Source organism: Girardinichthys multiradiatus, chromosome 20, assembly GCF_021462225.1.
Source record: "Girardinichthys multiradiatus isolate DD_20200921_A chromosome 20, DD_fGirMul_XY1, whole genome shotgun sequence".
Lineage (NCBI taxonomy): Eukaryota > Metazoa > Chordata > Actinopteri > Cyprinodontiformes > Goodeidae > Girardinichthys > Girardinichthys multiradiatus.
In genome coordinates, this window is record NC_061812.1 from 13427739 (window position 1) to 13571917 (window position 144179).

A 144179-nucleotide genomic window follows, 5' to 3' on the forward strand; every position below is an offset into this window, starting at 1 on the left:
CTATAATATAAAAGGAGGAAAAACTGACAGCAAAATACTAATGTTAGTTTGTTTTGCAATGTGTGAGTATGCTGAATTCTCTCTTGTGTGTACATTGAATACATCAGAAACAAAATCTATTGGAAAATTGTTTAAAATGAAAGGTAGAAAATGCTAATAATGTAAAAAGCTTGTATATCATATACTCCTCTTTGGTTTGTCCATATTTGTTATATTGTTCAGAAATAAGGTAGAATGCGAATAAAACAAATAGTGACATATTGGTTAGGTTGTTAAAAAGAGCTTTTAGGCTCAGTGGGATATTTTGAACCAACAAATAACCTTTTCAATTCAGTTTATTTATGTAGAGCCAATTCACAACACATGTCGTCTCAAGGCACTTCACAAAAGTCAGGTACATACATACAAATTAATCCTAACCATTGAACAGTGCAGTCAGATTCAGTTGTTTATTCAAATTGGATAAAAAGTTTTTCTGTCTAAGGAAACCCAGCAGATTGCATCCAGTCAGTGACATGCAGCATTCACACCTCCTGGATGAGCATGTAGAGACAGTGGACAGTCACTGGCGTTGACTTTGCAGCAATCCCTCATACTGAGCATGCATGTAGCAACAGTGGAGAGGAAAACCTCCCTTTTAACAGGAAGAAACCTCCAGCAGAACCAGGCTCAGTGTGAGCGGCCATCTGCCACGACCAACTGGGGGTTTGAGAGAACAGAGCAGAGACACAAAAAGAACAAAGAAGCACTGATACAGGAGTACTTTCTATGGGAAGGAAAAGTAAATGTTAATGGATGAAGCTCCTTTAGTCGTTGCACCTAGAAAGGGTTAGGGTTCTCTTCACAATATCCCACAGATTCTCTATGGGGTTCAGGTCAGAAGAGTTGACAGGCCAATTGAGCACAGTGATACCATGGTCTGTAAACCATTTACCAGTGGTTTTGGCACTGTGAGCAGGTGCCAGGTCGTGCTGAAAAATGAAATCTTCATCTCCATAAAGCTTTTCAGCAGATGGAAGCATGAAGTGCTCCAAAATCTCCTGATAGCTAGCTGCATTGACCCTGCCCTTGATAAAACACAGTGGACCAACACCAGCAGCTGACACGGCACCCCAGACCATCACTGACTGTGGGTACTTTACAGTGGACTTCTGGCATTTTGGCATTTCCTCCTCCCCAGTCTTCCTCCAGACTCTGGCACCTTGATTACCGAATGACATGCAGAATTTGCTTTCATCCGAAAAAAGTACTTTGGACCACTGAGCAACAGTCCAGTGCTGCTTCTCTGTAGCCCAGGTCAGGCGCTTCTGCCGCTGTTTCTGGTTCAAAAGTGGCTTGACCTGGGGAATGCGGCACCTGTAGCCCATTTCCTGCACACGCCTGTGCACAGGGGCTCTGGATGTTTCTACTCCAGACTCAGTCCACTGCTTCCGCAGGTCCCCCAAGGTCTGGAATCGGCCCTTCTCCACAATCTTCCTCAGGGTCCGGTCACCTCTTCTCGTTGTGCGTTTTCTGCCACACTTTTTCCTTCCCACAGACTTCCCACTGAGGTGCCTTGATACAGCACTCTGGGAACAGCCTATTTGTTCAGAAATTTCTTTCTGTGTCTTATCCTCTTGCTTGAGGGTGTCAATAGTGGCCTTCTGGACAGCAGTCAGGTCGGCAGTCTTACCCATGATTGGGGTTTTGAGTAATGAACCAGGCTGGGAGTTTTAAAGGCCTCAGGAATCTTTTGCAGGTGTTTAGAGTTAACTCGTTGATTCAGATGATTAGGTTCATAGCTCGTTTAGAGACCCTTTTAATGATATGGTAATTTTGTGAGATAGGAATTTTGGGTTTTCATGAGCTGTATGCCAAAATCATCCGTATTAAGACAATAAAAGACCTGAAATATTTCAGTTAGTGTGCAATGAATCTAAAATATATGAATGTTAAATTTTCATCATTACATTATGGAAAATAATGAACTTTATCACAATATGCTAATATTTTGAGAAGGACCTGTAGATGTCAGACTAATATCCTAACACTTAAACCTGCTCTTTACATCGACAGATCAGATCACCCTGTTGCGTTTGTGCGTAGGGGAGTCTGTAATGACGTCACTACACTGGGTGGAGTTACGTTTCCTGGTTCCTCCTCCCCCGGCGGCAGCAGAGCCGGTAGAGTCCAGATGTCTGGCCATCTCTTCTGTAATGAAAGTGTTCAGATCGACGTCTTGGAGCCCATTACGCCTGCTGCAGGACACCGGCCCAGAGCCAGAAGAACTGCCTCCACTCGCGCTCCCTGTGTTACTGCTGCTCCCGCTGACGTGTGTTGGAGAGCCCGGAGCACCGGAGCGCACGCTGATGCTCGCCATGGCCCCACTCAGACCATGCAGAGCTATGGCCTCCCTGAAGGGCTGCAGGTTCGTCTCCACAGACGAGCCCGTCTCAGCTGGGGAATTAGCCCGGCTGGGGGCCACCATGGCCAGCCGAGAGTTGGTCCTGCTGCTTCTGTGTGGTGGGGCTTTGCTACACAAAGCTGATAAGATCCTCCCTACGGATGGTTCTTCTGCACTTTTTCACCCAAGCCAGCATATCCTTGTTACGTCGTTGGTGACCTATCTTGACACCTCGGTCACAACTTCTCTGATGGGCTTCCACACTCTCTTTGTAATGGTTAGTTACTGCTGTAGCAGCATTCTGAAATGGCAAAGCCCCACCACAGACATAAGGTTGCAGGGGCATTACACATCCCAATTGCCATCACATTGTATTGTAAAAATTTGTCTGGTGTAACAAAAGCAGAAATATCAGAAGCTCTCTTTGTGAGGGGTACTTGCCAATATCCTTTTAATAAATCTAATTTGCTTGAAATGAAACCCGATGGCACACCACGTTTCATTACAGATTACCGCAAGGTAAATTCTGTTACAGTTACTGACTCATATCCACTTCCTCGCATTGAGGACTGTGTAGATAATGTGGGAAATGCTCAGTATGTAAGCAAACTAGATTTATTAAAAGGATATTGGCAAGTACCCCTCACAAAGAGAGCTTCTGATATTTCTGCTTTTGTTACACCAGACACATTTTTACAATACAATGTGATGGCGTTTGGGATGTGTAATGCCCCTGCAACCTTCCAACGCCTAGTAAACATTGTTTTGTCTGGTTTGTCTAACTGCAGTGCATACTTGGATGATATAGTAGTATATACTTCTACCTGGACAGAACACATAACTGTTTTAAAACAAGTGTTCACTCGCCTTACTAAAGCTTCTTTAACCTTAAACCTCGCCAAATGTGACTTTGGGAAAGCCACAGTGACCTATTTTGGTATACAGGTAAGCCAAGGACAAGTGCGACCTTTAAAAGAAAAAGTTTCTGCCATTACTTCGTTCCCTGTGCCTTGCACTAGAAAGGCTTTACGCCGTTTTCTTGGTATGGCAAGTTACTATAGGAATTTCTGTCGCAACTTTTCCACTATTGTTCATCCTCTGACCGGTCTATTAAGTCCACAAGTCAACTTTGTATGGACCCCAGAATGTCAACATGCTTTTGATAGCATTAAATCTCTGTTATGTCATGCTCCTGTACTCTCTGCCCCAGATACAGAAAGGTCCTTTAAACTTGAGGTTGATGCGAGTGCAGTGGGAGCTGGTGCTGTCCTCCTACAGGAAGGTAAAAATGGAGCTGATCATCCCATTTGTTATTTTTCTAGGAAGTTTAACAGAAGCCAGCTTAACTATTCCATCATTGAGAAGGAAGCCTTGGCTTTGCTTTTGGCTTTACAACACTTTGAGGTATACTTTGGATCTTGTCCTTCTCCAATTGTGGTCTACACTGACCATAACCCACTTGTCTTCCTAGCATGTATGTACAACCATAATCAAAGACTCATGCGTTGGGCTTTAATTATTCAAGACTTTAATCTGAACATTCGATACAAGAAGGGTTCAGCAAACATCTTGGCTGATGCTTTATCAAGACAGAACTTATAAAAGCAAGAGTTTGTTATTAAAATGGATGTGAAGGGATGGACATTGTGTTTCATATTTTTTTGGGGGGGGGGGAGTTACGGCTGGTGGCCGTATGTGTGTGTTTTGTTTTGTACCATCATCAACAGACTGGCCAGCCGATGTCGCTGAAAAGTGCCGTTTTCCTCCGTGCTATCGGTACCGCTGTTTCTGATCGGATTTCTTTTTCGCTGGATACACTCTTCTTTGCTGTTCCTGACGGACTCAGAACTCCCTGCGCGCTCTGCACTCCTCTTGCTGGACGTCTCCAGGAGTTCATGTTGGACTATTCATTTCCTGGTTCTTCCAAATTCGCCGCCAATCATTAAAGGGACTACACTATATAAACTCTCTGCACCTGACACTAAAGGCAGCTGTGATTTGGACTGAACAGCTCGCCACTTCTGACTTGGGTGTCCTGCTTGAACTGTGTGCTTACTTGATTGGTGATTAACTTGCTTGTTTTATTTTGTTTGCTTACCTGTTTGCTGATCAGCTTGTTTGCTTTGTTGTGAATACTTTTCCCCCTTGACTCTGAGGAGTTTATTTAAAGCTTCTTAAGCTTTATCTTGAATTGTTTGTTTGTTTTGTTGTTAGCTGGGACTCTTTGCTTTAAGTAATGGTTCAGTTAGCTTATCCCTCCTTTTGAGAGATTATTTTTAGTTAAATTACTGATTGTTGTGTATTTTGGGTTTTACCCCTTATTTCTTTATTTTCATACAGTTTGTACTTTGTTAAGTACCCTCCTTTTGTTTGTTTTGTTAAAAATAACGGAAACTGAACTAAAAAGAAATAAATTACTCTTTCTTTCACAAAACCAATAACACCTGGTTCAAATGTTTACTTCCCCCTACCCCTAGACCGACTGGGGTCGTCCCAGCCTTCTTTGTCGCAACTTCCTCTTTATGATGCGCCAAATGTTCTCTATAGGTGAAAGATCTGGACTGCAGGCTGGCTCCTACGTAACCATGATGTTGTGATTGCTGCAGAATGTGATCTGGCATTATCTTGTTGAAAAATGCAGGGTCTTCCCTGAAAGAGATGACGTCTAGATGGGAGCATATGTTGTTCTAGAACCTGAACATAGTTCTCTGCATTAATGGTGCCTTTCCAGACATGCAAGCTGCCCATGCCGCAAGCACTCATGCAACCCCATACCATCAGTGATGTTCATTATATGCTCAATTTCCTTTTTCCAGCCACTTATTGCTACTTGTCCCAACTTTTTTGGGATTTGTTGATGCCATGTAATTTTGAAACAACATATTTTTCCCTTAAAATGATACATTCTCTCAGTTTAAACTTTTGATCTGTGATTTGTGTTCTATTCTGAATAACATATTTGATGTTGGCACCTCCACATCATTGCATTCAGTTTTTTTTCGCAATTTGGTTAGTGTCCCAACTTTTTTGGAATCCGGTTTGTATGTGGAGGAAGAGAATTGTGGAATATTGAGAAATATGCCACAACTTCAGATAATTGTTTATGACGTTAGACTGGATGTGATTTACTTAAATGTACGCTTTTAGTGGATAAAATTCAACAAAACAAGAAGTTTCAAATGACAGAACTGGCAGTTTGGAGTCTTTGATTGAAGGAGTATTTATTTATTTGTTTATTGTTGACGATTGCTAGAAAAAGAATTTGGCATCTTTATCATTGTCACAAATTAGACCTTGAAAATTGATCTTCAAGAGATTGTCAAAGAGTATTTTCAGGTGCAAAGACAAAATAGATTTTACAATCCTTTACTTACAAACCACCACCTGGAACTGACTGCAAAATCAATATGATTAACATGCAACTTACTTAAAGAAACTCAAATGAACAACTGAAAAACAGCTGAACGAAGGATGATATATGCATAAAATCAAGCATAGGATAAAGCTCATAAAAGGTGTTAATTTAACACAGAGATCCTAACATGGTGCATTCTGAGATTATTATGCAGATTGATCCCTGTTATATCCTATCAAGTACCGAGAGAGACATTTAAAACTGAGGAATCCTGAACATTCTTGTGATAAAAGTTGTCCAAAAAACAACTGGAAGCAAACAGCATTTGGCTTAATTTTATGTGTCGCGGGACAGGAAGCATGGACTATCAATATGATTAACATGCAACTTAGCGAGGGTAATCACATTGATCTGCAGTGGACTACAGAGGTGTGATCACACTGAGTTTATTTTATACAGCAAAGTAAACAGACATATCAGGTTACAAATAGGGGTGCTAGACATTTCAGGCAGAGTTTCAGAGAGTGGAAACAGGAACAGAAACAGTTGATTCTACTTGCGAGGCCAGCTGTACACAGAATGTTCCAAGCCATAGGCTTCTCAGAAATGCAAACAGAAATACAAGTGAGTGATAATATATACATTCAACATAACAGTGCTGAACATAAAATTGTTAAAAAAACATCAATGCTAGCAAACATTAGTTTAAAAAAACATTAGTTTAGTAAAAAAACAACTGGAAGCAAACAGCATTTGGCTTCATTTTATGTGTCGCAGGACAGGAAGCATGAACTCTGTCAAGAAATTAAAACACTTCAAAACTGTTTCAGAAAAAATAACCTTATTTTCTTCATAATGACAACTGAATAAAATTTCTAGTAATATGGAAGTAGAACCATGAGCCACAATTATAACAAAACGACTGATAAGTGACAATAACTTGATCCTAATCATCTTGCATTAATACATTTTGAATTAGTTAATACAATTTAGGAGACTAGACATTACACACTACATGTCAAGAACTAATGGATAAGAACATAAACATAATTTAGGTGTAGGACAACAAAAGCACAACAAATAAAGTTCAAATTAAATCAATATGACAATAGTAATAGAATAAGGACAGAAATGGTAATTAATGTGTTACCTTAGATTCCAAGAGAACTCTGTGGAAAGTTTTCCCTCTAACATATTAGCTGAGAATGTCAGTGTTGAACTGATGCTTAATGTATGTTATGTGATTTTACTTCAATTCTAAACTTTAGCAGATGTTTTCAGGAAATATTTTTCCAGAAGGCGAGTAGGGTCAGGAAATGGTTTTTGGATTAGATCCCAGAACAGAGACAGAGAGAAAAATAGCACATAGAGAACAAGGTTTTGACTTAGGAAAGGTGCTACATACAGGCTTGGACAGGAACGAAAAGTACTTGCCTATGATGTGTGAAGAAACTAATTAAATGTGCAGAACAACAGACAGAATAGATAAATAAGCCCTAAATAAAATAAAACAAAGCATCACCAGGAGAACATAAAACAATAATCAGAGGCGATACTTCTACAATACAAACATAATAGTGGATTTAATTGCATTGGAAATACCTTAAATTTCAAAAACTCGAATTAGCAGGAAATTAGAACAGGAAGAGAACGACAGTGCCGAAAGAATTGAAAAACTGGAATTTGAATAAATTTACAATACTGCATGGCTGAAAGGTTTTTACAGTATAGGATACTGTATTCTAAGTCTTTGTAAGTAAGTCTTTCACAAATAAACTAGTGTTTGGGATGCACAATTGCAGTCTATATTTACAAAATAAAATAGGTTTCTTGTTTTCTTTAAACAACAAATTTTAATATATGTTTGTAACTGAAGGGAATATATTAGGAAAAGCAATGTTCCCTTTAAGGCAAAATGTATTTTCGACATTTCTTTCGCAAATAGAGAAAGTACAATGTGACCTGGATTTCTTTCTATGATTTTCATTAATTAGATAGCAAACTTCCTAAGCGTGGGCTGCATGGTGGCGCAGTTAGTAGCACTGTTGCCTTGCAGCAAGAAGGCTTTGGGTTTGACTCCCGGCAGGGGTCTTTCTGCATGGAGTTTGCATGTTCTCCCAGTGCATGTGTGGGTTCTCAATGGTGTTGGGACCCACAGCCATGGTTACAACAGGAAATGTGGTGTGGACTTTTCTGGAACTTTCACAATAAATTGCAATAACTGACTTCCAGCAACTTAGGAAGGGAGGTAACAGTGGACTTCCCATAATGCCACTGCCTGTATAAAACCCCCACCTTCCCAAGGAACTGATCTCTTCCATCCGGAACTGCTAAACTGCTAAAAGCTAAGAACACGTGCTTGCATACTTAAGCCCATTTCTCCAGAAAGATTTGGTTCTTTTCCAAAATATTTCCCTAAATATTTTACAATTTCCTTAATAATATTTCTTTACATATTATTTTAATAAATAAAGGCAACTAATTAGACACCGTTGAGAATTAGTCATCCAGGAGGTTGGTTTTATTCAGCAGATCATTCTTTAAAACATTATTTTATTAAAATAATATTTTACCTGATCTGGCATTGTGAAGGGTTGTCTAAAGGTATGCTGATTATTACTTAGGTTGGTTCCAAGACTAATTTAACTTCATTTCCAGATCCTTCAAGATAATCCTTGGTTCTCAAACATAAACATTGCATGGTAATGTTGCATCACTCTTTTGGTCATGATTTCCAATCATCTTTAATCAACTTGTTTATATTGTACATAGCCCATTAGTCTTCCTTATTCTTTAATTCTGCTTGGTAGTTTAGTTGGATTGTTTTAGCATAGTGAAGAGTTTGTTGATTGAAATGTTTGACTTTGAGTTGACTTATTTTTGTTAATAAATTCTTGTATTTTAAGAAATTGTGTGAGTTCATTCCATGTGTGTGCAGAGTTTTGCTGTTCAATAATGCCAGAGCTTGGCTCACCCTTTTCGATTTTGTCCTAATACCACCGCCCTACTGGGCTGGTATTCACAGGACAACCCTTAACAGACCGAAATATTATTTGATAAAATATTAAAGTATTAATATTAAATATTAAATAATATATTCAGATTCATAGTCACAACACCGGGTACTCTGGCTTCCTCCCACAGTCCAAAGACATGCCTGTTAGGTTAATTGGTCTTTCTAAAGGACTGGCGACCTATCCAAGGTGTACCCCACCTCTCGTCTGTAGACTGCTGGAAATATGCACCAGCTTCCCTGCAACCCACTATGGAAGAAGCAGTATAGAAAATGACTGTCTGACTTCCTGACTGTGTGTACAGACAATTCTAAATTAACTTAATCTTTGTTAGTGAAAAACTGCAGCGGCGTTAGACGTGGCTGGAGAACAGAGTGCATGTCCCGGACTATCAATAAACTATGACGTTTATATCATAGGAGGGAGGAATGAACTGCCTTCCTTGGAATTGTTAATCTTCTGTTTTGAGAAGTTCCAGGCAAAGGAAAACTGTCATCTGATCTGTTTAAATAGGAAGACTACTAGCGATAATACAGTTTAACAAGGTGAAGTTACCTCAAAAATACTTGTTGATTGAAACAGTTGTGGGCTGCACGGTGGTGCAGTTGGTAGCACTGTTGCCTTGCAGCAAGAAGGTCCTGGGTTTGATTCCTGGCCAGGGGTCTTTCTGCATGGAGTTTACATGTTCTCCCCATGCATGCATGGGTTCTCACTGGGTACTCTGGCTTCCTCCCACAGTCCAAAGACATGCCTGTTAGGTTAATTGGTCACTCTAAATTGCCCTTAGGTGTATGGTTGTATGTGTGTTGCCCTGTGATGGACTGGCAACCTGTCCAGGGTGTACCCCGCCTCTCGCCCATAGACTGCTGGAGATAGGCACCAGCTCCTCCGCGACCCACTATAGAATAAGCGGTAGAAAATTACTGACTGACTGAAACAGTTGTTGAAATGTAAGAACTGACAAAGACTTAAAAAAGACAACCAGCTGAGCTAGATGAGACTGAAGGAAAAATATAATCTAAGCTGAAGTCAATGTAGACAGATGTGGAGTGGGATAGAGGTAGACTGGCTTTGGCCACCATTCTCTGTCCTCTTGTTTTTCTTCGGCAGCCCCAGTGACAGTTTAGTGGCAGTTGAAAACTGCAGATCTCATTCTACATCGAATAAAATGGGATGCATCATCTCAAACAAGCATCTGGCATATAAAAGCAGTATTTACTATCAAGACAAATAATGGAACTGTGAGTGAGGGGACCATTTGAAGTACAAAAATGACAAGGCTCATTTTCAGGATAATGTCTGAGAAGTACATAGTTTAGAACAATATCTTTGCTGATAGGCTGAGGTAGAATGGCACTGAATATGCTTCCAGGGGAAAAGGTGATTGCTTAAACTATCCTTGCTAACTTCTGTTTATTCCTTTTGTATGAAATCCTGACCGAATATAATTGATTATCAATGCTAAAAGGAGCAGTTGTTTCTCTCTATCAGTAGCCTTTTTACAGGTGATGAGAGGGAACCAAATTGACCTACAGAACGTTACCCTTCATTGAATGTGGAGGCTTGACCTGGGTTCTCGTTGAGAGAGCTTTTAGAAGAATGTTCTTTCTGAACGGAAAATGGTTTGACAATTCATTCTATTTCTTAAGAACCTTATGTATTTTTGATTTGCTGCAGTACAATTCTAATCTAGAAAATTTCCACTGTTAAATTTGGTTTTAAACTTTCATTTATGCTTATAATTATTTTTGTTTTCTGTTATTACTATGAACTTGTGGCTGAAGTTTGATCTCTAGTGTGAAGGCCATCACGCCCCTTTTCACGGCATCATTGTGTGGGACTATGATAAAGGACACTGAGGAAATACAGAAAAGGTGATGCTAACAATGCTTACAACCCAGTTTACATATTACACTTCTGTTGCAATTGAAATGTAATGCTTGGATAAAATGTATAATGTAGTAACTAAGAAGAGATTTTAGTACAGGTTTAACTGTTTCCTTAGACAGAAAAACGTTTTATCCAATTTGAATAAATAACTAACTCTGACTGCACTGTTCAATGGTTAGGACCAGCGCCATAGAAAGAGAGAGTTACGACACTCTTTGAACTCGCCGATAGGCGGTCACGTGGTTCATGTAGCTCTCAATAGTTCCAAACATCTCAGCGGTGTCAGTCAGGTTGAATGGCTTCAGGTGCGACATAACGCAAAAAGCGAATTTTTTCACTCTTTTCTGTGACTTTTGGCAATTAAATAATAATGAACTGATTACTGGCTACTAAATCATAATTTGAAAATCCAAACAGAAGTAACAATACCTAATATAAATGCTCTTTCTGATCTCATCCGCATGCTAGCACATGCTAGCAGAATACAGTAATAGCATCCCTGTTACCATGTGCTAGCAGGGATATAACTGTATTCTGTGCCAGCGGCTAAGAGCTCTGATCAAACTTACTTTCGGATCTACATTCTATACTACGTAGAAAGATTTATTGCCTATGTATTTAAAAAAAAAAAATCCAAATATTACAGATGGAAAATGAGCAGAATTAAAATTTTATTTTAAAATTTTATAATTTTTAAATGAATGAGGAAAATATGTAGCTGTATGAAAATATGACTGAAGACCTGGGATTAATTCTTAATTTTTGTAGAAGACATAATTATACAATGTTTTGCTGTCATGTGAAGTGAGTACTTGTATCTATAACAGTTGATTGTGATTGTAGTCTGACAACTGTTGTAAAATTGTAATTCATTGACTAAAATGTTAATTTAATTCAAAATGTAGTTAAAATCGTATTAGATGACAAAACAACTGAATTGTGCAAAAATAAATGACCAAACAATTTATTGTAAGATATGAAAAATGCAAAACTAGCTTTAATAAATAAGTACTTGCACTACCATTTATACAGTTTATTAATTACATCTGCACCAATAAACTGTATCTGATCAAATCTGGACAAGGTAGAAATGTGCCCAAGTCCGAATGAGGGTTCATCCTCCTTGGCATCATTGGCAGCAGCTCCTTTTGAAGTCAGTCACCACATCTGCTGACCTCCCAGAAAACAATACAGAAACAATCAATATCAAACATCCCTCAGCAAACCCCTTGACTGTTACCACGGACAACTTTGATTGTTTAAAGGTATTTTTTGTTACCGTTCTACTGTGTATTGATGCTGATATGTTCCAGTAATAATTCTTAATTTCTTTTTTTGTCTTGAGATAGATTCTAATATCTACTTCAACTTCATCCATGACTGTAAATACCAACTTTGTGAAGGTCTTAAAATGTTAAAATCATTTTGTTCAGACATCTTGATTCAGCTCTTATTATTTTTAAGGACAGAAAAATGAGATCTTGTTACCTGCGTGGTGCTTTGTATGCAACAAGGTTCAGCAGTTCACTTAAGCCATTCTCGTGTGGTTTACCTGGAAAAGAATAATAAAAAATGACTCATCTTCACAATCACGTTTAATGATAATGTCCCTATTTATGTGGCCGTCGTTGACAAACAATCTATAACTTTTAACTAAATTAACCATGCCAATATCACAGTATTTTTCAAGATGTGCTAGTTCAGTAGCTGGAATTACAATAAAAATTAGAAAATTATCAACGTTAAGATTGTAAGCTGTAATGGACATTTTAAAATGCTGAATCAGACACAATGAGATAGACCCGTCTAAACCCTCCATGCTTGCAATGAGCTGGCTGCAGTTAAAATACAACAAGCGAGTTAACATGCTTAATTAACTAAACCTGGCGATATAAAATATTATTGCTAAACTGCGATACAGAACATTAAACTAAAGCCTCACAATATCTATATAATGTTGTATTTTCATCAATTTACCGTGAAAAATCCTTACGAAGCACCGAGAATGAACTACGTCCAATGCTGGAGCTGCTGGTGTTTGGAACTATTAGCAGCTCCATGAACCACGTGACTTCCGCCTTCCATTCTTTCTATAGAAGTCAATGGGAGTGTCGTAACTCTCTCTTTCTATGGCGCTGGTTAGGACTAATTGGACTGTATGTACCTGACTGTTGAGAAGTGCCTTGAGACAACATGTGTTGTGAATTGGCGCTATATAAATAAAACTGAATTGAATTGATCTGTTATTTTTGTTGAACGTTTTCTCCTGTTTCTGTTAATTTAGGAAGGTAAGATGAATGTATTTGGTTTCAGTTTCTTTTATCAGGTAAGCTTTATCCATAAAAGGCAGATCTGTTTTGTTAGTTATCTTGGCCTGGGTTGACTCAGAAGTTAAAACAATCTCCTTTTTGCACAACTTAAGTTTTGGTACTTGATGAACTAGTTGGTTTCATATTCTTTAATTTTGTTAGCGTTTTGTATGGTTTAGAACAATGAATGTTAATTTTTAAAATAAACTGTCCATGTTTGAGAATAAAACATGTTTAAATCACTTTGGAGTTATTTAGATGTTTCTACAACCTAGTTGACTAGCTGTACCTGAAAGCAGCATGTGGAGTTGTTGGAGAAATCCCCTCTTATAAACCAAGATTCCTCGACTTGCATTTTATACAATGTATACCACATACCTTGGTAATGTTGAAAGATGCGTATGATGGCATGAAGTTTAGCTCACCTTTTTTTCTCCACTGTAGCTTCATGAGAAACCTTGATGCTCCTAAATAGCAGACTTTATTGATAGCTAGGAGTCATCTATATTTTGTTTTGGTGTCACTTTTTAAAGTTGCACTACAGAATGTTGCATGGTGCACTTAGTTCTGCACAGACATTTAACATGTATTCAGATATAAAACAATGCTGAATTTGTTTGGTAGGTGCGAGTACCAAACTAATAGGGTTTTACCGGATGTTTTTGGTATGAATAAAAAAAACTACCCTCAACTTTATGTTTTCAGTATTTTTCTCTTCATAGAATCAACATTAGTAATATTTCATAAAAGGAGAAATTGGCTGAGCTATTGTTGCCAATAAAACAGAATTTTTTTTAATGGAAATTATTTACTATTTATAGATATATATAAACCATTTATAGATCAGGTTTTCTCAAAGTCCAGAAATGTGGGTTAAATTGTGTTGAATTTTTGATATATGAAAACGCTAAATATCATGGAACCCTTACAGCAACGTTCACAGTGGAAGAAATCTCTCAACCTGTCTGTTGTGTGACCCACTCAGCTGAAGCTCAGGCATCTGACAGAGACCTGACTGCAGCATACTGTTCATTAATAACCACAAATTTCACAAAATTACTTTATTATAGTATTCAAGATGATAGTGGCTACCGGTGGACTGGAAAGACAGAAACATAAAAAAAGGAAGACAGTGACATATTCTCAAAAACCGGTATAAAGTACAATTTTATGAGCTTTTGATACATGAGCAAACTCTTGCAAAAACAAATTCTTTTAAATACGGTGGAGTGCTTAACCAAAGAGACGATGAACACATTAATTGTTAGTGCAAAAATTGCTTATTGATTTAAAAATGAACCTTTCACTTTTAGTTTTTGGTTTGCAACTGCAGCTTTATAAGGCAGCAGTCAATATGTGCTGCTTTCACTTTATTCTGCTGTCCTGAAGTGTAGAAAATATAATTATTGCAGGTTTGACACCTTCCCTGCAGTCCTTTTATCTTTTTTTGTATCTTCCGACAGCTTCTAACGTCTCTTTCTAACCACCCCCATCATGCAACCGGTAAAACAGGAAATGTTATGAAATGAAAAAAAAAACGACATCAGTCGGGACTGGGGTAGAGGTCAAATGAGAAACTGAGGGGCGTGAAAGCAGCTTTCCTGTTGCTACTTAAAAGCCAATCATAGAAATAATCAAAGAAAAAAATACATGTAAAATAAAAACAGCAGACTTTTCTCACATTTACACAGATTAGTTCAATATTATTTTTGTTGCAAACATGCATGAATGGGCAAATATACACAGAAAGGGCTTTAACCAGAACTCAAAAACCAAGTAACTCATAGACAGTTTTGTAAACTGAACTGATGAAAAGGTTGAAAAGGATCACAAAATAACTTCAGATAAGATGGGAGGCTTTTCTCAAATGAAACATATCACAAATGTTCACTGTTGCACTCACTAAATAACAAAGTCAACATTAAACTATAGGGCAGGATGTTGTGTTCCTCCTATAGTAGAACTTTATAGAGAAACCAGTGATATTTAACACCCTCTCTGTGGTGACCCAGGCTTACACAGGGACTGGAACAGGGTTCTGGGAATGTTCTTCTGAACCTGGGCACCAGTCCCACAGTGGGCCATATTAAAACACTGTTCAGGCTCCAACTCAGGGTCAAAATGAGGCATTGGTAGAGAGGGAGATGCTCTGTCCTTCAACAATTATCAGTAATATCCTCCTGTTACTACAGTGGATACACTAACGTTTATTAAAGAACAAAATAAATAATAGTATTAAAAAGATTGAGATTCTATAATAGATTCTTAAACATCATCATTATTTCTGATGTTGTCTGTAGGAGTTAAATAGGTGCGTAATCCCAGTCTGAGGCTGCATCTGATTGTTTAACGTCACTCAGTGTAAAATATTTAACTTTGAATTTTGACTTTTACATCACCCACCTTACTGAAAACATGTAAGGTTTTTTGGTTCAGATTCTTGTCTGAGAGTTTTCTGCTAAATATAATGAATGAAGAAGCTCTCAGTTATATAAAAATGCTGCATAATGCAGAAAATATATGCTGTTATAAATGTGCTGTTAGGATTTTATGTGAGTAGGGAACATTTAAATGAGAGGGTGGAAAAGAGATTCAGCAACAGAAATATGTAACTGTGAATTAAACTTTAAGAATACAAAACCTACCAGACTTCTGCTTCAGTTGGGTGTAGTCTGGTAAAAAAAAATATGGTTAAGCAAAGAAGCCCTGATTGCGAACAGATTTGTGGGGAATGTGGGTTGACTGGGTGGTGATGGTAACATGATGTTTTACAATGAATATTTGCTTTGGTGGGTTGTGTTTACTGAAGTTTGAACAAGCAATAGCCGGATCTGAGTTCTCTGATCCTCCTTCAACCAATTCACCAACATCGTTATCCCCTCCTAGTATGGAAGCAAATCGTTACCATATTTCAAATGAAAAAACATTTTCAGAAATGCTTTTTCATTTTAAGAATGTGGCTGCATTGTTTGACTCATAAATGAAATTAGTTATCAATAATCCTATTTGCATTTTAATTTTCTTCTTCAAGACTGCTCATTCTTTCACTTAATTAAAATGAAAAAGAAAAATACTTTTGAGATTTATTTTTCAAAATATGCCCCAGCAAATAGATACCAAAATTCAATTTGAAATGTAAAATTTGAAAATGAAAAAGCATTTCCAGAAATGCTTTTTCATTTTAAGAATGCGGCTGCATTATTTGACCCATAAATAAAATTAGTAATCAATCATCCTATTTGCATTTGCATTTTCTTCTTCACGACTGCACATTTTATGCCATAATCAAAAAGAAAACAAAGCAGACATTGCTTTTTCGTTTTCGTGGTCTGCCTGCAAAGTACTGCCCAGAACTCGAAAACGAAAAAGCATTCCGAGCTGCGGGCGCAGAAGAGTGACGTCAGCAGCCGCCCTTCCTCAGCTCCCTGCTGACCGAGCTACCCATCTTGTTCGGTGGGAGGCGCTGTGCACGTCTGCAGTGCATTACATTGCAAACGTGCCGAGAAATTGATTGAATTGCAGCAGAGCCGAGCTCAATTTGTGGCAGTGGCAGGCAGAACTGGTAGTTCCGATGGCCTGGGACATCCAGCGTGTTTTTAAGCATTTATTTATAATTTTCTGTGAGTGACGATTCAGAATAGCCGCTCATGCTCTATAATAAACCGGCTGTTTGTGCAATAAATCTTCGTCATCCTTTCAACACGTCACACATACACATAGTGCTATTTATTTTCCATGTCATGTAAATACAATCACCTTATGTTATGGGTCTAAAGCTGTTTATTAAATAATAATCAATAATGAAATCATTATTTAAAGGTAACAGGCTATAACAATAATGACAACCCATTTGCCGATAATCAGCATCAGCTTCCACAAAAACAGCGGCAACCGCATTGGCAAGCTTCTGGCACCTTCTGGCATCCTCGCGGAATCCTGTGCCACCCAGCGGCAGACTGTGGCAGTTCCGGTGGCAGGCACCGGAACTGCCAGTTCTGCCTGCCACTGCCACAAATTGAGCTCGGCCCTGCTGCAATTCAATCAATTTCGCGGCACGTTTGCAATGTAATGCACTGCAGACGTGCACAGCGCCTCCCACCGAACAAGATGGGTAGCTCGGTCAGCAGGGAGCTGAGGAAGGGCGGCTGCTGACGTCACTCTTCTGCGCCCGCAGCTCGGAATGCTTTTTCGTTTTCGAGTTCTGGGCAGTACTTTGCGGGCAGACCACGAAAACGAAAAAGCAATGTCTGCTTTGTTTTCTTTTTGATTATGGCATAAAATGTGCAGTCGTGAAGAAGAAAATGCAAATGCAAATAGGATGATTGATTACTAATTTTATTTATGGATCAAATAATGCAGCCGCATTCTTAAAATGTAAAATAAATTCTGGAAATGCTTTTTCATTTTCAAATTTTACATTTCAAATTGAATTTTGGTATCTATTTGCTGGGGTACATTTTGAAAAATAAATCTCAAATGTCTTTTTCTTTTTCATTTTAATTAAGTGAAAGAATGAGCAGTCTTGAAGAAGAAAATTAAAATGCAAATAGGATTATTGATAACTAATTTAATTTATGAGTCAAACAATGCAGCCACATTCTTAAAATGAAAAAGCATTTCTGAAAATGCTTTTTCAGTTGAAATATGGTAACGATTTGCTTCCATATCCTAGCTCAATCTCACTCAGCTTTTCCTGTCTGCCACCTACATAAACTTTAATTAAAACATTTAAAATGGAAGTAGAAATTATATATAGGCTTACATTCACACTTGTCTGCTTCAACACCACTTACAGGATTTATCTTTGAAATGGAATTAATCCATATTTTTCTTTTCTGTATCTCAATAATGTAGTCTGGCAAAATGTTTAATTTCAACATGGGTTAGACTTACATAACTGTTAGATTGCCAAATTGTATTTACTTACACTGAAACATCCACAAAAACCACATAGAGGCGTTCACATAAGCCCTCAGTGGTGAATACGTGTTGCTCTTCCCGCCGAGCACACACTCCAGACACAGAGGAACGCTGTATGCTCCCCCTCAGGACCTGGACTCATCTCCACCTCTTTTGGTGTCAACTCTTCCACAACGAGCCGCAAAAAACCCCATTTCTAATGAAAAATGATTCAGAGAAAATCTAACATGATGTCAGGATCTGGAGTTTTGTGTGTGTGTGTGCTTTTTTGTTTGTTTACTTTCTTCACTTCTCAGATGGTGCTGGAGTTCTCAGGAGTGCTGGGTGACAAGTGCGACAAATCTGCTGATTGCTTGGAGGTGTACTTAAGCAGGAGGCTGCCAGCACTTCAGCGCCAGAGTGTTTGCCTTCAGTGGTACAAGCTCAAGCCACAATTAATCTTTGCTTTGTTCTTTGCTCTGAGTGACCTTCGTATGTGCTCCTTTGCAGGCTGTTTACCTGAACCTTTGGATAACCCTTGCTGATGCCTGACTTCGCTCTCTGCATTGTTTTGCTTATTTGGATGACCGACTTCTAGAGAAAGGATTCCTGTTGTCGTGGGTTAAGATCCCAAATTCCTGTTTCTTTCATCCGGACAAAGACCAGCTGGCAGCTTCCTGTTTCACCATCATCTGAACCAAGGCATAAGCGTAACCTGTTCACCCTCCAACGTAAGTACTACCTTCCTGAACTCCTCACCGTCCTTCACAAGTCTCTCAAGCAGTTCCAGAGAAACTTCTGTGTTGAACACTCAGACTCCGAATCCCTCATCTCCCCCCTGGCGGTTAAATTACTCCAACATAGTAAGCCTTTCCTTAAGTTACAGTCACCACGTTAAGTGTAGTGTTTTGATTTATCTGCCCCGGGATTACTACAGGATTTTTGATTCACCTGCTTCTTCCTCTTCTTTCCGTACAGTTGGCGATCTACCTGTTCCAGAACAGTTCTCATTTATCCTTGTTAAAGAAAATAAACCTCCTTCATAACCTACAGTCAGTCATACTAGCGTAAAGGTCGAAAGCAGTGTAAGTGAAAGATTTAAACTAGATTAGGTAACACTTAACAGATAATATGCAGGTAATAGTGGAATTATGACTCATTAAACATTAATAGTGGAATTATGACTCTGTAAACATTAACCAGTAAGGATGACAAGATTACACATTTATGAGTATATACTTAGGAACAATAAAAACATGAGTAATCAGGGAGTGGAGTTGGTAATGTGCAAATGTACTATGTTTAAACAATTTGTCAACTGACATTTTCAATCATAAGCTTTTTTCCAGCTTGTTGGTTACAGTTACCTATCATTGCTATTTTAGAAACCATTAACTTTTACATTTGTAGAACACAAAAATAACTGAGTCCTGACCTTTCACCTATTTCAACAGTTTTTCACAAGGTTAAGATATAACACAAGTTCTTAGATTATATCACGGAGCAGAACAAAAACGTTTATGATCTCAACAGTTGTTTTGAGAAAATTGAATCTGAGACAAAACCTCGGTGGGATTTGTTTACCTTCAGGTGGTAATTCTTCTTCACACTTCAACCTCATAAGCAATTTGTGTCTGGTTATAAGATTTATTAAAAGAGCTTCTAAAAACTTTCTTCTCGTTGTTAGAGAGAGTATCTGATGTTACTGGTTTGGAGTAATGTTGACCAAACTGTAACGCTTCAGTGTGTCTTAACAGGGAAGACAGAAGAGGCATATTCTGCATTGTCTATGAAAGACATTTTAATTTATGAGTCAGCGAAAACAACCCTCCTTAAGGCCTATGAAAAAGTTCCTAAAACCTTTTGACAACAGCTTAGGAAAGAAGATAAACAAGTGAAAACCTTGAGTTTTAATGCAGTGCAACAAGTAAAATCAGTTGGTGAGACAATAGGTCATAAATATTATTTGACCCTCAATAATGGGGTACATTTCTGTGGTAGTCTTGGAGTCAAAATAATAAAGCATGGGAAACAGCAAATGGTAAGTCCGTAGCTGTAACGGTTCTTGTGGAAACCTTCAGTATTAACTGGCCATTTCCTCAAGTTGATAGTCCCCTGTGTTGATGCATAGTTGCCTTTTATTAACAAAATATTTATTAGTCTCTTTGACAGAACACAGTGAGAAGATTTCTCTAAAAACCGTACGAGTAACACAGTGCATCAGTTTATCTGATTATCCTTTGTCTGTTTTATGTGCAAATGTAATTTGTTTGTAGCCACAACTGAGAAAGCATTTATCATTATACATCAGAACTTGTCACATATGTCAGACGACTGGAAAGACAAATCAGATTCTTAAACCTGCTTCATTTCTCCTAGTCTTTGCACTTGTTGACCAATTTCAACAACTCATTATTGACTGTGTTGGCCCTTGACCTCCTCTGAAGTAAGGAGAAAAGTGTCTGTCATGTGTCTGGTTTCAAAATTCCCAGCTGCCTTTCCAATGCACTCAGTAACAACCTAGTCAGTGATCTTTGGTATATTTCAGGTTATTCAAAGGGGTCAGGATTCAAACATTTCTACCCGGCTGTTTGAAAAGATGCTGAAGCAACTTGGAGTGAAACATCCTCTGTCGTCAGTCTATCAAGCTCAAAGTCACAGGGCACTAGAATGTTTTTTGAAGGTGATTATGAGTTGGCAATTCTGCCAGTTGTGCTTCACATATTCAGGTCAAATTTTTAGGCCCCAACACTTTCATGAATCGGATCTCAAAAGAGAACTACTTGATTTTAACTACAGATGGGGGAAAACACAAGTCTGCCATGGTGCTTGTGTGAAAGAATCTGAGGTTTTTAAGGACATTTGTGATGTACAGCCTGTCCTTGTAAATAAGGTCAGTGTTTCTTCATGGTTGTCACTGAATGAGGAAACAGGTCACAGCATTGCAATAACCTTTTTGGCGGCCTTTTGAGAAATATGAACATACTTAGCAACTTAGATTGTTCGGTCATTTACCAGAACATAAACGAACGCAGTTGGCTGAGCTCATTGGTAGTTCCCCCAATCTGTTTAGCGACACACCTGAACAGACTTACCTTAAAGAACAGGACTTTGAGGTATGGACAGAGAGTACATAATTAAAAACAAATGTACATATGCATAGAAGCAACTCAGTGTACCTTGTAGCTTTTGCTGAAAATTTCTCACAAAGTGTTGAGTTCCAGTTCTCTTAAATGACAGGAATTCACTCTTAAAGTATTTAAAAACTACACCTTTAATGAAATATTTCATCTTGATTGCACAACTCATTTAACCTGTACATGTTTAATTTTATCAACAATTTTTAGCAAACAGTGGAAAGAACGAACTCAGGAACAATCTGTCAGGACAAGAAAACCTGCTGCTTGTGGCCTGAAAACATTCCAGGGAAATGACAACAAACCTTGGCAATAACTTAATAACAGATGTAAGTTTAGTTCAATAGCCTCAGGCAGTGGGAACATGTTCAGTTTAACATTAAAAATTGTTGATAAAATTAAACATGTTAGTTCCAGTTCTCTTAAATGACAGGAATTCACTCTTAAAGTATTTAAAAACTACACCTTTAATGAAATATTCCATCTTGATTGCACAACTCATTTAACCTGTACAGGTTTAATCGTTCGTTATCATTTCCCTGGAATGTTTTCAGGCCACAAGCAGCAGGTTTTCTTGTCCTGACAGATTGTTCCTGAGTTCGTTCTTTCCACTGTTTGCTAAAAATTGTTGATAAAATTAAACATGTACAGGTTAAATGAGTTGTGCAATCAAGATGAAATATTTCATTAAAGGTGTAGTTTTTAAATACTTTAAGAGTGAATTCCTGTCATTTAAGAGAACTGGAACTCAACACTTTGTGAGAAATTTTCAGCAAAAGCTACAAGGTACACTGAGTTGCTTCTATGCATATGTACATTTGTTTTTAATTATGTACTCTCTGTCCATACCTCAAAGTCCTGTTCTTTAAGGTAAGTCTGTTCAGGTGTGTCGCAAAACAGATTGGGGGAACTACCAATGAGCTCAGCCAACTGCGTTCGTTTATGTTCTGGTAAATGACCGAACAATCTAAGTTGCTAAGCATGTTCATATTTCTCAAAAGGCCGCCAAAAAGGTTATTGCAATGCTGTGACCTGTTTCCTCATTCAGTGACAACCATGAAGAAACACTGACCTTATTTACAAGGACAGGCTGTACATCACAAATGTCCTTAAAAACCTCAGATTCTTTCACACAAGCACCATGGCAGACTTGTGTTTTCCCCAATCTGTAGTTAAAATCAAGTAGTTCTCTTTTGAGATCCGATTCATGAAAGTGTTGGGGCCTAAAAATCTGGCCTGAATATGTGAAGCACAACTGGCGGAATTGCCAACTCATAATCACCTGCACGAAACTGGCATCTCTCTGGACAATTAGTATAGACTTGTTTCATATTATCTTGGGCTTTAGCCAGGTTATCTTTTGCCAATTTGTGTGCTACATACAAACTATCCCAGAACACATTAACATAGTCAGCTAAACTTTTTCTTGGATCACTGCTCTTATTTCTTATTTATCAAATTTGCTAAGGGCCCTCAAACAGGATGTGCAAACACTAAGACAATTGAATTAAACCCAGTAATCTCCTGTGTTACCTCCCTGGCACCCAACATTAGCCCAGACAAAATTTCCTCCCAGTTTTTGCCCATCTGTGTACAAAAGTCCAGGTGCAAAGAATTTAGGGTCTGATGGAAACATTCTAGTGCCCTGTGACTTTGAGCTTGATAGACTGACGACAGAGGATGTTTCACTCCAAGTTGCTTCAGCATCTTTTCAAACAGCCGGGTAGAAATGTTTGAATCCTGACCCCTTTGAATAACCTGAAATATACCAAAGATCACTGACTAGGTTGTTACTGAGTGTATTGGAAAGGCAGGAATTTTGAAACCAGACACATGACAGACACTTTTCTCCTGACTTCAGAGGAGGTCAAGGGCCAACACAGTCAATAATGAGTGGTTGAAATTGGTCACCAAGTGCAAAGACTGGGAGAAATGAAGCAGGTTTAAGAATCTGATTTGTCTTTCCAGTCGTCTGACATATGTGACAAGTTCTGATGTATTATGATAAATGCTTTCTCAGTTGTGGCTACAAACAAATTATATTTGCACATAAAACAGTAGTTGCACATAAAACTTGTAGTTGTTCACAAAGTAGTTTCTTATTCCTTCACAGTTATATTGCTATTCTGGATTTTTGTGTGACGTTCTGTGAATACCCCATCATGGCATGAAGAGCCTCAGCTTGAAAACGAGAAACATTGTGTGTACTCTGCTAAGAGAAGGAAGACACCATTAAAACTCTGCTCTGCTTCCTTTTCTCTAAAGAACTGAAACCCAACACTTCCTGGGCGTTCTACCAGTAAAATGCTTGCTCTAGTTACTATTTACCATAAATAGCTATTAACCTTCTCTTTACGGTTAATCAGTGTCATAAATGCAACTTTTATCTTTACTACAACAGAGTAACCAGATAAAAGCTCACACGACACACCTGCTTCAGAGCAGATAGGTTTTATGCCAACTTAACAATCAAACTAATAGGGAAATTAAGGTCACATAAATCACTAGCTCAGGTCAATGTGTTTTGCAGATCAAACATCTCCCTAATGATGACAACTTTTTAGGTCACATATCTCAAGGTGTGACTTGACTGGGGAGATTAGACAAGGCTGCCCTGCAGGTGTTAGAAAGATGCTGATTTTATGTCTTGGACATGGCTGACAGCTTATCTGGTGGGGCTTTGAACCATTTGGATGACGTTAGAGTACTAAATCTACCCTGTTGTGGAAGTAGGGAGACAGACCACAATAACTTTCCATTTTTGTCTCAGACACGTTCTCCTCTGCATCAACTTCGTGGTCAAAGAGTTTGCCACCACCTCATATACAGAGATCGTTTTCTTAGAAGTCATTTTCAGTAGAGCGAAGCGCAAAAACGAAGAGCACACAGAGCACCGAAAGAGATGGTTCAGAAGGTTTCTGTGCAAGCTTTTATATGTTTGTTCTACCCCGTAGTTGTATGAAGTATCAATATCTTTAAGGGAACAATATTTTTGCCGCCTCACAAGATGGGAAATATCAAACTTCTCATAATATTTCCCCATCTCAGTGGTTCTCATACTAGTATAGGAATGGTTACATGGGATTAGGGCCATAAGATCTTTTGAAAATTAGAGAATTTTATGTTATAATTACATCAATTTCATTCAAAACATATGTGTGTAAAACGTTGATATATATCTTATATGTTTTATACCACTAAAATAGCCTGGGATAAAACTGACCCCAAAGAACATCGATGCATACATCATGTGCACATGATACAAAAAAAGAATTTTGTCTTGTTAATTTTATGTTTACATGTATTTCCCCATTCAATTACAAAAAGTCACTAAATATGAAGCCGAACAAATCATGTAAAATCTTTATTTAGAAACCTTAAACATTGAATGTAGTCCAGCTGACCCCAAAATTAATAGAAGAGTCAACAGTTTCTTGAAGGTGCCTGCGTCTTTTTTCCCTTTCTATCATGTACATAATAAAGTAAATTAATATTGCGTTTCAAATCCTACGCATCTTTCAGACAGATGTATTGTAATGTTCCACGGAAAAGTGAAAGCAGTAGCTATGAAACTGATACTCCTAGCATGCTTGTTCTTGTCCATTGTCCCGTTTAGGGTTTGCATTTCAAATAAGACCAGCTAAGATTGACTTCTAAGAAAACGATCTCTGTATATGAGGTGGTGGCAAACTCTTTGACCACGAAGTTGATGCAGAGGAGAACGTGTCTGAGACAAAAATGGAAAGTTATTGTGGTCTGTCTCCCTACTTCCATAACAGGGTAGATTTAGTACTCTAACATCATCCAAATGGTTCAAAGCCCCACCAGATAAGCTGTCAGCCATGTCCAAGACATAAAATCAGCATCTTTCTAACACCTGCAGGGCAGCCTTGTCTAATCTCCCCAGTCAAGTCACTCCTTGAGATATGTGACCTGAAAAGTTGTCATCATTAGGGAGATGTTTGATCTGCAAAACACATTGACCTGAGCTAGTGATTTATGTGACCTTAATTTCCCTATTAGTTTGATTGTTAAGTTGGCATAAAACCTATCTGCTCTGAAGCAGGTGTGTCATGTGAGCTTTTATCTGGTTACTCTGTTGTAGTAAAGATAAAAGTTGTTTTTGTGACACTGATTAACCATAAAGAGAAGGTTAATAGCTCTTTATAGTAAATAGAAACTAGAGCAAGCATTTTACTGGTAGAACGCCCAGGAAGTGTTTGGTTTCAGTTCTTTAGAGAAAAGGAAGCAGAGCAGAGTTTTAATGGTGTCTTCCTTCTCTTAGCAGAGTACACACAATGTTTCTCGTTTTCAAGCTGAGGCTCTTCATGCCATGATGGGGTATTCACAGAACGTCACACAAAAATCCAGAATAGCAATATAACTGTGAAGGAATAAGAAACTACTTTGTGAACAACTACAAGATAAAATGTTGACAAAACCTGTGCTGTGCATAATAACCAAACATCTCTATGTTGAAATCTGTTTGAAAGATATTGTTCTAGAGGTCTTTGCAAACTTAATTCCTGCTGTCATCTTCTGAAGAAGAAACTTGGAAGAAACCTTGTACTAAGATGAAAGGAAGACGGGTGTGAAAGACATGCAGCAATTGTTTGCTGCCAAGAACAAAAATGTAAGGATTAGAAAACCCCCATAAAGTCTTTATTTATTAAAATCTGGGATCGGCAACTAAAAAATAAAGTCGTGCTTAACATCCACATGAGATCCAACATGTATTGCATAGGCAATTACAAGCTCACTGATACATAAAGAACGACAGAATACTGGCAGAGATAATCTCATATAACATATAATAAAAGAAAATAAACAAATGTTGTGTAAATTTTTGTCTTTATTCTTAGAATCAAATCATGACTCCCAAATTACATCTCAGATTTTAACCATTCAGTGCATTCAAGTTAGTGTTGTCTGAAGAGGTTTGCAACTCAGGAACCTGAAGCTAAATATTTTTACTTGGTGTCTTTCTCCCTCTAGCGTCAAAGTGCAAGAACTGCAGGAAGTAGTTCCTCTTTGTCATGTTTTCTTTGTAAGGATGTAAAAAACCTTATTTGATGATGACAAACGTGGTTTTTTGCCGAAATTCCCTGCAAAAAGGAAATAGAATGTAGCGGCAGATGCATCTTGGTTTGATTCCGTCTGTTTTTGTTCTGTTTTTTATTATTTTATTGTTCCTATTTTACGTAAACTATCAAGCATAAAAGTACAATTCAGTATCTTTGGCTTCCTACCAGGTTTAATTAATGATTAATTAATTATTAATGTCACTTGGATAAATCTGTCAACACTAAAGCATGTGGTAAATAATGAATGAATAACTGAATGAATGCACTTTCACAGAGATAAACAAAAACATACTGTAGTTACACAGAGAAGTATAATGAGATTTTTCAGAAAAGCTTCTGTTTCGTTTATTGTAAAAAAAAAAACAGACCAATGCAGAGCTAGAAATTCTAGCCTGATGTTGAAGGCTACTAAGTCACACACTGTGGTCCGCCTTTTCAAATGGTATACTTAAATGCAGAATATTATTTACCTGCCTTTCGTCATCAGCCTAGCTGCATATATATGGGTTTTTTCTCCAGTTGTTCCCAGATTGTTCGGCTTATCTAACTGATACTCAGCTTTGCAGTAATCCTGTTTCCACCACAACCTAAATGAAAACTCTTCATCCTTTATGCTTAAATTACTGTCCTAAAATCCCTTCTGCAAAACCTCAAATTGATCATCTTTAAGTTGTTTCCAAGTCTCAATGTGACTTTCTCTGCCCAGTGCCATTAAAGACCAGACATACATAATTATATTTCTTAATACCGTTAACATCAACAGGTAAAGCAGTCAGTCAAACTAATCAGCAAGCAATATTTTTCTCAGAGAGAAAACATTAGTACTGTATTTGGTGAAGTTGCTGCAAATGCTTAAACACAAGTGTGAACCTTTTTCTACAGAAAGAGTTGCTGTGTTTTTTAGAAAATGTAGGCCGATGTTTTATGTAGAAACACAGTTTGACTGAATCTAGGGACAATCAGTCAGATCAAGCTTATATAAGGACAATGCCTGCTAAGATGAACTTTTCAACATTGAATTACATCTTTTCAGTCATTAATTAAATGAAAGTTTAAGTCACAGAAATATATATAACTGTAAATCAGACAGAGCACTGCTGGTTTTGAATATTTATGCCTGTTTACTAATGCTGCCTTGTAGAGTCTGGCACCCACCAGCAAATGGACCACCTCAGACTTTCTATCAGAGCCCAGACTAAATCTTAGACGTCCCTCAAATATTTGAGTTTCATGACTTCCACTCAGCTTTATTTACCCAGTAACTCAACAACATCAGACGTTTACCCATCAGTGGAATATACAGGTCCTTCTCAAAATATTAGCATATTGTGATAAAGTTCATTATTTTCCATAATGTAATGATGAAAATTTAACATTCATATATTTTAGATTCATTGCACAATAACTGAAATATTTCAGGTCTTTTATTGTCTTAATACGGATGATTTTGGCATACAGCTCATGAAAACCCAAAATTCCTATCTCACAAAATTAGCATATTTCATCCGACCAATAAAAGAAAAGTGTTTTTTATACAAAAAACGTCAACCTTCAAATAATCATGTACAGTTATGCACTCAATACTTGGTCGGGAATCCTTTGGCAGAAATGACTGCTTCAATGCGGCGTGGCATGGAGGCAATCAGCCTGTGGCACTGCTGAGGTCTTATGGAGGCCCAGGATGCTTCGATAGCGGCCTTTAGCTCATCCAGAGTGTTGGGTCTTGAGTCTCTCAACGTTCTCTTCACAATATCCCACAGATTCTCTATGGGGTTCAGGTCCGGAGAGTTGGCAGGCCAATTGAGCACAGTGATACCATGGTCAGTAAACCATTTACCAGTGGTTTTGGCACTGTGAGCAGGAGCCAGGTCGTGCTGAAAAATGAAATCTTCATCTCCATAAAGCTTTTCAGCAGATGGAAGCATGAAGTGCTCCACAATCTCCTGATAGCTAGCTGCATTGACCCTGCCCTTGATAAAACACAGTGGACCAACACCAGCAGTTGACACGGCACCCCAGACCATCACTGACTGTGGGTACTTGACACTGGACTTCTGGCATTTTGGCATTTCCTTCTCCCCAGTCTTCCTCCAGACTCTTGCACCTTGATTTCTGAATGACATGCAGAATTTGCTTTCATCCAAAAAAAGTACTTTGGACCACTGAGCAACAGTCCAGTGCTGCTTCTCTGTAGCCCAGGTCAGGCGCTTCTGCCGCTGTTTCTGGTTCAAAAGTGGCTTGACCTGGGGAATGCGGCACCTGTAGCCCATTTCCTGCACACGCCTGTGCACGGTGGCTCTGGATGTTTCTACTCCAGACTCAGTCCACTGCTTCCGCAGGTCCCCCAAGGTCTGGAATCGGCCCTTCTCCACAATCTTCCTCAGGGTCCGGTCACCTCTTCTCGTTGTGCAGTGTTTTCTGCCACACTTTTTCCTTCCCACAGACTTCCCACTGAGGTGCCTTGATACAGCACTCTGGGAACAGCCTATTTGTTCAGAAATGTATTTCTGTGTCTTACCCTCTTGCTTGAAGGTGTCAAAAGTGGCCTTCTGGACAGCAGTCAGGTCGGCAGTCTTACCCATGATTGGGGTTTTGAGTGATGAACCAGGCTGGGAGTTTTAAAGGCCTCAGGAATTTTTTGCAGGTGTTTAGAGTTAACTCGTTGATTCAGATGATTAGGTTCATAGCTCGTTTAGAGACCCTTTTAATGATATGCTAATTTTGTGAGATAGGAATTTTGGGTTTTCATGAGCTGTATGCCAAAATCATCCGTATTAATACAATAAAAGACCTGAAATATTTCAGTTAGTGTGCAATGAATCTAAAATAAATGAATGTTAAATTTTAATCATGACATTATGGAAAATAATTAACTTTATCACAATATGCTAATATTTTGAGAAGGACTTGTACACACAAATTCCTTTTGAATTACTTACATTTCTTTCTTTTTTAATATTGTAACAGGTGATGCAGGTCAATGAGTTTTCCCAGAACAGAGAGCCCACTTTCATGAAACCTGTTTGGCTTCTAACATGTAAGAAAGATTCATCATCAAATAATCAATGCAGTTTACTGCTGTTGAGATAGACACTGGATAACTCATAGCACAAACATAACCATGAAATTAGGAAAGAGCAACCAGAAACAGATTAACCCTCTTGCCCAAGGTCTTCAGTAATATAACGACTGGACATCCTCCTTACCTTTGAGCCACCGCTATTATATTTTTAATTATTCTGATAGAAAACTTGGTGTTAGTGCAAACATATGAAAACAGGTATAAAAGATTAAAGATTAAAAGTGAAGCGGTAAAAAGTAACCAGCGAAAGCTGTCTGAAATACATTTAGTTTTACAATTACAGTTATGAGAATGACAAAATCACTGCCTGAAACATGTTCAAAGGCTCAGTGCTGTGTGTTATGACTGATATAGATTAGTGCTAAAGAAAATGCTAAAATTCCAGTAAACAACAATAATAACACATATATCTGTTACAACCCTGCTGGTAAACCGTATGTCATAAGTAATGCAAAAATGCCAAAAAGGTCCTATAGTAAAAAACGAACAAGACTTATAATTGAAGGGGCAATGACAGTTTCGAAAAAATAAATTTTTTGTAATTTATACTTCTACAGTAAACACCATATACAGGTCCTTCTCAAAATATTAGCATATTGTGATAAAGTTCATTATTTTCCATAATGTAATGATGAAAATTTAACATTCATATATTTTAGATTCATTGCACACTAACTGAAATATTTCAGGTCTTTTATTGTCTTAATACGGATGATTTTGGCATACAGCTCATGAAAACCCAAAATTACTATCTCACAAAATTAGCATATCATTAAAAGGGTCTCTAAACGAGCTATGAACCTAATCATCTGAATCAACGAGTTAACTCTAAACACCTGCAAAAGATTCCTGAGGCCTTTAAAACTCCCAGCCTGGTTCATCACTCAAAACCCCAATCATGGGTAAGACTGCCGACCTGACTGCTGTCCAGAAGGCCACTATTGACACCCTCAAGCAAGAGGGTAAGACACAGAAAGAAATTTCTGAACGAATAGGCTGTTCCCAGAGTGCTGTATCAAGGCACCTCAGTGGGAAGTCTGTGGGAAGGAAAAAGTGTGGCAGAAAACGCTGCACAACGAGAAGAGGTGACCGGACCCCGAGGAAGATTGTGGAGAAGGGCCAATTCCAGACCTTGGGGGACCTGCGGAAGCAGTGGACTGAGTCTGGAGTAGAAACATCCAGAGCCACCGTGCACAGGCGTGTGCAGGAAATGGGCTACAGGAGCCGCATTCCCCAGGTCAAGCCACTTTTGAACCAGAAACAGCGGCAGAAGCGCCTGACCTGGGCTACAGAGAAGCAGCACTGGACTGTTGCTCAGTGGTCCAAAGTACTTTTTTTGGATGAAAGCAAATTCTGCATGTCATTCAGAAATCAAGGTGCAAGAGTCTGGAGGAAGACTGGGGAGAAGGAAATGCCAAAATGCCAGACGTCCAGTGTCAAGTACCCACAGTCAGTGATGGTCTGGGGTGCCGTGTCAGCTGCTGGTGTTGGTCCACTGTGTTTTATCAAGGGCAGGGTCAATGCAGCTAGCTATCAGGAGATTTTGGAGCACTTCATGCTTCCATCTGCTGAAAAGCTTTATGGAGATGGAGATTTCCTTTTTCAGCACGACCTGGCACCTGCTCACAGTGCCAAAACCACTGGTAAATGGTTTACTGACCATGGTATCACTGTGCTCAATTGGCCTGCCAACTCTCCTGACCTGAACCCCATAGAGAATCTGTGGGATATTGTGAAGAGAACGTTAAGAGACTCAAGACCCAACACTCTGGATGAGCTAAAGGCCGCTATTGAAGCATCCTGGGCCTCCATAAGACCTCAGCAGTGCCACAGGCTGATTGCCTCCATGCCACGCCGCATTGAAGCAGTCATTTCTGCCAAAGGATTCCCGACAAAGTATTGAGTGCATAACTGTACATGATTATTTGAAGGTTGACGTTTTTTGTATTAAAAACACTTTTCTTTTTTTGGTCGGATGAAATATGTTAATTTTGTGAGATAGGAATTTTGGGTTTTCATGAGCTGTATGCCAAAATCAACCGTATTAAGACAATAAAAGACCTGAAATATTTCAGTTAGTGTGCATTGAATCTAAAATATATGAATGTTAAATTTTCATCATTACTTTATGGAAAATAATGAACTTTATCACAATATGCTAATATTTTGAGAAGGACCTGTATGTACCCACACTGTATAAAAAAGTATATCATCTCTTTTTTCTTATTGCCAGACTAAAGTCCACTATTTTATGTCAAGTAAGATGACCAAATCTTTTGGATATCCTTCCATAAGCTTCTTATTTCTCAATAGATGTGACTCTTTCCTTCTGACAGAACTGGTGTAACTGAGTCAGGTTTTAGGTTAGTAGGGTTTGCTCCCACAGATTTTTTCAGCTCTGTCCAAACTATGTGACTGAGATCTGGCTTTGTGATGGTTGATTCAAAACACTGATTTTGTTATTCTTAAACTAGTTTGTAACAAATCTGATGAGATAATTAGTGTCATTGTCTATTGGGAAGACCCTTTCAAAGACTAATTCTTCTTCTCCAATGGGACCTTCATGCCACCGCTGGTAGAGGGCATGTTTTGCTGTGTATAATGGGACTCTCTTCAGGCAGCATCCTTCCAAAGTCTTTTTAATTTCATTTCTTAATTTATTTCTTTAGAGACTAGTGTTCGGTATCAACTAATACTACAATATTAAACACTACAAAAATTATAGACTAATTAATTTGCAATGTTTCTCCCTAATTGGAGTTATTGTATACAAAATACAATACATGGTTAACATGCAAAACAGAGTAAAAACATATCCCCCTCTAAGACTCAACAATACAAAACTATAAAACGATAAACAATGCTATTAAATGATTTTAACATTGATGGTAACCATTTATGACTACATCCATGGTATTCTTTATGACAGTAATTTTGGTTTGCTGTAAAATTATGCCAATCAGGGTTCAGTTTTAATTCTACATGCAAGGAGTTTCATATGTTGACCTCTTGAAGAGAGCTGGCTGTTTCTCCATGTGAAGTTTTACATTTTCTTTTGTTCTGGGATTCAAGAATACAGAGATGCCACCAAAATACGTTTATCTCTCAGATCAACTCCTGCATAGTTTAATGGCTGTGAAATATTATTTTTAGTGTTTAATGTAATATTAGTTTTGCAGCGTTTAAGAAAAAAAAAGAAAAGAGCTACCATTTAAAGGTTTGAGGATCCCAACAGCTCTCAGAGCTCTTAGAAAATTTGCAAATATTTAAATCATCATTTTACAACATATTACTCAGAAAATAGGAAGTTGATACATTTTTCAAAAATTAGACACTTTTAATTACTGAAATTGAAACTGAAGTTCCTGCATAGTTTAATGGGTGGACATTCCCATGGTGTTTATACTGGCAAGATGAACAGGGCACATTTATCTTGAAATTGTACGCAAAAATGAGCCAGACTTGCAGAGTTCTAGTTTTCTTCCGGTTCTCTTTATGCAAGAAGCATAGGGAAGAACTGTTTATTCTAACAAACTAAAATGAGGCCCATGGCATGACAAACAAAAAGACAAAATTTAAACAAAATCCAAAAGTTAGCATTTTTGGTTTTGAGAAATTTAGATTATGCCCACATAATAATAAAATAAATTTTTGGCTAAATTATTCAGTTTATACCAATATTAGCAAACAGCTCAAAAGATTAGTCTCAGTCATGTTCTGCTGGTTCCAGTAATAAACTGGTCCGAGGCTGTACCCTCCACACAGGCACCTCCTGGCAGTCCTTTCAAACTCCTCCCACTCTGCTCACCACCTCCTCCTTCCCTCTTAACCAAACCCACCTTTATGTCAGCTCCTCTCCCTCTTTTCAGCACCACACAGACTCCTACAGTACTTCTCAAGATAAGAAAGCTTTCATTGAGTTCCTCTTTTTAATTCATCCAGTCCTGCATCACTTCTCATGAAGTCAGCTTCATCTGGTGCTCATAAGGCTCACCTGGGATAATTGAGTTCAACTCAAGGTGTATTGACTCAAACAAAAACTCCATTCTGCTTTAAATTATTTTTTTCTATTTTAGATGTTTAGGGGAGGAAAATACAAATGTGTAGACTTTTTCTTTTATCTTACAGCTGAAACATACTGTGAGCCCAGGCGCTTATGTCACTTTATTACAGGTAGCTTGAACATTTGTGGTAGAGTTGATCTGTATAAGTGAGGCATGCATTTACTGCAGTTTAACTTCACATAATAGATTTACTGTTTTTCTTAAAATACTCAAATGAAGTGCAGAGGCTCCAGAAAGGTCTGTAGCTTTTTACTGTTATGATATGTGATCCAGTAATGGCCAATGATGGCAAATAATGACAAGAACGTAAGAGGGATTTTATCAAATATTTTCAAGGTTTTAGAGAAAGTTGTGGTTCATAATTTAATGAGGCAGCTAGTGTTAAACAATTTATACCGTTTACAATATATGTTTTTTTTTCTCTTTATTGTGAGGACCCTGCTAATTACTTCTTTATTAATCATATTAGTTTCTGGATTTCTGGATTTAAATACAGAATTGGAAACTTATCAAGAAGCATATCAAGATGCTGATTAGACAGCATGATTATTGCACAGGTGTGTCTTAGGCTGGCCACCATGAAATGTGCTGTTTAATCAAACAGATGTCTCAGGTTTTGAGGGAACAATTCATTGGCATGCTGACTGCAGGGATGTCGACCAGAGCTGTTGCCCGTGAATTGAATGTTCATCCCTCTACCATAAGCCATCTCCAAAGGCATTTCAGAGAATTTGGCAGTACAACTGGCCTCACAATCGCAGACCACGTGTAATCACACCAGCCCAGGACCTCAATATCCAACATGTTCACCTCTAAGATCGTCTGAGACCAGCCACCTGAACAGCCGCTGAAATAATTGGTTTGCACAACCAAAGAATTTCTGCACAAACTGCAGGGAAGCTCATCTGCATGCTTAGACCTGACTGCAGTTCATCGTCGTAACCAATAGATAGCGTCTAGCAGAGTGGAGAGGTGAGCTCTTCATGGCTGAATCCCGGTCTTTAATGTTCAGGGCAGATGGCAGACAGCGTGTGTGGGGTCGTGTGAGTGAACGGTTTGCTGATGTCAACATTGTGGATCGAATGGCACATGGTGGCAGTGGGGTTTTCGTATGGGCAGGTGTATGTCATGGACATTGAACACAGGTGCATTTTATTGATGGCATTTTGAATGCACAGAGATACCATGATAAGATCCTAAGGCTCATTGTTGTGCCATTCATCTACGACTATCACCTCTTGTTGCAGCATGATAATACATGGCACCGTGTTGCATGGATCTGTACACAATTCCTGGAAGCTGAAAACATCCCAGTTCTTGCATGGCCAGCATACTCACCGGACATATCACCCATTGAGCATGTCTGGGATGCCCTGGGTCGGCATATACAACGGTGTGTTCCAGTTCCTGCCAATATCCATTAACTTCGCACAGCCATTGAAGAGGAGTGGACCAACATTCAACAGGCCACAATCAACCTGATTAACTCTATGCGAAGGAGATGTGTTGCACTGTGTGAGGCAAATGGTGGTCACACCAGATACTGACTGGTTTTCAGACCCCCCCAATGAAGCAAACCAGCACATTTCAGAGTGGTGTTTTATTATGGCCAGCCTAAGGCACACTTGTACAATAATCATGCTGTCTAATCAGCATCTTGATATGCCACACCTGCAAGGTGGGATGGATTATCTATGCAGAAGAGAAGTGCTCACTATCAGATTTGTGAACAATATTTGAGAGAAATTATTATTTTGTTTATTTAGAAAATATTTTAGATCTTTGAGCTCAGCTGATGAAAAATGGGAGCAAAAACAAAAGAGTTGCATTTATATTTTGTTTCATTGTATGTATCTGTACCATCTGAGTTTACAAAAAAAAATTATGCCATTCTTGAATTGTGGTCAATTCAATTGTGGCCACAAATGGGCCCTCGGCCACACTGTTGACAACCGTTATTCAGAAATGATCAAACAAACATTTTGCTCATAAAGTTTCAGAATGGTTTTGATAATTTATTATACACTGTTAACGATGTTTTGTCCTTAGTGGTAATAAAACCCCATTTTGAAAAATGAATATTAGTGTAGCCCTAGGCTCAGTGTTTGGCCGCTTCTTTTTAGGTTATATATTTGTGTCCTGGTGCCAATTACCAGAGATATGGGAATTACATGCTTTTTTTATGTTGTTGATATGGACATTGCATCTGATGCAAACCAACTGTCTCGGCATTTGGAGTGTTTTGCAGCATTGTGTAAAAAGTCATGTCTCATGCTGAGTATTAAAAAAATAGCACTGAAACATGCGCACTTTGCTTTTTTTCTAGGGTTTGATGCTTATAGTACTGATTAATTTCTAAAGATTAATGGATAAGTTTCGAAACAAGCCTCAGAAATAAAATATTTTGGTGACATGTTTAATTCTCATTAAAGATTTAACAAGCATGTCAAGACGTGGAGGAAAGTTGCAAAAGCAAACTTGCCTTTTATTAATTATCCGTCAACTGTCTATCCCTGCTTTTCCTTGAAGGTTCACAGGGGGCTTGTGCCTATTTCCAGCAGACTTCAGGTGAGGTACACCCTGGACAGGTCACCGGTCTGTCACAGGGCAACACACAGACACAAAGGACAGACACCATACATACACTTATATCTTAGGAAATTTTAGCATAACCAATTAACGTGGGAGTCATGTGTTTGGACTGTGGGAGGAAGCCAGATTACCCAGATAAAACCCATGCATGCACAGGGAGAACATGCAAATTCCATGCAGAAAGAACCCAGGCTGGTATAACCCAGGACCTTACCCAGGAGGGCTACCAATTGTGCAACCATGCAGCCCTGACTAATATTTGCTTTTTAATAAATCAGAATAAACAAGAAAAATATATCTCAATCTCTGATCATGTCCCTGCATCTGCTGTGTTTGTGCCTGAAGAGAGGATAACTACAACCTGATCCAAAATACGTGCCAGTTCCTGACATTTGCTGGACTTCAATGGCATGTTTACAATAGTTTTATTTTGTAGCATTTAGTTTTTATCAAAATAAATTAGGTTTTTTAAAATCTATTTGTGACACACACTTAGAAATCAGAAAATACAGCAGCACTTAGAAAAGGTCTGACATTGTGCAATTGAAAGATAAAGGTACAAAGGCTGGTTGTAAAAAGTACTTCAGGTGTCGTCTTTTCCTTCCACCATTATTACTACAGTCAGCAGAGATCACTGTCATTTGGACAGAATTTTTTCTGTTCAGAGAATAAGCTGTTGGATAATAAAACATAACTATAGGTTGTAATATGCAGGATGAGCTACCTGACCTTTTAAGAGTCAAGTTTCAACATATAGTAACATAACTCCACATAAACTGAGGACAGACAGGGGAAATGATACATGTTCTACCATTTGGGACTATACATGTGACTTGGTCCATGTGTCTGTCCTCAGCCTTCTTGTAGGCAATTGCTTCATGTCAGGAAACAGGTTCACTTTCAGTGACAACACAGCTCAGGGCAACCTCAAGGTTGTATGGAACCTTAAGCAGATTTTGATCTGAGCCACCTCTACGTGTTATGAACATCATCACCACTAACAGCGTTTCAAAACAGATCTGATGGAATCTGGAAGAGGGAGACAAATTTCATCGGATGAGCCTTAAAGCAGATTATTGTTGGTGGTTGTTATTTGCTTAGATGTGTTTGTGAATAAACCGAGCTCAATGCAAGGAAAAGATTAAACTTGTAGCATCAGATTGTAACTGTTTCACAACAGTCAGTCAGTCATTTTCTACCGCTTATTCCATAGTGGGTCGCGGGGAAGCTGGTGCCTATCTCCAGTTGTCTATGGGCAAGAGGCAGGGTACACCCTGGAAGGGTCGCCAGTCCATCGCAGGGCAACACACAAACAACCACACACACACACTCATTCATACACCTAAGGGCAATTTAGAGTTACCAATTAACTTAACATGCATTTATTTGGACTGTGGGAGGAAGCCGGAGTACCCGGTGAAAACCCACGCATGCATGTAAAAAGAGTTCCACAGCAATTTGAGTGATTGATAAAGTTATACAGAAAATGATTACTTGGAAACTTTCTTTTACTTTAACTGTACCTCATTGGTGGGTTTGTCTCAGTAAAAAAAACTGAACAAAGAATTGTTTTATATTAAAGGTCATTCTTCTTTTCAAGATGGCATTTTGACTGTTAACATACAGAATATTTATATTTATACATTTATATGTGCATTTAGATGTGTATTCTGGCTTGTGGTGTGAGTGTCATTGTGTGTGTTCTTCCAGAAGTCCTGTTGGATTTGGTTCAAAGGCTGACTGGAGGATGTGAAGGTCAGTAAGGCCACTAAGGGCACAGAGTTATGAAAACATTCACATTCTCCTCAGTGGTAAGTATATTAAGCCAGTTTATAGTCAGTATCTTATTTGTCAGTGTTAGGGTTTGAAAACTTTTGTATTGTTTATCACTCATGTCTGCTCTAAGTGCTTTTCCCTCCTACATGCCACAGAAAGGGATATGGGGGAGACGAGTGAGTTATGCTTTTACCAGCAACGTCTAGGGGCTGGTACTGAGTCCTCACTCCCTCTCTGTTTAAAATCAAGACAAATGAACCCTAACCTTTCTGACCCCCCCCCCCCCCCCCCCCCCCCCAAACACACACACACACACCCCGAATGTTTGTTGAACTGTGTGTCAACCAGCATGTATAAATAAAGAGAGAGGGGTGCCAACACTTTGTAGTCTGCACTGCAAAAGTGAGCTACCCTTGCTGCATGTAAATCTGACTGTATCGTTCTTGCCTCTGAGTTGACTAATTAATACCTAACAGTCAGATTCAGATGTTTAGAGTTTCTAACAAGAATTGAAAATCACCAATGGCTAAAATGTTTATGTAAATGGCTTTGGCAAAACAAACAATGATTTAAAGTTTTGCTTTAGACCTAGAATCATTAAACAATGTTTTAACATTTGACCTAAAATCAAATATTGCTTATGAAGGTAAATCTATCTTACATTTTCAGCGTTAAAATATCCGTTTAACAGTTTTACATTTAACATGTACGGATCATCCATGTGATAAAGACATGCTCCTCTGAAACATTTGTGGGCCAGATGACATTTCTCAGACGAGCCATTTCAATGAAGCTGTGTGGTAAAGAAATACAACTGTGAGAACTTGACTGCTTAACCTTAAACAAATGATGGTGCTGGATTTTACAAGAGAACGTGTAGATTTGATTTACAAGATTCAAAGAAAATACATTGAATTAATTTAATTTAATAAAATTTGTAAACACTGACTTGTTTTGAATTCCTGAATGGTCCAAGCTGTTATGATTTGGGGTTGTGTGGTTTTTGGTTTCGGATTTTTTCCTTATATGTTTTTCACTGCTTAGATTTTGAATCTTGCTTCTGTTTATAATTTTTCTGGTCATGTTTTAGTCTTGTTCATATTTTGTCAAGTTTGGTTTTGTTTGTATATTAGAGTCTCCGTTTTTGCCGCAGCCACGTTTTGTTCTGTCTGTCAATTAAGTTTATTCGGTTCACCTGCTCCAAGTTAATCCGTCTCCTTGCTCCACCTGCTTTTCACTCCATCTATACACACCTGTTCAGTTAGTCATCGCGGAAACATTTTTCAAACCATGTCTTGTCTTTCAAATGATGCTCAAGTCTAGTTCTCAGATCATGTCTTGTTTTTTGATCATGCCATGCCTGTCTCGCCTGCCTGTTTGTTGTTTTGTTTCTGTACACCTCCAGGACCCTGAAGCGGGCAGGGAAGATTCTGGCTGATCCTTCCCACCCCGGTCACAGCAGACTCTTTGAGACTCTCCCCTCTGGCAGGAGGTTGCGGTCCATCCGGACCAAAACCTCATGTCACAAGAACAGTTTTTTCCCATCTGCCATTAGCCTTGTTAACAAAGCCCGGAAACCACCCTGCACTGTTGTATTGCTCTTGCATCCTATACTGCTCTACATTTACTCTCACTCACTTAAAACTGTGCACATATATTTATATTATATTGTAGATATGTTTATACTGTTTAATTTGTACTGTATTGCACCGACTATGCCAAAACAAATTCCTTGTATGTCCAAAAACGTACTTGGCAATAAAGCTTTTCTGATTCTGATTCTGATTCTGATTCTGCCTCCTGCTGAGAGTGAGTTTTTGTTATTAAACCTTTTTCACTTACCATCTCGCAAACCTAACACAAGCAGCTGTTTCTGCAGCTGCGTTGTTCAGCCTTCTGACCATGCTGTATGCTTTGGTAACACAACCTGAAAATGACCAGAACACATGTTGGTTGAGACATGTTTAACTGCTGAATGATGAAGACCGAAACTTACTGTGAGCTCGTAAAACATTTTTCATACCATGATACAAGGTGCTTCATGTCTGTGGAGGCTCGTAAATTCTTTGAGCTTGCGGCCTTGCTCTACACATGACCCTGGTCTGTCTGGGTATTCAAGATAACCTCCTCTGTGCACCATCAACCAGTTGTATAAAAGACACAGAGCAAGTACAAAGCTTTTGGATTGGGACGGGAGCATGAAATAACACATACAAAACCATATGTGTTTGTCCTTTTCTGGAGTGGACTGGTAGTTTCCCTGTTGACTGGCACTTATGAGGTGTAACTGTCAGGAAAACAGCTTATGTTTTACACAGTCCATGTTAAAAGTTAATGTGCTCCCTAAAGAGCACAAACAGCACACTCAAGTTGTTTTTTTTATTTAATTTGAAACCTGTAACATTATACATTTCACTTTGTCACTTATTTGCTGTAATATCAAACTCTTACAGGACCAATTACGAAAAAGTTCAAAGATGTTTTCTGTGCCTTTGTATACTTATATGCCATTGCCTGCTTTATGGCTCAAAATGTCCTTAAAGAAGGGGGAACCTAGCATTTCTACCCTTTGAAAACACTTGAGTCATAAGTTCTTTGAATACTTTAGCAGGCAGTAAATGAATTAAAAATAGTATTGGTTAAAAGACATAGGTATAGAAATAGATTCTTCTGTCTGTGTAAGGTTAGTAAATAAGGCAGCTGAGACTACAACTTTTGGACTTTGGTTGTCTGATCAACCGGAGCTGGTGTCTCCTGGTAATCCTCACGGTGTCTCACGAATTATATCATTAGACAGAGATAGAGTTCTATCTTTTTATCAAAGTTTTGTTGATGGTTCAGGAGTGGGTTGGTTCTAAAAGTGCATTCACATTTTTTATGTTTAAAGAATACAGAGTAACAAGATAGAAGCTAATTTCTACTCAACCTAGGCCCAAACGTCTGTCATCTAAAACATCTCAGATCAATAATTTTCTAGCATGGTATGCTGTTACTATGTTAAATATTGTTTGAGCTGGACTTTTGAGTGCGGCACTTGTTCCCTTTGCTATTATTGCTTCATGTGAAACAGTGTTCCTAGGTCTCCCATATATCTCTTTAAAACACATTGAAAGTTGTCCCATCTTTCACAATTAAATTGTGCTTCTAGTTGTAAATCAAAATGTATTGTCCCAAAAGTATTTGTCCAGTCTTTCCAAATTGTCCTGAATGATGTATCATCTTGCAAATGAAGTTGCTTAAAATATAGGTGGATTCATTTTCATTGTCTACAGCTGTGGTCTTTGGGAAAGATATTTAGTATTTGAGCCGTTTATAGTTACAGAAGGGTGGGTGTGTTGGTGAATACAGCTAAACAAACACTGGTGAATCACTTATCATCCCCATAGGACCTGGTCCAAAGCTTCCTTTATTTTTCAGCTTGAAATGTGGCAACCTGATGGTAAAATGGTGAAGCTCTAATATGTTTTGCTGTTAGCTGAGTTGATCAGAACTAACAGAATCATAAGAAAACTTGAATCAGCACTGTGTGGTCCTTCAGTTAGACAAACTCACCAGCAGCTGATTTTGCACTCCAACAACCAGAGATAATTTACAAAAAATATCAAGCAGTCCCAAAGACTTTCTGGAAAAATCATGCAGTTTCACTCCTGCTATTACTATAATCTTATTGTTCTCTTTTTCCCTGCCCTGAGTGCTTTTACCTTTTTAGAGTTTGAATCTAAAAATAAAAACATTTCTACTAGTTTGTCTTCTTTTCATGGCCTATATCTCTGTCTCATGCCTGTGACAGCATTTTGAAGTCATGAGAAATTGTACACTCTTGCATCTATTAAATCCTAAACAACTTATTGTGTGACACAGATAACTACCATGATTTTATAGTATTGAGCTTATACAGTGTGACATTTATGAATCCTTTAACAGTTTCTGAAACAGTTTTCTGAAATCACATTGTACTGTGCTTTAGTAACTAGATAGTTGTTCAGTCGTGTAAATAGTGATAAACAAATGTCTAGAAATAAAAATAACAAATTAGAAATCCCCTTTATTGTCCCTCAGTGGGAAAAAATTCAGAGCTGCTGAAACAGGCTCCCTGCTCGTGAGGCGCTGGAAATAGCCTCTTTGAAAAGTTACAAGATGTAAGAGTATGTAGTTGTCTTTCTTTAAGCTGCTCTATAATGTTTTAGTTGTTGTTGTTTTGGATCACATAAATGTGCCCCTGAATGGACCCTCTACTAGGTAGAAGTTAGCTTTATCCCTTTGATTGATTGGATGAATTAGTAAGATACTTACTGTTCTTGCATAGCCAATACAACCCCACTATCTTCCCTGAACCTTGCTTCGTCTCAAAGCATGACTCACATTCCCACCTGGTATAATCTCTATTAACTATCATTAGCATTCCTCCCATGTTTCCCATGGTCCATTAGCTTGCAACAATTAGCATTGTGCTCATATTTCTCTGAATCGCCTGACAGGAGGATTCCTCACAGACAGTTCCTGTTGGTACCCGGAGCTGAAAAGCTGTGTGAAACAGGAGCATGAGATTGGTCTTCTTTTGAGGAAATATCGCTGCATTTGTATGATGTCAAACTTGTCTACTGAGTGTTGACTGATGTCAATACTTGTCTGTTGCTGTATTTTGTTGCTGTTCATAACTATTTTCCTCTCATAGACAATCTTTTGCAAAATGTTACAGCTTTTTCTGTCTTGTCATCTTTTGTACCAAGGTAGATGCCCTTTATAGCAAACTTGTTATGTAATTTAACTTCTCTGCTGGTTTGTCTTTCCTTTTCTGTCATAATTCACTTTAACTTGGCTTCTTTGCATTTTTGACAGATTTCTCTTGTTATTTTCCTGCTGCCTGTCTATCACAGTGATGCTGAGGTGATGATATGCAGGTAGAGGTCCGTGGCATAGCAGAGCAGAGCTGGACAGTAGGCTCCTTTATTCCTCAACAATAAACAAATGGAAACGTGATGGACAAGGGCCCCTCGACCACACTGTGAAGGATATGAGTGCTGAAACTGGAGGGCCCCTCTATAATACAGCTCCTATACCCTCTCACACACGTGTCTTTTCTATTAGGGTTCAAAATCATTCAGTAATCCCATAGGTTTGAATCTTAAGCCTGAAACTATACTCACTAACTTAACCTTTCACTCAAGATTCAAACCAGTTTCTCAGTGTTTTTATGTGTCATTAGATGAAAAAAACACCTTTAAGTATGAAACCTTTTCTTTAATCTTTCTTTATACTTGTAAAATACTTTAGAAAAGCAGCAACCCTGCTGCTGCACTCAAGTGGCAGTTTCTCTTGCTTCTTGGTCCCAAACTTTCTAGTAAGAATTAATAGTTTGATTTTCTTTATCTGCTGTAGATAGTATAGCCTCTCAAAGGGGATAAGATCAGTTGGGATTTAAAAAATCAGCTGTCTGAAACTCACATGGCAAAGAGAAACAATACATAAAGCCTTGTCTGAAAATACAATTGAACTGTGAAAGAACACACTTTGCTCTGAGCTCACAGATGATTACACACTGATCATGAAGGAGCTTGCACTTCCAAGACTGCTCCTGAATAATGCAAAACAACATAGTTTTCTCCCGAACTTTTCTATGACATCCCAATGAAATCATTGATCAGTGTAAGGGTGTCTATAGTTTGTATGACATCTGTTCAGAAATGTTGCATTCCAATGATGATTTATTCTAACCAATTGGTGGTCTGCAAAATACATGCATTTCTGTTGGCTTATCACTTTGGATCAGATAGAAATGTGTTGATTGGAGTAGTGATCCTGTGATGGACTGGCAACCTGTGCAGGGTATACCCCACCTCTCGATTAGTGAACACTGGAGACAGGAAACAGAAAATCACATAACACAAAGAAAAGCTGTCATTTATCATCTTATTTACTGAAAGCAATTACAAGAACAAATGACTGTAGGTGGTTAAGAAAGGCTACATTTAACCTAAAGGCTGAATATCCATTAATGTATTTTCTTTATGTAATATACAGAAGGTTAGGAGTTTCAATAAAGAATGTAGGTGTGTTACAGTGAATGAGAACCTAAGAATGGCCTCTTTCATACAGCTTCTCATTGACCAGGATGAAGGAAAACCGTGTGGGCCTTCAGTGTTTTGGGCATGTGAATCTCTTAGTTTGAAGTTTCTCCCACATGACAGAGATTAGCAGCTCAGAGACGCCAAGGTCTTGTGTTTGTACCAGTCTCCTTCCTCCTTTCTCCCACACATGTTTGTCTTGCTAATAATGAGGAAGAGGAGGAGAGGAAGGGTGAAAGTGAGCAAGAAGAAAGACACATGCCTTTCTGTTCCCCTCAGAGTTTCAACATGTGAGGTATGAAAGGAAGGTCAAGGTCTCGTTTCTGCCTTTCTTGCTTGGTGGAGTAATGGAACTTCTGTTTTTTCTTTTTTTAAATCGTGTCATTTTTATCATTTTCATAGTTCAACATTAAAACAACCAAAGAAGGCTCAGATGAATATGTCCTGCCTCATATTGTTATTTTATAATGCACTGCCAAGAGCAGCAAGTAAAGATATTTTTCAGACAGGTTAAAATATTTTGATAGACTAAGGAAAATATTATTAAAATGTACGGATTACCAAGATAAATAACTTTTTATCTGGACAAAATCTAATTGGATTGAACCTGTCAACAAGGACGGGTCGTGTAATACCTGATCCAACAAAACATCTTACAAATTTTCCACCTTTCATCTTCAACAAAACAGTTATGCAAAATGAACCCAAACACAAGCTCCTCTTTAAGCTAATCAGCAAATCAGCAATTTGACTTGATGTGAGCTTTCAGAAATGATGTCAGCATTGCAGAACTACAGAGGCTGAAGTCAGACATGTTGACGTGGAGCACAGTGCATTAAATTTATCAAACTATCTCCTGACATAATACCCTTCAAAGCAATCCCCTCCTTGAATCGCCACCTTAACGTGGTGGAGGGGTTTGACTGCTCGAATGATCCTAGAGGCTGTGTTGTCTGGGGCTTAAATGCCCCTGGTAGGGTCTCCCATGGCAAACAGGCTCTGGCTGAGGGGTCAGACAAAGGCAAATGCCTTGTTGATGCCAAAGGTCAGAGGATAATGGCCAGACTGGTATGAGCTGATAGAAAGGCAACAGTAACTCAAATAACTACTCGTTACAACCAAGGCATGCAGAAGAGCATCTTTGAACGCACAACATGTCAAACCTTGAGGTGGATGGGCTACAGCAGCAGAAGACCACACCGGGTGCCACTCCTGTCAGCTAAGAAATGGAAACTGAGGGTACAATTGGCACAGGCTCGCCAAAATTGGACAATAGAAGATTGGAAAAACGTTTCCTAGTCTGATGAGTCTCGATTTCTGCTGCAACATTCGGAGGGTAGGGTCAGAATTTGGCGCCAACAACATGAAAGCATGGATCCATCCTGCCTTGTATCAACAGTTCAGGCTGGTGTAATGGTGTGGGGGATGTTTTCTTGGCACGTTTTGGGCTCCTTAGTACCAATTGAGCATCATGTCAACGCCACAGCCTACACGAGTATTGTTGCTGACCATGTCCATCCCTTTATGTCCACATTGTACCCATCTTCTGATGGTTACTTCCAGCAGGATAACGTGCCATGTCATAAAGCATGAATCATCTCAGACTGGTTTCTTGAACATGACAACAAGTTCACTGTACTTAAATGACCTCCACAGTCACCAGATCTCAATCCAATAGAGCACCTTTGGGATGTGGTGGAACGGGAGATTCGCATCATAGATGTGCAGCCGACAAATCTGCAGCATCTGTGTGATGCTATCATGTCAATATGGACCAAACTCTCTGAGCAATGTTTCCAGTACCTTGCTGAATCTATGCCACGAAGGATTAAGGCAGTTCTGAAGGCAAAAGGGGGTCCAACCCAGTACTAGCAAGGTATACCTAATAAAGTGGCCGGTGAGCTTAGATCAACAGTAGATAATAAGGAATTATCTACTCATTTAAAATATGTACTTCACAGTTCATATACAATACAAAACACATTACCTAACAAGGTTAATTAGCCTGAATTGATATATACTAAAAATACTAGGTACAAATAGATCAACAGTAGATAATAAGGAATAAAATGTATACACATCATTAGGACTGATTTTGACACAGTTGATTATTAGTAATGTGTTTATTTAGGTTTTGAGAAAATGTTTGCAGATCTACACATAACTCCAAACTGTCTGGGAGCTGATTCCATTGTTTGATGGATTTAAATGAAAAAGCTGATTGTGCAAACGTAGAATATCTTTTTTGGACAACACAGTTTTTGTTTGAAATTGACTTAGTTATCCAGGTTGTTTGATCGGAAAATAGTTGAATGAATGACTTTAATGAAGGGGGACCAATATTATTAACAATCTTGAAAATCATTTGTAAATTAAAGCATTGAACAAAACTATCAAAACTTAGCAAATTGTATTTGCTAAGGATGTTACAATGGTGATAATGAAGTGTTTTTTTTCTATCTATCTATCTGTCTGTCTGTCTGTCTGTCTGTCTGTCTGTCTGTCTGTCTGTCTGTCTGTCTGTCTGTCTGTCTGTCTGTCTGTCTGTCTGTCTGTCTGTCTGTCTGTCTGTCTGTCTGTCTGTCTGTCTGTCTGTCTGTCTGTCTATCTATCTATCTATCTATCTATCTATCTATCTATCTATCTATCTATCTATCTATCTATCTATCTATCTATCTATCTATCTATCTATCTATCTATCTATCTATCTATCTATCTATCTATCTATCTATCTATCTATCTATCCCTAACCTTAAATATTTCATTTCAGATGCAATGTTTCATTTTTCACCCTTAACAGTAATATTCGGTATGTCTTTAAATTTCTTGGTCTTACTAAAGTGCATGCCAACGGTCGTAGCCAGTCGCTTATTTTTCCTATCACAGCAGACAATTTAATAGCAACCAGATTTATGTCTCTGTCATGTACATAGATGAAGGCATCATCTGCGTACATGATGATGTCTACGTCTTTGCATACTACCAGAAGGTCGTTGATATAAATATTGAATAACAGGGGGCCCAAATTGGACCCTTGTGGGACCCTGTGGTGCAGGACGTCATAGAATACACTGTATTATTTGTTTGCACACATTGTACACGATGTGAAAGGTACGACTTAAACCAATTGAAAGCATCACTGGACAAATTATAATCAGACAATTTAGAGAGGAGCACAGTGTGGTTTACTCTGTCAAAGGCTTTTCGCAAGTCCAGGAACACAGCACCCACTATCCCTCCTCTGTCTAGACTCGCTCTAATGATTTCTGTCAAATATGAACAGGCTTCAGTTGAATGATTAGATCAAAAACCAAACTGCATGGGAGGCAAGAATTTATTATTATTATTATTGTTTAAATTATCTGTCAATTGCTGTGTGATATATTTCTCAATAAGTTTGGAAACTATCGGTAGTATACTAATTGGTCTATAGTTGCTCACGTCATTTCTAACACATGATTTGTTGACTGGTACTGTCACTGCCATTTTAAAGATACTGGGGAACATGCTTTCTTCAATTGATTTATTTACCATTTTAGTTACAGATGGCGTTAAAATACCCCCATGATTTTTAATGAGAAAACTATCGAGCCCCCAGTAATCTTTAAAATTTCAAATAAAAAATTAATAAAGACAATATTATTTTGTCTGTTAATATCACATTAATCCTTTTGAAGTGCAATAAATCTGTATAAGATGACAAAGAAGGTTGAGCACAAAGCTTGAGGGAGTCAAAGTTCTGATGAGTAATTTCATTTACTGAATCTAAAAAATAATTGTTGAAATAATTTGCAATCAACCGGGCATCTTTATAGCATATCTGTCTATACCTGTCTATATTTAGTTCTATTGATCCATTGTTTGATAGTTTCTCACCAGTTAATTTGTCAATTGTTTTCCAGAGCTGTTTTGAACTTCCTTTGGCTTGTTTGATTATATCAAGAAAAAATACAGTCTTGGCTTTTCTCAATAACAAAACAACCTTGTTTCAGAGTCCATTGTATATTAACCGGTCAGAAATAAACCTTTTTCAGCGCAGAATCTCTAATTTTCATTGATTTCCATAATTCATCATTCAGCCAAGGTAAGACCATTTTACTGTTTTTCCTTCCCTGTATTAGTCTTGAGTATTTAGAAACAAGTTGCTGAACTGTTTCTATAAAGTCTTTGGTTGCTGCATTTCTGTCTTTATTCATGACAATGTTGTTCCAGTTAATCAGTCTCATTTCATTGTCAAATAACTCAATATGTTTTTTTGGAATGTGGGACCTGACTTCATTTAAATCTTGTCTGATTAAATTTCTGTAACGTACTTTTGACAATCTTCTAAACACTAACTTTAAATTATGATCATATAGACCTGTTATGAAGTTGTACACTTTTGCAATTCTGTCAGCCTTAAAAATTAAATCTATAGGCATCTTTGATGACTTTATGATTCCAGTTGCATTTGACTCTGAGGACTGTACAAGCAGAGCAGGAGTTTGGTCCGCGTTACCGGCACTAAGTCAGACCTGTTCCTAGTGCATGTTGGACTCCAGGAGGGCTGCCCTTTGTCTGTTCATAACTTTTATGGACAGGATTTCTAGGCACATCCAAGGGCCGGAGTAGGTCTGGTTTGGATTCCAGTGGATTTTGTCTGTTCTTTTTGCAGATGACATGGTCCTGTTGGCACCCTCTAGCAAAGACCTACAGCATGCACTGGGGCGGTTTGCAGCTGAGTGTGAAGCGGCTGGGATGAAGATCAGCACTTCCAATTTCGATGCCATCGTTCTCGACCGGAAAAGGGTGGCTGGGAAGTGGCTGAAATGAGCTTCCTCTGTAGGGTGGCCGGGCACTCACTTTGAGACAGGGTGAGGAGCTCGGCCATCCGGGAGGAGCTCAGAGTAGAGCCGCTGCTCCACCACATCGAGAGGATGCATTTATACCGGATGCTTCCTGGACACCTCCCTCGGGAGGTGTTCCAGGCATGTCCCACTGGGAGAAGGCCCAGGGGACGGCCCAGGACATACTGTGGGGACTATGTCTCTCGGCTGGCCTGGGAACGTCTTGGGCACCACCCGAAGGAGCAGGAGGAGGTGTCTGGGGAGAGGGATGTCTGGGTGTCTCCCATCTGGTCCCGAATGAAGCGAAAGACAACAAGACGAGACGAGACAATAATCAATAATAATAAAATAACAAATTGTTCCTTTCATATGTGATTTGTTGACACTAAGGTGTAACAACCCCCACTCTGACTCGGTTCTTTCACAAAGCCTGTCAAAAAAGCAAGAGAATGTCTCAGGACTGAGTTTAAGTGTTTTGTGACAGGGGCTAATGACCTATAGCTGTTGTACAGGATTACCACAGTAACTCTCAGGTGCAAATGCGCAGCAAACGGCTAAATGCGGTACAAATTTCGAAAACGCTCTGCAAACACACTAATGATGCAAACTCCAAAAACACACAAACACAAAAAAATAATGCAACAGGAAAATGCTGCAAATACAAAAACAACAGCAAGTTAAGAAATTCTGTGAACTCGCTCTACAAAACAAAAGTGCACCAGACCAGTAGGGGGAGTCAACCATCAAGACATATGGGACCTGACCCTCAATAAAGACATTAAAAGGGTGCCCAGAAGAAACTTGGAAGGAAAAAAGAAAATGTAAATTTTCCTTCATGTCTTTTTTAAAGAAGTGGTTGTAACATTTTACAATATTATAAAACACTAGCATATTTACAATGGCAATATTAGTGGTTGACTTCCTCTATTGGTCTGGTGCACTTCCATTTTGTGGAGAGAGTTTGTAGCATTTTTCCTTTTGCAGCTTTTTTTAACTGACTTTTGTTAACTTGCTGTTTTGTTTTTGTATTTGCAGCTTTTTTTGTGATAGCAGCATTTTTCTTTTGCAGCGATTTTCTGTAGCATTGGTTTTTGTGTGTTTTGGAGTTTGCATAATTCATGAATTATGGAGTTTGCATCGGTCATGCGTTTAGCTGTTTGTTGCGTGTTTGCTCATGTCTGCCACTGTAGATTACACTGTGGGAACTGCAGTCCATGGTTGATTGGACTAAATGCATACATGTGTGCATGGGAACACAGGCAATGTTTTGTTTGAGAAATTAGTGACATGATAATCAAGAGAATCCCATTCAACAAAAACAAGGTGTAAAAGGTGTTAATCCTGAGTTCAATCAAACTACTTAGACTGTTTTGAGTTTGATTTGTTAACAGTGTAGAAGCTGGCTGTCAAATAGGCCCTGCTTTGAGAAGCTGTTAAGTTGATCTCCTTGATCCGCTTCTTGTGAATATTCTATGATTCTCCAAACTGTTACTGTGCAGGTAAAAAACTGACTGCTCAAAGCTGTTTCACAAAACTATAATTCAAAATACAAACCCAAAAAAGAAAAAAAAAACTAAACTAAACTATTCTTTAAGACTGAATCAGTAAACTCAGAGTTTAAAAGTCACTAGATGTTTATGTTGATAGAAAAAGACAGGCTTTATTATGAATAATTCTAATGACTTGCATGTCTCGGATTGTAATCAATCTGACAACAGCATATCTGAGTGATGAAAGAACAACATCTCAGCTGCTGAGAGGCAGTTACTGTAAAAATTATTACCATGCAGGTTTTACAAGAGGGCAGCCAATGGAGAGCTGTGTAAGAGGTCCTCTTATGTTTTTTTCAACTTCATTTGGATGGAACAAAAAAGCTTTTCATCTTTTGAACACCAGCTTGATTACCAATACTTTTCAAGGATCATACAGTAATGTAACAGTAACAACACAAAACAAAGTCTGCTTTTTTGGTGTTTGAGGTTTGCCGCAATCTGACGCGTTGTTTAACTGGATTAACAAAGTAAGACTGGGGACCTAAAGAGGCTGAGGGCTGATATTATAGAGAACAAAAAAATAGGTTGTAATCCAAAGGATATCTGTCATCGCTTTAGTCTGCTTCCAACATTTCTGTTTAATGTGCAGCACAGCAGAAAATCAGAGGCAAATCCAGACACAAAGTAAACCTATAAAAGCAGGGTTACCTTAATAGTTTGATTTTGAAGTGAATTTTGAACAATTATAGGTAATTAGTCTAGAGTAAATATTCAAGAGAGTGTTGTCTAAAGTTTTAATACTTGACTCGCTAATGTTGATTGGTGCACAAACATTAGGTTTCTACCTTTTTCAAGTAAAATGGATAGCACAAAGAAGTCAAAGTGCGGTGAAAGATGAAACTGGCCCAGGTTTATATGCATAATGCTAGATACATATAGTAGATATAGCCAAACAAATATTTAAATGTGTGATATAAATCAAGGACAAAACCAATTTCTGCACTACTTAGTCAACCCCCCCCCCCCCCCCCCCAAAAAAAAAACAAGCTTAGTCCCTAAACAAAATCCTAGTGGGCACCTCAGCAGGAATATTTTTAAGCGCAAAACTCTAAAGTGGATCACAGAAGCCACTAACTAATGAGTCATTATAAACTCAGTGAAGAGCCAAAATGAAAGTCTCTGATCAGATGTGAGCTGGATAAATGTAGGAGGCAATAAAAACCTTTGTGGCATAGGTGATACTATTTGTCATAGCAGAACTTCTGTAACAGACACAAATCCTTCAATGGGAGACTTAGGTCAGTTAGGCTGTCAATGCTGTTGCAGCACAGTCTCACCTAAAATGTCTCTGGTTCAAATCAGTCAGGAGCCTTTATATGTGTAATAGTAGATTTTCTCACCAAGGGTGACTGAGTTTTCTCCAAGTACTCCAGCAACTCCGCAGTTTCAAATGAGGCAGGTAAGGTTAATTAGCTGCTCTAAATTGACAATATGTGTGAACTTATCCCAAAGTTCATAAATCGATCAGTCTCACAATGTATGATAATCAATCTGAAGAGTTATCTGTATATTACATTTCACATCCAGGGTGCGTATGCTTTGCTGCACAGAATCAAAGTGCCACTGGATTCCAGTTTTTTGCATCTGAGGGATTTTGACTGGTTAATTTTCAACTGACTCCCCCAGCATGCGCGTGTAAATACTGGGCATAGAAAGTGGATGCATACATTGATCTTGATTGGATTGTTGTTTAGTTTTCCACCTCCCTTTCCAAACTTCTGATAGTGATGTAACAGCTAACATTCAGACGTTGTTTAAAAACTGAACTACATTGATGTTTTATTACTACATAGCCTTGAATTATTTCAGCTGGGCCAGAAAGTGCCTTGCAAACACAGAAGGAACACACTCAAATTACACTATGCTTCCTTTTTTTAACAGAATTTGAACTTGAAAGCTGTATCTGACTGGATCAAATAGGAAGCAGTCTACTCTCTCCACAGGCAGCCCTCAGATGGCGAGTCTGTCTCCTAAAAAAACATCCTCTCACACTGGACTCACCCAGTCAGCCTTTTCAAGCCTGCTGTTTTCCCTTTTTAAAGGAGTCTTACCTTAGTTTCTACTCTTGGCTATTCTATAACCCTCACAAAGACAAAGACCAAAAAATGTGTCTTTTTGATGACCACTGAAATCAATAACATATGAGTCAGTGTTTGCTCTATATTGGTAATACAGATGAATTTCAGGCTGCACGGCACAAAGGCCTCCAAATCCAAATCTTGCTTATGCATTTTAATTTTTCAACATGAACAAGTTAAAACCAGTCATGTTAAAAAGTAATTACTTCTTCCTTCTGTTCTAAGAATATATATGTCTGAACATAATTTGAAAAACTATGCTCCTTACTAGAACCTCAAAAAGGGTTAATACAAGTTTAGAGGCACAAAAGCTCACAAAGTACCACAAATAATTATATACATTTAAAAGAGACTAAGGCAAACATGACAAACTTGAATTTTCTGTTCAATAGAGTGTATTCCTGTTTGTTGAGAAGCAAATCTGGAAGCCTAAGACACATTACAATTCTTTAGTCTTGTTTATCCTGTCACAAATTTAAATATTTAACATGGATGTTCTTTCTATGCACTATGTATATTTACAAGATATTTGACATTGGACTGTTAAATGACTCAGTCAATGAAATCAAAAAACGTACATGACTTAATATGCATTGATTCTCTATTGTAGGTGCATGACCCTCCTTATAAGCAAAAAACAATCTCCTGACCAGTTCCAAGTATTAGTTTGTATCGATTTAAGCATTTTAAAATGACATGTATTGGAGTTCAGAACTATAGTCCACTCCCAATACCTGTTGTTGATTCTCTGTTTGACATTGAATATCTGCACCACCATCGAACTATTGAACTATGATTGGATGTCCAATGTGTCAAGTTTTCAAGGCATTAAAACATCTTCTTCTGTAACTTTTGTCCAAACACAATAAACTGGAATCACATTTAAATTTGTTACGAGCCAATGTAAAGATTAGGTGATGGGTCAGGATATTACAGTAGCTTCTTCAAACTAGCTAATCACTGGTGGTTGCAGCACATTAGGTCTGTCCTAAAAAAAAGTAAGATTGGGACAAAATATTTGTTCTCTGCAGTGTCTGAAACATCATTGAGGAGTAAGTTAAGTGGGACACAATCGTTGTACTAATGTTGATGGTGTAATACCAATAAACAAATTTAGTTTGAGACTAAATACATGATAGGGATTTTAATGAAGTAAAAGCCTCATTAGGACACCCTTGTTAAAAATATATTTATGCAGGAAAGAAATATGTCTAGAAAAGACTCCAACATGTACAGTAATTGATTCCATTTAATTGGACTGGAATGCATGCCTTATTTCTTTGCTTCATGATATTAAACATAACTGAAGTAAACATTTACCTGATGACAATATAACCATAAACAAAGTGTTTAACTCTGCATGAAGAGGTGAAAATTAGTTCTGGTGAACTCCTGGTGAATTGTTTCTAACAGGATGTCCTCCTCATCCTCCTGGCCTCCGCCTGCCCTTCCTTCTCTGCCTCCTGCTGCTCCTCGGACAGATGGAGGCAGGTGGAGCTCCGGGGTGTAGGTGAAGCTGTAGGATGTACGATAAATGAGGCCATCAGTTCTGATGAGGGATAAAGGAAGGGTGATAATGCGACGTAGGCAGCGCCAGCTGTCACTATAAGTCGAGACATCAGGAATGACGCAGAGCAGAGATTTGGGAGACCTAATGGGAAAAAAGTAAAAGAAACAAAGGAGTGAGACTTATCAGAAAAAAGGAAAATATGCACAAAAAAAAACCAGATAAGCATAGAAATAGTTGAAAACCTGACATTTGTCATTTAACTTGGTGGCACTTGTATATTTTCTGTATAGGTCAGGTTATAACCAAGGTGGTTCTCAATACTTCTGTTTAAAGTTGTGTTGCAGTTGAATTTTTAATGACTTTAAAAACAGAAATCCAAAAAGAACCAGGATGTTGTGTATAAAACGTTTGGTGAAAAGCAAAACTATTTAAAAGTTATGCATATTTTACAGTCTGTTATCTGCTAAGTTTAAAGTTCTTTCTATAATTAGCTCAGGCAAAATTAAGAAGTAAAGTCACTGTATAAAACATATAAAAATATCAAAAAATATAACTATTATTTTAAGTGAAGTTACACTTTGGGGTTGTGTGGTTATGATAGATCATGTTGCTGTTTGGCTGCAGCTTTTTATACAAACAGCACTTTGTGGATGGCTACGTTATTCAAACAAGGCTTTCCTAGATACAGCCAAGCTGCTGGGAGGATTATTCACAGAACCCGTGGTGAGATTTCCTCTGCCAGAGACCCTAAAGTATGATTCCCCAGCTCTTTTGATGTGGGATCTGAGGAAAGTTCTTACGTCAGAGAAGCGTCTTTCATACTGTTTGAGATTCAGTAAGAGAATGAATGGCTGTCCAGTTTCTGCTGAGCCATCCCTTACATTAGAAGCTCCCACACAAGAGTTAAACAGAGGAGTGCCCCTGTAAGCCAGACTAACCTAATACAAGTGATGCTTACTGTAATAAAGTTTCTTTATGCTCCTGGTTATATAAACAGAGGACTGCTTGTTATAGAGTCGAGGTGAAATGAACTGCAATTTGTGTCGTAACTGCTGGGGATACTTCTAGTCTGGTCTGTTAGGGGAAGTCTGTCCTCCTCTGTAACAAGCAACATGTAACATTTATTCCTAAATAAATGAGGAACCGACCCAAAACAACACACTTTAAAAGGAAATAAAAAAGAAGAAAATATACATAAATAAATAGCTCCAACTTTTAGCATCCTGGTAATCCTGCTAATATGAGGTATTCTGGTATCAATCTATCCATAGTTGAAGATGTGGGGGATTTATGGCTTAAAGACCAGAATGTGACTGAAACATGGGATCATTACATTATGCATTTTCTATGTGTTTTGGTCAGTTTTAATAGCTAAAACAATTACTTCACAAAACTAGGAAACAACTGACAACAATATCCCCAGATTGTGAGGCAGATGTGATATTGATCTGTTTTATTCAGAGTAGTGAGCCTTTTTGTATTTTCAAAACAAAAGTTTAAATAAGTGAACTTTAGGCAGGTGTTTTTTTAATGTTTAATGCTTTCTTTTAACATGGAACTGCTCTATGCCTTAATTTATTTTAATTTAATTTAATTTGTGTAAAAGACCTCATAGACATTTCTACCTTAGAAAATGAAGGGTGATTTTTTTTCCACATGTTTTATTATAACTTTTTTAAATGTTTATTCTTGAGCACTATATTGGAGTCCAAGTCAAAGTTTAGACTTGGACTCCAATATAGTGCTTTTTTTCTGTATTGCTACAGAAAAAAAAATCATACACATTCACATAAACAAAATGTGAAATTAAAATGCATCCAAAAATATTTCAACATAATTTGTATATTTTTTTATTTATTCTTAATAAGCAGCTAAACAACTGCTTTCAAATTCAGACCTTTTGAAGCACAGTTATGGTCAGTCACGCTTGGATGCAGCACAGTTGGTGTGGAGTTGCAGCTTAATATGTTTTGCAGAAAAATAAATAATGTAATGAGCAGTTTAACCTCCTCATCTCCACACATGATGCCTCTTTGGCAATTACTTGTGATATCAAATGGCGCGTCTTCAGTTTTACATGCAGTGTCCAAATGCAAATGTTTATGCTATTTATGTTTTTGTCCTCATTCAGTTTTTTTTAAACGCACATGTTCCAACAGATATTTGCCTAATATGGTGCATAAAGCACCGTATTATTGTCTATCTGATGTTACATATTTCAGAATCAGAATCAGAAAAGCTTTATTGCCAAGTACGTTTTTGGACATACAAGGAATTGTTTTTGGCGTAGTCGGTGCAATACAATACAAATTAAACAGTCTAAACATATCTACAATATAATATAAATATATGTGCACAGGTTTAAGTGAGTGAGAGTAAATATAGAGCAGTATAGGATGCGAGAGCAATACAACAGTGCAGGTGATCATTGTGCAATTATGGCAGTGCACAATGTGGCTTGTTTCAAATTTGAATTTTTGTATATTCATTCAATTCAGATGCAATGTAATTCTTTTTTCATTTGCAATCAATTCTTTACAACTTTACAACTTTGCCCTGATTTACAGTGTTAGATCACTATTTATTGCCTGTTTACCTCACCCTTGTCATAATTTGGATTTCTCCTTGTCATTTGGACTCACTTGAACATCGTCTCAGCCTCGCTGTTGCCAAACAACATTTTGAGGTGAGGGCTGAAGTTTTCTCCATGAATTTCCAGCATGGCAACATGTCCTCCACCGTTCACCTTCAAAAACATACTAAATTTATTAAGAATATATTTTTACCTGTATAAAATAATAATTCATTCTTTCCTTTTATAAAGATATTGCTGATGCATATAGTGTCAACATGTAAATAGATCAGGTGGAACTGATTCAGGAAAATCTATGCAAAACAAAATCTATCACTTTTTATTACAAGAAGTCATTGCTTGGCAAACTCACCTCCAAACCAGTGATAACAGGGAAAGGACTAACTGGAGTCTCAATGGAGGCCAATCCCTGATTGAAGGTGAATTCAACCACTTCCACACCAATGATGGTCCAGCAGGATCCATCGTTTAGCACCACTCTGCTGGAGTCCTGATTGCTGGACGGAGCCTGAGAGGAAGGACAAAAGTGAAGCAGATGTTAGAAGAGATGTTGACATAGAGAAACTGAGAAAATGAAACAATTTAAAGATGAAGTAGAGGTAAGACAAAATTTTAATTGAGAATAGAAGGAAGAGAAATTGAGAGAAGTGATGTGTCACCTGGTACTGTATGATGGTATCATTCGATAGGCACAGATAAGCATTGGGATTGTCTCTGAACTGAAAGGCACACTTGTGGAGCTGAGAAACAGGTTCATCCACGTCCAAGATGGCGTGCTGCTTGTTGACCTTCCGAATCACCTGACGGCATTGAAAATCTCAGGAATGTTTTCAGATCCACAAAGATAATTTCTGCTGAAAAATCTAATATCTATCTATGTTTGTGTCAAAGCCAGTTTAATAAGCTAATGGAAGAATCTAGTTGTTAGGTGACTTTGACACATATGTAGTGGTGTTTTGGAGCTAAATGCAAACATTTACATGCATCCAACCCATCACCAGTTCTCAAGTGGGCAGAAGGACATCTTATAAGTCAAGGTAGGCAGGATGGGGCTTACCCTGGGCTTTTTAAAAAACGTAATTTTCAACATGAAAGGTTGAAATTTAACCATTAACCATTCTTCATCTGGACATCTTACAAAGATGTAATCAATTTATATCATGGAAACCCTAGACTTAAGCATGGCTTAATGGAAAAAATTGCTTTCTTCTGGTCATGCAGGCAGGCTCTGTTAGTGAATTAGACTGTAATCAGTGCAGTGTTTTTGCTACCGTCACAGGGCAGACATGCAGCTCAGTGGAGCCTGTACATCCTGTGTTTTCTTTTGTTGCTGAAGCATGGAGAAACTATAAAGGTACAATTATAATATATGCACAAAGGCAGCATGTTACATTCTGATGTGCACTCTTAAGTTGCCTATGTAAAGTTAAAGTTTAGGTAGAAAGTATCAAGACAAAGTAATCAAAGTTATTTTTGTAACTTTCATTAGACAAAAAATAGGATATAATTTTCGAACTAAGAAAAGTTCTCTTTATATCATGTCATCTCTTATGAAAAGTCCCAGGTTGTTTTGTGCGGCTTAATAATATAAAAGATGCACATATTGAACATATTGATGCTTATAACGAGATGTTCTTTGAATGGCCACAACTTATTCTGTGTATTGGTTGGAATTTCCTTGACATGACAGATTTTAAGATGACAAACATGTAGATGACATGTGTTAAGAGTAAGAGTTGTTCAACTGGTCAATTTGTTCAGTGGTGATATGGAACACTTTCATTTGGATATTCTTTGATTTATTTTGGCCATGTAAGTTATTTTTGGGTCACAGAGTTGAGATTGATGTATGAATGTATACTAATATAAGCAAACAATTATGTGTTCATTAAGCTCACTAGTTTGAAAGTAGGATTCTATGCCTACTTTTTGATGGTCCAGTGGCACAACTCCATGTCTGCCACTGCCTTCTAACCCCAGATATCAATCCACATCACTGCTCTTCTAAACATCTGGCACAGTTAGAACTAAATAACCTTTTTGGGATTAGTGGTTAAACATCTTAAAGAACCAAGAAAGGTGGCTCTGTTACCTTTCACTGGTAAATTTATGATTAACATGGTGTTACATATTCTATAATAAAAAACAATTTACTGTTTTTTAACCAAGAGAGCAAAGAGTTTAGTATAATAATCCTTAAATCAAACCAGTTAGTTAATGGAAATAGTTCAGTCAATTTGCTCTAAGCCCAAACCTGAAATATTAACACCCTAGAATTAAAGCCCATTAGACCCCACAGCTCATGGGATACTAAACTCTAAAACTTTAATATTCATGTCTGCTGATCTGGATTAACTTTATGGTCCATACATTCAACTTCCCCATCCTTCACTATCTGGGTGCAAACCACATGTAGAATCAGAGCCAAGAATCTTGTCACGCTACAACTTAGCAGGCAAAATTTCTCTAAATTTAAACAAACTGTGCAGTAATAGGCCTTGACTACAATAACATATAGAGGTGTAATGTGAGAGTATAACTCAACCGACTTCCACAAGACCCACAGCAGAGTGTGTTGTGTCAGCAGCTCAAGAGGTAAAAGGAAAAAGGTCTACTCAGCGACAAATTGATGACTCTGCTCAGACATTTTTATAAGTATCACCTAAATTGGATGATGGGAGAAATATTTACAGGGCGGAGTTGATATTATGTCAAGATGAAGGAATCAAAGCCAATTTTATTCTGTTTGCAATTACAGAACAAGGGTGAAAAAGAGTAAGAGTATTCAAACATTTAAAACTACTGATTATTCCTAGTTTACCAATTGTAATCAGATAATCATTCTGTTAATATTTTGATGGAAATTTTCAAAAAACAACTTTCGTTACTTTTCTTGGTTCCTTTGGGTGAGCATTTAAACAAAAAGCATTATCATAATTTTATATTTGTATTCAAAAATAATACAGATATACTAATATGATAATGTTTGTGCTTCAGGTTGGAGGGGAATTCCTGCCTCAGATGGAGGAGTTCAAGTATCTTGGGGTCTTGTGGAGCGGGAGATCAACATACGGATCGGTGCGGCTGCCACAGTATTGGGGACGCTGTGCCGTTGTGGTGGAGAGAGCTGAGCCGAAAAGCGAGGCTCTCGATTCATCGGTGGGTCTATGTTCCTACCCTCACCTATGGCCATGAACTTTGGGTCATGACCGAAAGAACAAGATCCTGAATACAAGCAGCTGAAAGTAGCTTCCTCCGTAGGGTGGCCGGGCACTCCCTTAGAGATAGGGTGAGAAGCTTGGTTATTCGGGGGAAGCTCAGAGTAGAGCCTCTGCTCCTCCACATCGAGAGGAGCCAGTTGAGGTGGCTCGGGCATCTATACTGGATGCCTCCTGGACGCCTTCCTCGGGAGGTGTTCCAGGCACGTCCCACCGGGAGGAGGCCCAGGGGACGGCCCAGGACACGCTGGAGTGACTATGTTCCTCGGCTGGCTTGGGAACGCCTTGGGCTCCCCTCAGAGAAGCTGGAGGAGGTGTCTGGGAAGAGGTAAGTCTGGGTTTCTCAACCTAGTCTGCTGCCCCCGTGACCCGGTCCCAGATGAAGCGGAACACGACGAGTACAAGTATGAGTATATTTGTATTCATTGTATTTATCTTTGCTCATCATTTTCGCTTAAAAAAACCACTCTTTATCACTATCAATTATTAATTATCACTATCTTGGCCTGCTACTATCACTAAAAAATACTAAATGCAAAATAAAAGTGAAACGAATAAAAATCACGTTTTCTGAATCCTAAGCAACCAACAGTCAGTCACAAAACAGTAATCTCAAACTTTAATTTATTCATGTGCATTGCAGTGCACAAAAACACATTGGATCTGAAATGTTACTCACACCTTTTTTAATCAGGTAATTTCAAAATGTCCCAAAATGTCCCTTTTGCCTTAAGCCCAATTACCTCTTATTTCTGCAGGCATCATCTGAAACTCTTCGTGATATTACTGTTTTTATATAACCTCAGCAGTTGTTATCTTTAAAATGAGTTTGTGTGAGTGCCTGTCGAAGGTTTTCCCTATATGAGGGATCCTATTTTGCTAATTTAATAATTCAGAAAGCTTTCAATTAACACTACTGTATTTTAAAATGGCACGTCCCTCTTAAGAAAACAATTAAGCTGAAGCCTGACGGCAAGACTGAGGTCCATGCCCTAAATGTCTGTGTCTGTGTGTGTGTGTGTGTGTGGGTGTGTGTGTGTGTGTGTGTGTGTGTGTGTTTATTACCATGGGTGGCAGGGCAACTCCTGACTCAGTGCAAACTAACTGGACCACAGAACCATAACAGATGAAGCCTTCACTCAGCACAAACCCGCCCTGGTCAGCACGCTGGTCATCCACTACAAACACAAGAACTATGTTTGACTGTTCGTAGAAATGTTTTCACACATGTGAATGAATGTTTTATTAAACATTTTTTTATTTACATACAGAAGTTTATGTTTTTTTATGCCAACAGATTAAGACAGACAGTAGGTTTGATTTGGAGATGCTGTGAGAAGAGCTGATGGATGATCACTCGAGGCTAAGGTTTTGGTGGTGGGAGGTCTCTGCACATGGAGCACTGTGCTACACCAATAACCTCCCTGACCTTTAGATGGGCTCCACCAGACTTGGGAGAAGGAAAATGCTTGGGAAAACCTACCCACACATACAGTGTCTATATTAATGCAGGGTGGTCGAATTATGAGGGGAGCTGTCAAACAACTAAAAATAGAACTTTGATGCTTTACTGAATAGACAGTTCCTCTTTAAACATCTATGAAAATGTTGATGTTAAACCTTATGAATCAACATCTTTCTAAAGATAAAGCAAAATTCTGGAATTTTTGATGCCTAACTTACTTTAAGTTTCGGTTTTAAAGCTGAGATTTTCTTTCTGTGCACCTGCTGGATGTTTACATTACCCTCCCCACTTCTTGGCAACCCTTATAAAAAAAATGCATAAATAGCCTAAAAATTAATTATCCTTTTATTAAATCACCATAATGTCAGACTAAATAATTTAGAAAAAATCCAATATTTAGTTTAAGCTCTATTATTAAGTGGGGAAAAATGTTAAAAATGACTAAATGTTTTATAATATAAATGTAACTGAATCATTATTTAGTTATACTTTACTTTTCTTGAGATGATAAATGTCTATGAATTTCTAATTAGTAAACCATAACCTCCTGTTTGTTTTAGGTATAATTATTACATTTCTGTTAGCCTGTTCAAAATGGGAATATAAGAAAACATGGTATTCAGGTAAGGTAAGTGTGTTGACCATCATAAGTCAGGATATGGCTACAACAAAAGAGCTTCTTGTCAAAACCTGTTCATATGTTCAGTCAGAGCAAGTATGAAAAAGCTTAAAACAACTGGACTGTGACAAACACTGTTGGCTGAAAACCCAAGGTTGTCTTGTAACTATGCATGGCAAAGGATGGCAAAACTAATTTCAAAGCTCAATGTTACAAAACTGCTACAAAGGAAGAGTCTTCATAAACATTCAACACTATTTACACACCATGTTGTTGTTTGGGAGGCAATGAAGGAATAAGCATTTTCTGTCTTAAAATTCAAAACTTAAAGATGTGGAATTTGACTAAGGCTATTGGGAACCATGTTGGGTCAGATGAGATTAAGTTTTTCTGCAGCAAACACTCCTTGTCATGACTAAAACAAAGATGAATATGTGGAAAAGCATCTCATGCCCTGTAGTGGAGGACCTGTGACGCTGTTTCTCTTCCAAGGCCCTGGGCACGTTGTTAGAGTACATTATGGGTTATTTGAAATGCAAAGAACTTTTATATAATAATATAAATAATAATCTGGTAATCTCTCCCAAAAACAAAAAAACTGTGTTCTCATATGATGGTCCAAATATATGGCAAAATCACCCATACATGGTCATTACAGTCCTCAGTCCTAAAATCTACAGCAAACTGGCACTGAACAGCAGAGACCATATGAGCAAGTGGACTTGTCAAAGATCCCCATTTCTGTATGCTCCAACCATGTGAAATTTTAAAGGTCTGCCAATAATTGTTGAACTAGTGATTTTGTTGAAGAAATGTGTCTACATACAGTATCACCTTGTTACAAATTATAGTCTGACCACACTGAGACCTTGTTATAATACAAGACACATGACTCTGTGAATACAAAGCTTTGAAACTACTGTAGAGGTAACACACAAGCAGTGACACAAACTCACACACATTTACCCATGGTGATGGTGAAGGCGGTCCACTGTCTGGCGCTGGCGATGAAGGCTCCTCTGTCCACCGAGAGGTACCGAGTGCTGACCGTCTGAGAGCGCAAACGGTTGAACAAAGCCACTTTGGAGCAGGAGGATATACACACTGGAAATACATAAAGGTTTACTGTAAGAAACATCGCACTTATTCATAGCTCTGGTCTGTAAAGAGTAAGAGTGCTCATTTTGGTATTTGGTGCATCATTCCCACCTTATGCGATCTACATGCTTGCTGGCATGTGTATACCAATGTGTTGATTGTGCACTGTTAGGCCCCTCTCAGTACTGCTTCATGAATGAAGTTAATGTCATGCTTGAAAGCATTAGCATAATGCAAACTTTTTTTTAATTGTCCATTCAAAATTGTACACTTGTATGTATCTGTACATTCAAAGTTTCAGTAAACTTTTAAGGAAAGTATTTTATACAGTTACATTATTCCTGATGCCCTCTGTTCCACTAGATAACATCCTAACAGCAACTGTATTTACAATAAAAGAAATGCCCTGTGGCCACAAAATATGTAACTAGTAAACCTTTAAATGAGCCACATGCACTTTAAAAAAAGAAAGGTCTGTATTTAACCCACTCTAATCCTAATTTCTGTTTGGCTGAGTTTTACTGTATACTGTAGTACATGTCAAAAGTCTGGATTCACCCAACACTGATAATTTTCCATATGGCCCTGCCCCTATATGATAACTATAGCAGAATAACATCCTATTTAAAGTTTACAAGTTTAAATTAGAAGTTTTAAAGAGGGGAAAAATCCAGACTTATGACTCTACTTATGTAGAGTCATAAGTCTGCAGGACCTGGATAGAGACATGTAAGGCAGTAGACTACTGGCACAGAAATTAAAATGTATCATCATCATCATCATTTATTTATTTATGAAGTGCTTTACAAACCAAAAGGCAACAAAAGTGTTGTACAAGTAAATAAAAAATAAAAGGAAAATATAAAAAATAAAAAGCAATAATCAATAAAATTGAAGGTTGACAATATTAGCAATAAAATCAGCAATAAAAGGCAAAGAAGAAAAAAGTATTGGCCTAATGCTCGTGCTCTCTGGAATTTGAAGCCAGTTTAAAATAGTTTTTTTAAGAGATATAAAATCATCTAAAGTTAGCAAGCAACAACCTTTTCACATCAGATACACTGAACAATGTGGCTATCGCATCTCCTTTCAGAATTTCTCTCTAAAATATTCGACCTCTGACATCATTTCTCTTGTGAATTCAGAGTTTTCCTGCTCGAAGCAGTTTGCCGAAAAATCGTCAGATCACAAATGGTATGCTTGGTGGGACCAGCCCATCGGTCCCTCGTCAGTTTTCCAGCTCTGATCCAGGCAGCTCTGATCCTTTTCGCTTAAGTAAAGTAGTGCAGACTAATAGCTGTTGTCGCAGTATTGCTGCAACCTCCAGCAATGCACTGTTTCACCATATTAACGCAATTTTCACGCAACATAGCTTCTACCTTAATAGTTTAACACTGACCACTCGCATGATGAATGACCAGAGACTTCCTTATTAACATCACCTCAGGTCGATTTTGGCAAATCTTACACCAAAATATGCGCATTTTGAGTCACAATTGTCTTTTATCACCTCCTTCATCTTAATATAATGTAAATTACTGCCCAATTTCTTCAATATTAAGATATTTTCTTCCAATTTCTGCATTTGTGGGAATAACATGTCACAGGAACTTTAAACATATAACTAAATTCATTCTCAAAAGACCCAGAGTTGACTACTGGAGAAGTCAAACATTTAAATAAAATTAAGACAACTGATGACAGGTGATTTTCCTGCAAATTAGTGTCTGATTTGTCTCAGACTTTTATACGTATTTGGGTATTTGACAGTGATTAGGTAAATAATAATAATACATTTGAATTTCAAATAGTTTTTTCCAAACTCCTTTTATCTCTAGATATATTTTCTCATCATTTACCTTAAGTAAAAATTCCAAAATGATAATTTCAAAACTGATTTTGCAAGATCTTCAAATGTTTTTGTTTTTACTTTGTTGTTTATTCTACAACTATTTGTGCATAATTCTTATTTAAGAAATTAAGTATTTAAGAAGAAGAAAAACAAAAAACAGATTGACTTCCTGAATTGAAAAGTGTGACTCACAGTCAGCATTCTTCATGGACTGTCTCTTCTGGGAAGGTTTGGAGATCACTTTGATCATTCTGCTTTGGAAGGAACCCACTTCCTGTCTGTTGCCTAAAAATAGTCGCAGCAGCAGGCAGAAATGCTTCCTCTTGTCCTGATCAGAGATGAAGAGGGACTTTGCACAAGCAAACAGCTGCTGCAGAAACAAAGACAGTCAGAGTCTGAATGGAAAAGATGAAATAGTGAAATATAACCTTCTGGCAGAATTCCGGATGAATGTTGGACAGAATACTTTCAATAATCTCTAAACCAGAACCAGTAAAGTTTTAAACAACAGAAATGCAACTTATATTTTTTCTATATTATCCATCCATCCATCCATCCATCCATCCATCCATCCATCCATCCATCCATCCATCCATCCATCCATCCATCCATCCATCGTGGTACTCTCCAGCTCATTCTGGAAGATCCCAAAGATGGGATTTACAGTCCACTATCCTAGACCTACCCCAGGAAAACTTCAAAGGGAGATGCCCATTAGCCATCCTGATCAAATACGTAAACCACCTCAGTTAAATCCTATTAGATATAGAGGTGCAGCAACCCTTCTTCTGGCTGACCCTAGATGACGGCGTTCCTCACCTTGTCTCTAAACCAGAACCCAGCCACCCAATGGAGAAAGCACAGTTGAGCTGGTTGCGCCTGAATCTCTCTCAGCTTTTTTGCCATGATCCATATCTCATGACAATTACACTGGCAAACTGAGAGCCTGACTTTTTGACTTAACACTTTCTTCACCGAGCTGCAAGGTGGTGCATTTAGTAGCACTGTTGCCTTGCAGCAAGAAGGTTCTGGGTTTGACTCCCGGATGGGGTTTCTTTGCATGGAGTTTGCACGTTTTCTCCAGGTACTCCAGCTTCCTCTCACAGTCCAAAAACATGACTGTTAGGTTAATTGGTCTCTCTAAATTGCAATTAGGTGTGTGTGTGTGGTTGTTTGTCCTATATGTGTCTGTGTTGCCCTGCGATAGACTGGTGACCTGACTGGCGGGTGTACCCTGCCTATAGACTGCTGGAGATAGGCACCAACTTCTCCATGACCCACTGTGGTAGAAAATGAATGACTGACTTTCTTCACTATGACAGACTGAAGCACCACCCACATTACTCCGCAGTCTACCAATCCTTCACCCTCTACACCAGAGGTTCTCAAACCTGGTCCTCAGGGACCATAGTCCTTCATCTTTTAGGCGCATCTCTGCTCCAGCATAACTGATTCAAATGATTTCGGTACCTCCTCAGTATGCCATCAATTGCTGCAGAACCCTGTTAATCACCCATTAATTTAAGTCAGATATGTGGCAGCAGGGAAACACCTAAAACATGCAGTGGGCCCTGAGGACCAGGGTTGAGAAACACTTTACTATCACTCGTGAACAAGACATCAAGATACTTGAATTTCTCCTCTTGAGATAGAAATTTACCCCCAACCTGGGGGGAGCAGTCCTTTTGTCTGCTTCAGATCCATGACTTCACTTAGGGAAGTGGACTCTTATCCATTTTGTACTCTACAGCAAATTGCTCCAATACAGGTCTTGACCCAAAGATGACAGCAAAACCACATCATCTGCAAAAACCAAGGCAGATCCCCTCCTTTGCAAAACTATGTCCTGGGACTCCTCTCCATGAAGACCATACCCAGGACTGGTCATAGTTGGCAGCCGTGGCAGGGTTCAACCCCCACTGGGACAAAGCTTAATTTGTGCTGCAAATGTGGACACAGCCACAGCTTTATAAAGGAACAGTTTTTAAAAGCATCTCTGGTATCCCATACTTCCACAGCACCACCTCAAAATACTTTGGGGGACTCGGTTGTTAACCCTCTCCAGATTCACAAAACACATGTAGACCAGAGATCTAAACTTCAACCCCCCTCAGTAATTCTGCAAAAGGTAAAGATCTGGTTAACTGTTCTAGGGTCAGGATGAAAGCTACACATTTCCATCTGAGAACATGGTGAATGAATTGAAGAGATCCTTAAAGTGCCTTTTCCACCAGCAGTTGAACCCAACCCCACGAAATCATACACATGCCCTTTCTTTTTCTAAATCATTAAATGGTTTGCCAGAACTCTCTTCATCTGAGTTTCTAAGACATACCGCCACAGGTCTAATGATGCAATTACAGAATTAATCATCTACCTTTTGCTCAAGGAGACACAATACTGAGTATTGACCAGCTTGGTGTCTGACAACAGTACTTGGTATTAGAAACAAGAAAATAAATCCAATAATCTAACACCACTTGGATTCAAATTGTAAATGCCTTTTGTCCCTATTACACCCCTCCAGCTAACACAATCATTACCCATATGGGTTTCTTCACAAGCACAAGTGCATTCCTAGATTGCAATGCTTCCAGGGCGTGTTTTTAAATATTATTCTGGTTACATTAAAAACATTCTTCAATATACATTTTCCTAAATTCAGGATAATAACTTTTAGGAAACAGTTTAAACACCTGCATAAATTTAAACAGCTGGATTCTCATGTTTTGATTATTTACCTCCTAAAACTCCTCCTAATAGTTGGGTAGAGGAAACCTGCTTAAATAACACATATGATCAAAGATTACTGTCATTTGACTGTATTATGCAGTTTGAGCAAAGAAATTGCCCATATGTTGCCATAGGAGCCACTTTCACCACCTTTGGTCACTCTTTCTCGTGAAAGTTAAGTAAAACACAGGACTGTACTTTGGTTTTTTGGGTCTACACCTGATTAATAATTGACACTTTCGGTAACCAGATGATTGAGAAGCATTCAGAGCAGCTTACAAAGGAAGCAAATGAAAAGTATAGTCTTTACTGTTGTGGAAAAAAGATTATGCAACAGACTCATAATGCAGTAGTTGGGAGATTCGAAATATTTTGATAGTTAAGATCAGATCAAACTGTCATTACTAGCATCTGTAAACAAAATGTAAGAATTATGATATTACATTTTTGCAAAACAAAGGATCATAGTTTTCTTACCCTTGAGTTTGGCTGCTCATCAAAGAGCAGTTTGAATGTGTCTGCCTGTGACTGACTGGAGCTGTCCAGACACATGTAACCACATATCCGATAAACTGAATCCCCATAACCTCCTGCTGCAGAACAAGTGGTGCAAAATTCAAATATTAGGGATAAAGGGAGTGGTAGAAAGTCAGACAGAAGAGGGAATAATTTAGATTTAAGGAGATGTGTTTGATATTTTAATTAAAATGTTTTTGCTAGTTCACCTTTCCAATGATCCTGCATGACTCTCCATCCATGACCACTGATGTAAACGCAAGGAGGAGGGCAGAAAAACCTGACGGAAATGTGGAAGTGTACATTTTTACAAATGTACAAGCAGTTTGTACATTTTTTAAATTATCCTACTCTGTTGCACATTTCTTTATATAACTCGCTCTATTTTAAATAACTTTACAGTATTTTTTCTTATGTTGTGCATTTCCCCTTACTGTACAGTCTCTTATTTCTTATTATTTGCTATTATATTTTACCTCTATGTGGATCTGCATGCTTTCATTTGCTTGTCACTTTGCTGTTGGTACACCTGAATCTTACCACTGAGAGACAATACAGGATATTTCTATTTCTATTTATAATGCAGAATTTAAGAAATTTGATTCTTTTTGCTCTCATGTTTGCTTCTTCCTAAAACTCTAAAACAAATAAACAGATTAGCAGAGTTTTCCATGTATTAGCTGTTAAAAGCAGGTACATGTCCAACATGTTTCTTAAAGAGCCTCAAATGTGTCAACGCTACACAACAGGCATAGGTTGAATGACTAAATAAAACTAGGTTGTTTCAAGATTATTGGGCCCATTTTTGTATTTTTATTTACATTATCTTTCACATTGCAAAATGATTTTTAAAATGGAGAATAACATATTTCATCATCAGACCTTTTCTCATTTCCGTAAGACTTCTGAGCAACCTTGGCATGCAGGATGGTGATGCTCTGGTCTGCATGAGTTTCCCGTTTTGCCTCCCTCGGTGCTCCCAGAAACTGACAGCCTTGGAAGCTGAGGTCAAGTCTCCTAATTGGATGAGAATGCTGTCACTAAGATATAGCCACTGAATGCATTTTATTTCTATATATCCACCCCTTTAAGATGTCAGTTTTATCTCGAAAGGCAACTGTTATCTGCAATACCAGGTGATGCTGGGGTCAGGGGTCAAAATACATGTCTTTAAAAACTCATGAATTTGCATGCACAGCATGTTTAAAATGAACTTCATTATACAGTTAGGATTTGAATTTAAAAAAATTGAATTAACAAATTGAATGTTACTCTGAAAATGGTCGGCTAAACCTATGCGCCTTCAGATCAATTTCCACTTCTCAGTTTAATGCAAATGATTCAGCTTTATTGGTTCACTTAAACAATGACACAAAGAAACCAGAGAAATATAGCTTAGAAATCAGTCCAACATAGCTCCTCTGCATAGGTCTAGGGTATTTCATCTTTGTCTCCAAACCACTCTATCTGAGCTGTGCCTCTGATGTGTTCATTTCAATTCTGTCCATTTTGGTCACTCCCAGTAAAATTTTTAACATCTTCAGCTATGTGACCATCAGGTTTTTCCTAGTTTGTTTTTGTTGGTACAACTGTCTCTAACCTTACACAAAAGCAGGTGCAATGATCAACTCTCAAGTACTTCACATACCTCAACCTCTTCAAGCTATCTACCGCTTGTTTCCTACTCTCCATACAGATCACAAAATCATCAGCAGACATTCTAATCAATGGGGACTCCATCAACCCATCTATCTTTGCTTCAAACAAGAAGGGACTTTGAGCTGATCCCTGATGTGACCCACTCCTTCCTTAAACCTAACTGCCACACCTACCACACACCTCACCACTGTGTCACTGTCCTTGTACATGTCGGGCAACATCTTCACATACTTCTCTGCCATACTTGACCTGCTCAATCAGTCCCAATTATCATATGCTTCTTTCAGATCTACAAAAGAGTGAAACTCCCACTGAACTCATCTAGATTCTCCTTCAGCACTCTTCTGACCACTCACTGACCATCGCTTTTCCTTAACCCAGCTTCAATAATAACTCTGTTACCTATCTTCATGTTGTGGATAATCAAAGGTCTCCATCTGTAGTAACTACAGCTCTGTACATAAACTCAGGTGTGTTATAAAAAAAACCAACTTTAAATTGATATAAAATGTTACACTTTCCTCTGAAAACAATGGCTGCTGTCACATTAACTGTGTTTTCTCTCCACTGTAACACAAAGGTAAAAGCAGAATGAAATCCCTGAGGCCTGGACTCTGAATGTTACTCATAATGAAAACTGTCAACACGAAAGGAGGAGAGTAGGAAGGCAGGACCCCAAAAAAGGAACAACAACATTTTAATTATGTGAGTGATGAAAACCCAAGTGGATTAAGACATAACTGAATATTTGTAGATGTAATTTCCTTCATTCAGGAAAAAGGCAGGACAATCTTAACATATCTTAAAATATCAAACATTTACTTAAATAAAAAGTCTCTGTGGCTCAGTTATTTTGTTCTAAGATTTGTTTTTGCTGCATTTATGGTACCAGAAGCTGTAATCTACCAGTAGTATTATAAAATATGACTTTTAGCTCCTTTTTGCCAAATATTTATGTTTACAAGGTTGATAACTGCAATAGTAATCAAAAATGGATGTACAGAGAACTTTGTAGATCTCATAGGATCGTTTTAAAAACTTCTCATTTTATCTTCAGCACATGGCTGGTGTCCAATTAAGGTGTTATCTCACGGTGCAATACAAAAGAGTGTCTAGTTTAAATCCCAAATTACATGCATCACCTATCATTACATTCAAAACAACACATATTGGGTGTTGTCATAGTTAAAAGCTGGTTTTATTCATTTATGATATGTAAACTTTATTCAGTTTAACAAATTCAAGGTTTATGAAAGGCCGTAAAACTCCCGTTTCTTTTTTCCTATTCCTGCACACTGATGTAGATCTCAGCAGCCTGCTTCACATGTTTGCTGTCTGAGCCATAAAACAACGTTGTTGGTCATGTTTGAGGGAGATCCCATTCACCCTGTTTAAACTTAAATGGCTGTAACTTTGTGTGTAAATGTATTAGTGTGTGGTCAGTCACCAAGGTGACAGTCCCCTCTACAAAGGTCAAAGAACAGTAAGTTAGGCGCTCAGACCTTCTGGTATGTCACAGGAGAAACACTAAAGGGACAGAGGACAAAGCAGGCAAAGGATGTGTGTGTGTGGGGGGGAGGGGGTCATGGGGGTCATCTGCAGCACTTGTTGCTCTGTCCTGGAGTTTTAGTGACTACAATTAGTGTCATGGTTGCAAGCATGCATGACTTAAGAGGTGCTGGGGATGTTAAAATGAACATGTCAGAGATTGTAAACTGTAAAATTGGTTTAGGATGCAACACAGCCCTCTTCCAAAACAAAGTTTGCACCAGAACCACCTGACCAATACTAGTCTGACTAACCGGGGAGGACAGGATTTGTCATAATTAGTAACACATTTAAAACAGTATCCACAAAGCTAATATAATACAAGAAAGTAGAAATAAAGGCATTTATTGCTTTGTTTGAGGATGGGAAAGATAAACAAATATCCAAAACGATTCGCTGTTCATGTCTGCACCAATTTTTCCTCAGCTCACTGATTTTCGTATTTCAGTAGCAGGGGGCGCGGTCTCCCCCTCCCTATGTTTCCCCCTGACATCCTAATACCTCCACACAACCCCTCAACTCCTTCATACCATCGGTGTTCAAATGAGAGGTTAGAACGTTGAGCACATTTTCACGTCCAAGCGCTCATTCCTCACGGTACGGCAAGGGTTCATCTGACAAAGGTTTGGGATACTCTAAACCGCGACCTTACGGTACGGCCTCTAACCCTGGGGACCGTCTTTGCTGTGTGCAAGTTTTTCTTTGTGTCGGAGGTGAAAAACCTCGCTGCTTCCCCGTCTTACCTGTCCCATCCGCCGGTCTGCGGTGCGTCGCGTCCAGGTAGCAGCGTCCCCAGGTGAGTTAGCGTGTTTGTCGGCTCGGGGGCCAGAGGGAAGGAGGGTAGCAGAACGATGTCTGCGTGGGATAATCTCGCCTGTTGCATGGACGTTTCTGACAGACAGGATGAGACAGATTTGTGTTAATGAAAAAGTTAATAAAGAAACATCGTGAGACCATTTTTATGTGATTTACCTAGAGGAGAGACGTTTTAGGCGCAAAGCAAGCTTTGTTGTGCAACATAAAACAGCTAAACTTTTCAGAAGCTGCAAATTCAAAAATAAGTGCTTACCCTATTGTTTATTTATTTATTTATTTTTACCAAGAACTTCACATATTTTTATCTTGTTTACCAGAAGAACTGTATGTAAGCCCATTTCCGCCACTCTGATGGCAAAAAATCTTTCTCATAATTATTATCTAAGTAGATAGCGAAGTCATAATTGTGAGAAAGAGTGAACATCTTTGGAATAATAAAGTTAACAAATCTATTCTGGCTTCTCTGATTTTCGCAAAGTGATGTGAGCGGGCAAGAACAATTTATTGCAGCCCAGCTAGGGCTAAAATTCCACTTAGGCTTAAAGCTATTTAAATCCAACGAGTTACAGACTGAACTAATTTTGATGATATAGAAATTTGGATAGATGCTAGAAAAAAGATGTGTGCTTTGAAAGTTTGTGTTTGGATGAATGAATGTGAGTGAGAGTTATGCTCTGGGTTCCCACTGGTTGCCTGGAGGTGACGCTGTATACAGGTAGTCTAAAGCTGGTGGTCAGAGAGACGGACTGATTAGTCTGCCTGTCTGCACAGAAATAAATCAGTTCTACATCAAACTGAAACTGAGTCTACACTCACATGGAGAGATAACAGGAGATCAAGGGGCTCTGGCGTCCAAGAGTTTGTAGACTGTTCTGAACAATTGAGGTAGAATATATTTTTTCTGCATCTACTAGATCCAGCAGTCTACGGGCAGGAGGCAAGGTACACCCTGGACAGATCACCAGTAAAATGGACATTTTTTCTGTCTAACAACCTTTTTGCTTTAGGATGTTGCAGCTCTTTGTAGCTCAAACAGGGCTTTGAATGCAACACATTGGTTTGCAAGCCCACTAAAAGTTGGCAACAATAACTCAAGATTTTGAACAAGAACCTCCTGCCTCAAAGCATTAATTACACCCTCTTTCCCAGCTCCTCAAAAGGCCAAACAAAAAACAAACACAGCTGATTACTTGTGGTTTTCTGCCATGACAAATAAGAAAGAAAATAGGTTGAATAAAACGTTCTGCTTAAATAGTTTACCACATTGTCAGTTGTTTGTGAAGAGCATGGAACGGGAGTTTGAGCTGAGGTGTGTACTTTGTTGAGATTCTGTCACTAAAGGACCTTTTGAATATGTTGATTTAAAAAAGGAGGATTAAAACTTATAAAATATTAGTCTTAGTTATGAAAGTCAATAATTTGATATTTTTGTACTATATTAATTCAGTTTTTTTATGTTTAGTATAATGTATGAATCCAGGCTCAGGTAAATTTACAGTAACTCAGCAGGTAGTTCAGTGAGATGAATGTGCTGGTAGAGCTCTCATAAAACAGCCAGGCAGTCAATGAAACTGCTAACAGTAGCAGAGTCAACATCTGCTTCCAATCTCATGTCACAAGAAGTGCAGTGTGTTCATCACTGTATGTGCTGCAGCTGTCACTCAAATCCCAAATCCTTTAAAGGATGGCTCAAAGACTCTCAGACTGTCTGTCCTCTCTGTTATTCTTTTCACCTACAATTCAGTGAGAATATCTTTCTGCCTCAGTGTGTATACACATGGTCTACGTCTTAGCTGTTTTCGTCTCAGCTTGAATCCAGACTGTCTGTCAAATTTATAGAGAAACCATATATGTTATGTATACACAATAACTCATTACTTTACCTCCTCTGTGCATGCCATTCCTCTCTATTCCACATCTCATTTTCTTTACTCCTCGCTTTAATTTCCGTTCCAGTTAAGAGAGGATCATCTTACATCATGCTCAGTGGGCAAACAAGGGAGAATATTGTCAGAGCTGTACGTCAGATATCAACTCACAAGATCAGAAATCAGGATAAATAATAATTGTTCACTTAAAAATGCAGCCAGTCTACAACACTTGATCCTACATTGAAAACATTTTTTTTTTTGAGTAACCAGCAATCACTGCATAAGTAAATTATAAAGGTTTTGAACATGTGATCTCAGGTAAAACTAGATGCATTTAGTGGGTTAAGCAGTAGATTTTTAGTAATGTGAGTAAGATGTGATCCTTAAATTGGTCCAGAAGGTGTCACTTTTGTTCTGCAGAGGAACCTGCAGGACCTTCATTCAGGTGACAGGTGTTGGTGGCAGGAAGCACACTCAACATTTGCACCAACGCTTTCTGAACGCTTTGATTGAAAGTTTACTACTTATTAGGCAATTTTTAGATTTATGGACTATGACATATGGACATCTGATGATAATAACTTGCAAGATTTTTGAATAAAACAAGTTTGGACTTACTTACTGCTTATTATTTTAAAGTGAATAGTGCAAATATTGCTAAGTATATGTGTGTCACTTCCATCTGTTTAACACTTTAGTGGCTTTCAGTTTCTGCTTAGCCTTTATAATCAAAGAATTATAGGGGGGACACACTCTAAAAAGAAATTGTTTGTAATTTAAACTTCCTGTCTGACAAGTTACAAACTGTTAGATATGCATAAACTATTGCACATTCCCCTGTTGCAACTACAACATTTGTAAATTTCCACTGTGGATGATTTATTTGACATCTGGCCATATAAACTGTTAACATTGTAGCATCTTTGTTGTTGTAGTCTTTGTAGTTCTTGGATTTTTGGTTTTAAGTTTTGTCCTAGTTTAATTTTACTTACATCTTTCTGCATTTTTCTTTTTCAGTTGCATGCATCAAAGTTGCTTCTGAGTTCAACAAACCTTCAATAAATAATGGCTGGGACTGAACTAAACATTTCACAAAAACATAGGGTTAGCTATGAACATGTGTTCACAAATTTATATTTATGCCAAATATAATGTAAGTAAAGACAAGAAAGGGTACCAGCTGACTGTTTTTATGGTGATTACAGGTGATAAAGTCTCCTGGATGGATACATTTCAATACAGACCAATGCTCTACATCATATACGACAACATGCTTATAATTGCAATTTTAGATTTAACTTGCAAATGTATTCATACCCCTTGAAATCTTCCACATTTTTTCACAATACAACTACAAGCTTCAGTGTATTTTATGTGGATTATATGTAATAGAAAAACATGAAAAGGTGCATAACTGTAAGCAGAAAAAAACAATATATAATTTTATTTTTTCTGAAACAAAAACCTAAAACTTGTGGACTGAATCTGTATTCAACTTCCTTAACCCTGACACGATTAAATTAAATCCAGCGCAAACAGCCACCCTCTTAAATCACCTAATTAGGAAAAAGAGCCCACTTGTGTGCAATTTTATCTCAGTAAAAGAACAGTTCTTTGAAGGCCTCAGAAGTTTGCTAGAGAACAATAATGAACAAACAGCATCTTGAAGACCAGGGAACACAGTATACAGGACAGAAATAAAGTTACTGGGAAGTTTAAAGCAAGGTTAGGTTGTAAAACAACATCCCACGCTCAGGACATCATGTAGAGAACTGTTCAATCCTCATTTATTCATCTTCTATACCGCTTATTCCATAGTGGGTCACGGGGGAGCTGGTGCCCATCTCCAGCAGTCTAGGGGCAAGAGGCGGGGTACACCTTGGACAGGTCGCCAATCCATCGCAGGGCAACACAGAGACATACAGCACAAACAACCATGCACACACTCATTCACATCTAAGGGCAATTTACAGAGACCAATTTACCTAACAGTCATGTTTTTGGATTGTGGGAGGAAGCTGGAGTACCCGGTGAGAACATGCAAGCTCCATGCAGAAAGACCCCCAGCCAGGAATTGAACCCAGGACCTTCTCGTTGCAACTCAACCGTGCTACTAACTGCTCCACTGTTCAATCCATCATCCAAAAATAGAAAAAAAATACATTGCGAACCTACCTAGACGATCAAAGTGAGCATAAAATAGAAAAACAGCCAGGAGGCCCATGGTAACTCAGAGGGAGCTGCAGAGATTTACAACTCAGCTGAGAAAGTGTGTTTCTGTGACCTCTATTGGTTGTGCACTCAACAAATTTAGGCCTTTTGGCCTAAGTGACAAGAAGAAAACCATTATTAAAATTAAGCCATATGAAGCCTCATCTAGAGTTTATCACAATCGTTGTTGGGGACACATCAAATATGTGGAAGAAGCTGCTCTGCTGAGATGAAAATGTTACTTTTTTGCCTTAATGCAAAATGCTATGTGTTGTGGAAGGTTGGTGGCACAAAAACAGGATATAATAAGCACTTTGACACAAAGATGTTCTATACATGAAACGTTGGTGTTCCGCGTGTAAAGAAATTTTGATATTAAAGGACAAATTCTTCTCCCCCACAAAAAAATTGTGCTTTGGATTATAAAACAACTGTAGTCTTGAATTTAAGAGAACAAACAAACCAAACCTGAGGGATGAGGAAACAACAGAGTTCATGCCACAGCTCAGACAGTTAGCTGAAGCGAGGAGGAAGGAGTCAAATCACGAGGCCATAATGACTGCTGTTTGTAAGCATAAAGTTTTTCACGTACAGCAATGCTTTAGCTTAATGATAAAAAGCTGGAGCAGCATCGGTTTTTTTCTTATGTAAAATTATTATCACTGTTAGCCTGAAGCCCGAACACAGGTGAAAGGGTACAGTTGAAAGAAAATTATGATGCATTTCCTCTGATTTATTTTAATTTAGAAATATGTTTTTTCTTTACCATTTCATAGTTTAGTTTCAATACAGTTATGGTTGAGGGATTCTTCCTGAAAAGGTTGTAATAATTTTTTTTCCATACACAATGTTCTAGTCTTGGCAGAAAAATGATACACATATTTCTGAATAGTATATTTCTTGTATTCAGTGGTGCTAAAACCTACCACTGGCTCACATACCAACAGTACTTCTAACTTTTTTAACCCTCCAATGACTTCTAAAAAAACTGAATGTCGACTAGCTTTTTGACAAAAATCTAATTAAATACAATAAACAAATATAATAGTAGAGTTATTACTCTGACAAATATTTCTCTTTTATTATGGCAAAGATATGCTACTAGCAATAATTTTCGGGTTATTTCATGAGCTGAAAATCATTTCAAAATCTATTTGCTGATGTTCAGGGTCCATGCCCGTCCAGCTTTGACAGGTTGATGCCACTACATCCTACACAGTGGAACTTTAAACTATAACAAAACTATGGTTGAACACACAAACTCGTGGAGTATTTCTCTGGTATTCTCCCCAAAGACGTTGCTCAAATTTGTCTGACAGAGGGCAAAACCAACATTTACTCACCTTTCATTTTATCATCTGTAATGTCCACTTTATCCATGATAGCATTTGCTTGATTTAGGACTGGGTGCACTTCAGGTTCATTGTCTCTCTGTGTTGGCAGCTAATGACTTAACTCTAGGTTCCAGTTTGATGGTCTGTTGAAATCAAATATTTGGTAAGTTTACTATGTGTACAAAACACATCTTCCCTGTAATTATTAAAAGAAAAAATAAAGTTTCTGTCAAAAGATAATGCACACAAGCTCAAGAATCAAACCTAATTTGCATTCATTTGCAGTTAAACAATCATGCCATGGCTCTTACTGTCAGTAGAGCAGGAAAGATATTCCTCAGCTTCTTGGTTCAGTCGCTTATTGATGTTGTTCTTCTTTAGACCTAAAATAAAAAACGTTCTTGTGCCAAAGAATCAGTTTCTCTAATTTCAGAATTTCCAAATTCATTAGTTTAATTCTGCCAAATGTCCATCTGAGCCGTGAACTGATCAGTTCAACTATAAAGTATGATGGTACTTTAGTTCTGTCTACAGTAAGAGGACCTGTGATGGAAAACAAATGTGAGAGTTTACTTCTGTTTGCTCTGCATTATGGGTTTTTTATCTGGTCTCGGTGTGTAAGAATGTGTATGTGTGTGTGTGGTTCAGTCTGTATGCCTAAAGAGATAATCACCTGTTCCTGACCTGCTGCTTTCTCACACACACCTTTCTCTTTAACAAACATACAAGACATTTGAAGGTTATTTTTTTAAACAAAATATTAAATTTTTATACAATACTTTTTACTGACTTAATGTACAGTATATGACTCTTTGGGGCATTTCGATAATAGCAGTTTATGTTTTTATACTGAGGAAAATTGTTGTCTTTAATAGCCTTTAAATGGTAAAATAGCTAACAAGCAAGGGGAAATTAGATATAAATAAAGTAGGTTCTAAAGTTGCTTATCTTATCTAAAACTAGTCATAGACTGGCAAATGGTGAATGTTTACAGTATACTGAAGCTAATCGTTCAGAAGAACTATCCAACTTTCCCAAATACTTAACATTCTGTATATATAGGGAGCCATTCAATGAATTAGAATATTATTGAAGAGTTAAAAATATTTCAGTAATTTAATAACAGAAACACATTATATAGATTAATTACACACAGGATAATGTTTTAAAGCCTTTATTTCTGTTAATTATGATAATTTCCACTTACAGCTAATAAAAACATGACATTTAATAATAGAATATAACATCATACCATTTAAACAAACATTTAAATACAGAAACGTCAGCTTAGTGAAAAGTATGTTTAATACCTGCATAAATGTTTTTTTTTTTTGTATTAAATATGCCAAAGCGTATGTTAATAAATATTTGTACATTTAATGGGATGAATATAACTGGACTTTGTTAAATCTACAGAGAAATTTGATTTATTGTTTAGATACCCGTTTATAGATGGACAAATAAAATATGAAACAACTGGTTAACTCTGTCCTGCTTGTCCTGAAGAGCCTTGTTCTGTCATATTTTACCATCTGTTTCCTCTTGGTCTTGGACATCCCTGACAATGTTAAATCTTTTCCTGAACTCTTAGCAGGATGAAATCATAAGACTAATCTTATGGATATGAAAGAACATTGTCTGCAGCAGATCTGCCGTGGCACTTTTATTCACAGAGGTGACATAGATGATAAGTTTATTTCCTCCGTGATGGTGAAATCTGTTTATATTCATCTTAAAGAGTGACATGTTCTGCAGTATCTCCAGCTGCTAAAAACATGAGTGTAAAGAAAGCAAGCAATAAAACTGTTTCCTATCAGTTAGAAATCATCAAATAAAGTATATGGTTCTGAAAACAAAACACAACCGAAAAACTGTGCCCCTTTAGTTTTAGAGGCTAAATAATCAGATACTAGCTTCAGAGTCTCCCCCCCTCCACTGAGTGCACGTGGCGCCCCTTACATAGTGCCACCCCGGATGGTGAGCCATATCTGCCAAGTCAATTTTTTCAGCGTCTGAAAAAAAAGAAATTGATACTCCATACTTTTCTTATGGTAATATGTGACCTTTCAGATGGATTTTTTAACTTAAAAGCAAGTTATAATGGGTAAAGACAGCAAAGGTCCTATGGTCAGGAATAAAACCCCTCACGCCTGTGTTGAGGACACTAGCCCCCATATATTGGTCACCCAGTATACCACGTATAGTGTGCAGTACTGCTCCGGCTTTTATTGACTTCACCCTCAGGGTGATGTCTCCCAAAAATGTGAAGTCTTGTATGATTGGTCACATGATTATTAAAAGATGACCAAATATTTCGTACATATATTGTATGAATACTTGCATTTTGGTATTTTGGATATAGTCTAGAGAGATGGTTTTAACCAAAACCTATAGATATAAAATGGTTTATTATGAAAACAAATGAATTGTAAAGTAGCCTTGGAGCTGTAGTAGCTGTCATTTACTTTAATATAAATGTGGACATTATTTTCAAAAACATGACAACCCTTTCTGATAAGAAGCAGTTTTATTATAAAAAGTTGTTAATATTTTTGTCCTTGGACACATATGGACCAGTATTAGAACTTACTCTATTAATATACTGTATACTGAGGCTTTGAACCACAGAAATGTTTTTGTAGTTCTTATGTCTATTGGCAGAAGCCATCACTTTTACTTTTTTATTAATTGTATTTTACTAATTCAACATTTTATAATTTATGTAGTGGTAGCTTTTTTCAACATAAGGAAAACAATTTGTAATTTTACTTGTACAGTGATTGGTTCAGAAGATCCAAGTGTGCCAGCATTGTATTTCAAAAAATGTAATGAGTAAAATGTTGTTTGTATAAAGAACATTTCCTAAAATAAGACTTTTAAAACAAAACACAACACAAGGTTCATACAAGCCAGAGTGTAAACCTACCATATATGCAACTGAAGAATTATTAACCACAAGAATATATGATATACTTTGCAGCGCCCACTGGTTCATGACCCCAAATACATTTGATACACAATGTTTTTCTTTTTTGAAAAAAAAAAAGACATGATCTGAAACAGTTCTTAATTTGCACATGCATGGATGTCTGATAGAAAAATTTAATTGAAAGCATAAGAGGAAACTTTTCAAACTGTATTCTGAACTTGTACTCCCCCCTATCCACCCATGTAGTTCCCCAAGATCAAATAGACTGGTACAAAGGAAATGTTGTATTTCGACTGCCAAAATGTCAAAATACATCTGTTGTAGTAATCTCATTGCATGCCAGTGTATGTCAATGCTAGCCTGGGCCCCAGCTAGTCTTTAGAAGTAGTACTAAAAACTTAATGGTTGGTTGACGCTCCAGTACGTGGCATCAAACTGACTCACAAACTGCTGCCAGACTTTGATTTTACATCCAAAGCAAATTTTCTTTCAGATTTATTTCAGATTTTAAATATTAAGTACCTGCTCTTAATGTAAGCTTTACAGAATAAAATGTACAACACAGCCAGCTGTTATTCATGAATAAACTGTATTGTTGAAGACAGAGAGGGAGAAGATAGGCGCAATATGTTTAAGACATTAATGAAAGGAAAAAGGATCTCCATTTCTAAATGTACAGCTGACTAAAAGACACAAGATAACCGCCTCAGTCACTACAATTTCCAGCATTCACCGCTGGTCAGTCAATGGGATGTTTAAAAAGAAAATATTTGCCTAGGGCTGAATGATTCTCCTTGTGGATAATTATAGAATATATGCTGGTCTGTGGGAGGCAGCGGAGATGTGTGTGTTTGAGTGTCGGTGGTGCTGGGCAGCAGCAGCAGGATCGTAGTGGGTCATTGTTTGGTGACTGAACGGTGACCCTGAGAGGGGAGCGGGAGGTGGTAGTACAGGGGCACTTCGCTTCAGAAAGTTACACTGAGGAGTCTTTGTCTGACACACACACACACACACACACACACACACACACTTGTTTTGCTATATGTAGTGAGGACCATGTGTTGACTCCCATTGACTTCCATTGATTTTCAGTCATTTTCAACCCTTTCTATGCCCTAACCCTGACAATAACCCTAAACCTAACCATTACCAGTGCATGCCTAACCCTAACCTTAACCTAAAGTCAATTCACACCTTAGTCCTAAACCTAACCGTTAGCAAAATAGGTCGTGAGGACCAGCAAAATGTCCTCACTTTGGTACAAACGGTCCTCAATTTGATGGTGAAATCGGGAAAATGATTCTCACTGTGATGCCAAGACAGGAACACACACACACACAAAATTCATGGTTAAAACAGACTCACATTTAAGGCTGTCTTATTACTGACTTGGAAAATAAACAGTCTTCTCTATATAGTTTGTGTGCAATTATTTTCTAATAGAATATATATACAAATGCAATAATAATGAAACCATTCTAAGTAAAGCAACACCAAGGGAACAAGGGTGAGAGGAAACCAGAACTGTTAGGAAAACAAAGGCAATAAACAACATGAATATAAACCACAAATAAGAACATCTGACTAAAGTAAACAGCCTTTTTGTTTGTACTCTTAGAATAAGTGGACAAATATAGTGCGATTAGATTTGTAAATATGGAATTTGCCACATATTATCATTAGTTAAATTGCCATTATTTTGTTTATATTAGTATTCTTTCCCTGAATACAAAAAATAATATGCTCATACCTTGTGATATGACAATTCCTAATGACTGATGAGTGTTTCTGGATGCTCTTTGCAAGATTTACAGTTGGGGTCTCTTATTTTAATATATTTCATCATGTATTGATTAGTGGGATAGTTTCTCTGGAATTTGAAGTTGTGAAATCTAGAAAATGTAACCCTGTTTTTTCATGAGAGTTCATTACCACTAATTTTCTTAAGTAATGTATATGATTTTTCCATGAGAAATTGAATAATTTTTGGTCAAAGGATTTCAGAGTTTGATTGTCTAAATGCAGGGTAAGGGCATAATAAGTAACTTGTGATATCAGTAATTATGAGAGGAGAATTGCAAATCTTACATTCAGAATCAAGTATATGTTGTGTAATAACAGCGTCCAAAAAGAGTTCAGGGTTTCCATTTAAGTGACTGAGTGCATAAAGTCTGCTCTAAAAAGACCAGACATAGTTTGCAATAATTTTTGGTTCATAGGATACTTGACCTTCTATATTTAACTCTTGAAATGTACTGGATTTAGCACAATGCTTTCTCATTGTAAAAAAAAAAAACATAGGAGTTACTGTCACCCTCTTCCAACCATCTTACAAAGGCTCATTCTGCCCTATTTTTTGTAACTTTTGTCCAGCTCATTTGTAAAATGGCTAAATTGATTTTATCACGCTTTTACAAGTCTAAAGGTTTCTTTTTAGAGACCATAATATATTCACAGATTAATTTATTTTCTTTGGCTTTCTTGGACATTTTTAAATCAGAACCATATTGTCTTAGAAACTTTGCAATCTCAAATTTTAACAGTTCCCTGTTGGTGCCATATTGGTGCCATATCTATTTTCAGTGTTAGAGATTGTTTGGGAGATTTTTGGTTGTACTGAGTCTAGTTAGAGTAATGCATTATTTAGAATCCAGTTCACCTTCAGCCTTCCTATTCTGTGATTGGCAATCAGAAAGATTTATTGAAATGTATAATGTTTTATGGTCTGTGAGCGGAGTAGAAAGAATATTGACAACAGTGTTATTGCCGTTTAGGCAATCAGCCACTAAGCTGTAATCAATATGAGACTATTTAGACCTATCATTATTACTCCAGGTGAAAGCAGTCCCGTGGAAATCTTTCTCTCCATTCCTCCTTTAAATTGTATGTTTGCTTGAATGACTTTAGGAGAGTGTTGGAATCTTGAGCTCGAGGTGGCCATTTGTCTAATTGATTATCTAATATCATATTAAAATCCCCTCCTCTAGAGATAATTACATTGGGGAATTTGTTTAGACCCTCGGTTAGATTATTTTCTGTCAGAAAAAGCAGTTGTGAGTTTTCATGTTTTGAGTTATAACCATAAATATCTATTGTAATCATGATCTTATTGCAATTAGATAATATTATGAATACAAAGTGTCTGTGAATATAACATTCATTCAAAAGGATGTCCCCTTCAAATCTTTTTAGGGTAAGAGTGCCAGCTGAATGGTGGCTACTATGTGACAGATTAATGTTATCACTATACTGACTTTTACAGAAATTTATGTCATCATTAGTAGAATATGATTCTTGAAAGAAATAAGATCTGTATGTATTTGTACTCGTACTCATTGTCTTCGCTTTTCTTGCACCGGGCAGCAGTCTAAGCAGAGATGCCCAGACTTATCTCTCCCCAGACACCTCCTTCAGCTTCTCTGGATGGAGCCCAAAACATTCTGAGGCCAGGTGAGAGACATAGTCACTCCAGCATGTCCTGGGCTGTCTCCTGGACCGTTACCTGGGCGTGTCATGGGCTTCAGTGAAATGTGTCTGGAACACCTCCTGAGGGAGGCGTCCAGTGGGCATCCGAAACTGATGCCTGAGCCACCTCAGGTGACTCCTCTCTATGTGGGGGAGCGGCGACTCTACTCTGAGCTCCCCCCGGATGGTCGAGCGCCTCACCTTATCTCTAAGTGAGTGTCTAGCCACCCTGCGGACGAAGTCTTTGCTAGAGGGGTCAGCAGGACCATGTCAGTCCTAAAAAGTAGAGACGGGATCCACTTGTCAGCCATGCTGTAGTCCAATATACATATAGCTGGGTTTTTGCTCTTTTTGGAGAATCTTTTTCAGTTTCGATTTGTGTCGTTATAAAGGTCTGCCTCTCTGTTTAAAAGTACAGCATAAGTGGCGTAGCGTCTAGTTAAAAGTTTTCTGATTCAGTTTAGCAATTAAGCAAGTTTTGGCGCAAAAGGTTGAAAAGCAGCGTCTGCTTAAACCAAATCTTGGTTGACCCATAAAACGAACTTTCTCAACATGCACAATTTGAACAAATACTCCAGGGGGAGGGGGACAGTAGTATGCAGAAACAATTGTGCCTCAGTTGTCCTCTCTTTATATTAGTGTCATTTAGGACTCTTTATGTTGGCTTCTTATGGAGACATCCATGAAGAAAGGCCCAAGATGGGATTCAAAGACAGAAACTTATTGTGAGGCAACATTACTAAAATCTACAGCATTGTGCAGCCTGTTTTGGTGATATGAAAATAAAAATTTGACTGAAAGATTTACAATTAGAGAAACCAGAGTCCATCTATTTCAGTTTTTCTTGTTGTAAACTCAATACGACACAGGAAGACCAGGTTTCTGGTGCATTACTGGGATTATTTGTATTTTCCTCTTACATTCAGATCCATCATGCTGCCGATTATCTTGTCTTTTGGCAATTGATCAAACAGTTTTTAAATCAGCTTCTAGCTCCACTTGTTACAATTAGCTGTTTACAAATACACAGCACACCTGTTGATGTACGCTGATTGTTTTTTGAGCTTTGCAATGCTGCCACGTAGTGGATGTTTTTGGTACTTGCTGGTACAATCCTTAGAAACCAACAGGACATGCAGCTGAAAACATGCTTTGAAACTGCCTCTTATTGAACGTATTTGTTCCAGAAAAATCTGTTTTCGCCTTATTTAATAAGTATAGATTTTACTATAACCTACCGAAGTAGGCTAATCTAGTTGTTTTGTTTTGTTTTGTTTGCTAAGCATAATAAAAAGAACTCATTGATCATTTGAACCGAAAAAATTTATTTATGTATTAATGTATTAACATTTAAAATAGCATATTTAGGGACTTATGTTTGAATAATTTATAGGTTAATGTTAAGAAGCTTAACAAGCAAAAATACTATTCAATAATTCAAGCCAATATTTAAAGATAAAATGTGCAAAGATTTAAAGAAGTATTGAAAAAAATGCTTACACAAATACATATTAACTGATATGCTTAAAATCTCATTAGCATTAAAGTTTGTATATCTTAGAATTGGTAAATATGCATAAATAATGATATTTTCAAAAGAGAGGCCAGTCTTGGCTTTGAAGCCAGATATAAATTGGCTTTGGGTGGGTTTTTAACTGTACAAATGCAAATCTTGTTAGTTATTTTTATCTTTACTTAGCCTCATCCAGAGAGATGCAAATGTTCAATGATGCCTTATTAGGAAGTAATATAAATAAGTGGGAGAAGGATTAAACTAGGGTTATTAAAACTCCAGTGTGGGCTGCTGTCTTTCAGTTTTTATATGTGTGTCTGCTCCAACATACCTAAATGAAAATAAATGGTCTTAAGCATGATTCTGTAGAAGTTGACATGATACTCAGAAGGCAACTCACCCATTTGATTCAAGTGATTTGGGGATGCATCTAAGACTTCAGCCCCTTAGGCTCCGACTTTTAGACCTCTGCTGACAGCATTTGGTAGTATTGTTAACTAAATTATGAGTGACAGTATTCACTGTCTGCTGTAAGCTATCTGTCTGATGTTAACTTTGTAAACTGTTTACAATAAATAAGGAAGACAAATACACAGCAAACTGCTGTGTATTTTCTGCACCAATAAATTCTTACATCACCTATAATATTCAACCCACTGAGGAGTGAAGTAAATAAAGTAAATCTTAACAAATTGCAATTTCTGCTCCGGTTCGAACCAGAATTGTTATTCTGATGTGCAGCACCATAGCCATTTTTCAAACGGGTTTGTCACCAGAATGATCTTTATTAAGAGGCGATGATTATTCTAATTAACATTTGGAAAGACCTATTAGTTATTTAATGCAATATCAGGAGATGATCTGTATGGATAAAAAGAAAAAAAAAATGTACCAGATAAACTTCATGTTCAGAACAGCACCAGTTCTCGTCTTAGTGGTGTGGCTGTTGACTTCCTGCTCGAACCATTATCGTAATCATGCCATGAACTGTATTGTGTACTCACCCGCAACTTTGGGTTGTTCATTAAATTAAATTAAATTAAATTCTGTTTTATTTATATAGCGCCAATTCACAACACATGTCATCTCAAGGCACTTTACAAAGTCAATTCAATCGAATCATACAGATTTCAAGTTGGGTACATACATTCCAATTAATCCTAACTATCAAACAGTGGAGTCGCATTCAGTTTACTATTCAAATTGGTTAAAAAGTTTTCTATCTAAGGAAATCCAGCAGGTTGCATCCAGTCAGTGACTTGCAGCATTCACTCCTCCTAGCTGAGCATGCAGCGACAGTGGACAACTGCTTGCATTGACTTTGCAGCAATCCCTCATACTGAGCATGCTTGTAGCAACAGTGGAGAGGAAAAACTCCCTTTTAACAGGAAGAAACCTCCAGCAGAACCAGTCTCAGTGTGAGCGGCCATCTGCCACGACCGACTGGGGGTTTGAGCGAACAGAGCAGAGACACAAAAAGAACACAGAAGCACTGATCCAGGAGAACTTTCTATATGAACGAAAAGTTAAACATTAATCATTATAGCTCATTTAGAGGCTTCAGCTAGGAGAGAAAGACAGCAACAAGGCACTCAAAGCACTGTACACGAGGAAAAACATTACAATGATACAGAAAATCAAACACAAAAAAACAAAACAAATGACATTAATAATCTTTGGGGGTTTACTGGTAAGAGCTGGTTCTAATCCAATCTTTCTAATAGAGGTAATCAGCTCATTAAGTCCTCTGTGGTAAGGAATTCATCCTGTGCTAGAAGAAAAATGATAATATTAATCCTTGAGGTCGCTGGTATGAGGCAGCTGTGGTCCCATCATTCAAATAGTAACAGTCATGGGCACTCTCTGAAGTCTAAGTAGAGAAGCTGGGTCACTGGTATAAAACATTTTTAGTCCAAACTTTTTAAATACTAATAATGTTTAGGTTTCACTGGTATGAAATTGTAGTAATACAATCCTTCACAGAAATCTAAAAATCTATGAATCCTTCTAACAAATCTAAAAATCTCTGGTCATTGGTGTAAAAACAGCTGTAGTAAATACTAATAATATTTGGCTTTTGCTGGTAATCCTTCTGAGAAATCTGAAAATCTATGAAAAGTAATGAAATCATACATTTAGGTAAAGTAAGGTAGCAGAAAAAAAAAATCATATTTCAAACTCTATTCTTAACAGAATACAGTCTGAAATAGTGCAGAAAACGTCAGCAGGGGTAAGCAACACACACATAAGTAAAGATTTAGCAAGGGTAGGGTGGAATCTTGAGGGTGCAAATGTAAGTCTGGGTGTGTTTGCAAGAATTAGACTCTCAACACTGATAGAAGCGCCATTGTCCTTGAGAAGAGAGGTGGAAGTTTTATCAATCGGCAGCAAAGTCCTATCAGCACACAGCTGGTAGGGGAGTGCTGGGGAAGAGCGTCGTGTTTATATAACATCCAAGAGATATTTTCTCGATAGACAGTTAGCAGAAGTTGCCAAGGCCACGTTGGGGCGTCGCATTTAGAAAAACAATAAATGTTGTGGTTCAGGCAGTTGTGAATTTCCAACCACCTTAAGACTTTTACTGGTATGTCTCAATTGCGAATACAAATAGCCAAATTTCTGGTATTTTTTCCGCAGATCTGGAGCGTACAACTACTCCAAGATTATATCCTTTAACCTCTGAGTCCAACCGCTGCCAGCTTGCGATTCTGTTCAAGAATTGTGTCCAGCTTGCAATTCTGCTCTCTTAACATTTCAGTCTGAATGTTGATTGCTCTACAGACTCCATCCAACATCGCAGGAAGCTTTGGAATGCTTTGAACAGCTGCCCACGCTTTGCGATTCACTCGATAAGACAAGTAACCACCAACTCCAAAAAGCAGAAATCCTGTTATCAAAAGTCCAAATATGTACACATTTTCTACGTCCGCGACCGACATCGTAGTCAGGTACAATATCTTCCACTACTGCTAGAGTCTAGAGTATGAAAGAGAGCACATACAGTTAGTCACAATAGAAGCTCAACAGTAGCTATGTCTAGGAGAGACAGGGTTAGCACTGAAACACAGGGCCAAGTGGATCATCTGTATAAATCCAAGAATCCATTGCTTCATAATTTTCATGCAAAACCTGTCTTGGTATAGACATTGTTCTTGGTCTTTTTACTGTGTCGTCAACAGGCAGTCACGCATTCAACATCTTCTAATTAGAAAGGCCTTTTTTGTAAAGAAAACTGTTTAAACGACAAGCTCTTTCAGTTTTATAGATTCAAAGGGTTTTTTCTGTCAATTTTAAAAGCCATTGGGAAGAACAATTGTGTTATATGGTTCATACTTTCAAGATGTTTTCTCTCTCTAAAATATAATTTTTTTCCCCATCAAAGAAGATGCAATCTGAAAAGACATTGGCTCTGTTCAATCAAGGGGCATTTTGAATCTGATTCAGGGAGGACAATTGTCTCAACATAAACGTGAAAGCATAATGTATTCCAGATGTTTGGCTGGCCTTTCATTAACTCCAAAGATGCTCCTGTAAAAAAAAAAAAAAAAATAGACAAGACTGATGGAGAAGAGAGAAAGTAGGCACAGAGAGGAAGAACAGATGCTGCAGAGAAAGACGAGACAGAGACAAAAAGCAGAGACAAAAAGCCAAGAAAAGGTCCTTTGTGCTCAGCTACGTCTGTTGACTCATGATTCTGATCTGAGCGTGTGATGGCTCCAGTTTCTGTCTACCAGTCTGAAAGAGATTAACTCCTACAGGATGGTCTCTGCAAACCTTAAAACAGAGAGGTGGCTTTCATGCTGCTTGTTTGAGTTGACAAGGTTCCCTGAACATAGACACATTCCAGTCATTATCATTACTTTGCTGCTGAGCTGATAGCCTACGGGGGTTACTGACAGACATAGGCAGATCAGGCATTCATATGTGTTTCTCCACAGCCTTCTATTAGCAGGACCTGGAGTGCACCTTCACCAGGTGTTTGCAGCCAAGTGGTTTATGATGGGGCAGGACTGGAATGTCCCACTGCAACACAAGCCTGCCATAGCCATCAGGAACACAAAGGGGGGAATTCTGGAACATTTTTCCTCTCTAATTACTGTGTTCAGCATCAACAAATTAAATGAGGCAGAACAGAATAATATGTTCAAATAACACACTGCTGTATGATAATAGGCAAGGCAAATAAAGTGCTTTGTATGTGTGTGACAGCCTACGTTTAAGATAACTTCTCTGGTTATACAATCAATCAAGTTAAGTTTAATATTCAAAGACTTTTGCAAAAATATTTGTTCTAGTAACATCAAAATAGAAGTTGAAAATTAAAGTTTCTGGTAGAAATTTAAAACAATCTGTTTTCAGACATGCATTTTTCTTCAATAAGTGTGGTGGGCTGAAGGTTTAGCAGTTGGTAACACTGTTGACCTGCTGAAGGAAAGTCCTGAATATGAATGTGGTAAGCGCCTTTATGTATGGAATTTTCTGGGTTTTCTGTGAGCATGCCATCCTTCTCCCTCAGTCCAAGAACATGTATGTTAGGTTGACTGGCCATCATAAACTGGCTGGTTTCACATGGTGTCTGTCTTGTATTTGACTGTGTTGGCCTATGATGAACTGGTGAACAGCGCAGGATGTTCCCTGCCTGTCAACCAAAGATTGTTGGATATAGGCAGCAACCCCCCGTGACGATCCAAGAAATACGCAGATACATAGTAAATAGGTAAATGGATAAATTTGTGGTGTCAAAGCAATTTATATGTAAAAAACACAGTAGATTAGGAATTGACAATTATTTAACTGACACTCTTATCTCAAAAAGTGATGTCCATTGTACTTGTATTTAGGGCCATTCTGAAAATTTGTGTATTGCCTCCATTTAGGCCTTGGGGTCCTTTAGAAAATCAGGGAGAGTTTTTTATAATCAATATTTTTTTTTATCTCTGAGTTCACTAATTACTGATTATCACTGATAACCTGTTAAAGGAGAATTAATGGAAATCAATGTTCTGCAGTCGGTGCCATTTTAGTTCATTAGTCTCCCTTCCTCAGCTGCCTGCTTTCTCTCGCCTCAGCTGTTTCCCATATCTCCTGATTGTCACTCACCTGCATCCCATGTCATTCTTTCTGCTCTCGGCAGAGGAGGATGCTTTTTCTCTGTCTCCCGCACCCCTTCCCATATCTGCCCTGCTTCAGCTCTGTGTCTTGTCTTTGGAGCCTCTTCTTCTTCCAAATTCTTAGTTATGGATTTGGTCAGCTGGTCTCTCAATGCAATTGATCAAATTTTCTCGAGGAGAAGACAGGGTGAAGGAGAGCCCAACTTGTCCGGACTGGACGTTTTTCTCTGGATACACAATGGACTCCTGGCAGAAGTGGAGGATTGTGTGTTTGTCGATAATGTCAGTCGAGGATGTGGAAGATGTATATATAATTGGATGTTTGATATCAGGATTTCTGCTTTTTGGAGTCAGCGGTTACCTGGCATATCGAGAAATTCGGAGAGTGTCAGCAGCTGTTCTGGCAATTGTGAGGCTGCCTGGCAGGTATGATGGGATCTTCAGGGTGATCAGCACACAGACTGGGATATTACGTGAGCTGAATCGCAGACTGGATGTGATCCTTACACAGGATCGCAGGCAGGTTGTGGTTCCTGGACTCAGGGGTGAAATGGGATAAATCTTGGAGAAAGTTGTTTGCTCGGATCTGGCAAAAGACCAGGAATTTGGCTGTTTGGATTCGCCTTTGAGAAGCACCAGCAAGACTCTCAAGGCTGACGAAAAATTAAGAGTCAGCCTAACCCAAATAATTATTGTTTTTCTGAATCTTGCTCCCCTGCACGGCCTTGATGGCTGGCTATCTTCAACTTCTCCTGGAAGTTATGTAAACATGACGCTCTGCTCCCTCTGCCCCCTCCCTTCCCTGAGGACATCTGTGGATCTGTTCAGAATTTTGTGGCCGGTTGATGAACATTCCAACGTATCATCAAGGACAATGGCCTCTGTGACAGTGCTTCATGGACTTACTTGCACACACACACATGCTCAAGATAAACATATGCACCCCCTCACACCACCTTCACCGTTCCCGGCATGATGTTGTTTTGTAAACTTGTTGCTTCTTTGTGCTGAGGTTTTTTGCAATCTCAAACTGTATCCTGCTAAGGATAAAGTGTGAAATATGATTTTTTCCCCTCTACTTACCTAATGTGGCCTCTTTTCTCATCTAGCAAGGGCGGCGCCTGTGAGTGGGCAACAAAGCCTCGGTGACCCGTCCCCCCCTTGTCTTGTGTCATGATGTCTGTTTGGATGGGTGGTACTGGAATTCTAATTTTCCCTCGGGGATCAATAAAGTATCTTTTGAATTGAATTGAATTGAATTGAATTCCCCATATCTCCCACAGCATCTAAGTTCTTTTACACACCATGTCCTTTGCTAGATCATTCTGTCAGACTTCTATTAACATGTCCAATCCTTTATGTAGTTTTGCCTTTGACTCCACCCTTTTCCATGTCCTGTTCCTGTATATTTTCTGTTCTTATTCAACAAATCCTATTATGTTTATCGAACGCCCCTCAATGCCTGGGTCCAACTCCACCACCACACAACCTGAAAAATCACTCTTTATGTTAAGTGTTAAAAAGGCAGTTCCAGCTTCATTCTTAGCACACCTAATAATGAGGTTAAACTGTGTAAGCATTAATAGTAAAATCTAAACCAAGTTTCCCAGTACTGACAGTTACATTTAATTCCTTGCTGTGTTAGGGTTATTACCAAAAGCATTCCCGTATACGACGAAAATCATTTGTCTCTTTGCATCTTCTCAAAGTAACAACTATTGTTTTACTAACGTTGACATTGGATTTAATCCAGATCATTAATTCAGGTCTTTTTGGCCTGGACCTTTTAAGGTTAATTTGACAGATCATAAAAAAAAATGTTATTTAAGCCTTAAACTTGTGCCTAGTTCTGTATCTTGATCCATGCTATACCTCTGGCTGACCAACCTACTCTCATCCTTGCAGTTTGATCCTTCTCCAGTGGAGGCAAGTCCAGCTGTGGGTGAACATTTTGCAAAATTGTGATCTTTAGAGTGAAGATGGGAAACCTCAGATCATTGAGTGGCTTCATTTTCTTGACCCTTGCAGTCTTCACCACAGCCAGACCAAAATCAGGTCAGTCCGCCTTTACTAGGAATAAAATATGAACTTGTAAACATTGTTGTGATTATGAATATGAATATATTATTTAATATTAATACTTTAATATTTTATTAAATAATATTTTGGTCTGTTAAGGGTGGTCCTGTAAATACCAGCCCAATAAAGTGGTGATATTAGAACAAAATTGAAAGGGTTGAGCCAAGCTCTGGCATTATTGAACAGCAAAACTCTCCACACACACGGAATAAATTCACACAATTTCTTAAAATACAAGAATTTATTAACCAAAATAAGTCAACTCAAGTCAAACATATTTCAATCAACAAACTCTTTACCATGCTAAAACAACCCACGTAAACTACCAAGCAGAATTAAAGAATAAGGAAGACTAATGGGCTATGTACAATATAAACAAGTGAATCAAAGATGGTTGAAAACCAAGACCAAAAGAGTGATGCAACATTATCATGCAATATTTATGTTTGAGAACCAAGGATTATCTTGAAGAATCTGAAAATGAAGTTAAGTTAGTCTTGGAACTAACTTAGGCAATAAATGGTATACCTTCAATAAAACCATTCACAATTCAGGATCAGGTAAAACATTATTTTAATAAAATAACATTTTAGAAAATGATTTGCTGAATAAAACCAACCTTCTGGATGACTAATTATCAGCGGTGTTTAATTAGGTGCCTTTATTTATTAAAATAATATTTAAAGAAATATTAAGGAAATATTAAAACAATATTTAAGGAAATCGTATTTTGATTAAGAGCCAAACCTTTCTGAATAAATGGGTCTTAATGGTGTTTAATTAGTTATCACGTTTAGTAAAATAATATTTAGGGAAATATTACTTCCTAGATTGAAAACTAACAACCTTTCTGGGTAAATGATCTTCAGCTGACTCATAAAGTGGGTGAGCACGTGTTCTTAGCTGTTAGTGGTTGGAGCTAACAACAGAAGCTTATAGCTTGTCATCAGAATCAAACACATACCTTTAAAATACCACTAATAAAAGGGTTAAAACACAAAAGTGTGGACGGCACGTTATGGCTGATCTTCTGTGTTTAAAACCGCCTTTTAAATTAAGCTTGTCTTAACTTTAAAAACACAACAAAAACAAAAACAAACGCCATGAAATCTAAACTAATCTACTCTGCCCACACACTACCTCTTATGTCAACCATGCTGAAGAGTAGTTGTCCTGGGGGTTGAGGAAAACATCCATGTGTTGGTAAACAAAGGGTTAGCATGCCGCTAACTTCTGTAGCTGTGGGGAAGAGCTTTTAGCTTTAATGTTGTAATCCATAGCTGGACCCAACAACATCAACCAAATATCTTTTAATTTACTGACATTTCTGTAGTTTCAAAGAATGTGCCAGTCATACCTAATTTATATTCCATCTGCAATTCACTTCATGTTCATAGCCAGACAATAGACTCAGATGTGCTTAAACACCTGTTATTGCTCACATCTGTTTGAAACTAAAGATGGGATCCACAGCGCTCCCACATGCCTTTTTTCTCTGACCACTCTGTCTCTCTGGTTAATATTTCCAGTTGAAGCTCAGCCCCTGAAATGAAACTCTGGATGTGCATTAATCAAGCAGTCCCTTTCCAGCTTATAAATCTGCTGCAAAAACACAGGCTCACCAAATACCAAATTTATGGCTGCGGTGTATTTGAACTATGATGACATCATCTTACGACATGAAAGTGAGTCAGATCAAAGACAAAAACAGATACCCAGTTGAAGCCATGGAAAAGTAAGGTTAAGTGTTGTAAGTGTTAAACATAGGAACCATGCAGGAGTGAGCCTCCTGTTGCTATCTGGTTTGACAATAGTCTATTGCTCCATGCATGTAGCTGATGTTCTACTATATTAGGCTTCGTAACTCATTGAGTCTCATAAGTTATCACAAATCAATTTAAAGCATTAAATACAAAAAAAGAAAAGACGAGAATATACCTTCTTGTTGTTTTTGTTATAACACTTATTGAGAGAACCAGCCTGGAAAATTAAACAGCTTACAAAGAACTGTAGAAAAAATACAAATCTAATACAAATGAATTAATGTCTACAACTGGTCAGCTAGAAACAACATAAAAAACATCAAGGGTAAAACTACTAATTAGAGCTATGCAGCGTATCCAATAACATATTCATCACAATATTAACGTGTACAATATTGCAAATAACAGGTTATGTTTCATGGCACACTGGTTAATACTCTGCGTTCAAATAGTGCATTTGGCCAGTTAGGCTTTTACTACCCTTGATGCACAAACCTGAAGTAAGTTCCAGTCAAAAATGTTTAAGCTCACAGAAAGTGGTGGGGAAACTGAAGAAGAGAGGAAAATGTTGGTTAATTACAATATCCTCTTTGTAATTTTCAACTGTGATGATTTGTTTGCCTAATATTGTGCAGCTCCATATCATCAGTGAGAGAGACAATTTTACTAATCAGCAACACACTATTAAGGAAAGGTTAATTAAAAGATAAATACACTTTTCTAGAAACAATGGTGATTAAAGACCTACTAAGACTTATCAAAATGTATGTGACTCTCAGATGCCAAAAGAAAAAGTTAATTTTACTGTCTAACTCTGACTTTTTTCTACCTATTTGAATTTAAGAGGAGAGATTAAAAAGGCTAAAAAAAACAAAACAAGGAAAGACCACTTGGCAACCAGAATAATTAGCTTTACGTATCGGGCCACGAGCAAAAGATTAATAAGACCTTTACTTTTCAGTTAACAGCTACTGTCGGCCCCCTCTTTTTGGAACTGATTTTGTTTTTTAACAAGTATGGTTCTACATCCACCGATGGTCTTTCAGAAGAAACAAGTGTTCGGCCTTCAGGATAGGGGGTTTCTCTTCAGCACAAGATTTATTTTGCATCTGTAGACTCCTCTCTTTGGATTTAGAACCAGTTGGCGAGCTGGGAAAAAATTACTGAATGCCAAAAATGGAAGTCTTGTAGAAAATCTCTCAAAAAGAAACTTCAATCAAACATTTAACACAGACCACAAAGTTTAATCAGACCTGGGTTGGATTTTGCATCTGTGGTCAAAAGGAGAGCAATGGGCTCTGGATATTAAAGGTCAGAATTTGCAGGTGCTCACATAGGATAACAGTGCTCACATATTTATTTTTTTTGTTTATGTAGACTTATATTTTCTAATTTCTGGTTCACAAAATGAGGATACAGTCATCTGTTCTACTAACTAGCTTAACACCCTTTCCTTGTAACCCATGTTTCAGGTCCTGATCAGAAATGTAAGTCTGGTCCAGTGGATCTAGTCTTTCTCATCGACAGCTCCCGCAGCGTAAGACCACATGAGTTTGAAACCATGAGGAAGTTCATGGTTGACATCCTGAACACCCTGGACATTGGACTTGACACCACAAGAGTGGGAGTTGTTCAGTACTCCAGCCAGGTAACGTATGCAGTCATCATCCAAGCCTGTTTTCAGTTATCGTTTTTCATAGTTATCAACAATTTGTTTCCTAAGTGTATTGAATTTGCAGATTTCAGGATGAACAGTTTACTAATATCTGTGTAAACGATCACCTCCTTTTTGCGCAGATTCGCAGTGAGTTCTTCCTGAAGACACACAGCAAGCTGGAAAACATGGTGAATGCCATCAATGAGATTGTTCCACTGGCTCAGGGCACCATGACAGGCCTCGCCATCAAATATCTGATGAATGAAGCTTTCAGTCCTGGGCAGGGAGATAGGCCAAAGGTATGCATAACTCAAACTACTGTCTTAAGTTAACCTGTTCTTATTTTTTTTTTGACAGTCTGATTTGGTTAAATACATTCAGAAAAGACCTTGATTCAAATTAGGTACAAATATTGTATTTTGTTGATTGAACTTTGTAGATTTTATCTTAATTTTCTTATGAAAAGTATAAAAATGTTATTCAAATGTTCTAGGTATATAATATCAAAGAGACATGAAACATAAAAAGAGAACCTGCTTTTAGCAGAGGAGATCTTACTTGTTAATGCATGCATTCTTTAGCACTTTATTAGCAAGCTAACATCCTTCTGATTTTCTTCCTCGTTAGGTCCCCAATGTGGCTGTGATTGTGACAGATGGACGTCCTCAGGACCGTGTGACAGAGGTGGCTGCTGAGGCCAGAGAAAGAGGCATTGAGATCTATGCTGTGGGAGTGGCAAGAGCTGATATGACATCACTAAGAGCCATGGCCTCCCCGCCCTTCGAAGACCATGTCTTCCTGGTGGAGAGGTTTGACCTTATCCACCAGTTTGGACTTCAGTTCCAAGACAAGCTGTGTGGTGAGACTGCCAAACAGACACCATCTCACAACCCCGAAGATTCACTTTTATAACAGACATTTTTTAAATTACTCTTAAACACAACATATGTTTTTTTTGTAGGAAAACATTCTGGCTATCATTAAACTGTCCTTGGTCAATTTAGATGTGGGGTCTAAAATAATTATTTTCCTAATATTTTAATGAGTAGCATAAACTAAATTTTGTAAAAACATAAATATTTAGATAGGAATGTTAAGTACACTGTCGGGCTCATCAATCACATGAACTCTGAAAAGTCGATCTTCCTGGTTTTGAGATTATGTTTTTGTTTGTCCCATCTAAACCTGGCCTTTAATTCTACAAATGGCTTACTAGTTTTTTTTAAGTCATCTTTACATAGTGCATGTAAGCAGCCAAGTATTCTGAAATGTGACTTTACCAGGGCCAAGAAAATCTTTACGAAATAAAAAAAAAACAATAAATGTTCAGCCTGAAGATAAAAATTCCCCATCTCATGGCTAAAAATCTCTATATTCTTCATACCAGACTTCACAAATCCCTTCAGTCTGAGGTATTTCCACATCCAGCAGCTATTCTGAAATGAACTGTTGCTCTGAAAATATTTATGGGTTTTGCTAAAAGGAAGGAAAAGGCAGAAAGTAACCTGGAAACAATATGTTTGAATAGATCAAGGAACTGTTTAAAAGTATATGATGGAGCGTAGTGTGAAGCTAATGAAGATTAAATTAGGTCCTCAATGTCAGTCAATCATTTTCTATACTGCTTCTTCCATAGTGGATCATGGGGGATCTGGTACCTATCTCCAGCAGTCTACGGGCGAAAGGCAGGGTACACCCTGGACAGGTCGCCAATCCATCGCAGGGCAACACAGAGACATACAGGACAAACAACCATGCACACACTTATTCACACCTAAGTGCAATTTAGAGAGACCAATTAACCCAACTGTCATTTATTTGGACTGTGGGAGGAAGCCGGAATACCCGGAGAGAATCCACGAATGCAAAGGGAAATTATTATGAAATTATGAAAGTATTATTTCAGCTTTATTCTAGATTTGTCAAATAGTAGTGACTGAAACAATTTAGCCTAACAAATATCACAATTACAGTTAGATTGGAGTCGTCTAGAGTAAGGATGCCGACAGCACGGCGGTAATGCCTCGGCCATGTTTCATTGTGTGTTCAGGGTTATGTGCAGCATTAGTTTTCCAACAATTTATTGGGTTGCATTGTAGAGCAAAACATTCAGATTTGTCTTATCTGACCAAAACACCCTTGTTCATGTGTTTGCTGTATACCCCACATACGGCTCATGGCAAACTCCAAACAGTAGTTTTATGACTTCTTTCAACCATGTCTTTCTTCATGCTCCTCTTCCATGAAGTTTGACTTTGGTGAAAAACTATGCTGCAGGTAAAGATCTGTGTCTGGAGTCTGACCATGGCTGCGAGCAGCTCTGTGAGAGCTCCCCAGGATCCTACACATGCCACTGCCTGCCCGGATACAGACTGAATGCTGATGGGAAAACATGCTCAGGTAAAAGTATTACCAAGCAAGAGTTACATTTTATATCAGATTATCCTTGAACAGCACTTGTGGAATAAATGCATAATTTAAATTACATGCAAGTACTTTAGAAAGAAAAGAAGTGTCATTTGCTTTGGAGGCATGGAGAATGTACACTTGCCTACCCTAGAGAAACATTTGGAAAATTATGTAAATCTAATCGGTTATGGTTTTATATGTAATTTTGTTAGGCTTTTGTGTGTTTGCATGTGTTTCTTAGCCATTGATCTGTGTGTCGAGGGAAAGCATGACTGTCAACAGATCTGCATCAGCTCACCTGGTTCCTTCACCTGTGACTGCGACCAAGGCTATCACCTGAATGATGACAAGAAGACGTGCTCACGTTAGTCTCACACACTCACACAGACCACACAATCTCTTACATGTTAAAGTGTGACCCTTTAAAATCAACTGTTGCTACCTTTTCATATTAATCAAAATTTAGTCTGCATGAATTCATATTGAACAGATTTTTATTAATGGGAATTTGCTACATTTCCTAAGTTTTCCTTTTAACCAAACAGTTTGGTTTAGCTGGATAGTTTTGTGATGATCACTGTATATTTGCAATATTACTTGGCTGTAAAAAATAACTTTATAATGTGCCAGTTTGAATCGCTTTAAAATTAGGCACTATTTTGGTAGTGAATAGTGTATTGTTTGTAAACCAAACCTGTGTTTTATTTCTAACAACCTGTGGACCATGCAGTTTGCATCATCAAATGGATTTAAAACTCTTAGGCAATGCTGAATTATTAATTTTCTGGCTGACTTCATGCAAATCATAAAGAAAGCTTCTCTTGCTTCTTGCTCTAACTTGATGCAAACTCAAAATTATGCCAGGCTGTAGTAGTGCTTGCCCTGTCCCTTTTTGCTCTGATGAGACTGGTTAAATGATGGCATTTAACATGTCATAGCTGTCATTTCCAAGGGCTTTGTTTGTGTTCTTATTAAATTTCTTCCACTCCACCAAGTGTTAGTACACAAAAAAGTTCAACAGCAACGATAATCAAACTACTTCATGTCATTATGGTGTTTGCAGTATTTTAATTATCTTCTTGGTGTAACACAATGCATAAAAAATAAAATTATCCTGACTCTAACAATAAAATTTTACTTGTGAAAATATTTACTTTCTCAAGATAAAGTAGCATACCCTTAAATCTTTAACCAATATTTGTAACATGTAAAAAATGCATGACCAGCAATAAGAGAATGTTTTACCAGCTATAAAACCCAGGCATATTCACCCTGCGGTATTCTTGTTTATATTCATGCCCTCTGCACATGAACTCATTTACAGATGAAGTGAGGCAAGCAACACCTAGAGCTAAGGATCATGTAGACAAAAACACTTTAAGACCTTTGGGTAACCCCAAAATTACCACTCTTTTTCACACAAATCTACAAAGACTGAGTACTATGTGACTGTTGTTAACAGAAAAATGTGTTTTTACTGACAGATTATCAGCTATTCTGATTTATAACAGCAACTTTACAAGGGCTGCATAGAGGTTACTGGTGATTGCATATGTGAAACAAATGATTATGTGTATTTTACCATGTTGGAGAACTATTCACCCAGTGTGCTTTTAGAGAAAAAGGTTTTAATACACAATCAGTTTAACTCAATTAATGTGTGTAATTTAGCCATTGACCTGTGCGCTGAGGGAAAGCATGACTGTGAACAAGTCTGTGTCTACTCGGGCCCGGGCATCTTCACCTGCGACTGCAAGGAGGGATACAGACTCAATGTGGATGAGAAGACCTGTGCACGTTAGTCAAACTTTCAAAAAAATACTCATCAAAATATCATGAAGACACATGTCACATAAAAGAACTTAAGTTGAAGCGTCAGATTTTTTGTTGTAATTTTCTTGTATTTTACCAGTCTTCAATCTCAAAAATGTACATACATTTCCTTATCTATTGTTAATTTTTTTTAAAAGAGTACGACTTTGGTCAAATATTTAGAGTATCCTCCCATAGGCTTCTTTCCACCTTCCTCATCATTTTGCCGTTTAGGTTCTGTGTCCTTTTGAAATAGTGAATATAAATTTGTATTTTCAACTCTATTTGCTGCTACATGCTTTAACGTTTCATTGTACACTATATTACCAAAAGCATTAGGTCACACCACAAAATCAGTGAATTCTGGTGTTGCAATCATTTCCATGGCTTGAGGTCTATAAGGTTTGGTGTTGAGAAACTTGACTGGCCTCCACAGAGTTCTGAACCTCAACCTTCTTGAACATCTTTGGGATGAATTAGACCTGGTGGCAATTCTGGTTTTCTCATTTAACACTGAACACACTCCTAAACCTTGTGGAAGATGTTTACAGAATAGTTAAAGTTGCTATTGCTGGCACTTTCAACAATTTGGACCTTATAGATTAAGAAGAGCTTTTCATCAAGTTCATGTCCATTTAAAAGTAGACAGACAAATACTTTTGGCAATATAGTGTATGAGGACACCTGTTGTTCACCATAGTTTTGAAACACAAAATTTAAATCAAATAACATTAAAATGTGCTGGATGACTCACCTAGCTTATTATTGATTATTACCACTTATTAACACAAACATAAAAACCAGACTTATTTAGATGAGCTTTTTATACCCCCTCACGATATCAATAATTAATATATAAGACTTCAAAAAATATATTTTCTGTATTGCTGGAGAGCAGATTTCGCAGTAATTTTCAAATGTTTTAAAATAAATGGCTAGATACCTGTACATCTAACTTGAATGTTTACAATTTAGCCATTGACCTGTGCGCTGAGGGAAAACATGACTGTGACCAAGTCTGTGTCAACATGGGCCCGGGCATCTTCACCTGCAACTGCAACGAAGGATACAGACTCAACATGGATGAGAAGACCTGCTCACGTTAGTCCAGCCCTCACAAGAATACACACATACACAGGCATTTTTACAGATCGACAGATAGACATCCAATGATTAAGGATTCAACAACAAAGTTGAACTTATTTCAATTTTGTCTATTTTTACTAAGGGGAAACCTAAACTACCATATGTCACTGTAATTGTTGAAATGTTAGTCAGGATAGTTTGAAGACATCACATTTATTTAACCTAAAAACATGTCTCATTCAGTTGTCATCAACCATTTTAATAGAAAAAGGCTGATCTATGATTTCCATGAAGTTTAAGAGCAATTTCGAGCCTTATATCACGTTTTCATTAATAGTATGTCTTTACATACCTTAACAAAACTTCTACTGTTGCTGCCATAACAGTAGCAGCATCAACAAATATTGATTCAGCAATCAACATGAAGTAATTTTTATGCAAAATGTAAACACAACTCCTGAATAATATTTTAAAGTCAAGTAATTTGTCAGATCAGTTGCAGTTACATAACAGATATTTTTGAAAGTTAACTTGCAAAATGAAAAAAAAAACACATATACCAATTATTTAGCTTGTTGGACCCATTGAAAATCCAGTGAGTAATTCATAAATATTTTCAGGATAAGGAGGCTAAATAAAAACAAGTTTAATTGACTGAATGTTTGTAATTTAGCAATTGACCTGTGCGCTGAAGAAAAACATGACTGTCAACAAATCTGTGTCTACTCGGGCCCGGGCATCTTCACCTGCGACTGCAACGAGGGATACAGGCTCAATGTGGATGAGAAGACCTGCGAACGTTAGTCCAGCCACTGATTTTGACCTATACAATTTGGTTTGTCAATCCAGCTAAAAACTTAATGGTTACAACAAATGCAATAGATTGCATACTGCCATTATTTATGACAAAAGATCAGTTAAATTGGAAAAGATGCTTTTCAAAAAGTCCACCAGTTTCTTAAGATTTAAGAAGCAGAGTAAGGATCAGGTCTTGCAAATAAAATGCACTTGATTAGTTGATCTTCAATCAGCGTGACCACCTCAGTATCAGCAATGGTTTTTGCCATTTGTTGGTGTGTGTTAAACACAATGCAATTATAAATGGAAGACTCTGAAAACAGTTGCCAATCTTCTCATTGGTTTATGTCCCTGCAAATTCACCCCAAGGTGAGACCCTGCAGTTGCAAGATGTCAAACGATAAAGGCATTGGCAGTACAATTGTTGAAAGATTAAACAAGTATGACTTGTTTGGATGAGTTAAAAGAGAGCCTTCTAAATGGAATATGGCAGCATGACAGCCATCTGAATGAACCACAAGACTTTTAGAATAATATATCTGGGTGGTATATGTGGTAACACCAGAGTAGAGATATTTGGCCATAATTCATTGAACATGGGCACCTTGTAGTCATAGGGTTGACCTTAAACTCATCTGCATACCAAATCATTATTAAATGGCTCCAACTAGGTTAACAGGATAATAATGCCAAGCACAGCTGCAAATTAATGTCTAAAGAGTCAAGGTGTTGCAATGGCCCAAACAAAGTCAACCTCCTTATTAAATTCGAGGAGGGGAACCTTAGGAGGGCTGTGCATAAATGACTGCCTGCTTTAAGTTGTCTAAAATAAAGGGCAGTCTTGGGGTGTACTTAGGTGTCACACACAACTTTTGTATTATCCTTTATCTCTGTTTATAAAATAATGGCAGGGCGAAATTTATGGTCTGTATTTTTACACTATAAGCTAGATTTATATAATTTAGAAACCTGGTAAAGGCCAAGTAATGTTAGCAATGTACTAATATCTAAAACCTTAAAATTTAAAACAAATTTGCTTTCCGGTCCCCATGCCAGTAAATGCAGGTATATTTTAGGGTAGGTTGAAAGGTAAAAGTACAAGACTGCCAAATGTATTTGTTTCACTTTGGTAGAGAACAGTTTCCTTAGTTGTTAAAAGGCTTTTTATCAGTAATGAAAAGATTGAAGACCAACACCTTTAACTCAATGAATGTGTGTAATTTAGCCATTGACCTGTGCGCTGAGGGAAAACATGACTGTCAACAAGGGTGTGTCAACATGGGCCCGGGCATCTTCACCTGCGACTGCAACGAGGGATACAGACTCAATGAAGATGAGAAGACCTGCGAACGTTAGTCCGGTCCTCACAAAAATACATTTATATACAGACATTTGTAGAGTTACACAAATCTGACAATGCAAATAATTATCTTTGTTGTGTATCAAAGTTGAGGATGCTTTTTCTCCTCGCTTCCTTAAGTAATATCTTGGACCAGCTGTTATTCACTACTGTTACACAAAGGTTTAGGAGTACAGGCTTACCACTCAGATCAGGAGTCATCCTCTCCTTTATGTCCTTTGACAAGATAGTTCATCTTGTAGCACACCCAAATTCTTGAAACCAGTGCACTTGCCAACTCACAAATAATCTAATGCCATGATTTATCTCTTGATGAGGAAAAATATTTGTTCAGAAAAATTATCTTTGCATCTTCTCAAAGAAGGGAGTCTAGATCTATTCATTAAATAAATAAAGGCACTGGCTGCTTAAATGGCATTGTTTATTACTAATACATTTATTTCACAGAACCTTGCATGAACCACCCACTGATAAACATGAAGTCATTTTTTATGCAGATTATGAAGTACTTCTCTTTCAAGGCAAAATGCAAGACTTCAATAATCTTTTAATTTAATATTTTGGGTGGATTTGTAGGGATACTTTTTTTTAAACTCAATTATATGATAAATAATTAAATCACAAACAACATTTGCCTATAAACAGAGCAAGTCTTATGAAAGGACCTAAACCTTTGAAATCTTCTGTGTTTTGTCAGTCCACAGATTAAGGCCTGTTTTGCAAATATAAAAACTATTTATTTAGCTACTATTTGGATACAGGGGTTATTTGAAAGTCAAAAACTGCCATATGAGAAATATTGTTTTTCCTTCTTGGAACTATGGTGGATATTTTCAACTATTTAATACATTTTTAAACAATGGTTAATGATCAACAAGTTTAACTCAATGAATTTGTGTAATTTAGCCATTGACCTGTGCGCTGAGGGAAAACATGACTGTGAACAAGTGTGTGTCAACATCGGCCCGGGCATCTTCACCTGTGACTGCAACGAGGGATACAAACTCAACGGGGACAAGAAGACCTGCTCACGTTAGTCAGGCCTTCCCAAAAATACACACATGTACAGACATATGTACATATATACACTTCTAATGATAGATAATTACCTTTGTTGATTGCATCTTACAACAAAGTTGAAGTTTTTTTTCTCTTTTTTCCCAGTAAATAATTGAATATTTGTTGCTGCTTCCAACATTTTCCTGCAACAAGGAACACTTTTTTTAGGATAGTTTGTAGACATTATGTTTATATTACCTGAAAACTTGTTTTATCTAGCAGTCATTGACTCTTATCAAAATACAATGCAGATCTGAAACCCTATCAGACAAAATAGCAGGAGTTATCCTGAACCTCTTGTAGGCCCACCAGATAGGTGTCGATAATGTAAGTCATTGGTCTTGTAGTGTAAGCACATAAAATATTTAATTTCATGATTATTTAAAAAATAATTTGAAAACTCTTTGCATCTTTACAACAAAATCATTTAGTATTTAAAAAAATTGTCTAGGTAACATCAATAACCCCAGTTACTAATCAAATGACATCACAGAATTTTACTTCACATAAACTTTGTGTAGCTGCTTTGAATCAATGAGTGTTTAATCCTTTCCAAACGTTCACCAGTAAATGGAGTCATACTTTATGCAGATGATATGTTACGTATCCTTAAAGGTGAAAACACAACTCTTCAAGAATAATTTATTACCATCAATAATTATTTTGTAGTATTAGTCAATGGTCTCAAGTTTGTGAGATTAGTAGGACTAATAATCCTACATTTTGCACTACCTAATTTGTTGCATAACCCAATTATTTACTTAAATAACAAAATCTGGGGTCCCAAACATTGTTCCTCAGGGCCCACTGTCCTGCATGTTTTAAATGTATCCCTGCCCTTCTTGCATTAACTTCTTAACATGCCATCAAGCTCTGCAGAAATCTGTTTACGACCCATTCTTTTAAAAAAGCAAATTAATTATAGGTAACATCTAAAACATACTAGATAGTTGACCCTGACGATAAGGATTGGGGACCACTGGCTTACAAAAAATATTGTGTCAGGAGATAAAGGTTTCAGAACTCTATTTTATAAATTAATGTTACTGTTTTCAAAATAGCATTGGTTTTGTCATCTTGAGGAAAAATGCTTCACATTACTAACTCTACAGTACAGTTTTTCATCCTGCCACTTGCTCAGAACAAGCCATACCACACTAACAAAAACCACTGGCAATGTTCTAATTAGTTTTACTGTTGCTTTCTTTATTGATTGTTTATTGGAATTGATCTTACATAGCATTTCAAATTCTGACCTACACAACCCTGAAAGTCATCCTATACTTTTGTTGTTTGGTCTTGTCTTGTTTTATGTGTCTTGTTATATAACATGATGCTTGTGTAGAAGGAAATAGAAGTTTTACAAATACATATGTTATTTTTGAGTTAGAATTAGCTTTTTATGTATTATTTTATGTATTTACCTTGTCAGAACTAATTGAACTAATCTCATAGTAATTCATAAAAGCTTTCTGGAAATGAAGGATAAAGACCAGGAATTTAACTCATTAAATGTGTGTAATTTAGCCATTGACCTATGCGCTGAGGGAAAACATGGCTGTGAACAAGTGTGTGTCTACCTGGGCCCGGGCAACTTCACCTGCGACTGCAACGAGGGATACAGACTCAACGGGGACAAGAAGACGTGCTCACGTTAGTCGGGCCATCACAGAAATACACACATACACAGTGAAAAGGCTATTTTATTTATCTGACAACAAAGTTGAAGTTAAATATTTTTTACATGTTTTCTTAGTCAAACATAAAATATATGCTGCTGTTGCAATCTTTAATATTTCTGAGTAGGAGTTAAAATGTGCTAAATTGGTCAAAATAAGTAGAAGTAATTTGTTTTCCCCAAAACACCCTGATTAAACTTATTAGTTGTTCTGTCTTAATAATATACTTGGAAAACAACTCCCAGGATAACGTTAGCAATATGAGAAGGACATAGTCAGCATATCCTTCTTAGACCCAAGTTGTGACATAAATTCTCTTGGCATATCAACCTTTTTAACCTACTTTAGTAATTAACCAGCCAGACAACATGCCAGACAACAGCCTACAAAACCTAAGCAGGCTTTATGCAAGAACATAAACATTTCAGCTTTCCATTGAATAATCAAGCTGTTTTCTGTTTTCTAAATGTAAATATCAGCTTAACAATGTCATCTTAGTAGAAAACTCCTCATATCACTAACTCTACAGTTCTATCTTCCATCCTCTCATTTCTTATTACCTAGAGTTAATCTTTCAGTAAACAAGAAAAAACTAAAAAACACTCCATCCTCTCCTTTTTTTCTTTATCTGTTTTTTTCTACCAAATCTTATTACTATGATTGGTCTTATTGTATCTTGCTACATATTATTATTTATTTTTTATGTTATTATATATTTCAATAGGGAATTGAGTCATATGTATTTGTTCAAGAAAAAGTTTCAACTAACAACAGCTTAAAACAAATTATTGTGTCTGATTTTAGCCATTGATCTCTGTGCTGAGGGAAAACATGACTGTGAACAAGTCTGTGTCAACATGGGCCCAGGCATCTTCACCTGCGACTGCAACGAGGGATACAGACTCAATGAAAATGAGAAGAGCTGCTCAGGTTGGCAAGGCTTTCACAAACAAACACAAATATATACAGGGGTTGGACAATGAAACTGAAACACCTGGTTTTAGACCACAATAATTTATTATTATGGTGTAGGGCCTCCTTTTGCAGCCAATACAGCGTCAATTCGTCTTGGGAATGACATATACAAGTCCTGCACAGTGGTCAGAGGGATTTTAAGCCATTCTTCTTGCAGGATAGTGGCCAGGTCACTTTCATGTTCATCAAACCAATCTTTCACCAGTCTTGCTGTGTTTATTGGTGCATTGTCATCCTGATACACGGCACCGCCTTCAGGATACAATGTTTGAACCATTGGATGCACATGGTCCTCAAGAATGGTTCGGCAGTCCTTGGCAGTGACGCGCCCATCTTGCACAATTATTGGGCCAAGGGAATGCCATGATATGGCAGCCCAAACCATCACTGATCCACCCCCATGCTTCACTCTGGGCATGCAACAGTCTGGGTGGTACGCTTCTTTGGGGCTTCTCCACACCGTAACTCTCCCGGATGTGGGGAAAACAGCAAAGGTGGACTCATCAGAGAACAATACATGTTTCACATTGTTCACAGCCCATGATTTGCGCTCCTTGCACCATTGAAACCGACGTTTGGCATTGGCATGAGTGACCAAAGGTTTGGCTATAGCAGTCCGGCCGTGTATATTGACCCTGTGGAGCTCCCGACGGACAGTTCTGGTGGAAACAGGAGAGTTGAGGTGCACATTTAATTTTGCCGTAATTTGGGCAGCCGTGGTTTTATGGTTTTTGGATACAATCCGGGTTAGCACCCGAACATCCTTTTCAGACAGCTTCCTCTTGCGTCCACAGTTAATCCTGTTGGATGTGGTTCATCCTTCTTGGTGGTATGCTGACATTACCCTGGATACCGTGGCTCTTGATACATCACAAAGACTTGCTGTCTTGGTCACAGATGCGCCAGCAAGACGTGCTCCAACAATTTGTCCTCTTTTGAACTCTGGTATGTCACCCATAATGTGTGTGCATTTCAATATTTTGAGCAAAACTGTGCTCTTACCCTGCTAATTGAACCTTCACACTCTGCTCTTACTGGTGCAATGTGCAATCAATGAAGACTGGCTACCAGGCTGGTCCAATTTAGCCATGAAACCTCCCACACTAAAATGACAGGTGTTTCAGTTTCATTGTCCAACCCCTGTAGATTTTTGAACATATACAAGGCTCTAGTGTCAAATAATGTATCCGAGTGACAGAAAAGTATGTCATCTTTAATCATTCTTATTTGTTTTCACTTTTTTTGTAATGTATTAAGTATACATCCTTATTAGCCTAAAATCAAATAAATTACAAGTACTTCTGAGGGACTGTGACCACTAAACAACCTTTAGAAAACAACTAAGCAGCGGTTATAAAACACATTAGTTATGTACCCATATATAAAAATGTATTTTCTTCTCTCCCTAGGACAATCGGCTCACAGTGTATTTTTTTTAGCCAGTCACCTATTCAGAGTCAGTTTGTTTTGTGTTATCTTTTGTATGTAAAACTTGTTATGAGTGTTTTATTTATTGCCTTAAGAAATACGTTTTGTGGGCTAAATGTGAATGTGTGTTATGTTTTTAGTTCCTGCCTCGAGACCACAGATGAAATGATTAATGTGAGATGCTGATTAATGTGAACTGTCCTAAATAAATAAATAAATTCAAACTAAATTGAACTTAAATTTAAAAATTAGGTTTCACTTCAGATTAAATAAAATATTTTATGATCTATAAGTTGATCTTCAGTTCAATAAAATTAGGGGGAAAAAATAGCCCCACCTACTCTGTGTCCAGGAACCAGGGCAAGCCAGAGACCTGTTTCCAGCATTTGGAGGGAAGTCACTCAAAGGCAGAGTGAAGTGGCTTTAATGATTTTGCGTGTCCTGTATACTGGTCACATATGAATGACGCGGGTTTCACAAGCAGTCCACTGATCTTAGAACACTCTGTGACAGAGCTACATAGGCAGTTTCTGTGATACAGGCTGAGGGAGTGGGACCAGCAGGTAATAGAGAATGTGATAACATTATGAAGGAGTAGCATGTCAGTAAAATATTTCCCTGACTCCAGAGGAATTAAGCATCCTAAAGAGGTAATCCTGCTGCTGGAACTTTCTGAGAATAAATTCTGTGTTGAAGGAGAATCTAAACACATGGTCGAAGATTTTCCCCAGATTTTTATACTCTAAGCTTCTCGAGCATGACAGTTGCACATAGTACATTTCTTTTCAGCAGAGGTAAACACCATGTGCTTTGTTTTGCTGATGTTCAGTTCCATTTCCTGAGCATCCTGTCCTTGGTTATGAAAGAGGCCTGAAAGCAGACACAGGAGTCTAGCTACTCTACCAAATGATACTTGGGCTTTGTTCCTCTACAGTCACCTATGTAAAGGATGAAAAGAAATTATAGCTGGGGTAGTTTTGAAAAAATATTCATGACCAGTACTCTGTTGGTCAGTGAACTGTTGGTCAGAAAGTCCAGAATCCATAGAATTAACTTCCAGGTGAAAGTAGGAGGACGTTTAGTGACCAGCATGTGAGGCTGCAGTGTTAGATGTTGAGGAGAAGCCTGACTGAGGAGTTGAACTGCTTCAGATTTTTGTTCATGGTGTTTATGGTGAGTGGTTTTTGCATCAACAGCATCTTTACCTTTGTGATAGCCAAATTGTGCTTTCAACACTAATGAGGTAAGAGCCACAGGCTGGAAATAATACAGAGCTTTGGCTGTGCTATTTTTGCAAATGGTATGACTCTGGCCTGTTTCCAGCAATATAGTGTTTATGATTAAAAAAAATACTGTAATAATATTATCATATTTTCTCATTTCACTCCAGCCCCAGCGTACATAGAAACTGATATAATGATACACACAAGAAAAAAACGTTGGCCTTTAACTCTGACCTGAAAAACTAACTTTGTTTATGTATGTGATCTTTTAGCCATTGACCTATGTGCTGAAGGGAAGCATGACTGTGAACACATCTGTATCAGTGCCCCCGGTGTGTTCACGTGTGACTGTAATAAAGGATTCAAACTCAACAAGGACAAGAGGACCTGCACAAGTCAGTGAATAAATGATTTAATTTGCTTTTTCTGCATTGCATCACTGACTAAAATGTATTTACACATCACTAATATTTTCATATCTTTGTTCTTTCCTGTTCACTTATTGAATCATTTCAATTATTGCTTTTTTATTCCATCAGTGACTTACAAGTTTTTGAGTAGGCTGACAAATTATTTTTACAACCATAATTTAAAGCTTAGTGAAATAAAACCTCTTTTCTGGGTCTTCCCAGTGTGTGTGTGTGTGTGTGTGTGTGAGAAACAGAGTATTAACATCTGGTTTAAAATTACATTTTATAATTGGCTGTCAATATTATGGTGTTTTAATGCCTAGAAGTGACCTTGTTTGTCCAAATACTGAAGGAATTTGACAAAACTTATACAACTATTTAGTTTTCGATTTAGCTGGTAAATCTTTGCATTAATGTAAGAAATTTAGATAGATTAGATAAATTAGAGATATATCAATAGCATATATGAATGATTTCAGGGCATCATCCAGCACACCAGATTAGTTGATGTTGTCACACATCAACATTCTTACACATGCCTCCCACCTGACTAAAAAACCTTTGAGCAAACATTGTTAACATTCTTTGAGCTGCCAAAGCTCCAGGCTTTATTTCACTCAAAAAATGTTAGTAGGATGAAGTTAGCAAAAAACATATGCAGACATAAAAAGGTCCAAACATCAGATCCCTTGGTGCTGAATGAGAAACAGGCAACTTTTTCTCAGAAAAGATCAGGGATATGTGTGGCTCAGGAGGACCATATAGCAGGACACAATAATGTTTTCTCCACATTATATTACTGTAATATAAACACTGTGTGAAACAGTAAATATGAATTGTGCTATTTTTCAGCAACATACTGGTAGAGAAACGCTGTTGGACAAAAAAAGCTATTAGTTTGTGTGCTTGTCAGAGGTTACCTAAAGAAAAAAAAATATATAATAATCACAATCACCTTTTATTTAATTAACATGGTGTTGCAATAATTATTAAATTAGTTTTGCTCAAAAAGGTTATTAATTTCCAACATTTACTTATTATCATCTCATCATTTATCACAGCAGAATCTCCTTCATAAATGATATGTCACATGTGTTTTGTCTAAATGTCTTGTGTTGATAAAATGTTTATCTACTTGTATTTTTTAGACATGGACATGTGCAACACAGTGAAGCATGGCTGTGAGTACCAGTGTGTTAACACCCCTGGATCTTACTACTGTATCTGTCCTGAAGGACAACTACTTCAGGAGGATAGCAAGACATGTGGCAGTAAGTTAATAAATAAATAATAAAAATGCATCACTGAATACAGACCTTTAATGAAAAATTTCTGAAATGCTTTTTATGTGTCAGGAGATACTAAAATGTCTTGACAGGTTCTAACTTTTTTTTTAAATCTAAGCTCAAATTAGCAAAACTACACCATAGCTTTTTATTTATTTATCAAGCAAATGCCAAAACTGGCCAGTGAGTACAGCTATAGTCACTGAATAAATACCTCCTGGGTACAGGGCTGTAAAATGTATTGCTATCCTTTATAAAAATACTGAAGCTACATGTTGACAGACTAAGTTCTTATTAAAATTACCAGAATCCTTGTGATGTTATGCTTAAAGTAGCTAATATATATATTTCAGCTAGCTGATTAACCAAGCTTATATGTAGTAATATGCTACATATATGTAACTTCATGTATTCCACAAAGAAGGACATTTAATTACATTTAATTACCGTGCAAATATAGGAGAAGTTTATGTTTATGCTATTGATGGTATAATTATGTTATAAAATTATACTAGTTTATAAAACAACTACTATTTTAAAGGGGTGACAGTCATAGGAGTCCATCCTGTGACCGGCAGGTTGCTGGTTCGAACCCCGCTCCATCCATCTTAGTTGTTTTGTTGTTTGGCAATACACTTCACCCGTCTTGCCTGCTGATGGTGGTCAGAGGCCTCGGTGGTGCCAAATGTATGACAGCCTCACTTCTGTTATTCTGCCCCAGAGCAGCTGTGTCTATGATGTGGCTTAACACTGTCAGTGTGTGGAAGTGTGAATGTATGGATGGATGACTGGTGTAGAGTAAAGTGCTTTGGGGTCCTCAGGACTTGAATAAGCACGATACAAGTTCAGGCTATTTATCATTTTACCATTACACATGTCTGTTAAGTGATCTGATATACATTCCAAGTAAATGTAACACTAAGAAGGAACAATATATGCATACCATATTTATACCTTTTTAACTACTAAGTGAAAGATTCTTGTATTGGATCACTCTATTGCAATGCAACTGCTTAGCTTAAGTCTAAGGCCTTGCTGACATCTACATCTAGAACGGTTTGATTTTGTAATGTATTTTAATGATGAATTGATATTGCTGATAGAGATGATAGTGGACTGCATGACAGCACAGTTAGTAGCACTGTTGCCTTGCAGCAAGAAGGTCCTGGGTTCGACTCCCGGCCAGGGGTCACTCTGCATGGAGTTTGCATGTTCTCCCCGTGCATAATTGGGTTCTAACCGGTTACTTCGGCTTCCTCCCACAGTCCAAAAATATGACTGTAAATTGGTTTCTCTAAACTCCCCTTACGTGTGAATGGTTCTCTGTCCTGTATGTCTCTGTGTTGCCCTGCGATGGATTGGCGATGTGTCCAGGGTGTACCCTGCCTCTCGCCCGTAGACTGCTGGAGATAGGCACCAGCTCCCCGTGGCCCACTATGGTATAAGCAGTATAGAAGATGAATGAATGAATGATATTGCTGATAGAGATGATAGTGCCTTAAAAGAATGGGTGCCATTATATAAGAGTGACATTTAGTGTTGAGTGCAAAGGAGGTAAACGTTAGAACTTATGGTGGGAACCAGACTAAAAAACGTGGGGTGGTTATGTCTCGGAACTGAAATGAAGATAAATAAGAGGTTGAAGAAAACCCACACTGATGCGAAAAACAGCTAAGTCATGTCTGAAAAAAATGGCCTGAATCTTTGTGAGGATTGTTTTTTATACTTTCTTTTCCTGGAAGGAGAACGGAAGACAGGGCCTGACCATTTTTAGGCTTTATGACCAAAACTGTTTCTACTCCAAAAAAAGGGAAAGTTCATCAAATAATAAATCTAGTGTAATATTGAAGTTGTAGTGTTAATTATATTCTTTCTAACACAGGGGGAATACAATTGTTTGACAATACTAATAAAGCCAGTCTTCCATTCCTTCATTTAATGGAGTGTGAGTGGCACAAGGTTTGACAATTTGAGGTTATTAGTTCTTAAAAATATATTTATTTACTGATATACCTAACATTTAGAAGTTTTTTTCTTGAGATTTTAATCGTATGTTTTAACAGTTAGGCATAAATGGAACAATGAAACAGAATTAAAAATCTACTCCTTCATAGAGCAAATAAAATCCTTCTGTTGTTCGTGTTCATTTCCAGGCTAACACTTGTATCCTCTTTAGCTTGCAAGTCTGCAAACATCGATCTGGTGCTTCTGATCGATGGCTCCAAGAGTGTCCGCCCTCAAAACTTTGAACTTGTCAAGAAGTTTGTCAATCAGGTAGAGCCTTTTTTTCTGTCATTTTTGTGATGTATTATGGGATATTGCCGATGTAATGTACGGACAACAGAAATGTGACAAAAGGAAAAGTGCAGTTTTGATCATGATTAAAGAATACATTCCTTTAATCATGATCAAAACATGATTCATTCATGTACAGATTGATTTAACATAAAGAAAAAAATAGTTTTTAAATATGTAATGTTAGTGTTTGTATTATCCTTCCTAGTGGCAAAAGAATATTCTTACGGTGGGGTGGATTTTTTGTGTGAAAGGTTTTTCTTTAACTGTAGGACTGAACAAAAAACAACGGTACAGGAAACTGATGTCATATAGTTATTGCCTGACGCCCTCCAGGTTGTGGACTCTCTAGACGTGTCTGCTCATGGTACCAGAATAGGTCTGGTTCAGTACTCCAGCCGGGTCAGGACCGAGTTCCCACTCAACATGTACCACACTGCTGAAGACATCAAAGCTGCAGTCATGAAGGTAGCATGACAAAGATAAAATGTATCTTTATTTTATGTTGTGGAAGTCGACCTATTATTTAGCTTGCACATTTACAGTGCTAAAATCAGCTTTAACACAGATGCTGAAAAACATTAAAATATAGCAAATGTTTAAAGGAATTGTTTAATGGCTTTATGGCATTTATTTTAGGTTGATTACATGGAAAAAGGAACAATGACAGGTCTGGCACTGAAACACATGCTGGAAAACAGCTTCTCAGAAGCAGAAGGCGCCCGTCCAGCCAGTCGCAACATCCCCCGAGTTGGACTAGTTTTCACAGACGGACGATCCCAAGATGACATCAGCGAGTACGCCAAAAAGGCTAAAGAAGCAGGTCAGTACAAGCTCCATCCTAATGATACTGTCTGTATTAGTGTCATTTTCTATCTAGCCACAATAAAAGGTTTACATTCATCATTCATCATAGGCATGAGTGTCATATTTTGTGCTTTTAACAAAACAAAAGTTTTGTTTTCAGGGTTAATTGATCATACAATTGGTCTGAGGTCAGAGCAATCCCAAAAGGTTAATAATATCCTGGTTTATTTATTCTAAAAAGTCTGATGTGTGTCTTAACCATCTTAGCCAAACTATTCCCTATCAAATGAAAGGAAACTGGTTAGCGTGATCAGGAACAATCTATAAGTAACCAATTAGAGACCAGCATGAAGTCACATGGAAGCCATAAGTTTAAGAAAATACAGACACACGCTTTTGGTCAGTACCCCTCACCACTGAAACATATGTATTGAGGGCTACTCAACAAAACACCCAAATAAACCCAAAACGGAATGGGAATGCTAAAAATCAAAAATCAGACACAGTCTATAAGTGAAGAGATGTGATAATTGCTTTTTATTTAGTAATTTATGTTTACTGTGTCTATACTTTTGTCCTGCAATTTTGATGTGGGTGGCACCCTAGCGCCCCCTGTTAACAAGCCGAGTCTGGTCACTTAAATCAACGGCTAGGTGGTTGAAACTGGCACAGTTTGTCGTTTCCACAGGATAATAATCCTAAACACAAAGCTCAACACACAAGGAAAAAGCAGGCTCACATTAATCTTCTGCAGGGGGCCTCTCTAAAGTCTGAAACCTGAACTCTTATGAAAATATGTTTGAACTTAACAGTCAGGACTGTGTGGGAACACCAACCAATTCAAATATACCTCACCAATTCTTAAAATAAGAGGGGTCAAAAGTGTAGCTTGAATTCTTCCAGGATCTTGTTGATGGGTACAAAAAGTGTGTAGTTTGCCAAGAGACATTTAATCAAATATAAGTATGTAAATGTATGCATACATTTCAGGTGGCATGTATGAGCTTGTTCCGGTACCAAACAAAACTCACCCATTAGTTATCAATGAATATAGACCTGTTGCCCTGACATCCCATATCATGAAAGTCCTAGAGAGACTTCTGTTGGCCCACTGAGTAAGCAAACAATAAACTTCAGGACTCCCTTCAGTTTACTAATCGCTGTGGAGTTGGAGTTGAAGATGCAATCATCCACCTGCTTCAACAAACCCACTGTCATCTAGACAAGTGGTGAAATTACAGTCCCCAGTGGTGCTCAGACTTCCAGTACAGACCTCCAGACTCCTGTCACCTGTAGAAATACTCGGTTGATTCTTCAAGTGGGGTGGATCATAGACGGAAAAAAACCGGATACAGGGAGCTGGTTGACCACTTTGTGGCAAGGTGTGAAAACAATCATCTCATCTTGAACGTGAATAAAACAAAGGAAAGGATTGTGGAATTTAAGAGAAACAAGAATAGGTAAAACACTATTTCCATCATAAGAGCAGAAATGGATCCTTCAGTGTTTCCTGCATATCTTCTATAAGTCTGTTGTGGAGAGTGTGATCTCTTCTGTCATCATTTGTTGTGGTAGCAGCATCAGAGCCCTCAGCCAGGGACTTGAAAAAGCTCAAAAAGGTAATAAAGAAGGCTGGTTCTGTTCTGGGGACTCCTCTGGAACCTCTGGAGATCACAGTGCAAAGAAGGATTCTACATAAAATGAAGAACATTATGGTGTTCAAAAATATCCTTAAAAGGCCAACAATATGTAATTCATGCCCATAATGAATGCACTTTAGCTTTTCTAATGTATTAAACATCTTTATGCATTAATATACAATTTGGCTTAAATTTTTCTTGTGTGCATGCAGGAATCACTATGTATGCTGTTGGTGTGGGCAAAGCTGTGGAAGATGAACTGCGTGAAATTGCATCTGAGCCTGTGGAGAAACATTTCTATTACACAACTGATTTCAGTGCCATTAACACCATTGCTGAGAACCTCAAACTTAATGTGTGCCCAGGTAAAAAACAAAAAGCAAAACAAGCAAAAACACCTCAATTAGAACTGATGTTTTGCTAATTTGGTTTATTGTCCTGCTCTACAACCTGTTGGATAAAGCCACAGATGCTATATTTAAAACAGACATGAAGCATCTGTGCTGACAGTGGGAGTTTCTAAGTCAAGTAATGAAGTCAGGAATGCGAGTTTGCTGAAGAAAAAAAATAGTGCTGTGTCGCTCTCTATTACAAAAGATGCCCTGTTGCTTGAGGCCACCTACTGACACACTTATAACATTGCAGTTTCATAGCAAACCGCATCAAAATGTTAGGCAACAGCAAAACATCACCTATTATATACACACAACATTTTACTGGAGATCCAAGTTGAGGTAAAGGATAAAATTTGAATTTATCATAAAGTGGACAGTTTAAACAGAACCAGACAGACTTGTTGACCTATACTTTGAAGTCTGCTTGTTTATGAATAATGAATGAAATGACTTTGTGAGAACAAAATGTTGACCTTGTTTGTCTGCAGCGGAGAGTCAAGGGGAAGTTGCGATGAAGGATCCGTGTGCCTGTGAGAACCTGGTGGAGTTCCAGCAGGCCACCGTTAACAGTTTGGATCAGCTAACACAAAAACATATCCTTTATTAATTATTCAAAAAATCTTTAGCACACAGGTATTACTCTTTACATATATTTATGATTTGAAATATTAAGGTTGGAAATAACTGAAACAAGTGTTTGCACCCAGCTCTATGTCTTTGCTTAGTGTCAAATTACTTTTTATTTCTTTAGCCCACACATTAGAGACACTTTAGGCTTTGAGGTTGTTGTGGGGGAAACTCTGCTGTCAACAAGGATTGGGGTCTTGCACACCCCAGCCACGAGCCCATTTTAATGCACTTTAGACATACACATCTGCATTCATCGCAACAGATGTATCGCAACACTGAATTGCACAGTGGGAGATGTGGCTGGGTTGAGTTGGCTCGGTGCCCCACGTCTCACCCTGTGCCTTTTTGGCCCGGGAGCTGCTTCTCCTGTGCCTCACTGACAACCCACCTCAGTGTAGGATGTATGGCTGCCCTGGGGTGATGCCTCGTGTCTGTATGCCTGGGGCTGCAGCAGCCTTCCGGAGCTAAGTTCACCTGTCTCTTGCTGCTTCTGTGTGCTGTGTGTTACAGGCCTTCTATGGTTCTCGGTACTCTAACAACTGTGTACCCTGCTCATACACACCCACTCAACAAAAACACAACTATTTCTACACATACGCTCACACACCCACCCACCCACACACAGCTACCTAAGCTCAGAGACACGTATAACCCCAATGATTGAGGTCATACAAACACAGGTTACTATTACTTTGATGCTGGATCCGGTCTAGATTTAATAAACTTAATTACTCCATCTTCAGATATCCTTTTTGTCACCATCTTCTTTATATGGTATGCATAAAATGCCGCAACAGGACATGTGGAAAAAAAACTAACCTTTCACCCATAGTATACTCTTCATAAGTATTCACATAACTTTTTTAACATTTTGTCATGTTACAGCCAAATAGTTGATTGAATGTTATTGAGATTTTATGTGACACAGGAACTTAAACTAGCACATAATATTGAAACAACAGGAAAATAATTTATTCAATTTTCTTTTACAGATAAAAATCTAAAAAGTCTGGTGTGCATATTTATTAGGCTACCTTTATTTGGATACCCCTAAATATAATCTAGTGCATGAAACTGGCCTTAGAAGTTACCTATTTAGTTCTGTGAAAGCCTCAGAGCTTTGTTGCACAACATTAGTGAATTAGCAGCATTATGGAGACCAAGGAACACAGCAAACAAGTCAGAAAAAGAGTTGTGAAGACATTTAAAGCACAGTTAAGTTATGAAACAGTATTCCAAGCTGTGAACATCTCATAGAGCATCCATCATTCACAAAATTGAAGGAGAATGGCATACCTGCAAAGCTACCAAGACATGACTATTCTTCCACATGGCACCTTTAGGAGCACTGCAAAGTTCGCCGGCTCAGGTGGGAGAGTCTTTGCCACAAGCAATAGGTGGCACAGAAAATGTGGCAGTAAATTAACTCTGCACATAACTATGAAAACATCGTACCCACCTTTTAACATACCGTATTTTCCGCACTATAAGGCGCACCGGATTATAAGGCGCATAGAATAGAAGCTACTGCAGTCAAACGTTTGACTGGGGTTGCGTTATGCATCCACTAGATGGAGCTGTGCTAAAGAGAATGTCAACAAAACAGTCAGATAAGTCAGTCAGTCAAACTTTATTAATACACTACAAACCAGCGTTCTGATAACTCCATTCACTCTCATGGTAAGGTCTCCTCTACATAGAATTCTATTGAATAGAGCCAACCGCACGTTAGGAATGCATTGGAGTCTATGAAGTTGAAATCAAACGTTAGTTAAAACGTGAAAGGGAACTTTTCCCTGATTCAGTAAACACGTAAAAGAAACAGTTTGATGCACTAAATTAAACGTTAGTACATTCAAACGTTATACACACACAAGTGGTGTTGGACTAGGAGTAAGCACAGTACAGGTGTTTACTGCTATTACTTCGGCGACGCCCCTGACTACGGTAGCCGTAATGCTGCAAGCTGTGCGGCTTTGTAGTTTACCAGTCGTACTGAAACATTTTGACAGAGCGCCGTGTACAACCAGTATAGATCAACCAATTAACCAATTGATCCATATATAAGGCGCTCCGGATTACAAGGGGCACTGTCATTTTTTGAGAAAATTAAAGGTTTTTAAGTGCGCCTTATAGTGCAGAAACTACGGTAGTTGTAACAGCATAATGCTGTGGGGATGTTTTTTCCTGAGCGGTGACAAGGAAGCTGATCAGGGTTGAATGGAGCGTGGATGGAACCAAAAATGGCGCAATACTAGAAGGGAACCTGTTAGCCTGCAAAAGACTTGAGACTTGGGCAGGGGTTAACCTTCCAATCCAGGAGTTAAACGACCCTAAACATACAGCCAAATCTTCAATATAATGCTTAAGATCAAAGTAAATTAATGTGTTAGAAATATCCAATATGACTTAGCTTGAGCTAATTGGCAAAGAATGAGGAGAAAATTCAGTCTGGAGATGAATGAGGCTGGTAGAGACATATCTATCGATAAGTAACTGCCATTGCAGTAAAAGGTTGTTCCTCAAATTGTAGACTCAGGAGGGCTAAATGCAAATGCACGGTATTCTTACTTGGCAATTATGTGCTGTTTTGTGTTGATCTAATACATTTGTAAAAAAGTGTAAGGGGTGTGAATACTTTTGCAAAGCACTGTGACACAGACACTTACACATAGCGTACATTCACGCATGCAGGCAACTGCAGAAACTTATGTTATTTGTTACTCCTTAATAGAGTATACACTAGCTTCAATGGCTGCCCGTTTGGAGCGACTGGAGAACCAGCTCCTCTCTAGGAAGTGATTTGGTCGACAAGAGTGACCAATGAGGACAGCACACAGGGAAACTGGTGGAAAAAAGAAGATGACCCATCCTGGAAAATGTTTATTAACCAATTGAGATCTGCAGCATGAGCAAAAAGTGTTTGAGAAGCAATCAGAAACACATCATAAAAACCAGTTGATTTTACAAGACGTTTGCAGTTCTTCGGACTCTGTGAAATACATGACAGTTTTTTGCATTGAATCAAATTTCTCTTGTAACTGTAAATGGCATAAATAACCAACATCGCCAAGTACCAATGCACAACAGCTGTATTTGAAAAAAAAAAAAAGCAGACTTACAGTGTGTTTTCACAGAGAACACTATGAATACCTCTGTGTTTATTTGATGTATTTGATGATATTTGTTACTGGTCTCTTTTTTTAAAAACACTCCATTCTAAACAGGCTGTCTGTTTTTGTGAACTAGATGTAGAAATAGAAAGTGTAGTGTAGGTATAAGACATCAGATTAAAACTGAAATATCAGGTCTTGACATAGTCAGAATCATCTGCCTTATTTAAACCGGATCCTTTTTACAGTGTAACAAAATATGTATTTATGGCAGATTGCAGTTTTTTAACCAACGGCAGAAACACAAAAACGAAAAAGAAGGACATGAATTGGAGAAATTATGTCCTGATACCACTTCTTTTAACTCTCTGGCTTGTGTCACATTAAACTTGTTTTTCTTAGCTCGTAAGCAAATGTCTAGACCAGATCCACTTTCCAGAGATGAGACAATTGAGAAGATAACTGGCTTTAATATGAAAAGGGAATTAAATGAGTCTTAATGTTTACTTAAGCTGTGGTGTTAATTCAGTAAAGGAATCTGCAAATCCTATAGAACTTACTGCTTTTCTTTTATTTGAATATTTATAATTTTCAGCTTTTTTCATATATCCTGAAATATAATATATATTAAAAAAACTATTTTTTTTTAGAAACTTCAATTCAAACTTATTAAAATTACTTCTAGTTTAGTTGTGTACTTACAGTTTGTAATAAAAAAATACCGACAAATTTATAACTTTTAATATTTGAATATCTGTCTGATTTTGTATATTTTTTAATAACTACTTTTTGTATTTTTTTTTTTATGAATCTTTGTATTAAACCAAAGAGAGCAATAAAGAACTAAATGTTTTGCTGCTGAGTGTTTAACTGGTTATTTTTAATCCTCTATATTTTTAGATGTGCAGTTTTTTTCTCACAGTTAAAAAATTTGTAAGTTGCCAAGAAAAATACTGGGTAAAAAAGGAAGTAGGTTATTTTGGTAATTAAATCTAATTTTTGTCTTAGCCATTGAGAACTGCATGCTGTTGAGTTTATCCAGAAGTTTCCAAAGACAAAAAAAATAATTGTCTGTGGAGCAACTTCAGGTTTGTTTTTGCAGAAACATGGAGAGGTACAAATTAGCTTCACCCAGAAGGATAAACCCTAATTCCTTGTGGGCTGTATTCAGCTGCATTTAGAGAGTTGGAGATCACTTACTGCTTCCAGACGGCATCATTACTGATGGTGACCTTTAATGCATTTTCTCAACAGACTGTGAAGCAAAACATGTTTGTTCCAGAAGTTTATTTCTTTTAAACAAGTACAAAAATAAAAAAAGTGATTCCCCTTTTTCCCTATTCATATGTTTAAATGGTATACATTTTTAAATAGTGTTTAACCCTACTGATAAGGATTTTTTAAACAGTGTTTAACCCTACTGTTAAGGGTTTTTTTGGAAGTCAAAGTCCAGACAAAGAAGTATTACCACAACTTGTGATTAATAAAAAACAAATCACTTGTTAATTCATTCCACAAAAGATCCCGTGTAGGTCATTTATAATGCAGGCCAGCTTTTATTTGGTCTAATCTAATCAAATTCAGATTTAAATCATTTTAGAAACATTTAGTTTGTTTTAAATACTGTACATTTTAACATAATTCAGTTCACCATGGTAATTAAAGTACATCAGTCTTTAGTTTGCTTACATACTTTGCACATGATCTTCAGAAGAAAAAGACAAATCCAGCAGAACAAACTCAAGATCGACAGTGTGAATGGTCTGTGTTGAATGGGCAGGGATATACAGTATCTCACAAAAGATCTGGAAATTGTACCCAAGAAAGAACCAGACTTGTGAAGGTCCACAGATCTCTTTCAAACATCTTGTCTGATTCCGTTTGATTTTTTCATGATGTTGCATAAGGAGGCAGTGTGTTTGAGGTCTTGCTTTAAAAAACACCTACAGGTGGACCTGCATTTTGCTGAAATTCTGAATTTACTCATCAAAATCTTACAGATTCATGACATTATCAACATCTAGGCTTTCCCAAAATGTTTAAAGGCACAGAGTGGATGCAGACCTTTGATTTTAAAGAATGTAAAAAGAAATTATCTTCCTCATTCTTGCATTTTGCTAATAAAATTAATGTCAGGAAGAGTTTTGTCTGATTTATTGTTAAACAGTGAGAAAATAATTGTTATGTGTATAACTGTCTGACAATGTCAGTTCTTAAAGACACATAAGATGGTTAATACTTTTAGGTGAAGGCCTACCAGCCATATTTCACAATGCAGAGAACTCGTATGGGGGTTAGGCATGGGGTTATCAACTTTGGTTAAATAAAAATAATTCAAAACATTTATAAAAATCCATAAATATCCGGTGGGCATCCGTCAGGTGAGGTTGTGAATGTGTGACCATGATATGCCGAAGATGCAGAGATCTCTAAAGTAGGAACTGTGGGGGATCCAATACGTATATTTTTTGTGATACCAGTCGGATGGGTATCTGGAAGTTTGGGTATTTTTGTGGGCCTATCACGGAATATGCAAAAACAGAATCCCTCACATATGCATGTGGATTTTCCCGTATATTATCCATATATGGAACATATTCGGTCCTATTGCCGTATCGGATAGTAGCCTACCATATCTCAATGCTTTTTGTGCAGTGAACAGTAACACTTGGTAACATTAATATGCACACAATACTATTGCTAGGTAAAGTTTCTTCCAAACAACCTTGAAAATATTTTTGGTTGCATTGCAATAAACTTCCATTCATATATAAAACCACAGCCACGTAAGGAATTATGGGATGTGTGTCTGTAAAGGAAACCCTGCATGGATCCGTCTTCTTCCGTGAAAGAAGGAAATCCTTGAATATCGCAATTTCAAGAAAATTTGGGAAAGCTTGTTGTTACAGTGTTCTGATATAATCAGCCTTCAAATGTGCAGCAGAGATAGACTTAGTGTTTACAGTTCATAAAACTATGAAAAAAATATGGGCAATCTGGAGACATAGAAATGAGTGATTTATCACAGCTGTAAACATAGACTAACTGTTGGCATCAAATTCCAGGCTTTTATTTATTGCAAAACTAAAGAATATAATGTTTAAAGATGTAACAGATTTTTGTTTCGTTTACATTTTATTTGCCTTAAAAACAAACACTAATGCACATTTTTGTATAATATAGGCTACATGATATGGCACTGAATAACTATATAAAATAAAGTTTAAAAATCCAAGATCTTGCTCAGTTTTTGTTTAGAATTGCTAACATCTGATCTAGTCCAGAATCATGTCTTTCTGCAACTTTGGTTTCTGTTTATTAACTTCATAAACAAAACAAAGTCAAATCTAGTTAACCAAGTGATTGATAAAGCTGTTGTCCTCGTGGATTTGATTAGAGAATGTGTCTATGGAGAATATTTGTTTTAGAACAGTCTGTCTAATATCATTAACCTTATTTGTGTGTTCTTCAATGAACATGCTGCACTTCGTTTCTAATTAGCACAGCCATTTCAAGCAAATAAAAGTCTTCAGTTTCCTTTACTGATTCTTTTACTGACAATCACAACAGCCTCTCTCAAAAGACATATTTAATGATCCCCTTGGTGGTTTTGTGGTGCATAACACATTGAATGCCAGATAACGACCCTCTTCTCTGTGTGTGACCTTTACTATTAGTCTCTAATGAGTGTTAATGAGATAGTTGTTTGCCTGTTCTGGTTCACGATTCGCCTGTTGAATTCTCTGAGGGTTGCTGAGAATGTCAGGATGTCCCAACAATATTGCTAATAGATGTAAGTGCAATAACGTTGTGAGTTTTCAAGAGAAGTTTTAATTTATATGTAAAACCAAAAAGGCCCATAATAAATCCACTAAATGTGAGCGCAGAGTAAAGTCTTTACTGTTTTAGCACAGTCAAAGAGGGTTCAATTTAAGAAACAAGAGGTTTATGTACCTGCTAAAATCTTACAAGTAATGCCTTTGCTTAAAGTCCAACACTTACAACTTGTAATAGTGATCAGTCTAAGATTATTAACCACTAAATGTTTTAAAACTTTACTTAGAACAATTTATTTTCATTCTCTATCAAAAAATGAATGTACATTTTTGTACAATGTAATCATATTTCGTGAAAAGAAATGACATGCATTAACTGTTTAAAAACTTAAAAAGATAATAATAAAACTAAGATTTTTCTTTCAGTTAAAGAATGGTATAAAAAGCCTGTAGCTGTAATTGTTAGTGTTGTTGCAAACTAAAGTACTTTGGTACTTGAATTAAATTATATGCTTTAATGTTTCTCTTAAATGCAAAGTTTTTATTAATTTGAACTAATTTAAGTAGCTTAATGGAGCTGAACACTTCGGCACAACAATAATTCACCAAGAATATCATCAATATCTCCAGACGTTCAGATTTATTTCAACTTTAAATATTATATAGACTGTTAAAAAGTAAATGAAATAACAGTTGTATTGTATACAGGCCATTAGCCTTGGCACAGAAAAAGGTTTTACACAACAATATCTCTATGTGCTATTGCCATGTTTGAACAAAATATTTGGCTCCATAGTCTAATTCTTCATAAGTTCGATATGTTTTTTAAGCAATAAATTACAATAACACGATTATTGTGATTTTAATTTATTTAAAGACTTGTGACCAAAATTAGTGACCTGGCAAACAATTCAAAAAGTACACCAACAATGACCTTGGAGAAGGAATTGCCCATCAATCAAAGTAATTTGATTGAGTATATGTCAACTTCAAAAATATTTAAAGAAATTGAGAAAGTAAAGGCAAACAAGTTAAAACTTGAACCAATCTATTCAGGAGCAGACCACCCAGCAAAGCCATCCCAAGGTCCAACTGAGAAATGTCTAAAAAAAAATTACAAATAATCCAGGAGGTTCATTACTAACACCAATTCAATTCTATTTCAATTGAGTTTATTTATATAGCACCAATTCACAACAGACGTCTTTTCAAGGACCTTTACAAAGTCAATTCAATCGAATAATACAGATTTCAAGTCCGGGACATACATTTCAATTGATCCCAACTATCAACCAGTGAAGTCAAATTCGGTTTATTATTCAAGCTGGTGAAAAAGTTTTCTTTCTAAGGAAACCCAGCAGATTGCATCCAGTCAGTTACTTGCAGCATTCACTCCTCCTGGATGACCATGTAGCGACAGTGGACAGTAACTTGCAATGTCTTTGCAGCAATCCCTCAGACTGAGCATGTATATAGCGACAGTGGAGAGGAAAACTAAGAGGAAGAAACCTCCAGCAGAACCAGGCTCATTGTGAGCGGCCATTTGCCACAACTGACTGGGGGTTTGAGAGAACAGAACATACACACAAAAGAACACAGAAGCACTGATCCAAGAGCACTTTCTCTGTGAAAGAAAATAAAAACATTAATGGTCATAGCTTCTTTAGTGGCTTTATCTATGAGAGAAAGACAGCTAAGCAGATAAACTGAGTCAATGTTCAAGTCTAGAATGTGAAAGAGAGCACATACAGTTAGACACTGTAATGCTCAGTCAGTAGCTATGTCTAGGAGAAAAATAGGGTTAAACACTGAAAGACAGGGCCAAGTGTATCATCTGTAGAAGGAGAAAATCAAGTTGCTGGCAGCAGTAACTAAGTCGATGCCCCACTCCAGGAAGGTGTCACAGTTAAACACAGAGCCAGGTCAGATGTAGCTACTATTAAGTGAAAAAGAGAGAGAAAGTTAAAAGCTGAAATAACAGCGCAACTCGGGCTGCTGAGCGACCGCAGGAGCCTGGCATCACACGCCACATACGATGACACCGCGTCACTTCAACACGTCGCCAGTAGGTGGCACTTTGAGCAACATGTCATATGATCTTCAGTCATGCAGAGTTTCGGTCTGGCAAAAAGCATTGAAAATTTGGAGTAAATCGGATCTTCCAGAAGGACGCTGCAGTTGCTTGTTTGTTTGTGGGCGGGGCTAAAACAACATCATCAATTGACTGTGTCAAAATGTCCATCATTAACTCAGGATCATGTATACTAAATTTCAAGTGGATCCGATGATGTATGAGGGAGATATAGCCCTTGAAGTGTCCTAGGGGGCGCTGTTGAACCAAATTGAAATGTAATCCAATAGAGCTGTTTGGGGTCTGACAAAGATCAAGCATATTCATTTTGGAGTGAATCGGACCATGCATGTGTAATTTAGAGGCAAACGTATGGCCGTGGCGTAACATCAGAATTCGCCACGCCATCATATTCACACCCTCCAGCTAAAGCAGTAAGTACTGGCGACTGTCTAAGACCATCATGTTATCTGTTACTTGGGACAGTTTCACATTGATTAGGTGAAGAACATCAAACACTGATTCTGTAAAGGAAAACGGGACACTTTCTGTTGTCAGGGGGCGGGGCTTAGATGATGTCAGCATCTGACAAGTGAATATTGTTCAGGCCTAGAGGCAGATCAATCCCAGAAGGTTTCATTTGTCTGTGACTTTCCTTGTAGAAGCTATATCAATTTAGTGTTTTATGGCGAGAAGTCATATTTTGAGGCGTGGCCACGCCCACACGCTTTCATGCATCAAAATGTTTTTGATAATTTTTAATCCCCAATCCCTTAACAGTATACTGAGTGATTTTCAAGTCTCTGAGTCAAAAGCTGTAGGATACGGAAGAGTGTAAGGGCCACTAAAAAAATAAAATAAAATTCTGACTTTAATCTCAGAATTCTGACTTTAATCTCAGAATTCTGACATTTTTCTCAGAATTCTGACTTTACTCTCAGATTTCTGACTTTTTTCTCAGAATTCTGACTTTAATCTCAGAATTCTGACTTTAATGTCAGAATTCTGACTTTAATCTCAGAATTCTGACTTTAATCTCAGAATTCTGACTTTTTTCTCAGAATTCTGACTTTAATCTCAGAATTCTGACTTTAATCTCAGAATTCTGACTTTTTTCTCAGAATTCTGACTTTAATCTCAGAATTCTGACTTTAATCTCAGAATTCTGACTTTACTCTCAGAATTCTGACTTTAATCTCAGAATTTTGACTTTTTTCTCAGAATTCTGACTTTAATCTCAGAATTCTGACTTTAATCTCAGAATTCTGACTTTAATCTCAGAATTCTGACTTTACTCTCAGAATTCTGACTTTAATCTCAGAATTTTGACTTTTTTCTCAGAATTCTGACTTTAATCTCAGAATTCTGACTTTAATCTCAGAATTCTGACTTTTTTCTCAGAATTCTGACTTTACTCTCAGAATTCTGACTTTAATCTCAGAATTCTGACTTTAATCTCAGAATTTTGACTTTTTTCTCAGAATTCTGACTTTAATCTCAGAATTCTGACTTTACTCTCAGAATTCTGACTTTAATCTCAGAATTCTGACTTTTTTCTCAGAATTCTGACTTTAATCTCAGAATTCTGACTTTAATCTCAGAATTCTGACTTTTTTCTCAGAATTCTGACTTTAATCTCAGAATTCTGACTTTAATCTCAGAATTCTGACTTTACTCTCAGAATTCTGACTTTAATCTCAGAATTTTGACTTTTTTCTCAGAATTCTGACTTTAATCTCAGAATTCTGACTTTAATCTCAGAATTCTGACTTTAATCTCAGAATTCTGACTTTACTCTCAGAATTCTGACTTTAATCTCAGAATTTTGACTTTTTTCTCAGAATTCTGACTTTAATCTCAGAATTCTGACTTTAATCTCAGAATTCTGACTTTTTTCTCAGAATTCTGACTTTACTCTCAGAATTCTGACTTTAATCTCAGAATTCTGACTTTAATCTCAGAATTTTGACTTTTTTCTCAGAATTCTGACTTTAATCTCAGAATTCTGACTTTACTCTCAGAATTCTGACTTTAATCTCAGAATTTTGACTTTAATGCAGGTGAACACCTGGAAGCATCTGGGTGCAACCAGCTTCATCGCCTGAGATGTGAGTCGTGCAGGGGAACGTCCAGCAATCTTGGGGAACATGTCAGATTTAAGTGACTTTTTACGTGGCCGACGGCTTCCTGAAGATGCCATTTCATTATTGGAAGAGCAGAAGGTGAGTAAAACAACAGAGTTAGTTTAGTGTCCAAAACGGAACGAGCTGTTAGCATGTTTGTTAGCTTACATCGTTAGGAGGAATAAACGTGTTCCACAATGTTACATCACACGCATTGAATATAGGGTTATTAGCTGCTCATTGCTGGAATTATCCCAAAAGTGTTGGTTGTGTTTTATTTTATTGTTCTTTGTGTTGAATGTTTTCCAAGGAAATTAACCAGTAGTTGAATTATAGACGCTAACAACCTGCCAACATGAAAAATGTATTTGATGCGTTCAATTGAGTAACTTTTCGTACAGCAGAGGAGAGAAACTTGAATGAAATTGAAGGTGAAATACATGTTTATATATATTAATCAGGAAAATGGATGGCTTGCATAAACAGCTGCCGATCCCCGATTGTTGTTCTGATTGTGGTTGACTAAAGATCCTCTCAAACCATTCGCTAGCACCAACTAATGTTGTGCAAATAACTATATATAGGCTATGTTAGTGGTACAATGTTGGAAAAATATACAAACTTGTTAAAATGTCAGAATCACAAAATAATTTTCCTGCTCTGTGTTTTATGTGCCAGCTCAAGACTTAAATTACATTTTATACTCTGAGCTACCCTCATTGTTGTCAGTGCAGTTATCGCCAAGGTGCGGAAATGGTGGGCTACAGTTCACTAAATCAAACTTAATACACTCATTAATGTTTCTTATAAAACAGTAAAACTAAAATTGCTGGTTGGGGAGCACAGCCGCCTTGAACTTTGACCACAGGGTGATGTTGTTCGCACAACCAATGGAAATGCAAAATTATGTGATGGATGGATGGATGGATGATCCAATTGCTGTTCCAAATAATGATATACAATGTTTCATTGTGTGTTCTCTGTGTAATACCCTTTATTAGACTGTATATTAATGAATCGGTGTTATTGTACCGACATGATAATCAATCCAATCCTTTCATTTTAAAATAAAGTAGAGGATGGTCCATTTACTGAAAGGCTATGCTTTAGCTCCTTCTTTCACCATTGTATGTCTCCCTAAAACAGTATATAGCTTTTATGCTATTTAAAGTCAGTATTTTCCTATTGGCATAAGGGTGATCTTAACACTGATTTGCAGGGAAGACTTTGAAAAAAAGTAATTGTGTTTTCTGTCTGTTTTTGTGCAGATTGATTGGGATGTCATAGCGCTGATGGATGACGCAACTCTGGCAAATTACATCCCTTCCTATGGAGACCGAATTGCCCTCTTCAATTTCTGCAAAAGCAAACAACCACTCTCAAAAAGAAAACAGGGTCTTCTGCCAAGAGTTCCCCTCTCAGAGTGAGAGACACAGTTCCTGAAATGTCAGATTTGGATGACCTAGTCAGACTGTACTTCAGACTTTCTTTCAGTAACAAAGAAATACTTGCAATTTTAGCACACAGTCATCAGACTATAATAAGTGTTCGAACTCTAAAGAGAATTTGTAAAAGACTTGGGCTGTTCAGAAGGAAGAATCAGTCAGACCTGGAAGAAGTGATGGTCTTTGTCCAACAAGAAATCATGACCAGTGGTCAGATGCAAGGTTATCGATGGCTACATCTTCGTGCAGTTCAATGTGGAATTGTGGTGTCACAAGATACTGTAAGACGCATAATTAAATTGGTTGACCCACAAGGTGTGGAACTAAGACGAGCTCGACAATTGAGAAGACATCAGTACAACTGCAAAGGACCAAATGCACTTTGGCACATGGATGGCTATGATAAACTAATACTATATGGCATTGCTATTAGTGGCTGCATAGACGGTTTTAGCCGCTATGTTTTATGGATGGAGGCTTATGTCACAAACAATGACCCTAACTTGATTGCAAGTTATTTTCTGAAAACAGTTTCATGCATCAATGGATGTCCAGAGAGGATACGTGCTGACAGAGGCACAGAAAATAGATGTGTCGAACAAATGCAGATGTTTCTGCGGAGAAACCACACAGACAGTTTTGCAGGGGATAAAAGTTTCGTTTATGGAAGAAGTACAGCCAACCAACGCATAGAAGGGTGGTAGGCTACCCTCCGCAAACAAAGTGCACAGTTTTGGATGAGCTTATTTCAAACCTTTCAGGATGATGGTCACTTCACCAGAGACTTTTTGGACAAAAATCTTATCCAATTCTGCTTTCTTAATCTTATTCAGGTAAAAGGGTGTACACATGTTCTGTAATGTCTGTTTCAAAAGTTGAACATGTAAATGTTCTGGTAGTGTTTTTAGAAATATCAAAAGGTCTTTTGTGAATAAAATGAGTTTATTTTCATTTTAATAATTTGATGGAATTTATTTTATCATTAGACATAACTACACCTTTCTCAGCACATGTGCATGGAGCAAATGTGTTTTTATTGCCAAATGTTTTAAATTAGTCTGTTCCCCAGTGCTCCCTTGGGTCTGGTTTCAGAAAGCAGTTTTATCAGTAAGTTAATGCTACATATGAAATTAGGGATCATACAGTTTAAAGTGTTGCACCTCTCTGTGTGCATGTGCTGTTTGCTGAAAGTGCTATTTTGTTGTTGTGCTTGGCATTAGAGGTCACTTTCTTTTTGTATTAATTACTTAATAAGCCCCAACCTTGGGAAAAGTTATTGTTCCATTATCTGTTTTATACATTTACACTGTGCTGTTTTTATGCAGGATGAACTTGATGACGTTGTGCACACATGGAACTCACACAAAATCAGGCCAAGTGGTGGTGCATCATCGGGTCGACCAGTAGTGATGTACTCTTTTCCAGAGCTGCACAGGGCTGAGGATAGACTGAAACCTGTTTTCATGGATGAGATCAATGTGTGCATGGAAGAGTGTACACCAAAAGGCCAATATCCCTGCGATGAAACAGTGTTTGAACTTTGTTGTCTGCTTATGGTAGAAAATGAATGGAATGCCCCAAGAGATCCACTTGTTGCTGCTGATCTGTATATAAGGTTAAGAGAAAAAATACTCCAAAGTGTTTAAGAAATTTCTGTAGTCAAAAAGAGAAAAAACAGTGTTTCTGTTTATCTTGATTATGTGAGTAGTTGTCATGTCTATATGCAGGTATTCTTGCTTTGTATCAAATGAAAGACATTTTGGGGGCAAGCAAACATGTCATTTTTTACATCATTCTGTCAGAATATTAATGGTTATTACTGGTATAATGTAAATGCAGTGTTTTGATATGAGTTTAGTCTTTCAGCTACCATTTTACTGATCAAAGTAAAAAAATGTTTGGTTGACATCTTGTCCCAATATATAGTTTTTTTTTTACTTTTACACTCAGTCATTAGAAGTAGCAATGCTCATTTCTTGTCAAATATAGATAGTGTGATGTGATCATCAGTTATGTAACAAATTCTTCTAACTAGCTATGCTTTCAGCTGCATAAACAAATGTATTTTTTCTTCTAACACAATTCTGTATTGTTAAATAAAATCCAATGACAATGTGTGTGTGAAATGTGAATTAAATGGCAGTACGAGTACAGCAAAAAGGATATTATAAAATTTGTAAACCTGCCTTCCATTAAATATAAACATCACTGTTTTGTTGCCAGGCATTTGTGAAGTATAAACTCACTAGCTATCCGTTGCATTCTGTTGCCAACTTTTTTTCTTACTATTCATGACTGGCAATCCAGATCGATATTTGTAAGCCTTGTGTGTATCAGCAAATTACCCATGCATTAACTCGGGGAGGAGGGGCAAGTTCAGCCCTCGAGAGCTACTGTCCTTCATCTTTTAGGTGGATTCCTTCTCCATCATACCTGAATAAAATGAATAGCTTGTTATCAAGCCTCTTCAGGGCTTCCCTGCACCTATGTGACAAAACAGTGCCCAAAAGAAGTTCCAAGTTATTGTCCCATTAAGTCTGAAACCATTTGCAATTATCAAATGTGTATCTAACTTTTTCTAATGGGATGTTAAAGACAAATAAATGGCATTCAGCACTGTTACTGAGTTCTTTTGAATTCTGATTCCATTCTCTTCATTTTCTCACAATACATGATTTACCATAGGGTTATTCATTATCCTGTAAAGTTAAATATTTCTCAATTAAATTAGCTGATCACAGTCTTTAATTTGGTCGATGAAAGCCAAGCCACATGTTAAATTTTTCTTTCATTTACAGCCAACACATATTAAAAGCCGGAGGTAAGGGGATAGATTTGACGCCTGTTCAAATGGATAAGGAGCTAGATCAACATATTAAAAACCATGATAGAATTTTATTTTAAAGTAACATTTATTAGCAAAATTTTACAAGAAACATTTTCTTGCTAATCCCAACAACATGGCCATTAGAATGAGCCAACCTTTAAAAACAGAAACTAGATCTAATACAACCCTGTGTTATACATCAGTGACAGTGTAAAACATTAACACTATTGCTCTTGTGGTATCAAAAATAACAAGAGTCATCTAGGGTGTAGAGATAAAACAAGTGCTAATTGTTGAGGAAATGCAGAAACAAAAATTGGATATCTTCTGTTCACCGAGCACTGCACTGCATTGTATACTTTCTATTTATAACATTAGAAACCAGTACATTTCTTCAAAACAGACTGAATCCATTATGCAGTGGATTATTGGTGTATGAGAAACACACATGCTTAGAATCAATATGACATTTAGAAAATACTGGAAAATATATAAATATATTTTCTGTAACTTTCAATTGTACTTTAACAGCAAATACTAAAAATTGAAACCTCAGCTTAACTTAGCTAACAATTGCATAAACTGTAAAGAAACATACTGTCAGACATGACTAATTCAAATATGTAAAATTGTACAGATAACATTTACAAAGTAACAATGTTTGAGTTTTATCCAGACCCAATAATAAAATATCTGGATTAATTAAGTCTGACTCCTTACTTACAAGAGTATTTGATTTAGCTAAACTGCTACAAAACACGAGGCACTAAAGAAGCTTAAAAAAGAAGCTTCATTACATTTTCTTTAGATCTCTTGAAATAATGTTTCCTGTTGCTGCTACAGGTTTCTTTCATGCAGCAGGAGAACTCAGATCTGGTGAAGACAGCTCTGGATATAGTAATAAACAGTGTACTCATTCTTTTTTTTACCACTTCATTGTGTCATGTGAAACTAGGAATGATAAAAGAAACTGGTATAATTGCAGTCAAAACTGGTCTTCTGACATAAATGGACAATTACTCAGATTTGTTTTAAACAGGCGTAATTTTCATAAGTTCAAAATACATATTCTTTATGTCTCTTTGCAGCTCTGCTCTAGTCTGCATGAACCATTCAAATGTAGTGGATTGCAGTAGCTGTCTAAACAATGTCCATTACCCAGACATTACTTTCAAGAACGGCATTAAATTCAGAACGGAAGTCTGGGAAATTTTCATAGTTGTCAGCTATTTGCAGAATACTTCCACATGTGTGACCCACTGGTCTTCTTGTGAATGCCGTTGTTGGATGGGTGCAAAAACTTGTTATCACTCATGTAAAAACCTTGGGTTGCAAGGCACCTGCACTATGCCTTCCTCCCTGTGTGTGTGAGATCATTGTTATCTCTGTGTGAACCAGCCTCCTTTCCGTCTCACACACATACACCCTGTCTGAACTGTCTGTTGAACTGTGCATATAAATAAAGAGAATAGGGTGTCAAAACTTTGTAGTTTCACTGCAAAGTGGGCTACCCTTGTCACAAGTAACTATGACTGTATCGTTCTTACCTCTGAGTTGACTAAATAATACCTAACATTTATTGGTCCTTCGAAGCCGGATTAATTCAATAACCTTATTTCTCTTTGCTTTAACAGTGACTCTGGGATCCGTGGGGGAAGCCTGACGTCGAGCGAAGCACCGCTGCACAGCCTCCTTTAGCCGGAGTGGCTGAAAGTCCCGGTGTGTGTGAATTCACACCTGGCCAGTGGGTTATTGCCTTCCTCTGCGCGGGGTGACTCTCACAGGGTCCAAAGAGTCACCAAGAAGTCAACTCCGAGGTGAGACAGTTTTAAAATACAGTTCATAGGAAAAGTACTTAACAGTCGTTGGTAGTGCGTCGCCGGTAAGGACGCTGCATTAGGATGGTTTTATTCCACCGTGAAAGGAATAGTGACAAATTTGGTACAATCTCGCCGTGAAGGGGATTAAAGAAAACGACTGAGGATTATTCCCCTGTGAGGGAATAGAGTAAGCGCTATATAAATAAAAGAAGAAAAGTACTTAAAAGTCGTTGGTAGTGCGTCGCCGGTAAGGACGCTGCATTGGGATGGTTTTATTCCACCGTGAAAGGAATAGTGACAAATTAAGGTAGGGCCCCGCCAAGAAGGGGGCCAAATAAAACGACTAAGGGTTATTCCCCTGCGAGGGAATAGAATAAGCGCTATAAAAGTAAAAAGAACGGAGTAAATTGAGCTCATAAAATAACACCAAGTTAACTTAGAAAAAATTACAAGGTACCTGAAACTAACTGTGTGACTGTGTTGTGTGTGTATGGAGGACTAAGCATTTTAATAGAATCAGCAGGATTCTGCTAGTCCTGTGTTTTCTTTTGCCCAGATTAAAACTACGTACTGGTGACTTTGGAGATTCAGGTCGGATTTCATTCCAGAAAATTAACACCGCTGCGAATTAGTCGCAGTAGAAGGCCGTGTTAATGTCCTCTCCATAAGTCTCATGCCAGTGACCTTTTATCTGGGACATTTATACTATAATTAAACTAACATAAAACATAATGGAGAAGAAACAAAGTAAACTAATTGACTTAGAAGGGGAGGTAAAGTTTATGGAGAACTATGTAAAAGGAGCAGCTATGATCTGTCATAGATGGAATAAAAAATAAAAAACATGGGTTTTTGGGAAAATTAGATACAAAGGATGTCTTAAAATTACAAGGGGATCTAAAATTAGCAATAATGAAAACTAAAAAGAGAAAAATAACAAAGAACAATGGGGGAAGAACAGAGAAAAAGCTCTGATTTAACAGAAATATGTACACGATGGCATAAAAATACGGATTTTCAGGTAACTTAATTATCACTGAAATCCTAAAACTACACGGGGATCTTAAACTGGAGATTATGCATTCAAAAGATTCAAGAGACAATAAAAAACCTTGCCAGGTTATAATTTCAAAGGGGACTTTTCAGTCCCTGAGTGCTCAGTTGATAAACAGATTAAAACAAAAAGATGAATTAAAAAAAAACAACAATAAGAGCAGCTTTTAACTGACATAGCCATAATACTGAGGCCTTAAGAAAAGCACAGAAAAAAACTTTCAGCTTAACTGAAAACAAATAAAGAGGGGCGGACTGCCACCCATTCCAGGTTAGAATACCAAGGTAGCCCCAAATTATAAAGACTAAGAGGTGGTTTTAGAGGACGTGGTAAAAGAAGTTAAAAGAGGAGGTGACAATGTGGACAACATGGAAACTGTCCAACTGGACAACCCAGTGAACAATGACTAGAGAAGAGAGAACAGAATGTTGTTAAAGAAGTAATCTGAGAGTAAAAGATTTTGTAGGCAAGCATTAGTGAGAAACAGGTGCTTTAAAAATCATTTTATGGTGTTATACTACCAACAATATCATGATAGAATGCAAAAGATTCATTTTACAGGGAAATAATTCCATATTTGGCTCAGATTGTGTGCATTCTTGATTTTTCCTCTTTGAGAGAAGTTAAATTTCAGCTCTGTGAAACGACCTTGACAAAGAGATGCAGCTGCCTGAAAACAAAGATAAAACTTCTGCAAACAGCAGAAGCCTGTCTCTGCTGAAAGGTCTGGAAAAATTGTAACTCTACCCTGCATGTGTCAAACTCAAGGTCCGCGGGCCAAAACCGGACCCCAGAAGTTTAGTGATTCTCTAGAAGTAGAGCCTTTTTAATATGGTGATTGTGTGCTTGAATCTGCCTTTTGAAAATGTTTTGAATCTTGCTCTTTATGTATAAAAAAAAAAAGAAAGAAAAGAAAAATTGGCTAAAGTCTGCAGACACAAAATGAACCTGGATTGAAGCTCTAACTAAGTTTATTTAATCTGAGATCTTCTCCAAATGCAACAGTATATGTCAGTCTACATGAGATACTAACAACTTCACCTACTGGTATAATATAAAGATCTGATTGAATATGTGAAACAAACAATGATGAAAGTTTTTCAACAGGTGATGCTCATCCAGGAGGAAGACAGTGTTCCTAGGAAATGCAGCTCATTCATTAACAATCATTTTTTCTCCTATAGGTGGACGTTTTGCTGATTAATCATAGGCTGGATCTATGAAACATTATGTGCACAGAACAAATGACCAAGGTTCAGACTGACTTATGAACCTCACTGACCTGACAATGATAACATGACACCCAACAGATAACACCTTTAAGGTGGACCCACTAAGACCACCTTATTGATTCTTGGTGAATAAAAAAAAAAGAATTGAAGCATTTAAAACAGACCTTGTGGAAACAAAAGGGGTTATGAGGAAACAATGTGCATTTTAAGAATAATAGAAGTCAAATTATGTTCAAATTTTTGCAAATAAAAATTACTCTGACAGAAAAATAAGTAAGTAGTGTGTGAATGTGTGTGAATGGGAATGACTGATTTCATTGTAATGCATCTTTGAGGGACCTTAAAAGCGCTAATAAAGGTCTGATGTTCTGATGATCTTTGCCAAATTTATATCTTAATAAGGTTTCCAGAATCTTTTCCGAAAAATCATATAAAGATGGCAAAGGTTCTACCTGTATTAAAAATACTGATAACCATAGGAAAGTTCATAGATCTGTCTTCAATTTTTCCTAATTCTTTTACAAACAGGTTATTTAAACTTTCATGTGGCCAAATGTCTGTGTTTGACTTTCTGTTTTTGTGAAATAAATGTCTGTTTCATGTTATGTAAAAATTAGAGTTCTCAACATACCATAATAATATTAGGTCAGTTCTCTATGGTAAAACAAAAAGATTTTAACAGATGTTTAGACTTTTTCCAGTCAGGTTCAAAATGATTGAATTAGACTCAAACTTAACATAAGATGAAATGAACCTTAACAGAATTACTGGACTGGACTGAAATAGAGAAAACTTTAGTTAATTGAAATAAACTTTAGTTACTTGAACTAAATACAAAGCTGACTGAAACTGTATGTTGTACCTATAAAACTGGGTAAGATAAACTAAGATTATAAGATATAATATGCCCTTCATTTTTTGTGTTCATCAGTGAGTGAGTTTTTATTTTTTATTTTTAATAAGAACTAAACCAACCATTATTTATAATAATAGCAACTACCAAAAATATTGATCTCATTTTTAAATGTAATAAGGACTTACTTTATAAAATATAATAAAAAAGAATAATAAGAATTTGGAAAAACAGAGGCTTTAAACCTCTGCAGGAACAGCACTGACACTGTCAAAGGTAGATCATCATACAGGAATCTGGAAGCTCATTCTGGCGTGGATAGTCAAAGTCCATCCAAGGATACATTTAGATGAGGCAGAGGGACAAATACAGGGCTTAGCTGAGAGCAAAGAGAGCAACATGCATCCTGCCCTAGCTGCTGTCCCACCTGAACTATGGTCCCAATCATCAACTGATGTAGGGCTTATAAAGGGGTTCCCACCATACAAGGTTAAACTAATATCTGAAAAAAGGCCATTAGTCCGTCAATACCCCTTAAAGCCAGAAGCTGAAGAAGGTACTAAGCCAGTAATACAAGATATGTTGAAGTCAGGAATATTAAGAGAAGCACCTGACGCTACATGCAAGACATATCACACTGACATCACTATTATTATCACAGCCAAACATAACTCTAAAAAGATGTGCCCTTTAAATCCAAGTACTCTAATACCTACTGCAGAAGATGGAAAACCACATTCTTATAAAGCAAAAGTTGAAGAAGACACCAAACCCAGACAAGACATTTCTCAAACCCTTATACCAGATTCATGTGTTGTGTTTGTAGATGGCTCAGCATCTAAAGATGAATATGGAAAGAATAGAGTTGGTTATGCAATAACAACCATCGATAGGATAATAGAAGCTAAATCTCTACCCAATACATGCTCAGCCCAAACAGCAGAATTATATGCTGTAGTAAGAGCATGTGAATTACATGAGGGACAAATACTTACTATATACACAGACAGCCAATACGTTTTCGGATCAGTACATCACCATGCTAAGATTTGGCAAAATAGAGGTTTTAAAACATCATCAGGGACAGAACTAACTCATTTCAACCTATTAAAGAGAAAATGTCAGATCTGCTATTTATAGACACAGACGTGCTGAAAGACGCCCAACAGTCAGCAACCAAGACAGAAATAAAGGCCTGGCTAAAGAAAGGAGCACAGAAAAAAGATGACATCTATCAGATAGAAGATAAACCAATCCTCCCAAAAAATGTATACAACACAGCGGCTACAGTGACACATTGGGAAGACCCACGTGTCAAGGGGGGAATATGTCACATCTGGTAAAGCATTAATGCTACACTATAAATATTTCTGACTATGCAAATCATTTTTGCAGATCATGCATAATTTGTTGCAAACACGGGGGAAGAAATATTGCCTAGTTGTAATAGATGAACCTAGTGACACATTTCTTCCCCACATATGGTATCCCACAGATTATAAGGTCAGATAACGGAACTCATTTTGTAAATAAATTAATAGAACTAAGTTCTAATGCATTAGGGTTTCAGTTAAAGATTAAGGAAAACAATGGAAGAAACAGGGAGGCCATGACCCGAATGCCTATCCCTGGTTAATTATGGATGAGAATAACTCCAAATCAAACCGGTCTTACTCCATTTGCCACCTACTGTACATCATTGTATAACTCCACCCACTGTATTCTGAGTCTGAGATCACGTGACACCAAGTTGCTGATGTGAATTTGTATTCTCAAAGAAATAGTACATGGCAGACCGTTTTCTCTGCCCTCTGACATGAATGAAATAGAGAAAGCACAACAGGAACCTTCATTAGCTGAGTGGATGAATAAAATGTTGCAGACAAAAGAAGAACAAATGTCCAGTGGTCTGCCGATAATCTCTGCTCCTATCCCACAGAATGAGGCCTGGAGACCTGGTCCTGATTAAGACACTCCACCGGAAGGATTGGAGCACTCCTTGGTGGAAAGGGCCGTTTCAAATACTCCTGACAACGCCCACAGCTCTGAAAATAGCAGAGAGGCCTTCCTGGATCCATAAAAGCCACTGTAAGCCAGTTTTGCCGTTACAGGAGCCAAACCAACCGACGGGGTAGCAGAGGAAGTCCGGGTTCAAAGATGGCCCAGCGTCTCAAACCGGTGAAGAAAACAGCTGATCTGCGCCCAATTATAAAATGGCTCTCTGTAACATGTGGACAGGACTGATAAGCCTGAGCTTAATTCTGGTAGCAGGACTCTTTCTCTATCTAAAGCAGGATCCACAGGAGGTGATACCGAACCAGAAGGGATGGACATCAGACGGGACCCATCTCAGAACACTGACGGAAGAACATGACGCACATCCATTCCTACAGAATTTCTGGTATCGTTCATGGTGGCATATGCAACACTGAACTAGGTAGAAATACACAAAAATGAAGGGGACGATTATGATGACATGTTGTAAATAAATCACATCAAAAGCCTGAGTGTACTCATACATTGTATTTCATAAAATGACCTTACAGCAGAAAATCGAAAGAAGTTGTTGCTTAAGTGAAATGAGAAAAAGTACAATGATGACATAAACAGGGCAGATTTTGAAATTCCTTTATTATGTTTCACTGTTTTCTTTAAGTATTATTCTTTTATTTTTATGATTTCAAGTATTATTCTTTTATTTTTATGATTTCAAGTATTATTCTTTTATTTTTATGATTTCAAGTATTATTCTTTTATTTTTATGATTTCAAGTATTATTATTTTATTTTTATGATTTCAAGTATCATTCTTTTATTTTTATGATTTCAAGTATTAATCAACATTTAACTTTTAATGGTCGCCGAGGGCGGCGGGGCCGTATGAGTATTTCCCACAAAATATAATCTGTTTACCGTCCGTGGGTTTTCGCTCATACAAAGTATTTTTCTTACTCGTTTTTATATTAAATGTTTTTACTTGTGATAAAAGGAGGGACTGTTGGATGGGTGCAAAAACTTGTTATCACTCATGTAAAAACCTTGGGTTGCAAGGCACCTGCACTATGCCTTCCTCCCTGTGTGTGTGAGATCATTGTTATCTCTGTGTGAACCAGCCTCCTTTCCGTCTCACACACATACACCCTGTCTGAACTGTCTGTTGAACTGTGCATATAAATAAAGAGAATAGGGTGTCAAAACTTTGTAGTTTCACTGCAAAGTGGGCTACCCTTGTCACAAGTAACTATGACTGTATCGTTCTTACCTCTGAGTTGACTAAATAATACCTAACAGCCGTCATATCTTGAAATTCCACAAAAATACTGTTTGTTACTATAAGATCAGATCCAGTGCAGAATCGCATAAATTTCTGAAGTTTAATGTCATCCAGCTCTCTGATGAATCTTTTGAGATGATTTCCCACATCTTTTTGCTTTGGAGACAAATCCTCAGCAAATTTCAGCAGTTGGCATACTTTTTTTGATGTTGGTTGCAGGTCTGAGAACAACTTGATCAGTGCCTCTGGACTGAGGGAAATATGTGGATAGATGATCTCTCTCCAGCAGTCAATGACGAACATTGGTTTTTGGACAAGCTCTTTGTGTGCTATTTCATCAAGGATTGTAGGAAGAGACTCGGCAGTTATTCTTTTTCTACAGCCATAACTGTCAAGAACCTCCACAAGATCATCTTGGTCAACAGCAGAAAAATTCTTGACTGCTTCCCTCAAAACCTCACATTCTTGGCTGCTGACAAACTGTAGAAAATGTGCTTTAAGATCGCTGTAAACGCTACTGAAAAGCACTTGTTCAAGAAAAGGGATTGCAAGTTTATTTGGAAAATACTGACAGTCTTGGTAACCTTTCAAAAGTATTCGTCCAACTGCCTTCCATTTTTCAGCAGGAAAATCATGGCGAATGAAGGGCACTTTAACTGTTGTACCGAGGGTGCATCGCTCATAGAATTCATTCCAGAAGCAGGTGAGAACATCTCTTAGTATCCCTGAGCCACTGCCTGCTTCTTCTGTGTTGTCTGGAAGTATGCGCTTCACATTCAGTGTTTTTCTCATAATATCTGAATCAGAGAAAGCAGTAATAATGTCATGTAAAGTGTTAGTATGATGTACAGTGATTGTTATTGCATCATCTGGATTAGCTGGACTGAGGGGTACAAGAAAACCCTCATAGATTAATGTGTCTTCTGTATCTTCCTCAGCATTAAGAATGGGACCAAAAGTAATTTCTGAATCATCTGAAGGTTCTAAACCAGGGTGGGCATCAACAGAAGAACTCCTGACTTACCACGTTTGCAATGGATTAATTTCACTGCTACTGCTTTCCAAGACAAATATGACTTCGGATGTCTCGCTGTCATCTTCTTCAGGAACTTTTGGCTTTGTTGCAATGTAGAAGCGTAACATTGTCAGCCTCGCTGCTTCATACATATTGCCAATCGTCAGGCAGGTGTCATCAGTAAGGTGGTTCTGTTTAAAGTCCCAAACCTCAAACTCAAAATCTGTCTCAGGACCCTTAGGAGACATGCCATCAGGAAAAAAAAGTTTCTTTCCTTCATGAAGAATATCTTTTAATTCAGAATCGGTGGCCATTTGAATTTTTCTAGTCCCACCTCCCTGTTTCGCTCTCACCTGTTTGGTTATTTTTCCATCAGTATGTATCCATCCTATCTCAATATTTCGTGTTGCTTTTTGCTTCTTTGTCTGTCTTGTTCTTTCTTGAGAGGTGTTGTCCTTTGGACTTTCCTTTTTGGTTTTCATTTTCTCACGAAGCTTCTGCAGAAGACCCTGTTTTCTTTTTGAGAGTGGTTGTTTGCTTTTGCAGAAATTGAAGAGGGCAATTCGGTCTCCATAGGAAGGGATGTAATTTGCCAGAGTTGCGTCATCCATCAGCGCTATGACATCCCAATCAATCTGCACAAAAACAGACAGAAAACACAATTACTTTATTTCAAAGTCTTCCCTGCAAATCAGTGTTAAGATCACCCTTATGCCAATAGGAAAATACTGACTTTAAATAGCATAAAAGCTATATACTGTTTTAGGGAGACATACAATGGTGAAAGGAGGAGCTAAAGCATAGCCTTTCAGTAAATGGACCATCCTCTACTTTATTTTAAAATGAAAGGATTGGATTGATTATCATGTCGGTACAATAACACCGATTCATTAATATACAGTCTAATAAAGGGTATTACACAGAGAACACACAATGAAACATTGTATATCATTATTTGGAACAGCAATTGGATCATCCATCCATCCATCCATCCATCACATAATTTTGCATTTCCATTGGTTGTGCGAACAACATCACCCTGTGGTCAAAGTTCAAGGCGGCTGTGCTCCCCAACCAGCAATTTTAGTTTTACCGTTTTATAAGAAACATTAATGAGTGTATTAAGTTTGATTTAGTGAACTGTAGCCCACCATTTCCGCACCTTGGCGATAACTGCACTGACAACAATGAGGGTAGCTCAGAGTATAAAATGTAATTTAAGTCTTGAGCTGGCACATAAAACACAGAGCAGGAAATTTATTTTGTGATTCTGACATTTTAACAGTTTGTATATTTTTCCGACATTGTACCACTAACATAGCCTATATATAGTTATTTGCACAACATTAGTTGGTGCTAGCGAATGGTTTGAGAGGATCTTTAGTCAACCACAATCAGAACAACAATCGGGGATCGGCAGCTGTTTATGCAAGCCATCCATTTTCCTGATTAATATATATAAACATGTATTTCACCTTCAATTTCATTCAAGTTTCTCTCCTCTGCTGTACGAAAAGTTACTCAATTGAACGCATCAAATACATTTTTCATGTTGGCAGGTTGTTAGCGTCTATAATTCAACTACTGGTTAATTTCCTTGGAAAACATTCAACACAAAGAACAATAAAATAAAACACAACCAACACTTTTGGGATAATTCCAGCAATGAGCAGCTAATAACCCTATATTCAATGCGTGTGATGTAACATTGTGGAACACGTTTATTCCTCCTAACGATGTAAGCTAACAAACATGCTAACAGCTCGTTCCGTTTTGGACACTAAACTAACTCTGTTGTTTTACTCACCTTCTGCTCTTCCAATAATGAAATGGCATCTTCAGGAAGCCCTCGGCCACGTAAAAAGTCACTTAAATCTGACATGTTTCCCAAGATTGCTGGACGTTCCCCTGCACGACTCACATCTCAGGCGATGAAGCTGGTTGCACCCAGATGCTTCCAGGTGCTCACCTGCATTAAAGTCAAAATTCTGAGATTAAAGTCAGAATTCTGAGAGTAAAGTCAGAATTCTGAGATTAAAGTCAGAATTCTGAGATTAAAGTCAGAATTTTATTTTATTTTTTTAGTGGCCCTAATACTCTTCCGTAGTAGTAGGAGGAGTTCGCTCAGATATGCGGGCTAAAAACGGCCAAAAGAGGGTCAAAATGGCAACTTCAATCCAAAATGGCCGACTTCCTGTTGCGTTTGGACCAATGCTCCAATAGAGTTTTTTGTAGGTCCTGAGAAGATACATATGTGTACCAAATTTCAGATTCCTTCTGTCAAAGCATGGCTTGGGGCTGATTTTTTCTAATTTTGTAGGGGGCGCTGTGGACGAATTAGGCCACGCCCACCGAATATGTCATCAGATCTCTGTTGGGGACTGGACAAGGATCAATCACATTGAATTTGGTGCAGATCAGATGATCTATGTGGAAATTAGAGCCAAACGTATGGCCATGGCGTGACGTCTGACTTCGCGGTGCCGCCACGGCCACGCCCTTTTATGAAAAGTTACTGTGCTTCAAACAGAGTAAGACCCACTAGTTATCTGTGTTCTGACGTAGATTCAAGTTGATTGGGTGAAGAGGGTCAGAGAGGCACCTTTCCAAGTGAAAAA

At 37.7% G+C, this 144179-nt stretch overlaps 3 protein-coding genes and 1 pseudogene across 12 annotated transcripts; 1 reads left to right on the forward strand and 3 right to left on the reverse strand.

The window, feature by feature from the left end:
* Positions 1-2056: 2056 nt before the first annotated feature.
* Positions 2057-2729, reverse strand: LOC124857552 (annotated as a pseudogene).
* Positions 2730-53236: 50507 nt separating this feature from the next.
* On the reverse strand, positions 53237-77689 carry rbpjl (recombination signal binding protein for immunoglobulin kappa J region-like). 3 transcript variants are annotated; one of them, XM_047348369.1, is made up of 13 exons: positions 77462-77689; positions 77160-77293; positions 71662-71809; positions 68594-68728; positions 67921-67991; positions 67673-67788; positions 64655-64832; positions 62479-62616; positions 60494-60606; positions 56870-57010; positions 56563-56718; positions 56260-56363; positions 53237-53758 (listed from the first exon to the last, which is right to left on the reverse strand). In XM_047348369.1, the coding sequence occupies exons 2-13, from the start codon at positions 77194-77196 to the stop codon at positions 53458-53460; spliced, it is 1638 nt and encodes a 545-aa protein (XP_047204325.1). In that variant the 5' UTR covers positions 77197-77293; positions 77462-77689; the 3' UTR covers positions 53237-53457. The 3 variants fall into 3 exon arrangements, with proteins under 3 accessions (XP_047204325.1, XP_047204324.1, XP_047204323.1); XM_047348368.1 differs by lacking the exons at positions 77160-77293; positions 77462-77689 and adding an exon at positions 73618-73816 and having other exon boundaries at positions 64655-64829; XM_047348367.1 differs by lacking the exons at positions 77160-77293; positions 77462-77689 and adding an exon at positions 73618-73816.
* matn4 (matrilin 4) lies at positions 71433-120930 on the forward strand. Of its 7 annotated transcripts, XM_047348360.1 has the most exons (22): positions 71434-71714; positions 92074-92223; positions 95483-95658; positions 95808-95966; positions 96295-96526; positions 97945-98067; positions 98318-98440; positions 99748-99873; positions 100864-100989; positions 101648-101773; positions 102998-103123; positions 104039-104164; positions 105719-105844; positions 106675-106800; positions 109769-109891; positions 111055-111177; positions 113369-113466; positions 113824-113955; positions 114127-114310; positions 116147-116299; positions 116818-116922; positions 119703-120930. In XM_047348360.1, the coding sequence occupies exons 2-22, from the start codon at positions 92148-92150 to the stop codon at positions 119759-119761; spliced, it is 2748 nt and encodes a 915-aa protein (XP_047204316.1). In that variant the 5' UTR covers positions 71434-71714; positions 92074-92147; the 3' UTR covers positions 119762-120930. The 7 variants fall into 7 exon arrangements, with proteins under 7 accessions (XP_047204318.1, XP_047204317.1, XP_047204319.1 ...); XM_047348362.1 differs by lacking the exon at positions 102998-103123 and having other exon boundaries at positions 71433-71714; XM_047348361.1 differs by lacking the exon at positions 101648-101773 and having other exon boundaries at positions 71433-71714.
* Positions 120931-140760: 19830 nt separating this feature from the next.
* Positions 140761-143661, reverse strand: LOC124857274. 2 transcript variants are annotated; one of them, XM_047348468.1, is made up of 3 exons: positions 143369-143661; positions 141915-142196; positions 140762-141797 (listed from the first exon to the last, which is right to left on the reverse strand). In XM_047348468.1, exons 1-3 carry the CDS (start codon positions 143441-143443, stop codon positions 141567-141569), a joined length of 588 nt encoding a protein of 195 aa, XP_047204424.1. In that variant the 5' UTR covers positions 143444-143661; the 3' UTR covers positions 140762-141566. The 2 variants fall into 2 exon arrangements, with proteins under 2 accessions (XP_047204422.1, XP_047204424.1); XM_047348466.1 differs by having other exon boundaries at positions 140761-142196.
* Positions 143662-144179: the final 518 nt, after the last annotated feature.

Bases quoted from the DNA above. Each gene is read 5' to 3' on its own strand.
- rbpjl (XM_047348367.1), bottom strand. From the start codon at position 73,657: ATGAGATGTGGAATAGAGAGGAATGGCATGCACAGAGGAG. The intron at 67,789-67,920 runs GTGAACTAGCAA...CTTGTTCTGCAG, and splicing joins CATGCAGGATCATTGGAAAG to CAGGAGGTTATGGGGATTCA. The intron at 62,617-64,654 runs GTGAGTCACACT...ATGTATTTCCAG, and splicing joins GTCCATGAAGAATGCTGACT to TGTGTATATCCTCCTGCTCC.
- matn4 (XM_047348360.1), top strand. From the start codon at position 92,148: ATGGGAAACCTCAGATCATTGAGTGGCTTCATTTTCTTGACCCTTGCA. The intron at 101,774-102,997 runs GTTAGTCCAGCC...TGTGTAATTTAG, and splicing joins GGATGAGAAGACCTGCGAAC to CCATTGACCTGTGCGCTGAG. The intron at 103,124-104,038 runs GTTAGTCCGGTC...TGTGTAATTTAG, and splicing joins AGATGAGAAGACCTGCGAAC to CCATTGACCTGTGCGCTGAG.
- LOC124857274 (XM_047348466.1), bottom strand. From the start codon at position 143,443: ATGTCAGATTTAAGTGACTTTTTACGTGGCCGAGGGCTTCCTGAAGAT. The intron at 142,197-143,368 runs GTGAGTAAAACA...GTTTTTGTGCAG, and splicing joins CATTATTGGAAGAGCAGAAG to ATTGATTGGGATGTCATAGC.